This window comes from Lontra canadensis, unplaced genomic scaffold, assembly GCF_010015895.1.
Source record: "Lontra canadensis isolate GAN:19392208 unplaced genomic scaffold, GSC_riverotter_1.0 scaffold47, whole genome shotgun sequence".
Classification (NCBI taxonomy): domain Eukaryota; kingdom Metazoa; phylum Chordata; class Mammalia; order Carnivora; family Mustelidae; genus Lontra; species Lontra canadensis.
The window spans coordinates 4,269,993-4,386,570 of record NW_022631041.1 but is presented as its reverse complement, the minus strand read 5'-3'; the positions used below and the strand labels follow the sequence as shown (position 1 = coordinate 4,386,570).

The 116,578-nt window shown below is 35.6% G+C and overlaps 2 protein-coding genes and 1 pseudogene across 3 annotated transcripts; all 3 read right to left on the bottom strand.

Moving 5' to 3' along the window:
* Positions 1–15,887: 15,887 nt before the first annotated feature.
* Positions 15,888–79,762, bottom strand: VTA1 (vesicle trafficking 1). 2 transcript variants are annotated; one of them, XM_032873054.1, is made up of 8 exons: positions 79,606–79,762; positions 60,559–60,653; positions 57,711–57,838; positions 56,755–56,830; positions 39,878–39,986; positions 28,035–28,211; positions 22,909–22,989; positions 15,888–16,977 (listed from the first exon to the last, which is right to left on the bottom strand). In XM_032873054.1, exons 1-8 carry the CDS (start codon positions 79,715–79,717, stop codon positions 16,832–16,834), a joined length of 924 nt encoding a protein of 307 aa, XP_032728945.1. In that variant the 5' UTR covers positions 79,718–79,762; the 3' UTR covers positions 15,888–16,831. The 2 variants fall into 2 exon arrangements, with proteins under 2 accessions (XP_032728945.1, XP_032728947.1); XM_032873056.1 differs by having other exon boundaries at positions 28,035–28,208.
* Positions 79,763–88,726: 8,964 nt separating this feature from the next.
* Positions 88,727–90,536, bottom strand: GJE1 (gap junction protein epsilon 1). The gene is made up of 3 exons (XM_032873013.1): positions 90,498–90,536; positions 89,622–89,804; positions 88,727–89,122 (listed from the first exon to the last, which is right to left on the bottom strand). The coding sequence occupies exons 1-3, from the start codon at positions 90,534–90,536 to the stop codon at positions 88,727–88,729; spliced, it is 618 nt and encodes a 205-aa protein (XP_032728904.1).
* A 24,915-nt stretch (positions 90,537–115,451) lies between these two features.
* LOC116876725 lies at positions 115,452–115,868 on the bottom strand (annotated as a pseudogene).
* Positions 115,869–116,578: the final 710 nt, after the last annotated feature.

The window sequence follows — 116,578 nt, the reverse complement described above, 5'->3', positions numbered from 1 at the left end:
GTACATTTTGCAGACAACTCTTTCTGTCAGGTCTGTCAGAACAGAGTATAATTTATTCTAGGTTTTCTGAAGAACTCATACTTAATGTCTTCCAGGATTACTGGTGCTTCCTGACATTGAACTCTCTTGGTTAAAATCCTTGTCATTATATTTTATGACAGGAATCAGGAAACTTTCTCTAAAGGGACAAAAATAAATAATTTGGGCTTTTTTGGGCTCTCCAGTTTTGGTCATGACTAGTCAACTACTGGTACTGCATCATGAAAGCAGCCACAAACAATGCATAAAAGAATATATAAATAAATGGCCTTGTTCTACTAAAACTTTATTGATAAAAACTGGTGGTGGGCCATATTTGGCCCATAGGTCATACTTTGCTGACCTATGTTCTATGATATAAAATCCTGAGGTAACATTGTTTAATAACTTGATAGAATCAGTGCCACTTTGCTCCTGTGAAGGAAGGCATCTTCTCTAGGCAAATATGCTCTCAGTGTTCTTAATTCTTATAATGAAATGTCAACTATACTTGCATACAAAGTGAAGTATGAGAAACATTTAAACTACTAATAAAATATATGTTCATCACTAATTTTTCAAATAAACATAACATCTAGAATTTAAGGATCTTTTCATACAAAAGTGTGTTAAAACACATATGCAATCTATTTGATGTCAAAAAACGAGTGAGATTGAATGAGGTTAAGTATGGAATGAAGTTGAGGGAGAGAGTATTTCTAGATAGAGCTTCAGGATATATGAACATCCTGGGGCAGGAGAAAACAATGATTTGGGGGAACCTATGAGAAGCCTTGAGTGGCTTCATACAAAGACCAAGGCAGAGAGTAATACGAGGCCAAGTCGAGAGGCAGGTGTGGCTCAGATGACAGAGCACCGGACAAGCACTGTGAAGGATTCTGGTCTTTAGCCAGAGGGCAGTGGGGTCATACTGAGGGTGTTTAAACAGTGGTACAGAAGAATCAGATCTAAGGTTTTAAAAAGTTTGGAGCATGTTTAACTTGTCTACCTTTGGAGTCATGCCAATAGAAATGTCAGATAAGTCTGGAATATAGAAGAAAAAACAAGATCTAGAAATAAGATCTAGAAACAATTAGAAATCATCAGCAAGTCCGTGGTTAGCTGAGGGTTGGCAGGGAGATGAGACAGAGTAGGGAGAGAGGTAGAAGAGCCCAGATCAGCAGTGTGAGGGATCCCACCTTTAATGGCTGGGGGAGGAAGATCCTGTTGAGGGTTCCTGATTTTCTTTCAGACGATCTAAATAATTTACCAAGTATGTACTGAGTGCTTACAGTGTACTGGGACCTGTCTAGGGCCTGGATTTACAGCAGTGAAGGAAACACAGTCTTTGCCTTAATGAGTGATAAAGCGTCTGACAATAAATGGTGAACAAAACTCCGAACTAACTAGAAAACTAGACCTCTCTCCCTCTGCTCAGCAAGTGTTGCTTCTCAAGGCCATCAGAGTGCTCTCCTCCTCCTGTTGGTTTTTCTTCTTGTGTGTCCTGTCAGAGATCCCATTCCCCAAACATTGCAGGAAGTAGCCATCAGACATAATTGACCATGTCATCCAAGTTCAGTGCACTGGGTGGGTGAGGGTGGCAGGTGGCCTCATGGGGAAGAGTTGAGATAGTGGTGCACAGTGGGGGTTACAGTTTCCATGATTCTTATGCATCCACAGTGTTAGGAGGCCAGAGAGAGAGGAAGACACATAAGCACAGACAAAGGGAATTTCACTAAGAAAAGCAGGCTAGGCCAGGAGGTTTTGACATGTTGTTTCTACACAGATAGACCTTAAAACTACAGCAGACCATTCCCTCCTTATACACAGAAGTGCTGAAAGATGTGCTGGGTGAGGTGAGCAGAGAGCTGTCCATGTTTCCTGGGGAGCAGGGCTTTTCTTTTCCAAACTCTTCACCACAGGTCCTGGAGAAGCTGTGAGCTGTGTCCTCAGGGTGGGTCCCTTTGAGGACTGCAATCTGGTTGGCCTTGGGCAGCCTGACAGCTGAGCACGTCCAGCTGCCTTTCCTCCTCAATGTCTGAGAAGGACGGATGCTGACGTTATGGGGGGGAGATTTCTCAGCATGATGGGATTATGGGTGATCCTTGTTATTTATATATTTTTCTACATTTTCTTCAGAAAAAGCCTGCTATTAAAAAAAAAAAATCACCCAAAGCTTATTACTATCTAAAAGAACAAAATGGTTAAGCCACTGCAAATAGAGAAATTCCAATCCTGTATCTTAGAAGAACAAAAATTGTTCCTGAGACTGATGACCATGCAATGCTCTCATTGACCCAGGAAATATCAATGACAGCAAGTGACAAGAGCGGGGGTGTGTAATGGTAGTGTTTAGACTTTGAAGTCACAAGGATATGATATAAATACCACCTCCTGTCCTTACTAGCTTCACGGACTTGGAAACTTACTCAATCTCTTTGGTTTCAGAGTCCTTTGATGTAAATAGGAATGAGCACACACCCTCCAGAGCTACCGTAAGATTGCACACACAACACACCCTTTGCGGAGGGCCTGTCACAGGGAACGCGCTTAATATGCAATTCATGTGATAGACATAGACACCAATTTCCTGCAGTCTTTTGATCCATGACATCTTGTGCTGAACCCTGAAAAGAAGGAGAGAGATTTATGTCTCAAATAAGTGATAACGTTTTAGAAAAGGCAGAGATCTCCCTGAATCTTGTGCACCCGGAGGAAGCAGACACAGGAGGCTTCTGTAATAGGCTAAATGGGGAGCGGGGCCTGGAGTATGAAGGGCAGGTCTTCTGACTCCTAGATCAGGGCTCTCTACATCACAGTGTTTTGTGACAAGGTGATACACTGATTTAGTGTTTTCAGAGAAGCAAGAATCCTTACAATTCTTAGAATTATTTTAGTTATTAATTTAAAGTACATTAGCATAATGAGAATAAAGTAAATTAGCACAATTATACTCTTAAGGATACTCTTAATCAATAGAAGTTTTCTTTCAAATATGTATTTATTTAAATGTTTGCTTATTTTTTTAAAGATTTCATTTATTTTATTTGAGATAGAGAGTGAGAGAGAGAGAGAGTGAGAACATGCATGGGGAGAAGAGGCAGAGAGAGAGGGAGAAGGAGAGGGAGAGGGAGAAGGAGGCTCCACACTGAGCAGGGAGCCCAACGTAGGGCTCCATCCCAGGACCTGGGATCATGACCTAAGCCAAAGGCAGACGCTTAACTGACTGAGCCACCCAGGCGCCCATGTTTGCTTGTTTTTTGAGTTTGGTTTTAATTCCTTCTCAAAGTTAAAGGAATCCACATGGGGAAATAATCAACAAGAAAATACAAATATAAATTAACTGGTATGCATGATTTGACTGTACAGAATAGATCCAAATATACTTGTGTGTGTGTGTGTTTAAGATTTTATTTATTTATTTATTTGAGAGAGAGAGAGATCACAAGTAGGCAGAGAGGCAGGCAGAGAGAGAGAGGGGGAAGCAGGCTCCCTGATGAGCAGAGAGCCCGATGCAGGGCTCAATCCCAGGAACCTGGGATCATGACCTGAGTGGAAGGCAGAGGCTTTAACCCACTGAGCCACCCAGGCACCCCATATACTTGTGTTTTATATATATAATACAGTATGGACTCTAGGTTCATGTTTTCCATCATCTTTATTTAATGAAAGTGGCATGAGAATAACACAAAAGCTGTATTTTATTTCAGAACTAAATACTTGATCAAATCAAAGAGAGTAATCAATTAAGCTGGATGTCAGACCTCACATTAATGAAGAGTAAATTGAGCCCTGACATTGTCTCCCAGGTCTAATTTAATAAACAAGTTATTAGCTTTAGCCTCTCCTTTCACAGACGTAAAGCATATGAAGAGTGAGCACTTAGGTCTCTTTTGTTACCATTTACCATACAATACACAAGCATTTAGGAAGTGTGTAGTTATATGAATATACCAATAAAATGCTAGTCTTAGTTGAGGATTGCTACTAGAGACATGAGATGTCTGTTAGGTATGAAAGTATGTAAGTGCTTTAATGAAAAAGCTTGCTATGAAGCACAAGTTAAGTATTTATGGATTTTAAGCTAAATTTTAGCATCATTTTGCTTTTTTACATTTTAGAAAACTCTCTGAAAGACATTCTAAAAATCTTCTATGTAAAAATCTATGCTATTTAATACAATTTTATGTTCCTGAGGTCAGGATGACTATGCATCTTTAGTAATGAGTGAGAATTCTAGCTTTGAATTCCTGAGAATGCATTAGGGTTCATGAAGTATGGAAAGCAGATGTATCAACTAAATTAGACCTTGCACAGTGGAAAGTTGGCAACATTCTAGTTTTGGCATTCCATTTTGTCCAGGGTCCAGATATCATACTTTATTATATACTGTTTGTACTTGACCTCAGCAAAACTAGCATGTCTGTCTTTAATTACTCAAATGAGCCAGTCCTAGGAAAGAAGGATTAGATTGTTTTAAGCATATTTTTGAAAGTAACTTGATCGATAATTTAGAATTTTATAATGTTTGCCTTGGCAGTTTTATTTTTTTTTAATTTTCTTAAGATCCAAATGCACACATTTAGAAAGAGTGCTTGTAGTAAGAGAATGTGGACACTCTGAGAATGTGTGGCAAGTGCCCAACGGCAGACAGATCACGCTGCTGTTGACAAACTCATGTTAGTTACCTCATGATTGTGGTTTTCTATGAGGGAAGAAACATCTCTTTTGGAATTACAAAGAAAAAAAAAATTTTATGATAGACTACAAAATAATAGATAAGAATGCATTGGTAGAATTATAGCAGGCACTTCCCTAGAACTTTACTGAACCCAAATATCATTACTAATTTTCATACTAATTTTCAACCAGATACTTCTAAAGATGCCATTTATATTTAACAAGTAGGATAATTGGAAACTCCTTTGTAAATCATTTTTGCATTAAAGTGTTATAACAAATTAGGAATTGATCCCAAGAATTTCAATAAAGAATCATCAGAGACTCTACCACCACTGGGAATAGAAAATACATCTCCTTTGGCATAGGACTTCTTTGTTGGGTTTTCATTTTCCTACAACAATTCCCTAACATGATATTTTAATAGCTGCTGGGCTCGTTTGGAAGCTCATAAAGTAATAATGCCAATTAAAAGGATTAAAATCACTCCTCCCTTGGCTCTGATTCTTGCATGAATGAGTTGCATATATGAATGTAATCTAGATTTGGAAATGGTGGAAGCCAGAAAAAATAAGAACCCCTAAGAAAGGTGAGAGAAAAAGTAAAGCTTGAATAAGAACTATAACTATAATTTTACTACAAAATTTTTTTAAAAGATTTTATTTATTTATTTGACAAACAGAGATCACAAGTAGGCAGAGAGGGAGGCAGAGAGAAAGGAAGGGAAGCAGGCTCCCCGCTGAGCAGAGAGCCCGACGCGGGGCTTGATCTCAGGACCCTGGGATTATGACCTGAGCCGAAGGCAGAGGCTTTAGCCCACTGAGCCACCCAGGTGCCCCTTGCTACAAAATTTTTTACTGGAACATTTGGACAACTGTCAAAAAAAATATACCATCTACCTCCAGGGGCCCCACCACATACTGATTGGTGTCATTGTCAAACTACCTAAGGTTTTTCTTTTAACGGTAGCAACAGACAGTGCTAGGCAGGAGTTTTAAACTTATTTTTGTGCGTGAAGGCCTTTGGAGAAGTTTCTCAGAATGTTATTTTTAAATGTATAAAATAAACAGTGTACTAGTTTTCTATGGCTACCAGAACAAATATCCACAAACTAGTTGGCTTTCACAGCACAAATATATCATCTTAAAGTTCTGAAGGTCAGAAGTCTGATAGAGGTCTCTGTGGGCTAAAATTAAGGTGTTGGCAGGACTGCACTTCTTTTTGAAGGATCTAAGGGAGAATCTGTGCTCCTTGTCTTAATGCAGTTTCTAAAGGCCACCCACATGCCTTGGCTGCTGGCTTCCTTTTCCATCTTCAAAATCTGCAAAGGCTAATCAAGTCCTTTGTTCATTCTCCTCTCTGACCACACTGGGAAAGGTTTTCTGCATTCAGGAATGCTTGTGGTTAGACTGAGATCATCTGGAGAATCCAGAATAATCTCCCCATCTCAAAGTCCTTTACCTTAATTACATCTTCGAAGTCCCTTTTGCCACTTACAGATTCTAGGGTTTGGGTGTGGGCCTCCTTAAAGGTCATTATTTTACCTAATTGGGTTATGAATGAAACAATCATGTGGAAATAAATAATAAAATTATATTAAAATCCAAATTTGCAATAAAATAATGTGTTTGTCTTTATTAATACAATAATATCTAGAGCAGATCAAATAATGTCCATATATGGAAAATAATGATAACCATCAATGACTTTCCAGTCTATCAGGAACAATCACAAAGGCTGTAATGAGGGAGGAAAACATCTGTCGTGTTTTTGTTGGTGACAGAGTTACAAGAAGTGTTAATCCTGCCATGGTTTGTGGTTTATATTCCTAATTGTAAGAAATGTTACATGTCAGCTAGAGATTAAAAAAATAAAGATTATTTTTTTTCCTCTCCTCCACAACCCCAGATCATCTTTCAGGTTGGAAAGTTCTGTGCTAAAGAGATGTCAAGAAATGATAACCCTGATGGGGCGCCTGGATGGCTCAGTGGGTTGGGCCTCTCTCTTTGGCTCAGGTCATGATCTCAGGGTCTTGGGATCCAGCCCCGTATCAGGCTCTCTGCTCAGCAGGAAGCCTGCCTCCCCACCCCCCGCCTGTCTCTCTGTCTACCTTTCTGCCTACTTGTGATCTCTCTCTCTCAAATAAATAAATAAAATGATTAGGGGGGGGGAAAGAAATGATAACCCTGATGTTATTCTGACGTGGGCGGGGAGAACACAGCCCGTCCCATGGCCACAAGAATTATCCAGGACAGTGAGCCTGAAAGAAGACCATGGCAGGTAAGGGGGGGTTTTGATAATATCAGAAAAATCCTATCCTCTTCAAGCTCTGCTTTGTCCACAAAGCCTTCTTGGACTCTTGGAGCTGCTCTTGGTCATTCTCTCAACTCCGTTCTCCATAGCACATTTCCATTGTTTCCAGACATAGGCAGAGCCCGCACCTCCTTCTTGTCTCTCTCGTTTTTTTGGCACCTTGTTCTGCATTGCCCTGGGATGCTTGACGTCTTTTCACGTATTATGTTCTGCCTCACTCTGAATCTCTGCAAGGAAAAGAGGTATACATCTGCGTTCTTTCCGGACAGCAATAAGGGCTTTTTAGGGTAATAGTGAGTGAGTATTTACAACGTGATTGACCAACTATCCAATGAATAATCCTCACTGAACTTACATGTGTATTGTGGAGAAAACATGCAAATATCAAGAATTAGCAGAGAGTCTTTTTGATCTAGCTTTTAGAGCAAGATACATTTTACTAAAAGATCCTTGGTCTGAGAAACGGAGTTTTCCTTCTTTTCTTTTTGCTTTTTCTGTTCCACTGATTAGCCAGCTTTGTGATCCTGAGCAAGTAACTGCCTCTCTCCTGGGCCTCAAGCCCAACCTCTGCGTAGAGGATGGGATTAGATCATTTCTAAGGGCCCTTCCATCTTGAAGAGTTCGTGAATCAGAGTGTATGTCACATTACTAAAGTTTTTAACACTTCATTAGGACTGAATTCAAGTTTCCAGGATTATTCAGTTTCCCCAAGCAGTTTAAGAATTTAAATGTCTAAGGACTGAGACGTTCCTGAAAAAGTAAATTGTGACTCTATCAAACACACTCCTCGTAACATTTATTCCTTCTTGTCAAAAGACTCATTTGACATGACATGCTCTATCTCCAGTCCTACTCAGACTCTTTTATACCCAGATGAAAGAGGGATTAATTGGTAAAGTCTTCAGAAACCTTTTTATGAGAGCATACTGTGAATTTTTCCACAAATTTCTTACAAAAACTTAAGCATCCTGATAACTTACCATAAGCTCTTGTGGAACAGTTTTGGCAATGGTAACCACCAATGAGTCTCCAAGCTGGACTTCCGGGATATTTCCTGTGAATTACTGAGATTGAGTTAACCCCTTACTTCCGTCTTCTAAAGCTCTTAAAGTAGCCACTCCCTGACCTGCTTCCAATTTCCTTGCCACCTCACTCTCCCCCAGCCCTGTTCTGTCCTGTCTGCTCCACATCACTCTCCTCCTTAGGAGGAACCGACCCCTCCCTGTGATCTCAAGTCTCTGACAGACGTAAGGCCTAGAGCAGGGGGATGAAGATCATGGAGAGGACTGGGCCTTCTATGAAGATGGGATCTACAAGTAGATACACATTCAGCTTGAGAAAGAATAAAAATACTTTATTTAGAAGGCTTTAGAATTTACTTAGGATTTATATAGAAGGAAAGGATTTAGACTGGAATCTATTCCATCTTTAAGAGATTGCTGTCTATCTCACTGAAACGATGTGACTGTACTCACTCAATGTGGCTATACTGTTAGCCAGTTTCTCCTCATGGCTATTTCGCTGTAACTGAAAAAAGTTATCATGCCCTTTCCCACTACTGTGTTTCTCCTTTTATGCTTCCCCTTTACCTTAATTATCCACTTCATTTTATTGGAATAAGGTACAACTCAAATGTCACCATCCCAGGGAAATGTCCTGCTCCAGCTTCCCCAGTTTGGGGGAGAAAAACTTTGTTAAGTTTCAGTAGCAATTCATGAATAATTTCATTCTGGCACTTAAAACCATGCCTCCAGTTGTGTTTACTCATGCACATCTGTGCCTACATAGATTTTAAGCTCCTGAGCAGCGGAAACTTCTAACAAAACTTTGTGCCCTCAGGTTACAATAATAGAAAATAAGTTATCTTATAATTTTGCTTTTTGCTCCACATAATTCTAAAGACGATTTTCAAAAGAATTACTAGTATCTGATACATATACTTAAATATATATGTATATATGATATATATATATATATCATATATATAATTTTATACACGAACACATATTTAGCAGGATTCTTTATGTTATTCTACGCAATACTGGGATTTTTCCCAAAAAGTGATACCAATACTTAATAAATTAATCTGACAGTTTTTATTATAGTGACGTGGAATACATTTTTCCCCAAGATGCAGTTACTATAGCAAAGGCTCAGAGACTAATTCATTTTGAAAATACTTAGGATATCAGGAGATGTTCATAAGCAGTATCTCAAGACAATATTAATTAAAAAAAAGAATCAATAAGTATTTACTCAATAAATACACTCATTTATAATTAAAGACACCTATTTTAATTCATTATCAAAAAAGGCAGACATGTTTGCAGTCTTCACACATGTAGAAATAAAACCTCCAATCATGAGGAAAACAGGGTCAGCAGATCATTCTCATATCATCCTATGTAGAAGTCACTCTAAAAAAAGGAGAAAGGAAACAACTGCAAAAAAAAAAAAAAAAAAGAAAAGAAAAGAAAAGAAAAGGATTCATTTTATTTAGGGTCATAAGGATAAATTTAAAGGGTTTAGGATACCAGGCATATTTTCTTACTGTTCTGTCAATTATTGAGATGGGTATTAAAATCTCTGATTATGATTGTAGACTTCTCCTTGCAATTATATTCGTTTTTGCTTCATGTATTTTGAAGTTCTTTTGTTAGGTACATAAACCCTCAGCGTTGTAATGTTTTGTTGATTAATTGACCACTTTATCATTTTAAAATGACGCTCTTTATCCATGGGAATATTCTTTGTTCTGAAATCTTCTTTGTCAGATTTTCTCTCCCTGGTAATCTTCACACTAGCAGAAGAACATATCCCACCTAAAGGAACAGTAATTATTTTGTCATCCGGGTCCTTGGCTTCAACTTCATTCAAAGAGATATATTTACTGAATTCTTGACATATTAACATAAGATGTTCAGGGGATGTTTATTTATTAAATGGATGTCAGGATTTGAGTTTTGAAAACATAATGTAATGATGCAGCTAGTTCAAATAAGGAGTGATTCAAGGACTATAGACCTCAAATTGTATCAAAGGATTATTCAGAGACTTGAAGAATCTGAGATCTTCAAAGGATGTTAGATATCCAGCCCTGCCGACTCCTGTTATTTGTGGGAAAACTAACTCTCAGAGGAGGGTCAGGAAGGGCAAACTTTCTTAGTTGATAGAACACATTATGACAACATGGGGACCAGAAACCCCATTTCCTGACTCAGAAAAGAACAATCTTTACATTACATCACCCTATGCCCATGGCTTTATAATCTTCACACCTTTTCTTCAGTTGCTTGTCTTGGAGCAATGGATGGAAGACAAGAATATATACATAGAGAAAAAAAAAAATTCAAATGAGTTCCAACTTCCCCAAAAGGGTTAGGGTCTCAGGGGCAGCTTCTATAATTTTAAACTCCCATTTATTTGTCCATTCACCGATAATCTTTCGTTCACAATTTCCTTAGACAAAATAATGAACTTCAACATAATCTGGATACATTTTCCTATTTTTAACATATACAGGGTTTGCTGTTGTTGTTGATGTTAAACAATCACAATGGCTTGAACATATTAATCTCTCCAAGAGTATGGATGGACCAAGAACATATCCTGCAGAGAACATGTATGTTGTTACTAGGATATTATTAGTGGATACTATGGAAATATTCTGAGCACATCTGACCCACTGTTATCTTCACAATTTCAACAGATAAAGAACCCTGTATTTGAATTAGGAGTCAAAATTTTCTGGGTGGTGTGTATGGACTCTACACATTATCCCAGTATTCTGATGTTGTAGAAAGAGGGTTTTTTTGTTTTTTGTTTTTTAAAATAACAATGATGAACAGATAATTTCAGAATCTTTTGAGGCAATTCTCATTTCACACTATAATATTAGAGAACAGAGTTTTCTGCACATTAACATTTATTTGATGGCTTCAGTATAATTTCTTCAGTCCTCACCCAGTCATCTATTAATTTTACCGGTTAGAGATACTTAGTCTGCCTCAGGCATCACCTAGAGTACTAAGGATTTACAAATTTAAATAGCTCTCACCATTAAGGAGGTTAGCATCTTAATGAAGAGAGATTTGTATAAGTAAAGCTTAACTTACACGATGTATGAAGAGGAAAACGGTAATTTTTGCCAGGTTACAGTTAGAGGGGTTTCATTAGTTTTAGACAGAAAGTATAAAGTGTGGTGCAGCAGACACATCTAAACATCCTTCTTCCTTCTTCCGGGACTCTGACTCTCCCCCAGAGCACAACACAAGTATCACAACCGAGGGTCCAAGAAGACCAAAACAATTCTATGGGTTACCACCAATGAATCAAGCAATCAATATGGTCAAGGGCATCTTTGAGGGGATCGAAGCCTTCATAGAGATACACAGATACAGGTCATTTCTTAAAGAACAAATTGAGCCACAGATTTTTGGAGGAAATTGAGAATTGAAATCATACTTTCCATCACTTTCAAAACGAAAATGTCAATTCTTTGGCTTGGCCCTCAGTGCTTTTATCCTCTTGCCTCCTGTCTTAGTCAGCTCGGGCTGCCATCACAAAATACCACAGATGGTTTTGGTGAGGAAAATTTATTTTCTCACAGTTCTGGAGGCTAGACATCTGGGATCAAGGTGCCGCCAGGGCTGGCTTCTCGTGAGTCCTCTCTTTTCTGGCTTGTAGATGGCTGCCCTCTTGCTGTGGCCTCACATGACCTCTTTGTGTGCTTGGAGAAATAGAGACGGGAGGAAGGAGAGCAAAGAGAGAGACAGGTATCTTCACTGTCTCTTCCTTTTCTCACAAGGAGACCAGTGCTATGGAACTCAGGCCGCACTGCTCACTTCATCTAACTTACCTCCTGAAAGGTCCCATTTCCAAATACAGTCACATCGGGGGGTGGGCTTTAACTTAGGAAGTTTGGCAGGACACAATTCAGTGCTTAACCCCTCTCCACCTGTGTGATCTCACATTTACAACTCCCATTCCTCATAGGCTTTCTACCACAGGAACACGAAATTCTTCAGATTCCCCTAATTTCTTTCATTCTTTCCCCTTCATGCTGTTGTGCATGCTTTGTTTTTGCTCCCTTCTCCCTGCATCTCTGCCTGGTAAACCTACAGTTCAGACTCTCCTTCAAGGCCTTCCCTGACCTTTCCCAGGAAGAACTACTGTGTCTTGTATATAACCTCCAATAATACCACATTATCATGTTAAGTTTTAATTGACCGTGGATGCTTAATACATATTATTTTTGAACATATGAATGATGCTAATATTTTTACAAGATCTCTTAATATTGCTGAACTACAAAGCTAGTTCTCCAGAAAGTTAGAAGTCATCGTTATACAGTCACCTCTTTCCCCCTCCAAATTCAAGGGATTTCTGAAAGGACAGGCACTCTTGCCTCAGATTTTTCAGATGGAAGTTTGAGGAAGTAACTAATTATAAAGATTATTAACATTATATTGATGTTCATTTCCCTATCTGATTTCCTGATGGGTCTAATGTATTTTTAAAATAAAAATACTTGAGATAAACCTTGTATACTTGGAGTCAAAATAGTAGTATTATTTAAAATTAAAGGAAAAATGGGAAGCTCGGGTCTCCCTAGTGATGTGGGACACCCTCTCCAAGATAACATATTTATCCTTTGCATTCAACTCCTGCTTATTTTCTCCCTGGACTCAGTCCATACACTGCCAGGCCATCAGCTCTAGACTGTGTGTTCCTGTTCTTTATTCACTGCCTCACACCTGCAGTTAATTGTAACACATTGCCTAGATAACTGAAAAATCTAGGTGATACACCTCCCACTAATAATAGGGATCGTGACCTTGACTGAGACCCATGACCTTGGTAATATGGAGTTCACTTAGAACATCTCACTATACTCACAATTTAACTGGTGATTTACCTACATGGATGATAACGCATTGTCTGAAACAGGTAGCCTGAGCTTAGAAACTTTCAGTTATTAGCTGTATGGCTTCAGGCACAGTATCTGGTGGCTCAGTTTCCTCACCTATAAAACAGGGACAATGATAGGACCCAACTCTTAGAATCACTGGCAGGATTAAATGAATTAACACATGTAAAATACTTAGTATAGTGCCTAGTCCTTAGTGGGCACCAACCAGGTAAGCACACCTCCACATGAGGGATGTCTTAAGATTTTGTCATCTTTTTAAAGAATCTTTCTACTGGTGCAAGTTTAATTATGGCCCAAAGTAGATGATCTGATCCAACTGCTCTGTTACATAATGTGAGTGAAGTTAAAAAATAATGGGGATGGGTAGGGGAAGCTGTGGAGATAACCAGAACTCTTCAACCCCTAGTCAGTTCCTGTTCTTCCAGAGTTGAAGATTATTTGTAACAATGCTGCTATTAGGGTGTAAATTTCTTTAAAAGAATAGCATATAATCTAATTTTAAGGCATACACAGTAACCTCACATTTCTAGAAGTACAAGTTATGTGTATATAGAGAGATCAATTCATATGAACATCCTAGGCTGTTAACTTTCAAGAACTGTAACTGGAGTCGTTTTCTGGGTGTAATCTTGAAGCCTGCATACATCCTTGGTCATGGGATCCCTAACCATGGGATCAGTCCTTGGCTTCTAGCTCCAGCTCGGTGGTGATTTGGTGAGATGTCTGTGACAATCAAGTTTAGATAGAACTTTATCTTATTTTTTCTTCCCCCTCTGTCTGCACTGGCAAAACAATGTTATCAAATAGCTTTACTCAGGATGGTCACAAGAACCTGGGAACATTGTACTTCAGCCTAAATGTTAGCAGCATTCAGCAACAATCTATCTCTACTGCAATTAACAACCACTCATTCTTTTCAGGCGTTCAAGTTGAAGACTTGGGAGTCAATCTTCATTCTTCCTATGCTCATACCTCATATCCAGTTTATTGGAAATACTATGTCTCTATTTAAAACATAGCCAGAAACCAATGACATCCTGTTACCTCCACTGCCACCTCTGGTCTAAGCCATCATACCTCACCTTCATTATTGCAATCCTCTTTTAACTGGTCTCCCAGCTTCCACTCTTACCCGCCTTATGGCCTAGTCTCTGCACTGTAGCCAATATGATCCTTTTAATGATTTCCCCTCCCAGATTCTCATTCTTTGTGATTTGGGTAGGGCTAAAATTACTTAAACTTCAGGGACCGCCAGACTACCAACAGTGTCTCTTAACTCAGAATGCCAGACCCCACCCTTAACAGTTTCTTCTGATTGGGTAGGACTGGGGCAAGAGCCAAAGATTTGCATTTCTAACAATTACCTTTTGAAAAACCACTGGTTGAATATATGACACACTTTTTATTAAGTTTGTTTCCTTTCCCTAAGAATATAAACTCTATGAGGAAGGAATTTTTTTTCTTATTTCCTGCTGATATCTCATGCAAAGACAATACCAGGTATAGTAGCTGCTCGTTAAATACATGTTGAATGACTAAATAAAAATTTCTTATCCTAGTGTTACATCAAAAAATTTCTAACTGTATCTTGCTAGATTTCATATGAAGAAATACAAAGCTAAAAATATTTATATAGTTTAATCCCCTTAGGCAAGAAAGCACTGTAAAGCAATTGGACATAGAGACAACTGGGATTTCGTGATACTTGGGAAATAACTTATTAATAATTGACATTATCTCAACATTACGGTTAATAACAATAAACATTTGTGGTCTGCTATCAGCTGCTGAACACTTCATCTAAAGCATCTCACAGCAAATTGTGAGGAAGCTAGCGATGTTGCTTCCATTTTATAGATAAGTGCTGTTACACCACAGCCCACTTATCAGTGAACTCCAGGGCTTCCACTTTATCTTTTCCCCCCAATGTGCTCTCCCAATTGGGGCAACCAAGTAGGGTGTGAAATGGGAGGGGACAGTTTTCTTTCAAGTGTCCAGGCATGTGAAGATCTGAATTAAAATATGCTGTATTTATTTACCTCTTATAACACTAAAGACCATCCTAGACTCTCTCCTACTACAGTAAAAGTGTAGAGGAATGCATCAGAGCACTAGCGTTCTAGATGCAAATGTTGAACTCTACAGATGTTACAGGAATTTAGTTGTGAAAGATATGGAAGACATTTTTCAGAAAGATATGAACACATTGGTTTGTGGGGCTTGAATTTGCACTATCTTAGAATAGTTTATTCTGTCTGAATGTTCATTCTATAAAACCCTACGCAGCAGCATTACATTTAGGCAAAGAAAACTGAAAGACAAATGATTATGAGTTAATGATTCACTTTCTTTCAAAGAGACTGTTAGAACAGGGGTCAGCAAACATTTTCTTAAAGGGCCAGATAGTAAATATTTTAGACTTGCAGTCCATCTAATTCTGCAGTTAAGGAAAGCAAACACAGATTAAACATAAATAATGGGTATGGTTTTGTTTCAGTAAAACTTTATTTACACAACAGGAGTCTGCCCATTGACTATACAGAGTTTGTGGACCCCTATGTTAAATGACTCCAATTTTTTTTTTTTAAAGATTTTATTCATTTATTTGACAGACAGCGCAAGTAGGCAGAGAGGCAGTCAGAGAGAGAGGAGGAAACAGGCTCCCTACTGAGCAGAGAGCCTGATGCAGGGCTCAATCCCAGGACCCTGGGATCAGGGCAGAGGCTTTAACCCACTGAGCCACCCAGGTGCCCCAAATGACTCCAATTTTAATGGGATAAACGAAATGGATGAGATAAATTTCAGGTAAATTTGGCAAATTTACCTCTTTCCTTTTAAAAACTTTTTTTTTTACTATAGAAATATCCATAATCCTGTACTAACATAATGACTTAAAAAAATGACAAACTCTAGCATGCAAATTAAAACACATTTGGCCTTGTAATAAGCTGAACAACTTAAAAGAATCCTTGTATTTATTTTTTACACAGCACAAATGCAGGTGACACACAGTCCATATTTTCCCACAAAACATAAAATTAGCAACTGAGAGTCTAAATTCTTATAATCTTCTGCCTCGCTCCTAGCTATACACTGTATGGAATCCATTCCACAGCAGCAGAGGAGAACCTTAAATTTAAGCACCAAGCTTCCAGGCGTTACTACAAATATCTTCTTTTCATTCCCTAGTACATGCAGTCAAACTGCCTATGAATAAATACCAATTCACTTTAGTTTCAATGGAGAAAGGAAACCAGCTGGGAAGCCAACATTATTCTTAAGTCTAAAAGTGACTTCACCTCTTTACCTTCTATTTTCTTCCATAAAAATTTTAACTTTTAATGTAGTTATATTAAAAAGGAACATAAATTTAATTATGAACATAATCCCTTTCAGTTCCATCTAACAGTTTAGGATGTTCATAAATCCAGAGGAAAACAAAAACATGATCTCTAATCTAGTGTAACCTGGCAATTTTTATTTAAACTTAAATTTAGAATTTTATAGCAAAGAAATACAGTCTGTGTGTTCAAATTATGATTTAAAAAATCCTTAATTTATGAATATTAAGATACAATGCGAACCCTAATACATTTCATAGAAGTGTGTGTTTCTTTTCTGAAGCAGGATTCAATGGGCATTTTTAGATTTTGCTCACATCAGCCCTATATACCAGATTACTGGATCCACTAAATGGACAATGAAAACTGGTTGAGGCTGCTGCTGAATGCTTCAACAGGAATCTGATACACAGACACAGATTTCATTGTTATAGTCAATGCGACTGAAGTCTTCCTTAAAACTGTGCTCCTCCTGATGGGCTGAAGATAGAGTAATGGACTGTTAGTTCTTTAATCCAAAGATACATGGATCTACTGTACAAAGGCTTCATTCTCTGCCTGTAGTTAGCAACTTGAGGGCCTTCTGTAGATTCTGCACAGCAGTGCTGACATCTTCATATTGCAAAGCACTGCCAGCATATTTGCAGTATTTCTGGGCTCTAGCAAAGTCCTCTGGAGTTAGACGGATATCCCCTAGAAGAAACACAGAGTCATTAAGATATTTGTAGGAATCTAAAAAGTATCCTGTTAGGTTAGCTAAATGCTTACATTTAAAATTATAGAAAATATTTAAGGTTATATAAAAACATGAAGATTTTTTTCAACCCTAGGTGTAAATATTTAACTAAGAATTTTCATGCTTTTCACTTTTTTCCTTATTAACATAAACCATACATATGCCAATACTAATAACTTTTTTGAAAAGATTTTTAATCTGGAAGTCAAACTAGAAGCCTTTCTATTTTGATAAATTGATAGCAAAAAAATTATAATCTGTGTAAAAAAATGACAGTAGCTTTGGTGTTTATACTAGAATAGTTAAGCCTCTCTTTTCACACACAGACTAAACCATCTGACCCTCATCTGAGCTAGAATATAAATATAATTCTCCGTGAAAAAAAAAGAAATAACATTATTTTTAAAAATTACATAAGTCATTTAGCTTTTTTAGCATGAAAATATTTTTTGTGCCCCCATATAAAAATCTCTACAGTTTAATTATCATTAATATAAAATTAAACACATGAACAACCTTTATAAATTATGTCCAAAATTTATTCTCAGCAAGTTTTCCAGTTACACATATGATTAATATGGGTAGACCCTAACTAAATAATCTGGGTAAAACCAAAAAAACAACTTCACTTAATCTAAAGTTTGAATATATATTTCTAAAGATGAAATTAGAAACTGACTTTGTGTCCTGACTTTTGAAATACCATTTTCTTCAGAATTCTTTATAAGGATATTAAGAATTGATCAGAAGGCTGGGACACAGAATATAATAAACAAACAATATATTTCAAATTCTATTTATATACATACATACATATATGTATGTATGCATATTTTTAAAGACTTTATTTATTTGACAGACAGATCACAAGTAGGCAGAGAGGCAGGCAGAGAGACAGGAGGAAGAAGGCTCCCCGCTGAGCAGAGAGCCCCATGCGGGGTTGGATCTCACGACCCTGGGATCATGACCTGAGCCGAAGACAGAGGATCAGATAATATATTTTATATATTATTTTATATTTATTTTTAAAATACCATTTTAAAAAGATTATCTTAAAAATATACTTATAATATATTTTAATTCAGTTTATAAGCATGTACTTAGACTATCTTTGTTTAGTTGCTTTTAATTTTGCTATTACCTAGGTAAGGATTTCAAAGTAGGTAGTGTCTCCAGGTATCTAGACTCTAAATTCTGATCCAAATCATTATTTTCTAAAATTTTCAAGAGTTCTGAAACAATGCATCCTAAAGTTTCTAGGCCAGTGCCAGGTACCTATAAGTACTGAGTAACTTTAATGAATGAAAATAAAAATGCTGTCTGTACATTATTTCCTCTATTTTATTTATTTATTCTTATTTCCTATACTTTAAGACAGAGTTCATTCAGAATTAAACATCAATGAAATTTCGGATTTTAAGATGATACACATAGATCTACGTTACAGTAATTAGCCCAGTGTGTTACATAAAAAGTCTTCAAAAAGTTGTTGAGTATTATTAAAGATCATAATGGTTGGTTTTTACTGTTGTGAACTAAGAGGTTATATATTCCAACTTTGACAGACCTTATTTCAATTTTCCTGCATTTCAGTTTGCTTAAAAAGCAAGAAATACAAATCAATAAACTAGTAAAATGCGATCATTGCAATCACCACATTGCATCACCACTGCAATGCAATACCACAAATCTTTTAGTATTTTAGTGTCTTGGCATTTGTTACTCATTAAACCTAAAAAAAAATTATCCTGTTGTTGTTCTGTTGAAAATTTAGTCAGGACACTTTAGGTTTATTTTTTTTATTGAAAATACCTACTAGATTCTTCAACGGTTTTTCCAAATACATTAAGCAAGGTTCCAGTCATGTAAAGCTATACACCCTATCTAGGTGAGGGAGACACCAGTGAAAATCGAGTTTACCCCTCTACTCATTTTGTGCTTTAACAGCCTGTCTTCTTATCTCAGGGCAATCTTTAAATATATAGAGCAACCATACAGAATTTATTGGACCTGCTAGAAGAAGTCCCCATGGTTAGCAATGTTTTGCTGACATACCACTCATTTATTAATGAAATGTATGTAGTGGAAAGAACTCCATTACCATCTTAGTTTTTATAAACCAAACTTACCCACCAATGATAAAACTATTTTAAAACACAAATACTGCACTTTTCATGAAATAACAATTTCAATATTCAGAAAAAGTGAATGAAAATATTTTAACAGAAAATATTTACAGATATGTAATACATATAGCTTATAAACATGTATGAAATTATGAGACTATCATATAAAATATAACTAGATAACAAACAACTTAAAGACTCAGATACAAAATATAAGTTATAGATTTAAATAGTGATGCTAGACTTATTAATTAAAAATATAAAGAACTTAAAAAGCCATGTCAAATACTTGCGTTTGCTATTCTGTAACACTTCAGGTTTCCCTTCATTTAACAAATATCATCTAATTGGGTGCCTGGGTGGCTCAGTTGGTTAAGTAACTGCCTTCTGCTCAGGTCATGATCCCAGAGTCCCAGGATCCAGTCCCACATTGGGCTCCCAGCTCTATGGGGAGTCTGCTTCTCCCTCTGACCTTCTCCCCTCTCATGCTCTCTCTTCCTCTCTCTCTCAAATACATAAATAAAATCTTAAAAAAAAAAAAAAAAAACAAAACCAAATAACATCTAAGAGTCATTAATAATAAGACATGTGATTAAAATTTTAAATTAAATAAAAAGAAAATTTGCTTAATTATGATTCTTTTAACTTAGCATTTGAAAACTAGATAGGGGCGCCTGGGTGGCTCAGTGGGTTAAAGCCTCTGCCTTCGGCTCAGGTCATGATCTCAGGGTCCTGGGATCTAGCCCCTCATCGGGCTCTCTGCTCAGCAGGGAGCCTGCTTCCTTCTCTCTCTCTGCCTGCCTCTCTGCCTACTTGTGATCTCTGTCTGTCAAATAAATAAATAAAATCTTTGAAAACTAGATAAATGGAAAATACATAAAAGGAGAAGAAAACAACCGTTCAATTTCAGTATATACAAAATAGTAAATACTGCTTAGTGCACCCAAATAAAAGCTGTTTTTTTATATTATTAAAAGTTACTAGAGGCCATATCAGACAGACCAGAGAGCACACAGTGGACCTGAAAGGTGTCTGAAGGATTAAAGAGGTTGTCTGAAAGAATCTCTTTTCTGAACTCAAAGCTCAGTACAGTTGCCGATGGCTTCAGAGAAGACTCCTCATCACAGGGCTGCTTTTCTCCTCCGCAAGCGGTACAAGCAGGCAGAAGACAGCTAGAGCTATTAGTCAAGTTCCCATTCACAGCAGAAAGAGCCTGGGTCAGCACTGGATCAAAGATCACCTTTTTGGTTTTAAGAGAAATCCTTGCACATTCAGACATAAGCGTCCATTTCTAAGACTGATTTACCTAATGTCATGACAGATCACAGAATACTTAATTTTAACAATTCCAAAATGGGTCTTTTGAGATTCCTACTTACCTAGGTAATTTTAAAAATTCATGTCAGGAACCTTGGATATCTGATCCTAGTGTACTCTACTGTCCTCTGACTTGAATGGAAAGCATGGGCAGAATCATTCGGGAATCACCTGATAAGCAGTAAATCTTGTAGGTAAAGATAAAGCTCAGTACAGAACCCTTATATCCAGGCATTACCAAGATATGTTCCTTAGAAATGGCAACACTAGAATGATTAGAGGTAGAATTTGATTAGGTCAGGCGCTATGCTAAATATTTTTCAGATATTCCATTTAATTCTCAAAAAAATTCATGAGGTAAGTGGTTATTCATACTGTAATACTATATAGAGAGATGTAAGTTAAAAAAGGAAATGTTCTCCTTCAAGTAATTCCATTCTCCTTTCCACAGTAAGCCACAAATTCACTACAGAAATGTTTAACATATTAATATTAACACACATACACTATGGGTATTAAAGGTGATAAGTACAAAGCACTAAAGAGAAAAATCTAACAGGAAAAGGATTCAGGGAGTATTTATTAGAGGTGGTGGTAAAGAGACAGTGATGGTTATGAAACTATTAGTTCTGATCTGAGTATTATCTAGAATTTTTCAATGTACTTAAACATATACATCCATACAGGAAGATAATTTTAGTATTTTTTCCTAAATAGGGTCATACTATACATAATGTTCTGCAACCTGTTTTGTTTTTGTTTTTGTTTTTAACTTAATATGCTTAGGAGATCTTTTCATGTCAGGTACTATATTATGTGTGTGTGTGTGTGTGTGTATATATATATTTTAATATCTCCTCAGCATTCCATATGATGAATGAACCATAATATCCCAATAAGCACTTAAAAGATTATTTTCCACTATTACGATGATGTTGAAATAAAAGATCCTTGTAAATTTTGTGCCCATGTCTGAGTATTTTCTTAAGATGGTGGAATATAGCAGGTTCAAAAAAATTACATTTGCAATTCTGACAGTGACATAATACTGCTGAAAAAAACTTTACTAATGTACATTTCCCACCAATAGCATGCGAGAGTTATTCCTTAGGTCTTCAATGACACTATAGATTATTGATCCTTTAAAATATTTTTTTAATCTATTGACATAAACCCAAATCATTCCAATTCTCAACTTCCCTAATTAATAATATGGTTGGGAAAGCTTTCATGTGTTAACTGCATACCTGCATTACCGATCATATTCTCTGCCTGTTTTTTCCTACCGAATTGAGTTTCAGTTATTCATCTGTAGGAGCTCTTTATATATGCTCTGGACATTACTTCTTTATTTTTAAATCTCAATTTCTCCTGGGCTATTAGTTGCATTCTAACAATGTAATGGGGAAGAAGCAGTATTCTGTGGTATGAATTTTTCATTTTTCACTTGTTAAACCTGTTAAGATACAACTAAATCAGATACAAGTATTGAGGGATAGTATCTAATATATATTTTTTTCTCATAACCAATTTTTATTTTTTTTAAAGATCCTATCTGAGAGAGAAAGAGAGAAAGAATGAATGGGGAGAAGGCAGAGGGAGACGCAGACTCCACACTGAGCAGGGAGCCCAATGCGGGGCTTGATCCCAGAACCCTAAGATCATGACTCCAGCTGAAGTCAGACACTTAACTGATGGAGCCACCCAGGTGCTCTCTGGATAACCAATTGTTCTAACATCACTTTTGAATATATATTCTTGCCACACTGATCCACACGCCACATTTATCATTAACTTAATTCCTATAACGTGTGGTCTACTTTCCAGAGTCCCTACTCTGTTTCACTGATCTATCTATTTCAGATATTTTCACATCAGATTTTAGGTGGATCTTTTAAAATTAGGTGGGACTCCAGAGGGGAGTCTGGAAACCAAGTTTAACAAAGAAACATAGTATCCATTGGGCAGGTTATTTGGCCTGTCTACTGATAAGATAAATATTTTCCACTATGTTCTTGGGTAATTTGCCAGTTTGTAACAGGTTTCTTTTTGTTTTTGTTTTCAACTATGGTCAGTTCCTCTTTTTGGATAATCTAATCATTTAGTATAGATAAGGAAGATCATAATCATAAGACATGGTAATTTTGGACTAAAGTAATCTAGTATCAGTTTCCTGATAGCTTTAGCTGTATGTTTGTGCCACTATATCCAGCAGTATACCACAAAAAAGGAACTGTAAAAAAAAAGGGGGAGAGGAAATGCCTTCAGATTTAGATATTTTTGATAATATGAAACAATCTTGGTTCACTGGAGAATCTAGTGAAAACAGACATTCAAAGAAATGTGTAAACATTCCACTATACAATAGGTTTAAGGCATAATTAGAAAACAACACCCAAAACAAGAGATACAATATGTCTCAAAAAAATCAGTCAGCTGACTTACCCTGGGAAACTGTACTGAACAGTGCAGGATCAACAGCCGGAACAGTCTGTGGAGTAGGCTGGAGAGTATTACTTGCTACACCTGCATCAGAAAACCACAAATGGGCATAAAAATTATACCTCTTAATTATACACTAGGAAAATATTTAAAGGATCATGAAGGAATTTTCATTTCCTAATTACTTTTTTGAAATCTTAATGAATTTTAATCTGACATACTTATTTGATGTTGGAGCCTGGTAAAGAAAATATGCAGGAAAATATATTCTGAGTGTTTACATACACACATATCTAATGTAGACGGTGGCATGTCTGCATACTATACTATTTCATGCATTTTTCACTTACTAAGCTTTAGCAGTAATTTTTAATTAATGTTACATATACACATGCGTATATATACATATATATACACACACACAAATTCATTTATAGAAAAAGTTAAAGAAGTGTAACTCCAAAGTCAGGTGACACACAAGTTTTAAATTGACCAATTCAATGACTCTCTTTTGCTTGATTTTGGTAAGTGCTAACCAAATATACTAAAGGATCACCATCCAACATTAACTGTCCCCTCAAAACTTACTTTTAAAAAGACATAATTACATTTAAAAAAAAAATGGAATGCAAGATTTGAGAGGGATCTTCAGAGACTACCTAGTCAAGCCTAGTGCTTTGAAGGAGCTGTGCCTAAACCGTAAGTAGGTTGATGATATATTTCTCGTATAATGTTAAAAAAAAAAAAAAAAAGTAAGTCTACAACCTGCTCACAGATCATTCTAGATATCAAGCCATCCCTTGCTAAGTAATTTGTGTTTCTGCCTAAATTAAAATTTTCGAACAAATCTCTTTCTCTATAGAAAAGGAGTATTTTTATTGACCAGCGTATTGTATTAACTTTTAAATGCTTATTAGTACATCTTTACATAATTAATTAAGTAGGCACTATTAATTAACAAGAACAAAACAGAATTTGCAGGGAGAAAATTCAGTTATGTAGTAAAATTTTATTTGAGCAATATTAAAAAAATAAGTAGTCCATATTTTATCAAGAACTTCTCTGGTCACAGTCATTCAAGTAAGGCTTGAACTGACAGCACAGGCTGCTAAACACGCCTCAAGCAGCAGTAAGAAGATGCTGCTTCCATCTGTCTTGATGCACATGAGGCAAGGCCTGTCCTTTTGGCAGCCATCATGACATGTTCCCATGGGGGCCTAGTGTACAGGCCCAACATAAGCTCATAAATACTTGTTAAATTAGTAAAAGTGTCTCTTAGTTTATGTTATTCATTTATTTTTTTAAGATGCCCAAATCTGTTTTTCTTTCTTTCTGGATCTGGAAAGGTCTCATTTGTCAATTCACAAGTGGACAGCAGCTCTGAAGACTGCAGTATGTTGGGAGTGATGTGACCATAAAAACATTCATGTGGAAGAGTAGAACTGTGTTGGAAATTTCTTCCTTTCTATTATTTAACAAAAAAGAAGTGTCAACAAATAACTTCTGGTTAACTTTTAAGAAGATGGTTACATAGCCCATTAAATGGGATTAATACACATTCAAGAATTAAACATTACAAGATTTCTAATTAAGTGTCGAATTTAAATTGTTCTATAGTCTACATAGTCTGGGAATTTTGAAAAGGAAGAAATGGGTGTTGGTTAAAAAACTAGAGAAGATTATCCAGAATTATAATTAAAAAAGAACCCTTAAGGGAGTATAGCATTTGGAGAGGCAGAGAAAAAGGGAGAAAGCCACACTATCTACAAGGAACACTATAAGCAAAGTCAAGAAAATAGGAGGATTGGGCTGAGTAAAACCTCAGTATAATATCAATGGAAAAGAGTGCTGACAGAAATGGTCAGGACAAAATATTAACAACTTTGGAAACCGTATAGCAGGAAAACTCAAATGCAGTACTTCTCATACATAAAAGAACAATAGAAGAGCTAAGTTTTTGATCTACATATGATAAGCTGCATTTATAATCAAAAGGCCAGCATTAATTATAACATAATTCTAATATTTAACCTATTTAGGTTTATTACCGAGATCTTCTTCCTCAATATTTATAGGCTGTAGAAAGCATGCGTTTCAAGAGAAAGGACAAACCATCCATCCGATCGTCCACAGTGGCTAAAGCACAGAGGCCAACACTCTGCCTGCTTCAACAATCGCTCTCACTGCCCTCCTCGCAGCCCCTGTGCTTTTTTGTGGAAGAACTAAAAACCGTATATTAGTACATACTATTCTTTTCAGCTATCTTGAGGATTTCCCTTTGATAAAAGTGCATCCTGGATCTTTATATGAGGGAAAGTAAATCAATCTTAAAGTGAGTAAGAGGGGAAACATCTGCTATATTTATAAACTAAAAATGTTATTTCATTTGCTATTAGCTAACCGAGAGCCTATTTTTTTAAACTGTTTTAAATATAATAGGAAAAAATAGATGGTTATATAGCCCATGTTTTAAATCTAATAGAAATAAAAATCTGCCAGCTAATAGGAGATTCCAGTATCTCAAACCAATTTTAAGGGGCAAAATATTGTGACAAAAGTAGATTCTGATTTAACAGAGATTTAGTTTCTTGGAGGAAGAGACAGACAGAAAGGAGGTGCCAAAAACACGAAATCAGAAAGATGTGGGTTCAAATTCTAGTTCTGTCACTAATAAATATGTTTATGTGCTTATTTTCATGGGATAATTGCTTAATTTTTTTCCAGTGTATAAATCAGGGATAGCAATATCTAATATAGTTAATAGTTGCTTAAAATTAATTTATAAAATAGCTATGATAATTTTGTAAATGCTAAGCCTATAAGAGTGTACATAAAGTAACAAGACAGGACCTCACCCTAAAGAAGTTCCAAGGTTTTTGGTTTTATGTGCTCACTCAGAGGAACAAAAAAGAAAAAAAAAAACAAAACAAAACACAACAAGGCTCAAGCCAGAGTTAGCTGGAGCAAGATGAACTGTTCATGCCAGAAAACTTTCTAATAGAAGACTACCTCCTCCATATCTAAGTCTATGTATGTCAAGGATATTCTAAGCAGGACATACTGTCTGTTAGTGTGAACATATGAAACTACTAAGCTTACTTAGTACTAACTACTAAGTGATCACTTACATACTAACTACTAACTTTACTTACTAACTACTAAGTGATCACTTATATAAAAGTAGCAATTTCATATTTTTTCACCCGAATACAGCCCTCCCAGAAGTAAGCTTTCTCTCTTCTATAGACACACTGTATAACTATATATAAAATATATGTACGTATGTGCTTGTACCAGAATTTTGCCCTACGATATGTTGTCTAACATGGTAGCGCTTTTAGGCAACTTTTTTTAAGGTCAATATCCTATCCCCAAAGGTGACACTTCCCTTGATTCACAAAATGATTTTGAGTGTTCATTAGCTTGCTCTTAAATACCCTGTATTTGGCACAGAGATAGGAAGGAAGAGAAAAAAAGGAAAAGGAAGCTAATTTGCTGAACACTGATTTTGTGATTAGGCACAGTTAGTAGTGAATTTTCAAACTTTTTCTCTAATAATAAAAATCACCATGAGAATATGATTTAATTTCATTTAAGAAAGAGGCAAAAGCTAGGCTGAGAGGCTGCATAACATTTGAGTATGTGGTTTAGAAAGGAGCAGGAACTAATAACCAATACTGTTTCACTTCAAAGTGCATTTTATTCTCACTTTGCCCTTCTATAAATATGGTGTGTCAGAGGCTCCTGGTTAGTGTTTAAATTCACTAGAAGAGAGCAGTATTTATCTAAGGCAAATGCATCTAAGTAGCTGGTATTGCTTATATTAATCTACACTGGAAATACTGAATATTTCTATAAGAAAATAAAATACAATAGTGTTCTGTGAAATTTTACTTACAAAACAAACTCAAATTGCTTTGTCTAATAAACTCATCATACAGACCATAAAGCAAAGTCAGAGTAAAATATATAGAATGATGACACAAAAGAGATCAGCGTTAAAATAATCACATTCATCAATGTTCTTCAAGACAAAAATAATAGTCATATTTGTAGATAATACAAAGTTAAAGGTTTGAAAATAGGAGGAAAGAAACTAATAAAAACTGGTGCTAGTCAAGTAGAAAACTTAAATGCTATTCAACTCATGCAAAATGACCTAAACTGAGGCTGAAAATTTCAAAGTCAGTAATGGTGTGGTACTTAATAGAAACCTCAGAAATTAGGGCTCAAAGGATGATTTTCATCCTATGAATTAAATATTTTGAAATGTTTGTACAGTTTACTACCACAGATTACACTTATGCTGAGATAAAAGAAATATTTTAAGAACAATTTTTGGAAACACTTCAAGATGCAAATTATGGCTTTAAATGCCCTTCTTTCTATTTGAAGGTAAGGGCAACACTTTGTCAATAATACAAGTAAATGGAACAGTATCTGCAGTTTTAAAAATTATCTTTTATTTACTGACACGGACTCATTACTAGAGACTAGTGTTAGATCTTTTCCATGAGAAACAGACATACAATGCTGATTTATTCAAAGTAGCTATCACTTCCCTTTTTTCCTTCATTCAAGTGTTTATAATATTAACCCTCACCCACACCCCTTCTTTTCAGTTGTCTGTGATTCCACTGCTACTGAGATTGTGTGCCTCAATGTCTGCTCCCTTCATTAACGTATCTACGTTGAGGGCAGAGATTGGGTCCTAAGGAAATAAGGCAAGAAAAATCACATCTTGCTGACACAGTGGGACACTGATCAAAACATACCATAATAGAAGACCCGCATACCTCAGGGCTACTCTTGAACAGTGAAGGGCAAGTAACAGACGGGAAGAGAGAGAAAACAGCGCCACACATGAAAAGCACAGAAGCTATTCTTGGTAAAGAAATATAAAGTTTATAGTAACGTTTGTAAATGTTTGGTCACTTCTCAAAAAAGCAAAAGGACAATTAACCTTCAAACTTCAACAAAAAGGATGTAACATCGTTTTGTGGGCTCAAATAGAATTTAAAGATCTTACCATGCTTTATGACCATCATGCTTAGGCATAAACACACTATCAAGTGCGGTCCTCATTTATGAAAGGAGAGTTCAAAACTTGTTAAGCTTTACTTTCCTACCTGTGCCGTGAGGCACTTCTGCCGGCGTGTTAGCAGGAGCGTGCGCGCCGGGGGGAATCTGAATTCCAGTGAAGCTGCTTGACGGCATGCTGCTGGGATCATAAGCTGAAGATGATGGCTGAGGTGGCTGAGGTGGCAGGGATGTTGCTCCAGCATCTTCATTTCCTTCAACGTCTACTGTAGAATGTATGTGTACAGTTAAACTAGGTATTTTGAAAGGAAAACGCCAAACATTCTCATTTTGCTATACAGACGTGAAAAACAGATGTTTGGATGCAATTCTATTTAATGCAATGGATAAGTAGGCTCCCGCTCTTAAAATCATAGTTGTAATTGTTTTCTTTCCTTAAATCACTTAATTGTGCCTGACAATACGATTGTCACTTCAAGGTAACACTTCGTAATCCTATAAGATCTTTTAAGCTTATGATACATGAGATTTTTGGCAAAACATGTCACATCTCTACTCCCCACAGCCCATTTTTCTGACAGCTGCCCTTCACTCTCTTCATCATTCAACTAGCCATTAAATGATTACCCGTGTGTCTGCCGTTCAAAGTATTAGGTTAATCAACAAAAACAAAGGAGTGAGATTTCACAGAGCTACCTGCACAGAAAGGAATAAAAAGAGGATTTGTGTAGAACCACTTCTCGGACTTTTGGCTAAGATTAAGTGTAGAGACGTTGTGTTTTCAAGTTCTGAAATTCAGACTTAAAATATACTATCTTATCAGCTAAATTTGAAAGCTACTCTGGGGAAATTAAATAGTGACAGTCTATTTAAAATGACAGTCATTTTTGGGAATCCTCATAAATTAAAATGTAGGTGAGAGCAAGAGATTTCCGAAATCAACTTATTTCCCATCAAATTTTTAAATAAGTTTTTTTGTTTGATCATAATATATTACATATTCAATGTGGATAATTTTAATCAACCAAAAAAACCTACCTATTCCGAGATACCCATTTTACTAAGTAACCTTGTAGATGCATTTATACTTTATATACACTAATATAATTTTCTCCTATATTAGAGAACTCTAACATTTATACGTCCTGGGAAGGAGCCCCTCCCTCTACTTTTTAAAGGCATTAGAAAGTGACTAAAAGCTGGTAGAAACCAGAGTAAAGGTGGCCCTTTGGAGAGAAAATCTCACCAGGTAAGGTTTGCTTTCATGTGGGTTTTCACCTGCACGCACTCAACAATCTGTGCAAAAGAAAGAGTTACAGAGAAGTGAGCCTTGAAATGTGTGTATAAACCCCAACTAAATACTGTATGACCCTGAACTATGCATGCACACTCCGGGAAGATTCTAGAGGCTCCTGGTGAGAGCAATAGACTTAAAGCTGAAAGAAAGACAGGCAGTGTTTGAGTTCAGGCATGTTAACTTCCTGCTAGAACAAGAACCAAGAACTTGGAAGAGGAAGATGAGAAAATGCAGGGGAGCTACATGATGTTATGAACAATAAAAATTAATAGAAACATGGGGTGGGTGGGTGGGAAGATGATTCTCAAATGACCTAGATATCAAAATCAGCAAAAAAAAATCACATTAAAGCAGGTACTATAAATATGTTCAAGGACACAGAGAAAAATGTAGTCATAATGAACCAAAGAGGAAAAACTCGTGGGACCTGGGTGCTCAGTTGGTTAAGCAACTGCCTTCCGCTCAGGTCACGATCCTGGAGTCCCGGAATCAAGTCCCACACTGGACTCCCTGCTTGGTGGGTAGTCTTCTTTTCCCTCTGACCTCTCCCCTCTCATGCTCTCTCTCTCTCCTCGCAAATAAATAAAATCTCAAAAAAAAAAAAAAAATCTTAAAAAAAAAGAAAGAAAGAGGAAAAACTCACCGGGGGAGGGGGGGACTGTAAGAGGAGACAAAAACAGATGGGACTAACAGAAGACAAATGATAAAAATAACAGAATAAATCTAGGATTAGCAATAATTACATTAAATGGACCAAACACTATTTTGAAGGCTGATGCTGATAGACTAAACAAACATATGAACAAAACCCAAATCAAGAAACACCTATATGCTTTAAGACTCAGACATGCTTACAGTAAAAGGATAAACTATTAAATACCAAGCAGACAAAAGCTGAAGTAGCTAAATCCAGTAACAGACACGTAACTGTCTCTCTTTGCAGATAACATGGTTATCTACAAAGAAACTCGCAAGAAATCTATAAAACCACCACCAGAATAGGTTAATTTAGCAAGGTTGTGCAATACAACATCATTATACAAAAATCAATTATATTTCATACACTAAAAGTAAACAAGGAAATGAAAAATATCAAATACTTGGAAACAAATTCTAACCAAAGAGGCACAAAATCTCTACTTTGAAAAATACAAAATACTGTCGATACAAATTAATGAAGGCTTAATAAATGGAAAGATACACCATATTCATGTAATGAAAGACTCAATTTTGTTAAGGTACCCATTCTCCCTAAATTGATCTATAAATTCAGCGCAGTATCAAACCTAAGTTCAGCTGTTTTTTATTTTAATAGAAACTGAAAAACCTACTCACAGAATAGCTAAGAACATCTTGAGAAAGAAGAGAAGAGTTGGAGAACTTATGCCACCTGACTCCAAGGTTTATTGTAAAAAGGTGGAAGGCCGTGTGCCATTGGTACCAACCAGAAAAACATACCAATGTAACTGAATAGAATCCAGAAACAGAATCACATTTAAAAGGTTAATTGAATTTTTGACAGAGGAACCGAAGAAATTCAACAAGGAAAGGAAAATGTTTAACAAATGGTGCTGGAATAATAGGCTATCCTTATGGAGGAAAGAATCCTGAATCCAGCCTACCTCACACTGTATGCATGAAAAAAATTAAGATCTTTCACAAACAAAAGTAGCAGCTCCAATGATAAGTCTTCAGGATTAAAAATATGAAAGAATTTTTAAGGTAGAGATAGATAAAGATCTCATAAGACGTAAGAAGTAGCCATAAAAATTTTAAAATTATAAACTACATTTTGCCAGGATTAAAGATTTTTGGTAATTAAAAGAAGGTAAGAAAACAAGTAGGGAAGCAATAGAATGGTAGTAAATATTTGTAAAACAGGCATCTAACAAAGAACTTCTATACATAATTTGTAAATAATTCAATAATAAAATGACAGACAACCCATGAAAAACGGGCAAGTTTGTTAATGGTCACAGTAGTACTCACAACAACTGAAAGGTAGAAACAACCAAAATGTTCTTCAATGAATGAATAAATACAATGTGTATAGGCATACAATGGAATATTATTCAGCCTTTGGGAAGAAATTCTAAAATATCTTGTAACATGGGTGAACCCTGAAGACATTACAATAAATGAAATAAGCCAGTCACAAAAGGACTGATACTGTCTGATTCCACATACATGAGGTACCTAGAGACAAAGACAGAAAACAGAACAGTGGTGACCAGAGGCTAGGAATGGATAGGGCAAATGGGGCTTATAGTTTAATGGGTATAGAGTTTCAATTTGAGAAGATAAAAATATTCTGGAGTTAGATGGTGGTGAGAGGCTGAAAAATATGAATGTGCTTTTTATGACACTGAGCTGTACATTTAAATGATTAAAATAGTAAACTTTGTTATGTATAATTTACCACAACAAAAAAGAATGGGCAAAAGATTTAAACAGACACTTCACAAATAAATATGAACATCCAGTAAACACATATAACAGAGTTCAGTATCATTTAGCCATTGGGGGAAAAATGCTAATTAAATCACAATGAAGAACCACTATATATGGATCAGAATGGCTAAATTTAAAAATACTGACAATACGAGGTGCTAGCAAGGATACAAAGGGACAGAAACTCTAATGCATGGCTGATGAAAGTATAAATGGTACACTGACTTTAGAAAAAAAAAAAAAATATATATATATATACACACACAACCCAGCAATTTTATTCTAGTTATTGACCCAGCACGATGAAACACATGCCACCTCTTTACATATAATATGAAGTATGTCTAAAAACCAAATGCATTTAAATGTCAAGCAGCTTAATTCATCATAACCTCAAACTAGAAACAGCCACAATATTCATTGGCAGATGAGCTGATAAACAAATTAAGGGATCCATACTATAAAATACTACTCAGCAGTAAAAAAGAGTGGGCTATTGCTTCACAAGACACCAATGAATCTCACAGATACAGTGTTTAAAGAAGTAGGGTGCAAAACACCACCGTGGGATTCCATTTACACAATGTTCTCAATCAGACAGAACTAATTTTTAATTAAACAAACAACTAAATCAGTTGTTTCTCAAGGTGGGAATGGACTGGGAAAGAGTATGAGGTAATTTTGGGGGGGTAATGGAAATGTTTTTTATTTAGAGGGTGTGTGTGTCAAAAGTCACTGAGTCACTGAATTATATACTAAGCAAACAGTAAACTTTAATTTGTATCAGTAGATGTTAAAGACAGTGGGGTAATTTTTTATTAAAAACAGGGTATTTACATGGTCTCAAAGGAACTTATTCCCCAGTAACTTATTAGTAACTCAAACAGCTTATTAATAACAAAGGGAAAATCATTTTAAAGTGTAATAACCCAGAAAATACCACATATTACTTGAGTGATCAGTTAGTATCACCAATATTATACAACCTTCCAATGTTGACATAGGAGACATAATCTGATCCTGGTGTATTTCTGCTAAGCATGTATAACTGTAATCTAATTATGAGGCAACATCAGGCAAAACCAAATTGAGGGACACTCTATAACTAACCTTTACTCTTCAAAACCACTGGGTCAAGAAACACCTAGAAAGGCTGAAGGACCATTCCAGGTTAAAGATAACTAAGAAGACATGAAAGTCAGATGCAGTGGTTAATCCTGCACTAGAGCCACAAAGGAGATTATTAAATCAACTGAACAGATTTGAATGAAGTACTGAGAAGCAAAAGAGCATATCTTCAACTTATTTTCAAATACTTCAGAAAGTGTATATATATAAAATTATATCTTTTTGTAGAACCATAAACCATTTCTGAGGAAGTACTGTAAAAAGCTATGACATTAACACTAGATTAGGGAACTTTAAGATGACATTTTAGATGACTAATATATTGGCTTATTTTATATCTCCTATGTTCTCCAATTACAGGTCTTAATTAGCAGCAAATATTTACTGAGACTAAAAAATGTTGAAGTTAACTGTATCTTAGGGTTTCCCCAAAGAGGGAAATTTTAAATTAGTAGAAATATGATAAAAGATATTACCTTTTTATTGAATATAGGTTAATAACAACCACTTAAAAATAGCATCATTTTGCAGATACTGAGTTGACAGACATGCAAACCTAGAGTTTGAATGTTAACACAATTCCCTTCAGTTGAGCCTTATTTGTTTCCTGGAACACTGTTTTTGTACTAATCATATGGTTTCCTTATGTACTTTTTGATAATATGACTTAATTGCACACAGCAGTATTTTCAGAAGTATCTTCCCTTTTTTCTTACTCTCAGGTGTAATATCCATTATTTTTATGGTTTTACTAGAAATTTAATTCCAGAATAACAGAGAATTAGACTTTTGTTAAACATAATACATTTTACCCCTAGAGTTAATTTAAGAACACAAGAGAATATAACGGTATACTCGGAAAAGAAGCATCAAGGTTTTGAAGAAGACTTTTCTCTTACACATTCAGATTTAAGGACATAAATCATTTAAGAGCCATAAACCATTTCTTTTTTTTTTTTTTTTAAAGATTTTATTTATTTATTTATTTGAGAGAATGAGTGAGAGAGAGCATGAGAGAGGAGAAGGTCAGAGGGAGAAGCAGACTCCCCAAGGAGCTGGGAGCCCAATGCGGGACTCGATCCTGGAAGTCCGGGATCATGACCTGAGCCGAAGGCAGTTGCTCAACCAACTGAGCCACCCAGACGCCCCCATAAACCATTTCTGAGCAGACACTGTTAGATGTTATGACATTAACACTTGATTAAATTACCAGGTTACATTTTGTTCTTTTGAAAAAGCATACAGTGAAAATATTCTCCTTTATATTTTAAAGGATTATTGGTATTCTATAACTCCCAATTTTCTACTTAGAGGCTCTATAAAAACTGAATAAAAATAATGAAAGAACTTATAAGCTGCATGTAAGCTTAATTTTTGGAAAACATAACAAAAATTATATATATCTAATTATCTAGTAAGTTAGTATTATAAAAAGCCTAAAACAACCATATCACAACAGAATAGTTCATGATAATTATTAAAATGTATACTTTCAAGGACATAAGTTGAAAATGTTAGTATTAGAAGTCACTGAAAGAATATCTAGAAAAAATAACACTGATTATTTATTAGGCATATTAATATATCTAAAATGACACATCTGAAATGCTACTAAAGCCAAATATGTTTAAAACAAAAAAATATTATTTGCATGGTGTATTTAAGAATATATGTATAACCACATACAAGAAGTATCTCCCAAATCAGATGTTAGAAGGTAATGATAAGTACAACATTATATTTACTACAAATACGTGTGTGTAAAGGTTACTTAAATATCATCAGGTAATAGAAGTGGTTCAGCTTCAATTTCCAATTTAATGTAACTACTGAATGTGAAGAAATGTTTCGTCTTTGGCCTTAGTTCTTAAACTATCCATCCTGCCTGGGTGAAGAAACATTTTACTTTGGCTTCATCTCTTGCTTTTAGGTTGACAACTCCAAAGTTCTTTTAGCCCAGAATTTTCTCCTGCAATCTTTAGATGAGTATGTAATTGGCAGCTGGGAGTTCTGCATGTAGTAATCAAATGAGCATCTCAGTATCTTTTCTTGATTTTTCCCACCAAACCTGCTACCTTGTATTAGTCATTTCTTTGAAAGGCTGGAAACTTAGGGATCATCATCCATTTCCTCCCTCATTAAAGTGTTCTAAGTTCTACTGATTACATTTCCTTCTCTTTATCCCCATGTCAATATCTCACCCAGGCTTTTGTTTTTTTATAATTTAGATCACTAATAGCCCCTGAATTCTTCTCACAATCTGCAGAATTATCTTTCTCCAATTCACTCTCAAAAATCACCCCCCCAAACACACACAGATTTTACAGTCTTAGCCAGATCTCAATCTGCCTCCCTGCTGCTTTTGAAGTGTTTTTGTTTTGCTTTGTTTTTAAAAATTTGTACCATCCTTCCTTTTCATTTACCCAACTTAATTCAACTTCTCTTTTGAGACTCAGCTCAGGCACAATCTCTTATTACCATGTACTATAACTGCTTAATTAAAACTTTTGTACCCCATGAAGATGTAAGCTCTTATAAGGATCATGTCTTTTATTCATTCCTGGTACCCGGAAATGCTGACAAAATGACATTAAAAAAATAAGTTTCTTTAAAAATGAATGAAAAACAATTACATTTAAAAAATGCAAGAACAAGGATATGTCCTGGGAAGTGGGAGTTCATTCCAAATTTAGGTCTCTAAACCATATCTGAAGCACAGAAATGTACCCCGTAACATTGGTACTATGGTCTCACGAGAATGTGAAATTAATAGTTTTAATGACTGGCTGAGAAATTTTCTTGTAAAACTGGTTGAAGGGAAAAAATTTATCTGCTTAAATGCAGAACAAGAGCACAGACTTTAGAATTAGAAGGTCTGGGTTCAACTCCTGAGTTTCATTAACTAGTTATTAGAACTTGAACAGAAAATGCCCAGCTACCTTCAAAAGCTATGAGAACTAAATTAGCTAATATATGTAAAATATTTAGCACAATGCCCGATGATACCGAGCGTTCCATAAATAACAAATATTAACATAAACTATGAAAGTATTTTATTAAGTGCTACATATTTTATAAGACTTCATATACATACATAAAATAGCTCTGCAGAAATTCAGACAAAGGGGAAAACATCACAGATAGGCAGGATTCAGATAGGTAAAAAAAGATAAGCAATTTAGGAGGGAGGAATGGTTTTATAGTTAAAGAAAGAGATGAAGGTCTCTATTCATCCAGCTCTTAACATCTATGACTATAATAAAGAGAATATATAGGTGCTATGAAATGAACTGTGTCCCCACAAAACTCATATGATCAAGCCCTAATCACCAATTTGACTATATTTGGAGATAAGCTCTTCAGAAGGTAACTAAGGTTAAATGAGTCATTAGAGTAGAGTCCTAATAGAATTGTGGCCTTATAAAAAGGAAAGATCTGTTTTTCTCTCGGTCATATGAGAACAAAGAGAAGGCTGATGTCTGAAAGCCAGGAAGTGGGCACTCAAGAGCAAAAGAACTCTGCTCCACTTTGGTCTTGGACTTTCCAGCCTCTAGACCCCTGAGAAAATGAATGCCACCCCAGTCTATGGTGTTTTGTTATGGCAACCTGACCCACCCAAGACAATACAAGAGAGGAACAGAAAATAAAACTGGTAAAATAGGTTGATGCCACGTTGTGGTGACTCTTGCTTAAAGCCTGAAGATCTTGGGTATTTTCTTGTGGACACTTGTTAACAGTAGGACAGACATAAAACATTCCTGATTATGGTCAGTATTAAAGTAGGAAAGGAAGTATGTAAAAAACACAGGCACTGGGTATAAAAAAAATGAACAAAATACCAAAAAGACACAGGACTCAGAATAAGAGGGCCAGGATTCAAGTTCTAGTTCTGTTTCATGATTCTATGTCCTTAGGCAGGCCCTAACCCATGTGGAATCTCAACTTACTCCTGTGTACAACAGTAATAACATAAACTATCCCCAAGGGATTTCCGAGGGTATGAATAAGTGGAAATGATTTGTAAGCTTTAAGGCACTATATGAATGCAAGGTATTTATTACAGAAAATGACTGTAAGAAAAATCCTATGTGAAAAAGACTATTATAACATTAGTTAAGGACATATCATGAAGTGTTTTTCACAAATAGATAAGAAAAAGTTAACTTGAAATGCCGTATGAAAGCTTGCATCTATAGAAGACAAACTGCAAAATAATTTAGAGTATTCATATATAAAACTGTAGTATACCTTTTTCACCAAATGGCATTGTAATATTTTAAATAGTCCTCTAAATAATAAACAGAACAAGAAGGTTTTCTTGTCCTCCTCACTATTTTAAATAGTCCTCTAAATAATAAACAGAACAAGAAGGTTTTCTTGTCCTCCTCACTTGTTCTCTCCTCCCATCTCCTTTGTCTTTTAAAGGCAGGTTTACTGAGGTATAATTTACATACAGTAAAATTCACACATCTTGGGTATACAGTTTTGACATAAAACTTATACAATGTATAACCACCACTTCTGGTCATCCCCAAGCCTTTCCCATGTTCCTTTGTAGTAAACCCCTCCCTCACCCCAAGTACTCAACTTACCTGATTTATGTCCCTAGAGCACCGCCTTCTCCAGAAAGTTGTATGAATACAATCATATAATACATCTGTAGCCTTCTGTGTTTGGCTTCTTTCACTTAGCTTCTGAAATCAGTCCATACCATATTGCTGCAAATATCAGTGGCTGATGGCATCTGAATTATTTCCACTTTTGGCAATTACAAATAAAGCTGCTGTTCTGTATAAGCCTTTGTATGGACATATGTCTGCATTTCTCTTGGGTAAAAAAATACCTTGAAGTGGGGCTGCCAGATATTGTGTCAACTGTATTTTTAATTTTATAAAAAACTGCCAAACTGTTTTCCTTTTCTTCTCCCATGAGTAATGTGTGAGAGTTCCAGCTACCTGGCATTCTCATTAGCACTTGGGACTATTGGTTTGTTCAATTTTAGCCCTAAATTCTAGTAGGTATGATATAGCTTGCTATCGTCTTAATTTGTTTTTCCTTAATGACTAAAGATTTCAGCATCATTTCATGTGCTTGCTTGCTACCCATTCATTCTTAACTGATCTATGGAAATACTCAACATAGCTGTTACATTTTGTTATAGATACTTAATATGTACAATGTATTACTATACAGAACTGCAATGTACTGTCATTTGAAAAACTGTGAGGACAGCACATATATGTAGAAGTCACTAAAATGGCCCATAAGAACTAAATTATTAATTTCATCAGTGTACATTCATTTACTGGGCATTGAGAAAATTGAAAAAAAAAAAAAAATCTAAGGGGATTAATTCCCATGGAAGAGTAGTGCCAACAAGCCATCCCCAGAACCAGGAACAGCTGGTTTCACGAAAAAATTTCTAGAAAACATTTAAGGGAAAGGAAATTCTAAGGTGATTCAAAATGTTCCAAAGCATAAAAAAATACTAGAAATATTCAGATTATACTTATGGAGTAAGCAGAACATTGACACCCCAAAGTAAAACTAGACCAGTCTTACTCATGAATGTCAATTCAAAAATCCTAAATATATAGTAGTGAACTGAATCCATCAATATAATAAAAAAAAAAACCCAAAACCAAAAAACAGAGCCACATGAGGTTTATTACTCAATGTAAAGCTGGTAACAATAGAGTAGTAGTGAAATGAATCTATTAATATAAGCAGTAGTGAAATGAATCTATCAATATAGCAATTAAAAAAACCCAAAACAGAGCCAAGTGAAGTTTATTATTAACATATGATGTATTATTTGTTTCAAGGGTACAGGTCTGTGATTCATCAGTCTTACACGATACACAGCACCCAACTGAGGTTTATTACAAAATGTAGAGCTGGTTCAGCATTAGGAAATCTTTTAATAAATTCACTACAGAAACAGATCTAAGGATCTGGATTAGGCTGGTGTCAGCCAACTCTGGCCAACAGGCTGGCTGTCTGTTTTTGTTAAGTAAAGTTTTACTGGAATAGAGACATGCTCATTTGATTACATATTGCCTGTGGCTACCTCTGCACTGTAAGAGCAGCTGAGAAGTTGCCACAAGACCTCATGACCTAGAAACCTAAAATATTTATTATCTAACCCTTTAAGAAATGGTTTAAGAAACTCGCGCATTGAATGACCATTTTCACAGATGCCTAAAATTTGTATAACAAAATACAAAGATCACCTAGAATTTTAATGCAGATTACAGTGATTATTCTCCTAATAGTCAATTTCCTGTTGTCTAATCAATAAAAACAAGTGAAAAAGGTCCTTCCTTTTCTTTTCAATTACACACTAACTGAAAGGTGAAGTGAAATGGTAAGACCCTTATTTTTCCACAATTTTACAAAACTACTTATTATGTAATGGTGAATCTTTCATGCACTTACTAAGTTAAAACAAAACTCAGGTGCAGAAGTGTCTATATTACCAATAGTATAAAAAAAAGGAGGCTATGTATTCCTATTTATTTGTAAATTCATAAAAAATCATCTGTTAAGGGACAGAAAAAACTAAAACAATATAGTATTTATTTATCTGGGTTTGGTAGAATCTGGCCAAATGAGGGATGTGATGGAAATGAGAAATTCATTTCATATATTTTTTATATCTCCTATAAATTTTAAACCATGTGAATGTACTACCTACCCCTCGGACAAAAAAAAAAAAAACAAAAAACCTCACCTCAAATAGATATGTAAAAATTAATAGTGTCCTTTGTGGTTTGGGAATATTTTATAAATTATAAATGGATTACCTGTTCTATGTAAGAATGATATCTGATTACAGGCAGGAGATGGCCAGGCCATCTTGATGATAAAGACAGATATTAGAGCAGTTTGGCCTTAATCTCTCACTGTCCCTAAACTTATTTTACACTTAATTTTCATGGATTTTGGACCTGATGGAACAAAAGAAAATGTACTGTTTCTTCGAAAAATCATGGATAATATTCGGAACAATTATGATTCTACTAAGTCATTTTACTTAAATAAGTAAATACATACCATTATCTTCTTCAATTCCAACAGGCCCTGCTTGAGGAGTCTCTCCATTCTTTAAACAATTATGGATATATGTTGCCTTCCACCTTGCATATTTTCTGTGTTTCACATTCTAGAAGGAATATTTTTATATCAATATTAAATTTTATATCAATATTAAATTCTAGTAAGAAGTCAAATAAAAAGATACATTTATGATAACCTATGGTATTTCTGAGATAAAACCCATTTTTGCATGTTACATCTCTGAAACAATCTGGCAACCTCCCCATCCTACCACTGGATTCTACCAAATGTCTAGGGCTCAAAAGACCGTAAAAAGCTATCTTCCCCAAGCACATACCTAGTTCTCACTTATGATTTTGTACTTCAGAAAAGGTCTGCAATGGAAATATGAGAATGTCCATCAGCAAAACCTGTAAATCTTATGCACAGGGGAGAACTAGGCTAAATGAGGGAATTCCAAAACTATATAATATAAAGATATACAGTAGACTGAGCTATTTCCACCGAAGAGAGAAAAAATGGATCTGTACAAATCTATAAAAACACATCTGTGAAAACAAAAGGAAAACTAAGATGAGGCAGTGGCTAAAACAAACACCAGACAGATAGCTAAGCAAACTTGACCTTCTAATGCTATATATAGCATGCTACTTACCAGTTCTGAATCTCAGTTACCTCAATTCCAAAAAGGGGAAAATAATACCTCGTGGGGTTGTTGTAAGAACTGAAAATATCAGTAAAGAACCTGCTAGTTGCCTTTTCTTCTTTTCTGCCTCGAAATTTATGCTACACACTATAAAATTAAGACAAAAATCTGCCTCAAAAATATAAAAAAGTAAAATCTGTAAGAGTTTTGGAGGGGTAATTTTTAGTTTATATTTTTTAATTGACATTTATGATACTCAGGGACTGGTATCAACTGGCAACTTGTCAGAAATGCAGAATCTTTCAACACATCCCAGATCTCATAAATCAGAATCTGGACTGCAACAAGATCCCTAGGTAATCTGTATGCACATTAGAGTTTTAGATAAGACACTTTGCATTATGTTGAAAACAACTGCAACATGCCTTTTGCAAAGACCCACTAAGTCACTGGTAAGTACTAAAACAGCATACAGCACAGATACTTAGTTGAGTATCTGACGCAAAATTATCTAGATACTACTACAGATTGGTATATAGAAATCTAAAAGAAGTAACCCCCAAATCTTAAATTACCGAATTTGTATCATATTTCCCTTTTTTTTTTTTTTTTAAATCAAACAATCCTCCATCTATGTTCTACTAAAAACAACTTTTCTACACTGATTACCATTTTCTTCCAGGTATGATTTTAATTTATTCTACTTTATTACTTTATAAAGAAACATTTTAGAAGTATCCACATTTAACTTTTCACTTCTTCACCAGTTGATTCACTCTAGAGAGAAAAAAGTTTCTTTTGTTTGATTTTCAGCACATAAAAGGTCAGAGAATTTGAATGTGCCATGCCTTTTAATGGCAGTGAGCCCACATGTACCAGCCCCCACCTCACTTAAGTTGTTAGTTCACTTAAGGAATGTGCTCAATGTCACCAACAGCCCTCTCCAGGCTGGCAAATCCAACAGACACTTGTAGGTATTATCTTACCAAACCTCTCAGCAGCATACAAAACATCGAATCATTCCAAACTCTGTGAAACACTGTCTATTACTGGTTTTTGTGACACTCTTGTTCTCCTGCTTTCCCTCCTGTCTTTGGCTACTAATCTTCTATCTCATCTCCAGATAAAATTACACACCCTGTACTAGCACATACTATAAATGGGTGGGCCCAATCAACGGATTCACATACAATTTTATTTTTATTTTATTTTTTAAATTTTATTTTATTTTTTCAGTGTTTTAAGATTCACTGTTTATGTACTACACCCAGTACTCCATGCAATACAATTTTAAATATGAACTGTGTTTTTATATAATTAAATACTAGGAAAGCCACTTAACTAGTGAAGGGAATTACTTCAAGTTTTCAGTGATTTAAAGTTTCCCTATTTTTGGGAAAACCTAAGATACAGATAATCTCAACATTTTTTACGCTTCATAAATAATTGCTTTTAGTTAAGACCTAAGATAGGCAAAAGGGAGATATAAAACAAGTCAATACACTGACTTCTGCCCTTAGAGAGCTGATCATCTTGTTATGGATAGAGATTTAAAATACAAAATAATAGTACTATAAAAATATAGTAGGTAGAAAGTACTGAACTTGTTTCTTTGGTAAGTCCACAATAACAGACAGCTGATAAAGTAAAATGGTATGTTAGTTTGGTCTTGCGGGATGGGATGGAAAGTAGTAGTAAGACTATCGTGGAGAGAAGTAAAAGAACAAACAAAGGAAGAAGGGCAGAAGTAAATGAAGTATTTAGAGAATGAAGGTGAAAAAGTAAATTTGCCACAGGTGGAAGACACATACCAGGGACCAGCTGAGTAAGTAAGATAAATCCAAGACAAAAGTAAAGTTGTGGACCGGCATGTTTATAGTACCTTACAGGCTCTGAAGCACTTACACATTTTTCTCTTAATTCACCCTCATAATAACCTTGAAATTTAGGCAGGTCACAAGGCTCTGAGATATTAAAATACTGGGTCAATGAAGTAAATACAGTTTAACCTAGAATTCAAGGCCTTCCACACTGTGGATACTGTTTCAGTCTACTCTACTTCCTACTATCTCCCCTCAATCCAGATGAGATTCTTTCTCACCTGCAGTCTTCTCTCCTACTAGTCTTCCTATTAAACATGGTTTCCTCTTCCAACAAGAGTCTCCTTAGGCTCAGTTCAAACGTTTACTCTCTTAACAACTTCCCTACCAGCATATAAATTAATCATTTATTCAAGTCAGTTACAGATCCGAAGTGCTGGGGATAACACGATGAACAGGCAGGTCTGAACTTTGGAGTCCAAAATGAAAGGTAAGCAATAATTTCCATCACTGTACTATCTAAAGTCTATGATATTTTCTTCACCTTTCTCTCTTAGGATTCTGCAATCCAATATTATAAATAGGAGCAAATGGCAGTACAAAAGTAAATGACTTACCCAAAGTTGCACTATTTTGCAGTGAAGCCATCCACTCATTCAGGGCTACCTTAATATGCTACCATTAGCACACTACAATTTGTAACTCAGATGGGAATATATGAAATAAGGTAAAACTGGCTTTAAAAGGTCAGCTACTTAATGCATATTAATAGAGGCTATAATTTGGTATATATAAAGAGGACCCTTTTGAAAGAAAATGAATAAACTGCTTAGGAAAGTTTAATTTGCCTTCCTTTGGGACCTTTAAAAATAGGACAGATTTTTCTTGGCTCAAAATAATTTAACACCATCCAAAGACTAAACTGTCTTTAGTTGTATTATGATAACTTTAGGAGGTTCCTTCATTCCTAATTTCACAGTAAAAAACAGGGTAAAGATGTATAAACCACGTTGAATTCCTTCATTAGTATGTGAAGTTTAAAAACATTACTCTAACGTGAGATGGCTTCCTTTTAGTAAATACATTTTACAAAATTTCCCCAGAGCAGATAAATCAATACAACCGTTTATTTTTTATTCCGTACTATTTTCAAGACACCACCACAAACTGGAACTTATAATACTTCACAGAAAATTTTGGCAGTTGTACTCAAAATTAATTTGCTTTTTAATTTTGTTTTCTTTAAAATAAAGGATGCTAGGTATCAAAGAATATTTGAAGAGGAAAATGTCAAGATGTCAATATTTTTGAGATCTTTTAACTCCTTTTGTCTGATTAGACATCCTTTCTGGGAAACAGGAATTACAAAAAGAACTTTTACTTTTGTCCCTGGCCTCTAAGTTCCTGTTTTGTAACTAGATTGATGAGAATCACTGACAACTGCAAATTTTGGCCACAAGAGTCAGTGGTGGTAAGAATTTTCATTTGATTTTTAAATCATGTGCATTTGCTACACTGAAGAATGACTGGTTAGCAAATGCCAACCAAAGGCTACAGCAGGGGTTCTCAAACCCAATACATATAAAAATCACATGAGGATATAATAAAAAAAGAAATTCTTAGTCCAAACTATGGAAAATCTGAGAAAAATCATTTTCTATTATCATGCCAAAAAGCCACTTTGAAAGAGTATGCTCCCATTCTGTCTCTTGGATTTTTGTTTTGAACCCACCTGGTCAAGTGTTTATTCCACTACAATTGCTTTTGTCAAGGTTACAGATTACTTCTCTCTTACAAAATCCAAAGCTTAGATGTCATCCTACTTGACTCTATCAGCATGAAAAGTTGAGCACTTCCTCCTCCTTGTAATGTCCTTTCACTGGCTTTCCTGGTTATCAAGGTCTGCTGGGTGTTTTTGTTTTTGTTTTGTTTGTTTGTTTTGTTTTTGCCTTGCTGGGTGCTCCTGATTCTTTTTATCTACAGAGTGGGGAACCCTCCACAGGCTTCAGTTCTTGGACTTCTCTTCTTCTCTTCTAACACTTTACCTGGATGATCTTGTTCAGTGTAATGATTTTAAGTATCACCCTATGCTCCAAATCCCAAATTCATACTCTCTGCTCAGTTTTCTCTTGTGAACTTTCAATTCATCTCAACAATTTACTGTACACCTGATAGTTCAAAGCATTCAGAGTTCAACAGTAACTTCTGATCTTCTCCCACATGTTCTTCCCCATGTCAGTACATGGCACTCTTGCAGTTGTTCAAGCCCAAATCACTGGAGTTATTTTTAGTCCTGTATTTCTCTTACAATCTACCAACAAATCTTTTAAAGTCTGTCCACTCTCCATTCAAAATATATTCAGAGTCCAACTACTTCTCACCACCTTTCCTACTGCAAATTTTGATCTCAGCCAGTATTACCTTTCACTTTGATTATTTAAAAATGAACTAATGGGCCAACTTACTTCCATCCTTGACCACTAGAAATACTTTAATTGATTTATGAAATGCTTTAAAAATAGCACTTAAATTCCATCAATTCTAGCTGAACTCCTCCTCACCCTTACCTCCTATCAGTCTCCTCTCTCACTCCAGATTCAACTACACTATCTTCACTGATACTTCTTAAACTTGAATAGACCCTCTTTACTACCTCAAAGGGTTTGCACTTTGTCTTACCAAGACAAAGATGTTCTCTTCTTGAACATCTTTACATTCCATTCTCTTATCTTCTTCAAGGGCATTGCTAAAATGTTGTTTCTCAGTGAAGCCATTCCCAACCACCCTACTGAAATGAACTTTCCTAACCCTACCTTGAGTTTTGCTATGGCACTCATCATCTGACATACTAGACATTTTGATATATTAATTTGCTCACTGTCTCCACCAGAAGACTGGGATTCCCATGAGGGCAGGGATTTTACTCATTGCTACATTACCTGTGCCTAGAACCATGCTTGATGTATAGCAGAGCTTAATATTTGATGATCAAGGAAAGGACAGCAGATTCTGGAATCCATGTTTTTTTTTAAATCAAGTAGCCAAATGAATCTGAAGGTGGTTGTCTTGGAACCACACTTTGAAAAACACTGAACTAGAGTAAAACATTTTTGCTAATGAATGAATGTGAATATTATACTTGAGTACACAGTTTGACTTAGGCTTGCAAAGAATGGCTAGTGGCCAGGGCTGAGGTTGTCAGTGAAACCCTCTGAATTATAAGCAAAAATGCAATACATAAATGCATGGGAGAGAATCCATAGTTTTCATTAACATTTCAAAGCAGTTAATGATACAAAAGAAAGGAATTATCTCCAAATGGGTGGTAACATCAAAGATAATACTTAGATATTCTTAGTTCCTCAATTCTCCCAAATATAGTATATAAACAACAGGGCTCTAACTCCCAGAACAATGGACAAAATACAATGAGAAATGCTTGAAAAATACATATTCAACAAATTTACTACCACAATGACTCCAATACTGAATTATTTGTTGTCACAAATTACATGTATTTCCTATGGAGATTTATGGAACTTTTAAAAAATATATAAAATAATACATACATACATACATATAGTTCTCTTCTCTCTCTATATATATATAGTTCTGTGAAATAACTTTTTACGCAGTTTTATCAAGCTTAGGAAAGTTTTGCCATAAGTACAACTCTCACATACCTTTCACTTAGATTCCCCAAGTGTTTGCATTTTTATCTATCCATTAATACATACATATTTATGCATATATTAATATGCAAATTGTATCACACTTTTTTTCCTGTACCATTTAGGATTAAGTTGGAAGTCACTGTGCCTCTTATCCTTTCTTTACGCATTTTCTAAGATCGATGACAGTCTCATACACAATGGTTATTAAAATCAGTAAATTTAATACTTATATAAGAGTATTCTATGACCTGCAGTCCGAACAACTTCTGTCAATTGTTCCAATTATGTCCCCCATAGTTACTACCTCCCTGGGTTTATATAATTTAAGAAGTTTGCATTATTTAGTTTTCATGTCTTTTTAGTCTTTAATTTGAACAGCCTTTGTTAATGTTTCTTGACCTTCATGTTTAAAAAAAAAAAAATCAGCCTAATTGTAAAACATCTATTTTTTAGGATTTGTCTGTTATTTCCTTGTGATTAGGTTCAGATTATGCATTTTTATCAGGATTAGCACTGAAGTGATATTTGTCTTTCTCACTTCATCTTACTAGAAAGCATATGGTATTGGTTGGTCCCAATACTGGTTGTGTCATGTTTGATGACTTGGTTAAAAGTGGTGTCAGATACCATGTTTCTCCGTCAGAGACTTATTACTTCCTCCTTTAAAATAAGCAATTTGAGGGAATAGAGACTAAAGTAAATATCCTGTTCTTCATCAAACTTCCCACCTATTAGTTTTAAACCTCATCAATAATTTCTACCTTTATCATTATTCTGTATTTAGTAGAATTCTATTATAAAGGGCCTTCTGTTTTTCCATTATTCACTCATTCATTCACTCATCAACTCATTCATGTATTTCTCAGTATGTTTCAGTACAGACCCATCCATTCTTATTTTACTCGACTAGTTTTCATCTATTAATATCATTCTATTTTGATGCTCAAATTGTCCCTGACATGGATAGTGGAAACCCTTTCCAGCTGGTTCTGGATCCTTTTGACATGTCCCAAAGATCATAGGAAGATTTTACTTTCTGGCACAAGACAAAGATCCAATTCATCTAATACCTTTCCTGACCCAGTCCTAAATTCAGCCTTTTCTGTAAGAGTCCTGGCTCTTTTCACAGATGAATGGTATTTGGAACCCAAAATAAGACACTGGGGTGTGCTCTTACTGCTATTTGGTGCACCATTGCTTCCAGGTCCCTCTGATACAGACATATAAGAACTAAATTTTATGTGCATGTATACACCCATCTATGAATATACGCTCTATGTATATACATAAATATACATACTGTACATATATACAGTTATAGTATACATATATACTACCTATACTACTACATAATCACTATACTATCACATGTATCTACTTTGCTCTATCAAATATATTTAAAAGCATGAATAATATGGACATCTCCAATTCCAATCCAAAGCCATTAACACAATCTAGTCTTCTCCCATCCTAGTCTAACTTCTTTCCCCAGAAGTGAGAAACCTAGCTCTCTCAATAATTTGCTCATTTGCTCAATCACAGAATACAGAGTAAGCAGTTTTAGAACTGCCAGCCCAACAGCATTAAGAACAATCAAATACCAACAACAGTTCAATGTTTAGCTTTTTGCAGTAATACTGACATACCTTGAGATACATAAATCTTGTATATAATTTAGGTAGTTCTGACAAATAGATATACCTGTATAAAATATACTCCTATCAAAACATAACACTTTTGGTTTCCCAGAAGGTTCCTTTGTATCTCTTTTCAGATCAATTTGCCCTCATCTCCCACCAGATACAAATCCTAACTTTTTCACTAGAATAGATTTGTATATTGGAGTACTTTGTATGAAGGGATCAGTTTGTATTGAGTCTTCTTTTGCTCAGCATAATCCCTTTAAGAGTCACCCATGTTGTAGGGTATATCAGTACTACCTTTTTAGATCTCAGTACAGGGCAGTTCATTTATCAAGTCCTCTGTTGGTAGACATCTGGGCTGTTTCCAGCCCTGGGCTATTAAGAATAAAGTTCCTATGAGCTCTCTTGAACAAGTCTTTTTCTGGACACAGATTTCATTTCTCTTGGATAAACACCAAGGAGGAATTGCTGGGTAAAAGAATAGGTGTATATTTAGCTTCAAATTAAAAAAAAAAAAAACAAAAAAAAAAAACCAAGAAAGAAAACATCTTCTACCAAAGTGGTTATAACATTTATCATTTTCACCAAGCAATGTATGAAAGCTCTTTATTTTTCCACTTTCTAGCCAGTATTTGGCCAGTCTTTATTAACTTTACTGTTTTTAAACTATTTATTCTAAGGATGACTGAGGGAGTGTTAATATCTCAAACTATGATTATCAATTTTTCTGTATTTTTATTTCTATCAATTTTTGTTTTCTATAATTAAGACTTATTTTGTGTACATGTATAACTGTAATATCTTACTGATGAACCGAACCCTCTATTGCTATTCGAAGTCCCATTTTACTTCTACTAACACATCTTCCTAAAGTTTACTTTGTCTAATATTAATGTGTTCACTTGGAATTTTGTTTACTTAGTATTTGCATTAAGTATTTTCTATCCTCTCATTTTCAAAATATCTGTTTCTGTACTTAAAAGGTGTCTCTTGTAAATAGTATAAAGTTATAGCAGTATAAAGTTATAGCTTGTTTTTTTAATCTAGACTGAAAGCCTCTCTTATAGAGTGTTAGTCCATTTACATATATGGTATGTACTGATATAACTATATTCAGGCCTAAAATTTGCTAACTGTTTTGTATTAGTCCCATCTGTTTTTGTTACCCTCTTTTCCCTTTTTCTGTCTTCTTTTGGGTTTACCAAATATGTCCAGGTATAATAATTTTTACTTAATAGGCAGATATCTTTTAAAGAAATGAAGGAAAAGAGAAAATATGTAGCTTTTTAAAAAATATATCTATCTACATACTATGTTCAGTGTACTTCTCGCCTTCCTTTAAGTCCAAGTTGCCACCTGTTATCATTTCCTTCAGCCTAAAATACTTTGTTTCTGTGGTTCTTTAGTTCTTTAGCTCCTTAGAGCAGATTTGCTAGCAATGAATTAATTTGCTGAAAAGGTCTTTTATTTTACTTTCATATTTCGAAGGATAGCTTTGTTCGAAACCTGAATTCACAGGTTTTTTTCTTTCTTTCAGTATTATACATGCCTATTTCATATCTTTTTGTTACCACTTTTTTCAAAAAATGAGAAGTCAACCACCCTTCAAAACAGTGTTACCTTGTGTATAATGTATTGGTTGCCAAGACTGCTCTTTCAAGATTTTCCCTTCCACCACCCAACTTCACTGGTTTGCCTATATAATGTTCTCAGGTATGGTTTTTTATTTATCTTACTTGGGGTTCACTGAACTTGTTGGATCCAATTTAGAAAATGTACGTTATTTCCTCAAATATCTTTTCTTCTATATTTTCTTTCTACTCTCTTTCTTGAGACTCCAACTGCACATGTTGGACCTCCATATATAGTAGTATATAGTATATAACGCCCATCTATTTTTTAATAGATGCATGTTAAATAAATATATAAAACTGAGCAGTTTAGGATGGTTTCCATTAAATTTTTCATGTATTTGCTGATGCCCTTTGTAAATATAGCACAATAAAACATTAACCATCTAGTAGTAAAAGCAAGAACTTGTGTTTTTTAAGCATTTGCTATTTACTGAAGGCTTTACATACATTTCTCATTTGAAATCTAGGAGTATTTGACAAAACAGGTCATTACAATTTTTTTCACCTTATAGACAGGGGAAAAGGCTTACATAATTCAAGTAATTGACCAAAGTCACACAGCTAATGAAGTCGCATATGGACTTCGGAGGCCAATGCCTTTAGTATTCTTAGTCACATTATCCTAACACTGCATGCAAACACATACCATTCATTCACGATTAAGTGGTTAATTATTACACAGAAATGAATTCAAAGTATATGGAATTCCTACTCTAGTAAGAGATACTACCCTTATATTTTTCTGTTATTTTAAATGCTAAGAATGAAACCTTCAGTGTACATACAGTAAGAGCATGAAAACCTAAGGTATGGTGTATGTCCTGAACACATCCTTTCATAAGCACATCATTTCTCCTGGTCTATCATGGTTTTCTAGGTTACCAGTAAGATGTGGCTTAATTCAGAATCTTTCAGTACAAACGGATATTTTAAACAGATTACCTCTTTCCCAGCCTGCGATTCATATATATAATCACTGCAGAGATGTTGCAAAGCTCTGTTTCTGAGCAGGGAGACTCAGATTGGTATGTAAACAGGATTCTCTGGGGGCTTCCAGAGAGGGCTCTAGATCAGTGCCAATCAAAATGTGGTCCCAGTTCCAGTGTCCAAACCGTTTATGAGTTTGTGACAAGACCATACAGAAACTAAAAGCCTTGAGGAAACTTGTAACAAACTGGCTTGGATTTTACAGGTCTCCTTTTAAGTTTCACTTTTCTAGTAATTCAATAATTACTTGTATTTTACAAAACTGTTAGTTGCAACAGAATGGAAATTACAAAGGAAAAAAAAAAGGCTGGATGTTCATCACACAAAGTGATGTTCTGGGCCATAGCATGTGGGGACAAGTTACTTTTATTTTCCTGACTCTTGGTTTTCTTACTATAATTCAGAGTTGTAAAAGATGAAGTAAGGTATATCTAAATTGTTTAGGCATAGTGCCAGGCAAATGGCAGGAGTGAAATATCTTCCCTGTACTCTGTCATTACTATACCATAGGTCCTCATAATTAGCTATTTTGCTTCTCTTCCCACATTAGAACACAAGTTCTGTGAGGGCAGGAAAGCATGCCATATTCATTTGATTCCCCTAAATTAGCAGAAACTCAGCAGATGAGAACAAGTATTATCTTTTACTTGCGATTTTTATGTTCTTCCTAAATTAGCAATATTAAACCTAAACAAAAGACTTTGTTACAAAGGAAAAAGGCAAAATGCTCTCTGCTCCCGAACATGCTAAAAGCGAAACAAATCTAAAATACAATAAAAGTCTATCAACTGTATTGGCCATGAACAGACTGCACAAGATGCCATAGGAAGGAAACAAAATATTTATGTTTTGAACATCCCTTGTTTTAAAATACAAAATTATAAATTTTACTATATATTCTGGGGATTCTATCCCTAAAACTGGGACACTGGTTTCTATATAGCTATAGAAATGCTAGAAGTTTATACAATAACATATTTAAATACTGAAATGGAAGTATAAAAGGCACAGTTAAAAGAGTTAAATAGGTGTAACTAAAACAGAGATAGGAGATGGCAGATAAAGTATCTTTAAAAAAGAGTTGTAAAGAAAATATAGATTTCCTTTTTGTGCAACTCTGAATAATGATGTGAAAAATATCAGGAAATAACCAAGAAAAATGCTGTGAGTAAAAGAGATCTATTAACATTTCAGAAGACTTAGGAAAGAATTTCTGTGTAAACAAGTCTGAACATTATCTCCATCTACAGATAGAAAAATGAAAAGCTGAACTGTAGCAACATCTGAAATACCAACGATCAGCCATTGTTTTTTACCCTGAGATTTCACTAAGGAAAAATTTACATTTAATGCCAAAGAAGATGCTAGAGTAGAATGAGACGAAGTCCCCTCTTGAAGAGACTGCAGTATACTTTATTCCAAAAAATAATCCACAAAACTTAACGCAGTACGTTACACTATAATATTCATAGAGTTAAGACTCTAACAGTTGAGAGAATAGGGAAATTCATGTAAGGACAAGAGTAATGTCGCTGTCTCAGTGAGAAGGTAAGGTTTACACGTGCAGGCCAAACACAACAGTTATTAATGGCAGAAACCGGGCAGGCAGTAAGGGAGACCAGGCTGAAGAACATAAAAGAGGACTGGGAAGAAGTACCATAGATAGGAGCCTGGACTTGCAATGCCAGGAAGTGAAGAGTCCCTGTTAGGTCCTTCAATAAAACAGTTAACAGAGGAAAATATGTTGCAGAGAAAAAGAACCCCAAATAGGAAAATAAATTAGGTAAACTGCAGTCATGTAGCTTGTGAACCAGTGGAATTTTTAAAAAAGACTGGAACATTAGCTAAAAAGAATTTAATTAGAAGACTCAAAATCTTCACATACATGTCCTACAGATGGCCTCAGGTGTTCAGCTTGCCCACTCCCCATGTTGCAATGTTAGCTTTCTTCTTCCTTCCTCCTACTAGAAATTTGTTTTGTGCTATCATATTTTCAGTGGGTCTAACTTTTTCCTTTCATTTATATAACCTCCTAGAGTTTTCACCCCTCCTTTTGTAGATTCTAACCTAAAACTGTTTTTGCATCTCTCCTTTTCTTTTTGATCTTTGCTTTTTGTTCCTTTTTTATCACCTCTCCCACATCCAGGCTTCCCATTTTACAGAAGAAAAAAACAAGTCCAAAGAAGTAAAATGACTTCTTGGTTTAGAGTCCAGTGGGGCTTGCCTCTAATGACTACTATCTCTCTTAAAATAAATTCTCAGAGCTGATAGCAAAAAAAGGTAGTATTTTAAAAATTTTAGAAAACATTAATGTAAAAACCATTGGGGAGGTTATGTGCTATGGTGAGCACTGTGAAATGCGTAAGCCTGATGATTCACAGACCTGTACTCCTGGGGCAAATGATACATTATAAGTTAATAATAATAAAAAAAAAGTACAGTGTTATATTAAAAACCACCACTCCCTTGTTTATAAAGATGATAAAATTAAGAGAATTTTAAAATACACAAATAAAAATTATGAGACAGTTATAATGCCTTTCTGCTCCCCATTTTCTGTTGTTAAGAGATTTTAGTGTTTCTCAAAAGAGCATTCTTTTAGAAGCAAGGAAAACAACTATTTTTGAGGAAAGTTTTAGCTTTGTTAAAAAAGCTCTGGCATATTCTCTAGTTAAATGCAGCACTGTACTTACCTTATCAATGAACAAATAAGTTAAAGAGTCCTGAACTATACCTACAGGAGGATATATTAAAAAAAAAAAAAAAATCTGCCTACCTGAAATCCTTAAACTCATTCTTTTCCCACCTTTCTGATTCCTGTTTGTGTGTCTGCTAGTGTTTTCCAAGTACAGGATGTAACTACAGTGGAAGTGGAAAGGAGGGAATGAGTTAAAACTGCTAAATGCTTTGAGTAGCCAGTTTATACCCATAGTTTTTAAAACAGCTCATCTTCTTAATAGTTATTTTGAAATAAATGTTGTAAGAGTTTGTGCCCTGTTTTGGGCACATCAGGCTTAAATCACAAGTAAATAAGTATAAGCCCCAGATTTTCTTAAGACAACAATGAGGACTTAGGGGAAAGGCTTGATAACAATCACCATACTGCTCATCTATACCGATGACAAGCTGCTGAAGTCATAGCTAGAGTGGATTTCTCCCTATTTCACTAAGCCAGTGGAGCTTGGTTTACAATTATTTGACATTTCACACCATCATTCTGAAAAAATCTAAATCTCAGTAATGACAATGAAGATGCCATTTCCAAACATGGAAAATGACGGAACAAAAAACCAACATTAAAAGTAAGAGAAAAGAATTTGTAACTACGCTGATAAACTGGTTGGCCTAGGGATTATGTCAGTGGCAAATGAACAGTCTCACCCATATTCTCCTTTCCTTATTGGCTGACTTTAAGTATTTAGTCAACCTCAGCTAATGGGCAAGTATCAGTGCACAAGTCATATGAGGATAAGATCATTGTATGGTATTGAATGTGAGAAACATCAGCACTGTGTGTCAAGCAATTTGTGAATTTTGATATGCACAACTTTCCCTGAATTTCCAAATTTTGCATATACATATTTGTTGATTTAAATATGCATGACTCGGGCACCTGTGTGGCTCAGTGGGTTAAAGCCTCTGCCTGAGGTCATGATCCCAAGGTCCTGGGATTGAGCCCCACATCTCTCTGCTCAGCAGGGAGACTGCTTCCTCTTTTCTCTCTCTGCCTGCCTCTCTGCCTACCTGTGATCTCTATCTGTCAAATAAATAAATAAAATCTTTAAATAAATATATATATATGTGTATATATATATATATGCATGAATTACATGATGACTTACATGATGAAGGCCCAAGGAATAACCTCAGCCCAATAAAATAATAAGAACTTCCCTTTTAGGCTGGTCTTAGAATGCCTAACTTCTTTTCTCTGAGCCATTTCAGATCCTTCCAGCTAGCTGGGTCCTTTAACCACCAACACAGATGCCATTTCCTACTTTAGTCTAGTACCAGTGCAAGGCAGAAGAGCTCCGGTAGCAGACTGCGTGTAAGACAGGAAAAGAAAAGAGTGCCAACATTCTAGGAAATGGCCCTTTACTCTGTTGCTACATATATTCGTTAGCCTGCTCAGTCTCTATAATCTCCCCTACTCCTTTTGAAGCTCTCTTGTTTGCCCTATTCAGAGTCCCTGCCCTAGCTGTCATGTTCAAATAACTAAGGAAGTTGTTCTTTGTTAAGGACACCTAAATATAAACCTAGATTTTTTTCTGAAATGCAGATGGACCTCATGCTAATTATGTGTGCAGGTTATGTATCTTTAATTTTTTTTTTTTTAAACAAAATCTGCATTACTCACTTAAGACTTCTAGATATTTTGTTTTTCCTGTATCTATTACTTCACCTATTATCTGGGGTCCTCATGGTTGACACCTGTAAGTTCAAACAACTGTTGTCTTCCTTCTGAGATAGGGGAGCAGTTCCCCTAAGTAACAGCAGATGGGCGAGGCAGGGAGAGCCCTCTGGGAAGTATGGGGCAAATGGCCCTGCTAGTCTGGCGCTCCGCCCTACCATGATCTTTGCTGATCTCCTGAGTGTCTCCACTTCCTTATTTCTGTATTTGTTGTCTTCCTCTTGCATTTTCAATGTTAAGTATTTACCAGAATGTTTACTTGACCATCTTCTCTATCAAAACTATCCTCTAACGTGAGGGTGTGTCTAATCGAACTTCAACTGTCACCTCTGTTGTGCAGATTCCTTGTCTTCTTATTTCCAGGAGTCTTTTGCTGACTTATGTTTGTGCTGACAAAAATTTATATAGGCCTGAACACATTATTTTTCCTCAAGTAAAGAACCTACCTTGTACAAAGTTCCACAATAATCATTAGCTATTTCTTTTGTCAAATGACTTACAGTTCTTCCTCAGCCTAGTTAATTCCACAATTCCTACCATACAAAGCAAATCTGAGTACAGTTCTTCATTCAAAAAATCCACTAACTGAAGATGCCAGGCCTTTTATTGTCTGATCTGTCTTATGACTTTTTAATCTGAACCCATTATTCTCCTTCACCCTACCTGGTACTTTCTAAAACCATGCCGAATTCTCTAAAACTCTAAAGAGGACTAGTCCATCGTCATGTTTAAACCACTCTGTACCCTCAAGTAGCTAGTACAGTGCTGTACACAGAGGAAAAAGAACTCCAGATCAGCCATAACACAAGATGGGAGCAGAGAGGTTGCTAAACAGAGCGGATCCACAGAGCCTTCAGAACACAAAAAAAGGAATAACCACTGGGAAGCATTTTAGGTTTCATGCTTCAGGTCTCATTTTTCTCTTGTATTACTCTGTCTCAAGGCAACTTGAAAACATGACTTTTCAATGGGCACTGCCCCATACCCTAGAGGGCGTTTTGGAAATATCTGGGGGTGGCTTCTGGTTAGTGGAATAATTGGGAAATGCTGTGTGGGCAAGGCCAGGGATGCCTGATGTTTTGAAATAAGAGGGACAGTCCCACATAATAAAAAATTGCTATTCACTGGACATAACCTTGAAATGTTCTGCACATCTCTTTCGCAGTAATGCAAAAATCTAACTTATAATCATCAATCTTTGTTTTAAATATAAAGAATTTTTTGCAGTTTTGCTATATTATTTTATGAAAATGTAAACATCTTACAGATCATACTTTATTTTGTTTGGAATTTTACTATGAGCTGCTCATCATTTAGGAAAAAATCATGTCACAGAAAGCAATACTTTTCATAAATTTCAAATCATTAATATAACATACCTTTATCAGTTTCATTTGTAGCTCTTTTTTTTCTTTTTCTATTTCTAGATTCGTATCTCCTCTCTCAAAAAACACATCTTCCATGCCAATGGCAAAGCGTGCTACAGTGAAACAACACTGAACTAACAGCAGTTAAGTTGTTGTCACTTAGCCTCAATTTGCTCATATATAAAATGAGTATATGCTCTACTTATCTTAGAGGTTAAGAAAAACAAAATGCTAAAATGGATATGAAACATCTCAGAAGATAACAAATCTGTGTACTTTACAATGAAACAAATCATAATATTCCTGAATAAAAATGAAATAGGAAAAAAAAACCCTAAAAGACTCTTGACTCCAGTATATGTACCAAATAACAGTGTAGAAATTTAATAGCAAGCAGGATTAGTAATATTTAAGCACTTAATAAAATCACACGCTAAACCCATGCTGCCCAACACAGCTGTGCATTTGCTCAACTGTAAAATTCACACTAGATTTAAGGAATTTACTACAAATAGTAAATCATTAAGAATTATTTCATCTTCTTACTTTACAAATGTGGCCCGTAGAAAATTTAAAATTACACTTTTTTGCTTACACTACATTTCTGACAGGCCAAATGCAGTTACAACACTCATCGAGAGCAACAATACTGAGCTCAGGCTATTGAAGCAACAAAGAGTGTATACACTCACTTCATCCGTGAGTTCGCCAAACACGGTTATGACATCTATTAAAAGGCTTGCAGTATAGAAGGACTTGATCATGTTCCTAAAAGAGAAAAAAAAGCTGACTTAGTTAAATGAAAAACATTAAGCTGCAGAATTAGTCATGTAACCATAAGAAAAAAATAACTCCAGTGTTTACAACAGTACTCTGAAATAAATGTTTTAATTAAATTAGATTTCAAGAACACAATGAAGCTCCTTCTGTAATCTGTTATTAGGAGAAAGTAATAACATTCATATTACAAATAAAGATACTACAGCAAGGTTTTATAGTATACTTTTTATTAAAAAATGTAATTATAGGGGTGCCTGGGTGACTCAGTTGATTGTCTAACTCCTGATTTTGGCTCAGGTCATGAGCTCAGGGTTGTGAGATTGAGCCCCGCTCTGGGCATGGAGTCTGCTTAAGATTCTCTCTCTCCCTCTCCCTTTGCCTGCCCCCTCCAAGCGCACCCCCCTCTTCCCCCGCCAACACATGCACATGCTCTGGGGCGGGGAAACGATTACAGTATTATCTGAATCTGTATCAAGCCATGTGTGTTTCTTTCCATTTAAGTATCATTACAATATGATGACAAATCATTTGAATTAGCAGGTTTTGTGACAATTTAAAAAAATCAGTAGCACTGTACCAGGCTGTTGCTGGCTAAAATCAAATCTTAGATTTTACCAAATGTTAAAGAATGGCTAATTGGGGTATAATTACTGAAAAAAATAAATCTACCCTGGCTATTTTTCTATCAGCCATTTTCTCTAAAAAGATAGGCTTGTTTTTGTAATGCCAATCATTCTGATATTCTGTAAGTAATTAAAAAAACCCCTAAATCATTAATCAAGAAGTTTAAAAGTATCCAATGGATAACTGGGTAATTCCTCATACAGTAACTAAACTACAATTTTAATTTTTCTCTTGCTTTACTTACTTGTGAAATCGTCCAGCACGATCTTCATTATCCGCATACAAAAACATTTTCAAAGCATAATTCTCCAAATGAGCAGAACCAACTATTTCTTGAGTAATAGCTTCATTATCACCCAACTGTTTCTTAAGCTAAAATTAAATCAGATACAAAGCTTAAGATTTTGGATTCACAGAAATGTATGCTTAAATACAAATAATCCCAAGCACCATTTTAGACTTTTAATATTATTTGATATTCATTTCAGTAAAAGATGTATCAATGAAATCTTGCAAAAACTGCTCTGTCTCAGCCCAAGGTTTTTTAGAATAAAACCCAATGTTAACAAAATTTTGAAGACACACTCATGATAACCTGAAAGGATAATTTAGCTCTAAAAATCAAAGTAACTAAGAATAAAAAGATAACACACCCAACTATCTATGTAAAGCATCAGACAAGTATTTCAAAATAACAGCCAATAAACTATCAGGTGTCCTAAAAATGGAATTAGGAAATTCTCTAATCATGATTTAAAATTTTAATTTGTTGCCATTTCAATTTCTATCAAATATAAAAAAATATGATTACAGAAATCATTATATCCTGAAACAGTATTGCTTAGAGCATACTGTGTAAAACAGATCTAATTCTACAGTATGAGATCATAAACTCAGAAAAGGATTATAAAAGTTTTTAAAATTTAGACAAATATATACCTCGTTAACACAATTCACAACTGTAAATTTTCAGTCAGTACATCCTTTTCCTACACACATAATAATTTAAAATATTTTAAACACAACAAACTAAGTTCCTACTTATTCCGACTGCTATATTAGAATGAAATGGCTTTTTGGAATATTAGATCTGAGTACCATACTAACTGTTTAAAAATGGGTTTTCTCAGAAACATTATAAAGTAAAAAATTAAATTTAAAAAAGGCTTCAGGATTCTTTATAAAAATCAGCAAAATAAATATTCTCATTGTTACAAAAGAATAACGTAAGTTCTAGAAGAGATTTAATGTTGGAATTTAAGGATGTTTTAGCTACGGCTATACTTACCCTGAACAAAAACGAGAAAAAACCCCACATGTAACACTAGTTTACTATATCCCTGTTATGAAATGTTTTAATTGTAGATTTAATTCTAGAAAAAAACTGGGAATATGTCACTTTACCTCATCTTCAACATGAAATATCTGGCAGGAAAAACATAAACTCAGTTTTCCAACTGTATTCTAAACATTACAGCACAGGCAGATGGGATAGACTCACCATAGAATAGATTTATTCTACCTGTTATTTAATTTAGGTAATAATAAACTGCTGCTGAGTCCCTTTACAAATGTGATTTTATATTTTCCTTATTATAAAGAACTATTCTGAGTTCTGTTTTATCCATAAAATAGTTATTACTGTTATACTGTGAAATTAATAAAGAGATATATTCTATACAAAGTCTGCTACCAATATGATTTTATAAATGTACTGCTATGGGTGAGACACATTCTTCCTCTCACTCCCTAAACTCATCTTCAAAAAAAGAATACTCACATTTTTCCTGTATCTACAGAAACCACTTTAGAAGTAGGAGGATGGACAGGCTTCAAGGGTAGCTGGATTCCCATCAGTGGCGCCAGTAGATCCAACGGGTGGTTAACAGTAGCAATGACAGGGACTCTGGGTCAGAAAGCCAGACACCCATACCTAACCAAGTTAGAACCCTACTGCCCAGGGCTATTTAATGTAATTAGGTTTTGATCTCAGTAACTTTCAACATTTATAAAAGCTCTGGGATGACTATTATAAATGCTCTGATTTTTAAAATATCTAAAATTCTCTCTACAAACAATAATGCAACTAGTCAAATATTTAGGTTTCTAATTCTCTTGAGGTCATATAACTAAGTAAATAAAAGGCTGCAGGCATTAATATAACAGCCTCTGAAGAAATAAATTACCAGAAGTAGACCCTGACACTGTTAAAAGAAAAGCCAGGACAGCTGGGCAAGGGAGGCACAGGTGGAGTCCTGATTAAGTTGCATTAGTATAGCCATTCCTGTCTTCTTGCACTGATACCCAGTCCAACTCATTCAATCTTCCCTGGATTGGTACTTCTATATGACCTGTGAAATTATATCATGGTTCAAGAAGATGACTCATCCATTAGTCACCTACCACATTTCTGCTAGCAGGGAAGAATGCCTGGACCATAAAACTATCTTCTCCTGGTACCAAGAGTGAGACAAAGAGACTACAGGCAATTGATACTATTTCCTTCGTTGTCCTTCACTAAATAAGTAGTCCATTTCATTATTGTAGGAGCAATTTAAGAATTCCCAAATCAATCATCCATATAACTGTATGAAGTAGATTAGAAAGGGTTTGTCACTTATGAAAGAATGACTTGAAGGTCACCTACAATAACAAGATATAGTGGTATATGCAAAGACACTGAAATCTACTTTAATACAACTTACAACTCCCTTAGCCGTAAGATATGAATGAAAAAAATTGAGTCAGGGTGCCTAGGTGGCTCAGTTGGTTGAGGTCTGCCTTCGGCTCAGGTCATGATCCCGGGTCCTGGGCTCCAGCCCTGTGTCAGGCTCCCTGCTTTGTTTGGGGTGAGTCTGCTTCTCCCTCTCCCTTTGTCTGTTGCTCCCCCGCTTGTGCTCTCTCTCTCTGTCAAATAAATGAATACAATCTTTGGAAAAAAAAAAAAAGTGTGCCTAGTTTTTTCCTCAGCTGTAATGACATTACTAGATGGCTGCCAAGAGGAAGAACTAAAATGGCAAAATACACATAAGCGAATGTAATAAAATGCCACTTAAAACAATCAGAAAATAAATGATCAGTGTTTAACTTACAGCTTCTAATTGATCCATCAGCTTTGATAAAAATTTACGACAGTCAGGAGTTTTACTATCAATCTTCATTCCAGTTTGCATTGCATATAAACGACCTACAAAGAAAAGAAAAATGAGATGACCTGAACAATTTCCATTAGTGAATGTTTAAAATATACATTCTTAATAATAAATAATTTAAAATCTAAGTGAATTTAGAAATAAAACTTTAAAAATAGACTTTGGAAAAATAAACTTTAGTGATAAAACTCTGATTTATTATGTATCTTATTTACAAAAATAAAGAACACACAAATACTATCCAAAGAATGTAACAGATTCATGATAATAGCAATTTTTTTAAAATCAAGTAAAGTCTTCTCTTTTGGCACTATGTTAGAAAGAAAGGACAAAAAGAAAGAAAGGAGGAAAGGAGCGAAGGAGAAGGAGAAGAGAAAAAAAGACTAGGTCCTAAGCTGTTAAAAAGACCTGTAATTTAATTGGGAAGTTAAGGCAACCAGAAAAATCACATGTACAAGAGCACTCACCAAGTGCCCGAAAGTGATACTAATAAAATATATAGTATGAGCTAGAACACTGGGAAACACAACTTGAGTTGAGGCTAACAGGGAGAACTGTTTAAGTTACTTGTATATATATATATATATATATATATATATATATATATATATATAAAATACACACCCTTTTTAAAAAGTTAATAAAAACATTAGAGATAAGGCTAAACCTAAAAACAAAACAAAACAAAACAAAAAAACCAACTCTGACACCATGATCTTAATAGCTTTTCCAGTGACAGGAAAAGTGAAAGGTCTGGTGGTAATTGTTACCATTGGTGTGTACATACACCACCTGTAATTTACTCTTATATTCTCCAAATATGTCCTGGAAATCTGTGACAGCACTATGGATATATCATTCTAATGAAAGCACATTTAGGTGGTTCCCAGATGTTCATTACTACAAATCTTGTTACCATACCTTCTTGTGCTTGCATTCAAGAGTTCCCTGAGGCAAATAACCAAGAAATGGAATACCCAGGTCATATATGTGTTATCTTTTTCACCTTTGAGAGCTACTTTTAAATTGTCCTCCAAAACAGATTACCAAAATACAGTTATAGTTCCAACATATGCAAGCACCATTTCCTCAAATCCACAAAAGCAAACAAACAAAAAAGCCTGGTATTATTGAACTTATCAGTGTCAAGATTTTACGTGATATTTCATTTTCACTACTAAAAAAGTACTGCATATTTACTGGATAGTTCTATATCCACCTTCTTGAGTTAGTAGCTATCAAAACAAAAGAAAAAAAATGTGCCAAATTTCAATTGGGTTGTTTGCTTTTCAACAAACTGTCTTGTGGCAGTTCTTTACACAGTATAAAGGAGGGATAGGTTTCTCCCCTCAGATGGCATCTTATAAACACCATCCCCCTTCCCTGCTTTATTTTTCTTTCAGCACGTAATCATCTTCTTATTAATCCACTGTCTCTACTTCCACTCGAATTTAAACTCTGTGATGATGGCAATTTCAGTCTATTTGGTTTGCTGATGTACCCTTGGCATGTAGGATAGTGCTTGGCCTTCGATAAACATTTTCTGCATAGATAAATACATGGATGAAAGAATAGCTCATTCTGCCCCACTGATTTAAATGCCACTTTTATCATTCATTATCATATATTAAGCTTCCATGGGATAAAAAGGCCCAATTCTGTATATTGTCTATCCTGCTTCATTAGTCTACTGGCCTATCACTGCTTTATTTACTAGAGCTTTAAAACATAGCTTGGGTATCTGTTAGGTACTCTCAAGATTTCCAATTCAATTAAGGCTACTTGATGGTATCTTCTTTAAGAATGTATTAAGATACACATGATATACAGTTATTTATTGTGTTTTTAATTTTAAAAGCTTTATCTGAAGAAACTACTTTTTAAATACTTAGGCTTTTAGGACTATCTCCTATTACAGAGTTTGGTGTTTAATTTGTTAATGCATTTATTTTCATGTTATCAAATTTCAGGGTTTGATCCATCTAGTTATTAACAAGAGAAAAAAAAAGGAGTTCCAAAAGTACCGTACAGATTTACATTGCCACACAGTATAAAAAACAAGGTGCTTTTGTTTTCTCTGCACAACACCAGCACTGGGCATCATTGTGACCCAAAACCAAATTCTAATCTAAAAAACAAACAAACAAAAATGCTCATTTTAAATGTCTCTTGCTTTGATAACAAATGTGACCAAATTTTCTTTTTCTTTCTTCTACTTTTAACCAGTCATATATATATTTCTTTAAGCAACATGGCTATGTCCTTTACCCATTTGTCTCTAAGGTTTTAATCATCGCGCCCCCCCCAAACCCCACCCCATAGCTCCTAAAGCATGGCTGAATGCTCTCTCCTTTTAAACCAGTCACATCTCTTTCGAGCTGTTTATGATCTGTGCCTGTCTTAGCTTCTTTTCTTCTTGTAACTGACTGAACTCCCTAACACTTCTTTGTGAGCTGTTCAGGTTTCTTCTCCCAGTGTTTTTGTTGCATTTCTTCTTCGACAGTGAATCACATGAGCTCTTTCGAAAGCAAACATACTGGCTGCCAATATCATGCCATCTTTCAATTTCTGAATGCTGTTTTAAAACACAGAGACGTGAAATATCTATGTACTCAAAGCTATTATTTCCCCCCCCCCCCCCCCGCCAAATTCCAAGCTTGGAAAAGTTCTTTTACCTTGAAGGGGCTAGATACTCAGTTACATGATTTTTCTCGTTTTTCCTATGGTTTTAATTTTTCAAATTTAACTCTTTAACTTGCATTTCCTCTCCTCCACAAGTTACTGGCACCTATCTCAAATACACAAAAAATGATACAACCTTTCTCTAATGGTTTTGTGGTTCCCTCTTTAATATATTTTCACTTTTTAAAAAATCATTTTTAAAAAAGACTATTTGAGAGAAAAGAGAAAAAGAGAGTGTGCACATGCAAGTGGGGGGGGAGTAGCAGAGACGGGGGGACAAGTAGACTATGCACTGAGCACGGAACCTTATGTCGGACTCGATCCCATGACACTGAGATTATGACCTGTGATGAAATAAAGAGTCCGATACTTAACTGTCTGAGCCACCCAGTGCATATTTTCCCTTTTTATGTTTCCTGGTTATTTGATTTGCTGAGATCACAGATCAAATGCTACCTCTAGCACATGATAGTATCTCTAACTGGTAATTCACTTTTTCTTCCTCCAAATTTACTCTGCTATGTCTTGCTGTATTACCAAAATTTTATCAAGAATTTTATGTGTTCTTGCTCATATTTTTAAGAGGAAAGCTTCTGCTTCAGAGTAGGGATCAATTCCACGCCAGGTTGCTCATATTTCCCCTAACAGAGTCCCTATCCTATGCTATATTGAAACTGCGGCCTTTGGGACCCAGGGATTGGCAAGATAACTCACTAGAGTGTGGGAAAGAAAATCAGCATTTCTACTGATAATTTTTAATCATTCTTTAAAAAATTTCTGTTTTTGCATCTTTAATAATACAGGTAGTACTTTTATAATATAGTATTTGTACATTTACATAATTAGAGATTAATTTCTTTAACTCATATGTATAGCTGATCATAAGGTTAAAAATCACTACTCATTACATCCTTTCTCCTCTCATCTATAAACTATATTTTCTTATCCCAACCTAGCCCATACTCTTCTACAGGGTCCCATTCTTTTACCATAATCCCTGGAATTACTGCTTTATAATCAGCAAAATCCTGTGTATCTCCTCAGATTCCTTCTCCCTCTGCCTTAACTAAACCCTAGATACCACTGGAAGCAATCCTCTTATATTCTTTCTACATCAGGATTGACAAGCATGACTGTTTTTTTCTTTGCATCCCATTGCTACTTAACTTCTCTCAGTATCTTCTAAACACACTGGTCTAAAGCTCAAGCCCCTTTCTTCTACCTGATCTTGTTAATGCTTGTAACTGACCGAGAACCTCAGGGTCCTTCCTTGTCTTTCCACCATCTTGAAAATTTGCTGTTCTCATGGATAATTGATACTTGTGGCAGAGACTACTAACTGCCCACATTCTTTCTTCCTACCTTCTTTGCTAATGAGACCCCTACACTATTAAGGGGGGTTGTAATGTACCTAGCCAAAATAGTACATTTCCCAGTATTCTTCAAAGCCAGATAAGGCCATTCAACTAAGACTGGTACCATGTTATCAGAAGTTGTTTGGAGAGAATTCTGGAAGTAATCTTAAAGGGGAAATGACAGCAGGGGTAAGATCTTACTGACCCTTTCCCTCTTCTTCCTGCTGCCTAAAATAGACACGGTGTGACTGAAACACTAGTAGACATCTTAGACCACAAGGCAACCTTGGAAATGGTAATCAGGTGTTTGCCTGTAGATCTGAAATTGGAAAGTACTTGGGTCCCTGATGACTTCGTGGAATTGACACGTTTTGGGTACTGCCAACATCAGACTTTGTTTTAAATGAGGGAGTTCTTATCTGACTTAGCTATTGTTATTTTGGATTTTCAGCAATAAGAAAGCAAATCTAATCCAAATTAATACACAAAACAATGTTCTCAATTCTTGCTGACCCTAATAATTGTATGTACTCTCCCATACAAGCCACTCATTCCATGATTAAATCACAATCTCAAATTGCTCTACTTCCCAAATCAGTATATTAAGCACCAAATCTAAACACAATTTCCATTTTTTCCAACTTGAAACTCTGCCTATTACAACAGGTGGCCAGTTCACTGGTGTCTATTTCTTTATTGCAATCAGTCTTTTCTCCTTTAACTTACCTCTGCAACCAGCTTTGATTTTGTATTTTTCTAGAACTTTACTGCCCTTACCCCTTAAGTATTTTTTTACTATGTTCCTCTGGCAAAAGGACACTCATTATTTAAACCCATCTATCCTCTTTCTCTATGCCTATATATAAGCAATAGAGACCACTGGCAGATGAGCACCATTATAAATATCATAATTATCAACCTCAAATGAGCTTAATGCTTGCCTTCCCAACTTCCCAAATGACTATTTCAAACATACACCAATCTCTTTAAACAACCACCTCACCCAAAAACATGCACAGAAAATTTAATGGACGTTAATTAATTATTCAATACCTATATATACTGTTAGCCAACAGGATGTCATAATAATGTGAGGAAACAGTACAGTTTCATGTTCCTAGGAGGTCTTTCTCCTATCTTCCTAACAGAGTAGTGAATACTGTATGCATTCTACAGTCCATGGAGTGTAGGTTGTTGAGTGTAGCTGGTGAACCAACTTTGGAGATAGATGGCTCTTCAGCACAGACAGGTTGAAAAAAATGAGTCCAATTATTAGGATCACATTGGCTTTAGTGGAAGCCATCTAGGACTACAGAAATTAATCAGGCACTTTTCTTGTTACCATGAGAAAGTGATTTAAGTGACTTATTCACATGTAAAAAAAGTACAATTCTCGGTTTCTACTTATCATTTTTAACTACCTATTGTTTACAATAAAAATGGAGATTATCTGTATCTACTTTGAAGCAAAAATCAAATTATTCCCAATTCATATCACCACAGCCATTATCATTTTTCCTCACAACATAAATAAAAACAAGGCTCAGCTCCCATCCTTTAAATGTTACCTTAACACAGATGGCAATTACCTGAAATACAATGTAATGATAATATAGTTAACTGGTTTCACCCACATACATTTTCTTTCTTGGTTTACATGCATATTTAGGTCTTTGCAATTACTAGGACATTATTACATAACACCTTTAATTGAAGAACTGGGAAGAAATCACCTCAGAACTGGAAATATTTAGGATGAAAATGGCCTGGCTGTAACAGTTTTTAATATCTCATGTGGTTTACTTGTTAAATACAGAAAATTATCTTCTGATATATTTTTAATATTAATAAAAGCCAAAAGGCCTTAAATCTACTTGTAAAAATTAATAAGTACACCAGAAGATCTTTCTGCCATAAAGGATGGAAAAAAAGAATCACTTTCATATAGAGCTCAAGACAAGTAATACACTGTAGCAGCAGGAGGATGATGAAAAATTAATGTCTAACATGGAAAATTACCTACTAAAACAGAATATGTAGCTAAAATCTTCTATAAGAAAATATATTTGATTTATTTCATCAAGGAAATGTGTTTATTTTTATGAATAAATGTTATTTGAAGATGAGTAATGAGGCACATTTGCAAAAGGATTAAATACTTTCCAACCTAACTTTAATTTAATGTGAGGCATTTAGGAGATAAATATTTACTAATCCTGAAGGTATGTATAATTCGAAGTTCCATAAAATCTAAACATTAACATTCTAACACATCCTTGCTTATACATAAGAAATATAAAACTATGAAATGCAAGCTATAAACACGCAAAAAAGATATATAGAAGCAATTATGAAGAGAGATGCTTTGATAGGTTAAATAAACAAGGCACTCAAATAGGAATCATTATGATTTCAACATGTTTAAAAGACTTTATTCCAACAAATAGAACTGAAAATACTACTCTATTCATAAGCATAGTGTAAATACTTACTCTATGGTTAGTATTAGCTTTTGTGAAGGGACTTCTGAATCAAAGATAAAAAGTAAACTGTGAATGAGTATCTACTAATAAAGGATATTTACATTGCTCATTCCTTCATTAAACAACTATTTTTGGAGCTCCTGTCGTAATATAGTAGCTTTAAGAAAAAGTGAGCTATTCCTGAATTCTTACTAAAAGATTATGCTGGTACAGAGCAAAAGCTAAGTGACTACTTGATTACTAAAATGAGACCAGATTCTAATTCTGGCTATGATGGAATAACTAGACTTGACATTCCACCATAAACAACAAAAAACTAGACAAAATGTACGAACCACTTTTTCACAAATAAAAATAGACGGGAAGACTATGACACCAGGAGAAAGGAAACAAATGAGATGACTACACCAATGATCAGTCCAGCATTTTTCCTGGAGGCACATTCTAAACTAAGGGCGGGGGGGGATCCTCAAAGAGAATACAGTTCAATAGAGCTGAGAAAACAGACTAAAGCTTAGAATGACTGAAGAAGCTCTAAGTGGAGGGGCAGAATTCTGAAGAAGAGAAGCCATGCACAAGAGACATCCCAGACAGGGATAAACTAGAGGCTAAACTGAATACTACAAGATGCATACATAGATCAGAACTCCACGAAGTCAGACAGAGTGAGTGGAAGTTGTGAGCTGGACTGTCCCCAAAGCTGGGACGCATTCAAGTTGCAACCAGGGTGAAGAGTTCTAAATGCCTACCCAAGATATTCAGTAGAGACCCCAAATGGTAGGGTATGCTTTAGTAGTAGGAGATTTTCTTGTCCCTAAAGCTATGTTAGACTTGCCCCCAAACTGAAAACAAAGACAAGAACATATCACACTTAACTGCAACTAACTTAATTGTTGGCCAGATCAAATCTGGTCAAAGGCCATAATATCCAGACATTCAAGAACTTAAACTTCACTATGTCCTGCAACCAATCAAAAATTACTATAGATGGCAAATAAGCAAGAGAATGTGAACAGCCCAATTAAGACTGAACAATGACAAAATGACAGAAACAGCAGTGACATTAAATCACCTGGAAATCATGAACAAGTATTTAATGGAAACCATGAATAAAATGAGGAGAGAAACAAAACGTGCAAAGGAACACAAATGGGGCGCCTGGGTGGCTCAGTGGGTTAAAGCCTCTGCCTTTGGCTCAGGTCATGATCCCAGAGTCCTGGGATCAGGCTGGCATTGGGCTCTCTGCTCAGCAGGGAGCCTGCTTCCCTTCCTCTCTCTGCCTGCCTCTCTTCCTACTTGTGATCTCCCTCTGTCAAATAAATAAAATCTTAAACAACAACAACAACAACAAAAAACAAAAACAAAGAAACACAAATGGAATGTCTGGATATGAAAAATTTCTGAAATGAAAAATTGACTGGACAGGACACCACAAAAGACTGATTTCAGAATGTAGCAACAGAAACTACTCAAAGCAGGAAAAAAAAAGGATTGAAAAGAAATAGAAGATCAGAGTCTCAGTGAGTTAGGAAAAAATATCAAAAAACAGAAAGAAAAGAAAAAAATGCTGAGGAAAAATATAAAACAGAAAAATTAAAATTCCTTACCCAGCAAAACTATCTTTCAAAAAATAAGTATGAAATAAAGCTTGTTTCAAACAATAGAAATTGAAAGAATTCACTTGATTCAAATGAATCAAGAATTCACTTGCAAAGCTCTTCAAAAGGACAAAAAAATGATACCAGATTATGTGGGAAAATATTTCAAATTTTATTTCATATTATACATTTCTTTCAAAAAATGACAACTAAAGAAATTAAAATGTAGATTAGGGCTTATGGGCTTATGACGTACTGATAAGTAAAATGTGTGACAACGATAGCCAAAGGACAGGAGAGGAAAAAGAAAATAAAGTTATGTTGAATGTGAGGTGTTATGTTATATGATGATAGGCTATGATAAGTTAGCATGAATGCTAAAGCAACCACTAAAAAAATAAAACAAAGAGGAATATCTAATAGGCCCACAGTGGAGGCACAACAGAATCTGAATTGCTTCCAAAGAGAAGTAGTAACTAAGGTTCAAAAACATCTAACAACCAAAAAGCCTGGACAAGCCACAGAAAAATAAATGACAGACTGAATGAAAGCAGGAACTTAAGCAACGAAAATACCTCTTATATAGCAACATGCTGCTAGAGAGTCAGTTTTCACTTTGAACATCTAACATAATTGTCATAAAAAATGAACCTTACCAAAGATGCTTTAAATCTGCATGGAAGCCAAAGAAAGATAATGACAGTGAGGCCGAATTACTTGACACCACTGATCTGTCCCTTTAACCTTAGGGACAGGCTGAGAGTCTTAAAAACTCATTTACTTTACTCAAAAATAGGATTAACTATTAAAATGACCATTTTTTACAAAACAGAACTCATGTTCCCAGCATGTCTGCAAAAACAAATATAAGGTAAATAAATGGATTGTTAACGGATAAATCAGGTATCTAACCTTCTGTGTTTCCATTATTAACCTGTCACTGCTATAGTAAAGTATCCTGAGTCAGTCTATAATAAAAAAAAAGGACTGCGACAACAGAACTATGGACTTCAATTAATCACAGATTCAGAAAACAGTAAAAAAGTGGAAATTGCTTATCTTTTATTGGTTTAGTTAAGTTTGTCTCCTTGGCTTTAAAAGATCTAATTTCTGTGTGATTAACTACAGAAAAAATAATAGGCAACTGATTATTAATCCTAAAAATCTATCTAACAACACATCCATTAAAAAAATCCAGTATTATTTAGCCTTTAAACTAAATTAAAATTTTACACTGTAGGTCCTGTAATATCTCAGAATTGAAATGGCTATACCTATTTACAACTTCCTGAATGACTGTATTTAATTTTCCAGTGATTATATAAACAAATGACCCTCAAAGAGCACTTACATACCTTCATTCACAGTCTGTTAATTATACACTGTCACCCCCTAGAGGAAACTCTGAAAAATCACACTTGAAACTATGTTTAACTAAACATTTGGTTAAACCACATCTCAATGGAAGGAATCTTTATGGGTTTAGCTTTATCTACACCAAACCTAACAGAATCAAAATATGTATCATACTGTGTCCATATTTAGCAGAGGCTCAAAAATATTCTGGCTTCATTAAAGGAAAAAAAAAAAAGAGAGACACACACACGTTGCTCAGTTATGTTAATAACTCAAGCCTATCCTCCTTTTCTACTCTTCACGTATTAGAAATCTCCCAGATTACTGCACTTCCTTTCTGACCCCCTTTCATTCTTCATCAGTTTGACTCGGTCCTTTACCCTCACTCACTCCATAATTGGTTTTCTAATTACAACTTACTGTCAACAATTTTCGATATAATTATTTCTCATCTAGCATTTGCCATTCGGTTCCTGGTTCCATTACTTACTAACAGAAGAACCAGGGTGACAGCGGGATTCAAATCAGATATCCCGAAAGAAAGCACTGTTACAAATGCCGAGAGCTACATGAATGTTAGTTGTCTGGTTTCTTTATTCAGTGACAACTGTGTGGCTATAGTTCCCTCTAGGGACCACTGCTGCCTTAAAATCCAGGTAATTTAACGAACATTTCTTTGAGCACCTTTTCTTTACTATGTATCTATCTCCAGTGGCCCAGCACTATAAGGCACAGTAAATAAATAAAAAGCCCCCAGAAGTGTGCAAGTCTGAAGTTTAAACTATGGAAAAGATAGTAGATAAATGAAAAGCAATTAAGGTAGCCTTAAAAGACACCATGAGGACACAAAAAGGAAGCACTTTTCCAAGTTTAGGAGAAGGCCTCCCTGAAAAGGTAACATTCAAGCTGGTACCGAAGGATAAAGTGGAGTGGGGGTGGTGGGGAAGGAAACAGTTGTCAAGGCACAGGGAATACAATGTTGGAAGGCTTAAAGACAAGAGAAAATGAGCAAGGTTCCAGAAACAGTAAAATTCAGTTTGATTAGAACTGCTATAGATGATTCAGGGTTCAAATCACTAAGGGCACTTATATATGGAGCAACAATACGTGGCTTTTAAAAATGAATCTGTCCTTAATAAAGCTTTTGTTTTTGCATTTTTTATGACATGGAACATGTTCACTTAGAGAACAGAAAAAAAACAAAAAAGACAATCAGAAGAAAACACTACCCAGGAACCCAAAAGCCACAATATTTTTCTCCAAGTATATACATATTAAAAAGTTCAATTCATATTATACATACAATTTTATATCCTGCATTTTCAAATAAACTTCTTCCCATGTTACAAAAGAGGACTTGTAATTCTTAACTGATTACATCACTTTCCACCTAGTAGATCTGCGTGACTTAATTAACCATTTCCACAATGACATATATTTTGGTTGTTTTGCATTTTTCACAAAAACATAAATAATCATCCAGAGGACTCGACATAAAACTCTCAGTATATTTGTGATTATTTCCTAAGCAAAAACTTTCCAAAACTAGAATTACTGAATTATATATATTTTTACAATTCCATTTTGCCAAAATACTTACCAAAAGTTTGTACCAAGTCACACAGCCTTGTCAATGGAGATTTCAACCACATATTCATCTACACTGAGTTACAATTTTACAACCAAAAAAGTAAGCGATTTTAATTTACATTACTAATTAAGCTCAATGTTAATAATTAGCATTCCTTCCTTTAGTAGTTAAATATACATGCTCTTTGTCCCTTTATCTACAAGGATCTTATTTCTTATAAAACAGTTTTGTATGAGTGTTTTATATACCAGGGATTCCAATCTCATCTACTGGAAATATTTTTCCTTGCAATGTTTTTTTAAATTAATACTGTTTGTGCCATACAGAATTTCTAAATGTTTCCAGACAACTCTATTATTCCTTTACTTTTTTTTTTTTTTAAACTAAGCACTTAAAGCAGATCTTCCTAGCAGCTAAAGGGATTATCTGTTTGAAGTAGAAACTAGGAAGCTCTGTCAGTAATTGGGGATAGATGAGGCCATGATATACCAAAGAAACTGAGTAGACAAGTGAAATTTTTAAAAATTTAATGACTGAGACATATGAGGGAATTAAGAAAGGTTAAATTTGTAATCTGGGGGACTTGGGTGGCTCAGATGGTTAGGTAACCAACCTTGATTTTGGCTCAGGTCCTAATCTCAGGGTTGTGGGGAGTCTGCTGCTCTCTCTCTTTTTCCCCTGCCCCTCCCCCAGCTCATGCTCTCTTAAAAAATTTTTAATTTCTAGCTAATAAATTTTCACATCTGACAGAAATGGGAGATATTCCAGAAAATGTTATTTAATATATCAATACTAGGCCAAAAAATATTTCAAATTGAAGAAACTGATCAATATAAAAAATAATTTCCCCCCAAAAGCAGAAAGTTCTGCTTCATCAATTACTTTTCTTTAATCTAAAAAAAGAGATAAAGCTGTGTTTTAATCCACATCAGCTATGAGAACCTTCATAACAATATTAAGGAAGCTAGCATGATATGGTTATTGAAAATCTGACAATGGTAACACATTAAAAAAAAAGCTGAATCGGTATTACTTAGAAACTCTTCTTGCAGGAGAAAAACAGGAAAAAATAGACGACATTAAGAAAAATACATGATATACAGAGTTTACACCAACAGCATGACTTAAGAAAAGAAACTGATAAACAGGGTACTACCAAAATTAAAACAGTGTCTGTGACACCCTGTTATGAATACAAAAGAGAAGCCACAGACTGGGAGAAAATATTTGCAAAACAAGGACTAGTAACTACAATATATTAAAAACTCTCAAAACCAAGTAAACACAAAAAGGGGGGAGGGGCAAAACCAGACAATATGCCGAAGGTGATATACATATAGTAATAAACACAAGAAAAGATGTTAATTTCAGTAGCCATCAGGTAAATAAAATTAAAGCCATGATATCAACGTAACTATCAAAAGGACTAAAATAAAAAATAGCGACACACCAAATGCCAGGAGGGGGTGGCAGAGGGTTGAGGGATGGGTGTGGCTACAAGAAGATGGGTGTGGCTACAAAAAAGTAACAAGTGATTCTTGGGGAACTGTTCTCTATCTTGACTATGGTGATATAGGAACCTATACCTGATAAACTGTTTAGAACTAAATAACACACACACAGGAACAAACACAAAACTGGGGAAGTATGAATAAGACTGGTGGATTTTTATCAATGTCAATATTCTGTTCATAATATTTCAGTATAGATTTGCAAGTTACTACTACTAGAAGACACAGGGTTAAAGCACATGATCTTTCTGTATATTTCTGAAATTCATGTGGCTTTACAATTACTTCAAATTAATAAGTTTAATTAAAAAAAAAAGCAAAAAACTAAAGGGATTCTTTCCAGGAATGGAGGGGTATTTCAAGTAGGAGGACATTTACTATTTTTTTATTACATACTACAATAATAAGTTCAAAGAAGTAAGCATAAGCGTACTAGTACTTGCACAAATAGTGAAAAAAAGTAATTTGATACACATTTTAACATACATTCCTGATTTTAAAAGAAAACAAAAGACCAAACAAAGAAATATAGAAATATTAAGGTCACAATTAAAAAAATGATGGAACACTGAGGCCAGGGATAAATCATTTTTGGAAATCATATTATTGAAATAGAAGAGGCACAATGGGTACATCCTGAGAACATAGCTATGACTTCATCTAAAACTCATTATAAACACAGTAGGGTAAGTTATAAAATACAGTGCACTGGGATTCTTTCCATTGCATTTCCTCACTGTAATCAGAACATTTTAAAAAGCCATAAATTACTATAGTTACTATATAGTTCATCTATTCAATTTACAAAATTTATACACATCCACTGTGTCTTAGATATTAAGAGTTAGAAGATCATCAACATAAGACATACTTCTTACTCTCATAGAGCTTACACTCTAGTGAAATAATAGTAACATATAGAAAGATGGCATGTATTAAATATTTTTGAATGTCAGTTATGTGCCAGGTGGTGAGAGAAAACAAGATATTAATCCCTCCCTGTCCTCCAGGAGAATCCAGAAGATTAAAAGGCAAATCAGTGTCTATAACACAATTTAATTAAGATGAGAGGCACATTGGAACAACTTCCAGACAAACCATCCCTATGAGGTAATGAAAAGCAGCTTACAAAAAGTGTAATTTGTACTGAATCAGTAAGAGCAAGCTAAACAGGTTAAGAAGAAGTCAAGGGATTCTAGGCAAAGAGCAGCAGCACACATGGAGCCTTAAAAGTAAAAAACAGTGTGGAGCTTTACCAGTCAGCAAGTACTTTAGCAAAATAATCTTGATTTTTTTTTCTCACCAAAAATTCTTTGCTGTAGGAATTTAGAACACTGCACTAAGATTATAAAAATGTATCTCTTCACACATTTTTAAGTTGCTATTTACCACTTTTCATCAGTTTAATTAAGTATAAAAGATGTAATTTCTGTACATCAAATACATACATCTAAAATTTCTATCATTCTTTCAACTGTATAACAATTTGATATAATTCTAAAACACACAAAGCTCTTTCTTTAAGCATCAAAAATAATACAATTTTGTCTTTAACCTGTACTTCCATTTACATATCATAATGAATTACAAAAGAATGTATTTGTATGCTCAAAATCCTAACTTGATTATACTTCTCTACAACAACAAAAAAAATGTACAAAAATTGAAGTTTAAATTTATCAAAATTTCCTGTGAGATACGATACTAAGTGTTAAAATGTTTCCTCTGGATTTCCTCTAAGCATTAAAATTACATAATTATTGTAATGAATAATTGATCAAAACATATCAATGTTACACATTTCAATAATCATTAAAAAGAAGGTAAATTTATTGGAAATGCATCTTACAATGAGCTAAACTGTGTATCTAGGAATCAATATGATTTACTATCATACAGAACTGGAGTAGAGCAAAGGTTCTGTTCCCACTTTCATATTTACAAATTTAAGATGAGAGAAAATTCATTCACATAAAACAGCAGATGAGAATGGAAGTTTTATCACATCAAAATCACTGAATTCTTTTAATTCCTTCTGGGTTATAGGCTAAAAAGCATATAATTACCTATCATCAAATATTATTTTTTATCATCTCTTACCTGACATTTCACATAGGTCAGCCTCAAAATTTGTTTTAAAATTAGAAAAGTACTTGTCACCCCTCATTAAAGTTATTCATTTTCTCAATTTGTGAAGCAATACAAAAAAATCTTACAGATTCATCATTTTCTTTCATGACATTGAGACAGGATTATTCTAAGACACTGACAGGATTAGGAAAACTGAAATACTATTCATTTCAACATCCTCTGGCAAAGAAAACAAACAAAACAAAGCAAAACAAAAACACTTGAAACCAATTTAAACGTCTTTCTCTTATCACTTGTTTTAAATGTATTTCTGAAGAAACAAAATACCTCAGAGCTGATGATTACACTCATTTAATTTGAGAATGTCCACCACAGAATATTAATGGCAAAACCTGCTGTTAATGGCAAACCAGCCAGCCAGTGGAGGCTTACTTTCTCAGAAAAATATCACATGATTTTCCAATTTGAATAAATATGTTAAGCCATGTCTGCTTTCACCTCATTTCATCTGAATTCTAATTCCAAAATTTCAGTAAGCCACAGATCCTTAAGTCACTTGGATGAAACAAGGCACTACCCACTTCAGCATTTCTCTTTGGTTTGGCTCTTAGATCAGGAATGATATTCTTTAAAATAATGAATACAAAATGTAAAGGTTAGGTCATTTCATGTTAACTCTTACGTTTAGGGAATTCAGAACAATGCAACACAGCCTGGTTTTAACATGAGGCTCTACCCTTAACAGATATATTTGTAAGTGTAAGAGACTTTGGAAAAAGACTTTTCCAATGTGGTCCTCCCATGTCCTCCTCCCCACAGTTAAACCTTCTCATACTCTCTTGTACATGACTCTGGTCCCAAACTGTTCCTCTCTACCCTTCTGGATAAAATCCCAAATGATCAAACAATGGCTACTAATATCTAAGGACAATTCCTTTTCTTCCCCCTTATAAAATGTTCTGTCCTCATTCCCCAAATTAGAATGTTGCTTTGACATCCTTTCCCATGCCCTGCATTTTCAAATAAAGGTTTATTCTTGGGTCCAATTTTCTTCCATATAAAACAGGAAAGGAAAGGATGCTCTCCTTAATACCTTAATTAAGAGACTTCACTACACCATTAATTTGAATTGTCCCTTTTTTCTGGACACCCTGGAAGGTTTTCCACACTTCTTCCCAGGGCAATATGCCATAAAAAATACTCATGATACATGAGAGCATGCTTTTCTTCTTTAAAGTAGAAGAGCATTTGTGAACAGGATGTGGGAAAAGAGAAGTAGCATACTACTTTGCTATCCTGATCAAAGGAGCTTTGTCAGAGAAGAAACAGAAGTTGAGAATTGCAGAGGTGATTCCTGTAGAATTCCTTCATACTGAGGTTTGAAGAACACTGGTTGGTACGTGTAGAGCACAAATCACAAGTTACCATGAGCAGTCTTCTGTTATACAACAGAAATCAGACCCACATATATGGCAGTTACAGGAATTATGAGAGAGCAAATTTAAACAAACTTTTAAAGCATTTGAAAAAATAAGAGTGTTTAAGAAATATAGTAACAAAAGACTATCAGAAATGGCTACGCTAATTTAAAAACAACAAAAAAAGAGAACAACCAGAAATAAAAAAGGGAAACAGAAACTCAATAAATGGGTGATACAATAGGATATGTGGAGGTGAACACAGACCTAAAGAAATTATACAGAATGTAGCACAGAGAGACAAAGGGATGCAAACTATGAAAACACTGAGACAAATAAAGGAGAAAAGTCCAACACGTCTAATCAAAATTTCAGTAGAGAATACTTAAACAGATAATAGTAGACAATTCTTCAGAATTTATGAAAGACACCCATCTGTAAATCCAGGAAGCCAAAGTCAATCCTAAAGAAGGCAGATGAAAAGAAATCAAGTCCTAGAAAATCAGAACATAAATTACAAGAGTGATAGATTGGCTATACTTTAAAATTAAGAACTTTTGAATACCAAAGGACTTCATGAATAGAGTGAAAAATCAAACTATGAACTTGGAGAAGACATTTGCCATGCATGGAACAAAGGAGTATTATTTACATTTAAGAAAAGACAAGCACTGAAATAAAAAAATGGACAAAACCAATAAATAGGTATTTCAAAGGGGAATCACAAATGGTAATTAACATATGAAAAGATGCTCAACCTCATTAAGACTCAGTGAATTGCAAATTTAGCTTCAATTTCATGCTCACCAGATTGGCAAAAATTAAAAAGTCTAATAACTTCAGATATGGTGGGTACCTTGGTGTTCATTTTATTATTTCTTAAGCTGTATAAACACACTGCATGTGTTCTTTAATATGCATATGTATAATAACAAAAAATATTTTGTAAGTACCACTGGATTTAGCAATGAACATGTTTGTCTATGGCCCTGCCGAGAGCAGTTTCAGTGAAATAAAGGGAATGAAAAGCAGGCTGCAATGAGCTGAAAAGGCTCTCTGTGATAGGAAGGTAAAGACGACACAAACAACTATTTCAAGCTTAAATTTGAGGTTAGGCAGACAGAACTTTAACATCAGGACAATGTCACAGTGAGAGCTTTTTTAAAATTTAATTTTTTAAATAAAGGAAACTGGGGCAAATTTAAAAAGAAATAGCAGAAGGAAGAGGACGATGACACAGAAAATAAAAGCCCCTGGCTATTCCCAAAGGTATATAATACGGAGCTTATGAATAGCAGTTAGTTTTAGACAGGAATAAGGGTTCCAACTTCACTGTTATAAAAAAGTACCTTTTTGACCTTATCATATCACATTTCTCATCCCTCTAACCATTCCAGTTACAATGGGCTCCTTGATCCTCCTTCAAGCAAGCCCCTGCCTCATGACTTCTGCATATGTTATTCCCTCTATTGAGAATACTCTTTTCCAAAGATGCAAAGCCTGCCTTTCACTCCTTTCAAGTCTTTGCTCAGATATGAACTCAGTGAAGTATTTCATGAATACCTTAAAAGTGAAATCCCCTCCTCACCCCCTTCTACCCTATTCCTAGTACTCCTTATTCTTTTTCCCTGCTTTTTCTTCAAAACCTTCTAATATTCCATATAATATACTCATTTTATTGTTTAATCCCCTCTTCCCCACTGTCTACAAGCTCCATGAACTATAGCCACAGCGCCTGGTAATGCTTGATACACAGGAAGAAACTCAATAAATACAAGGTGAATAAATGATTAATAGTCCCTACTCGAGGAACTGGAAGAACATATATAATGAAAACAATACTGTATGACTTGAACAAAATGAAGCAGAGCCTAGAGAGTAATCAACGTACTGCCTACAGAAGAGATTACATTGGAGTTAGATCTTGAATCATGAGTTTGCGAAGTGGAAAAAAAAAGACAGACATTCCAAGGAACTAAAAACATGGAGGTTTAAAAGGGCCTTGTACACTTGAGAAATGAAAATGGGGTACTAGAGTACGACAGGGAAGACAGTAGACCAGATTTTAGCGAACCTTACAATGTTCACATCAGAGGACACATTATACCGAGTTTTTCAACGCTAAAAACCCTTTATAGAAGATTATAGTTGCTTGGTCACTCTTTTTATTTGCAGTCAAGTTTAAAGTTTACATAGAACTACTGCAAAGAAAAAAGTTTGAACAACCTCATCTGTTCTCCAACTGCAGACTGTTATGTCTCACAATCAACCACAGTATTCCTACTAATTGTCTCAAACCCAAGTATTATTCAAAGAAGTCAAGACAAAACATTCTCATTGGTGGGAAAATGGTCAAATTCAAGGGCTACTTCAATTCAAAGACTACTAGTCTCCATTTCACCATTTATGAGTTTTTTAATGGGCTTGCCTGTTGTCATACTTAACCTGCACTTATTACTAGGTTTTCAATTGGTCTACCTTCCTCTGTCCACATCATTACTGTCCTTGGGACACAGCTTCGTTTTAGCTCCAACACAATTACTTAACCATCCAGGTTATTTTCGATACAGGAGGCACTCTGGAGTACACACACAAACCTTAAGACAGTGTATTAGCTCAAGTGCCCAGGTAGCCAGTTTAGGAATACTTATGCACAAGACTAAAAAGATGGCAAACACCAACTTTTAAGTTTTGCCTCTCTGGGGCCTGCGGCAGGGGAGAAGGGGGAGCACGTGAGATGGGGGAAACCGAGAAAAGGGCGGGGCTCCACTGTGTTCCCAGGGAAGGCCAGAGGTCAAAGCTCAGGTCTAAAGCTGAAGGGGCGGGGCCTGCCTTAAAAACCAAGGGGTGGTGTGTGGGTTCTGGAGGATGAGAAGGGACACGGCGACTCGGAAAGACTCACAGTAATAAGCCACCACAGGGTCCCGCTTGTCATGTTCCTGAGCCGTCCTCAGATGATGCTGTATGCTCTTAAACTGGGGGGGGAGTGGGGGCAGCGGAGCAAGCGCGGCCATCTCTATTCCAGAAATCACCACTTCCTACTCGCGCGCCACCGACACTTCCGCTTCCGTCTGGCAGGTCGCGCGCACGAACGCGAAAGGCAAATCCCGCCCACTCTCCCGTTGCTCAGCGACAGCAAGTCAACTACGGGCTCCCAACAGGGACAACCTCAGTGTACCTCGCTCTTGGTGGTTAGAACCCAGAGTAGGCTAGGCCGCTCCGCGGTAGTGCGGCTTGTGGCACCAGCGCTCTCTGCTGGCTGCGGGTGGGAGGGAAAAGAGTTTTCGTTTTGTTTTACCTTGTCGTGTCCCTCCTGCCTTTTTTTCTTTTCTCCGCCCCGCTCCTTCCGTCCGTCCTTCCCTCCTTCTTTCCTTCCTCCCTTCCTCCTTCTTTCCCAATACAGCAGGTAGGAAGGCGAAAGCAAGAAGAGAATAATGTTTGTTGATGGGAGAAAGGGTAAAGGCGTGAATTGCCTTTAATATCATTCAGAAATTATCACTTCCAGTTTCTCAGATTATCTTAATAATGTCCTTAGAAGCTTTTCTGATTTTAGAAACTTTAAATTTAATTACTGTGGAGGATGAGAGGTAATTGAGTTCTTCTGTATTGACACATTGGGTAAAATAGCCAGACTCTTTTCAACTTAAATACCAAGCACATTAAGCTTAAAGAAAGTTGAATTTTTGTTCTGAACTGGTGAATGAATAATCTGAAGATCATTTATTTCTGGAGAATGATCAATAATTTGCCAAATATATTGACTCATACCATTGTCGGCATCAACTTTTCCTTCTACCATCAGTGACTTCCGTTCTTTTTCTCTCTTCTCCATCCCATTCTGTCGTTTTCCAGGACTTTACACTTTATTGGCCTTGTCCAATAACCTTCATCTTTATTGCTTTTTTTTTTCTCAGCTCCCAGTTTTGAGGGTTCATCTTAAAACTAGCTTTCATTGAAATCACACCATCTCCAAGGAAAAAGATCTGAACCTCTGAAATTTGTCATGCCTGCTATTCTCTCATCACCAAACCATCTTCCCCACTCCCCCACCCCTGCAGAAACTGCTCTGTGTCCTCATTATTACCCCCTACTCCACATCCTTTGTCTATTTCTGCTTGCAGAGCACATTACCTTACTGGGTCTGCCTTTTTTTTTTTTTCTTTTTTTTTTTTACCCAACAAGAAACTGAGTTCTGTATTCTCCGCAATCTCAGTAACATTCACTACCACTTGACAATGTATGTGTTATAGACTGAATATTTGGGTCTCCTTAAAATTCATATGTTGAAACTTAATGCCCAATGTGATGGTACTAGGAGGTGGAGTTTCTGAGAGGTGATGCAGGCAGAGCCTTTATAAATGGGATTAATACCTTTATAAAAGAGACCCCAGAGAGCTAGCTGGGACTTCTCCCATGTGAGGAGGATAAGATACAAAAGCAACATTCTGCAACCTCCAAGAGCGGTCCTCACTAGAACCTGACCATGCTGGACCCCAGTTCTTCCAGTCAGAAGAGTGGATTGGTAGAGGAACTAAAGCAGAGTGGAATAACCATAAATGCCATCTGTTTGTCCTTATGACTTCTCATTTATTCTTTTCCTATTCTTGATTGTCAACTGTGGTTATTCTTGAAGTTCACCTAAGAAGTTGTTGTTGTTGTTGTTGTTGTTTCCAAAGACCTATCTAGGTCTCACTCCCAGGCACCCCAATGTCAATGTCCTGGGTTGGAGCCTAAATAGCAGTATTTTTAAAAGGGCTTCAGGAAGTTTCAATGGTTGAGGACCAGTGCCCCAATGAATCATCAATATGTGGGTGATGTTTCAAGCCTTGTCCTCTCTCTTTAAGCTAGACTCTCTGTGGTGATTTCCTTGATTAGAACCTGCAGTTCCTGCTATTGAGATTAAGGTCATGAGATATGAATTGTTTTACCCCACCTCTGCTACAACAAAGTAATAATAACTAGCTGGCGTTTGCTGAGCTTTCTATTACGAATCATGTATGTTTCTAGGGACTTAGCATAAACTCATTTAATCTTTACCACACCCTATGAAGAACGTATTATCACTTTCATTATTTTATAGAAAAGAAAAATGGAGCAGTTAGGCATTATGTAACTTGCAGCAGATCACAGCCAGCAAATATGAGTGTTTGATATTAAAATCCATGTGCTTTGGTTTCAGAGCCTATGGAATCTAACCTCTAATGACTTTGATGTCCCTCTATGCCAATATATCCTTGTATTTTATGTTTTTCCTATTGAATGATCCTATGTCTGAAAAAAGGCTCTACCTTCCTGTTATTCTCCAGATCTCTCCCTTTGGGACTGGAGATTGTTCAGGTCCCTTTCTCTTTTGCATGTGTTCTAGGAGGAAAGAGACAAAATAAGCAAGTAAGTGAAATGGATTTTACGCCATCTGCTAAGACATGCTTGCTTCTTTCCAAGTACTGTACTCCCGTCGTGAAAGGACTATTGATAGGGGGAAGAAAAGTAACAGCACCTTAAAATTATGGTGTGAAAGAAAATAAATATTAATAACATGCGATTGTTTCTTCTTGATGTTTTATAATGAAGAAGTTATTATGAAGGAAGACCTAAACTCTCCTTCATCCAGCTCTGAAGAGTTGCTGAAGGATTTCACATCCCCCTCCAGGTTGGGGCTTAAATCTTGGCTAGTTAGGGGAGGGCATAGGTGGAATTAACCAGTCAAGCTCCCCGGGCCTGGCATTTTCTTTGTGGGAAGGCTTTTGGTTTTAAAGATTTTATTTATTTATTTATTTGACAGAGATCACAAGTAGGCAGAGAGGCAGGCAGAGAGAGAGAGGGAAAGCAGGCTCTGCGCTGAGCAGAGAGCCCAAAGCGCGGCTTAATCCCAGGACCCTGAGATCATGACCTGAGCTGAAGGCAGAGTCTTAACCCACTGAGCCACCCAGGCACCCCAGGCTTTTGATTTTAAATGTTATTTCTTTAATAAATATAAAGATACTCATATTTCCTGTTTAATTGTTAAGTTTTTAGTAATATGTGCCTTTCTAGGAATGTGTTCATTTTATGTAAGTATCAAACTTATTGACATAACATTGTTCATGATGTTTCTTTATGAACATTTAAATACTCTGTTGTGATGTCCCTCTTTTTCATTTATGAAATGAAATTCATTTTCATTTTCCCTTTTATTATCCCAACCTGTCTAGTGAGAAATGTATTGGTTTTACTAATCTTTGCAAAGAAACACTTTTTGTTTCCTTGATTTTTTTTCTATTGTCATTCAGTTTTCTATAGTTTTTTACAGTTTTCAGGTTTTGTGTTTTTTTATCTCTCTTCTATTTAATTTGTATTTAAATTCTTTTTATAATTTCCTAAGTTGAGAGGTTTAAGTCATCTTATAACTTAATTGTTTTTCTAATAGAATATTTATTTATTTATTTTAAAGATTTTATTTATTTATTTGACACAGAGAGAGAGAGAGATCACACGTAGGCAGAGAGGCAGGCAGAGAGAGGGGGAAGCAGGCTCCCTGCCAAGCAGAGAGCCCGATGCGGGGCTCGATCCCAGGACTCTGGGATCATGACCTGACCCAAAGACAGAGGCTTAACCCACTGAGCCACCCACAAGCCAACCCACTTAACCCACTGAGCCACTAATAAAATATTTACAACTTCTAATATTGTTGATTACTCTTCTAGCTGCTTTCCACAAATTTTGAGAAACTGTGTTTGCATTAGTATTTGTTTACTGTAGTTTTCAATTTTCCACATAACTTCTTCCTCGAACTATGGATTAATAGAATGATATTGCTAGTTTCTCAAATACTTGTGCATATTCCTGACCTGATATCTTATTTTTATTAACTTCTAGTTTAATTCCATTGTGACCAGCTCCCATACTCCATATGATTTCATTCCTTCAGACTTTCTTATGACCCAGCAAACAGTCCCTCTTGGTGAATGTTCCACATGCACATGAAAAAAAAAAATGTATAATCCGCTGGTAAGGTGAAGTGTTCTCTAAATATCAATAAGGGCAAGTCAGTTATTAGTAACGTGTAAGTACTCCCTCTCCTTTCTGATGTGCTTTATACTTTGTCGATTGATTAGTGAGAGAGGGGTGTTGAAATCTCTAATTGTAACTGAATTTATTTCTCTTTTGAATTTTGTCAGGTTTTGCCTCATATATTTTGTTACTCTTTAACTGGTGACATAACATTTAGAATGTTTCCTTATGAAATTATCCTTTAATCATTATTAAATGTTTCTTTTATCCCAGTCATTCTCCTTTGCCCTGAAATTTACTTGGGTTTCCTGATATTGTGGCGAATTCAGCTCTCTTATGCTTTTGCATGATATATCCTTTTCCACCTTTTTTCTCATTATCTATTTGTAAAATATTTGAATGGTCTAAATAATAAATCTTTAAATATTCAAAAATATTTAAAGTGGTGTTCTTGTTAATTGGTCTAGCTTCTAAACAAATGCATCCGGACAATCTTTGCTTTTGTTTAAGTGTGCAAAGACCTTTTATATTTATTGTTACTATTGATATTTTTAGATTTAGATACTACCTTGTTATTGCTTTCAATTTGCCCCATCATTTTTTGTTTCCTTTTCATCTTCTGTATTAATTGAATGTTAATTAACTAATTTTATGATTTTATTTAGCTTCCTTTGTTAGCTTTTTAGCCCAAATTTTGTTGTTTTGCTTTACCAGTTATCTTATAGATTAAAGTTTATATCTTTAAATTATCACAGTATACTTCAGGTGATAACATACAACTTTACATGTAAGAATCTTATAATAGTATATTTCTTTTTTTTTAAATTTTATTTATTTATTTGACAGATAGAGATCACAAGTAGGCAGAGAGAGGAGGAAGCAGGTTCCCTGCTGAGCAGAGATCCCGATGCGGGGCTCGATCCCAGGACCCTGGGATCATGAGCTGAGCCGAAGGCAGAGGCTTAACCCACTGAGCCACCCATGCGCCCCATAATAGTATATTTCATACTTACTTTGATTCACCAAATTTTCTATTTTATTATTATTTTCCTTTACTATTTTGTATTTATAGTTTATGTTTTTTATGTTTGTTTTTGAATTTATTAACTGTATTCTCTACCTTTATTCTTATTAGAGTATTTTTGTATTTTTTAATTTTATTTTGAAGTTCTTTTCTTTTACTTTTTAAACTACATTTACTATTTCTTTTTAATAATAAATGTATTTTCAACTGTCAATCTTCTGTGTATTACAGACTTGGTCCTATACCATGGGTTTTAATATGTAGTATTCTGACTGCTATTCATTTATAAATACAGAAAAACTACAGTTTAAATTACCTTGTTTGATCAATGAGCTTTTTATGAAATATTGACAGTCTTAATAATTTTTACTATGTTTACATTTTGGTCAGAAAAGTCAGTTTTTATAAACATTTCATATTTACACTGCATAAATGTCATATTTATATATATCATTTATTATTCATGAGTATGTAGCTGTGCTAACAATCCTGATATAGTTACCAACAAAATGAAATCATAAAATAGTGGATCAGTAAGGAATTAAAAAGATTATCCAAATCAGCTTTCTCACTAGATCTGTATCTTTAACCATAACAACATGTACCGTTTGCTGAAAAGAAGCAGAGGTAAGCAGGGTTTCTGTGGTGACTTAGAAATGCCATCATCACCTGTCCCATGAGGAGATAGAGTCCAGGGGGCAAGGAGACTGTATCTTGCAGGACAGAGTATCTTGTGCCGGAGACCTGTAAAGCAAGAGAGCTCCAGAGATCTGTAAAGGGTCTCCAACTGAATCCTGCTCGGTGTAACATCTTTAAATATCTTTTAAGGAAAAGAACTGCTGATAAGATTGAAAGAAACACTATCCAAGATTCACACATGATTGAGACTAGTTGCGTCGCACAACAGCCAAGGTAAAAAATCTCTTTACAATCAGTCATAATTGGGGCACCTGGGTGGCTCAGTGGGTTAAAGCCTCTGCCTTCAGCTCAGGTCATGATCCCAGGGTCCTGGGATGGAGCCCCACATTGGGCTCTCTGCTTAACAGGAAGCCTTCTTCCCTCTCTCTCTCTGCCTGCCTCTCTGCCTCCTTGTGATCTCTGTCTGTCAAATAAATAAATAACATCTTAAAAAAAAAAGAGTCATAATTTGGGGGCGCCTGGGTGGCTCAGTTGTTAAGCGTCTGCCTTTGGCTTGGGTCATGATCCCAGGGTCCTAGGACTGAGTCCCACAGTGGGCTCCCTGCTTGGTGGGAAACCCGCTTCTCCCTCTACCCCTCCCCCTGCTTATGTTCCCTCTCTCTCTTTCTCTCTCTCTCTGTCAAATAAATAATAAAATCTTTAAAAAAAACAACAACAGGGACGCCTGGGTGACTCAGTGGGTTAAGCCCCAGCCTTTGGCTCGGGTCATGATCTCAGGGTCCTGGGATAGAGCCCCACATTGGGCTCTCTGCTCAGCAGGGATCCTGCTTCCCCCTGCTTCTCTCTGCCTGCTTGTGATCTGTCCGTCAAATAAATAAATAAAATCTTAAAAAAATAAAAATAAACAACAACAACAAAAGAGTCATACTTTGACAAGGTACTGGAGGATGAATTAGAATAAGAATAAATCATTGTTTCTCTATGAGTGGGCAATGGTTTTAAGAGGAAGCCTATTGGTTTTTGAGGGCCGGGGGAGAAAAAAAGATCTTCCCTGGGAAAAATCCTAAGAGGCAAACCAGGAGAATGTCCTGTACTACTTCTCCCTTCTTTCTTTGAGAAATACAGACCTATTTCTTGCAGCTACAGCAATTTATATAGCAACCATGAGTGCAATAAACTGAGTGTTTATGTCTCCCCTAAAATTCATATTTTAGAATCCTAACACCTAATGTGACGGTATTAGGAGGTCAGAACTTTGGGAAGTGATTAGGTCATGAGGGTAGGACCCTCTTGAATGGGATTAGTGCTCTGATAAAAGGAACTCCAGAGAGTTCCCTCACCTTCTTTCTACCACATGAGGATCCAGGACAAGTCTATAACTCAGAAGAGGGATCTCTCCCGAACTTGACTGTCCTGTGCTAAATAAATAAATAAATAAATAAAATCAACCAGCTTGAAGATAGAATTTTGAGAGTGGTGGAAAGATAGAATTTCCAAAATACCAAAGGATCATCTGCTAGAGTACTCAGAAAGGGTTTGCCTCAATAAGAGCTACACTGGTTCCATCTAACAAAACTTAAAAGGAAGCGCAGAGGATCAACCATTTCCAAGAAACAGAACCATGCCCCAGAATAAAGTTTAAGAATATTTATGGGAAGACAAAAATATCCTGCATCCAACAAGGTAAAACACACCTTGTCTGGCACCAAATAAAAAAATTACTTCCAAAGGTGCAGGAAAATAGATCCAAGATGAACATGTTTATGTTGATGGGAGGATTGGTGAAAGCAATACATAGGCAATAAAAGGTGGGCTATCTACAGAGAATTTGACAATAATAATAAAGGGGACTAATCATTGTTGCTGTTTCTTAGTACATAGGGCCAGTGATTCTAAACAAAGACAGTGAATAAATATTCCTTCTTTTCAGGGTGGGCTCTTCCCACAGCATTCACTCTTTAAGATGCCACTGGACCACTCACTAAATATAAAGGTACTAAATCTTGGTTATCTTTATCTAGGAACTCTTAGTACAGTACATGTTCAATAACAGATACTTAGCTCTTTGTTGAATGAAAATAAGTTGGCTCTTCTCCTGTGCTTTGTATGCAGAAAAAGCCTCAATGATTTAAGATCCTGAATCTAGAATTCATGACATTAAACATAGGCTGAACAATGCTTAAGAAAAGTTTGAAAACCTCAGTATTTGACTGACTATACTCTCTTTGCTAATAAGGTGTCAGTATAAGGCAGTCATATTTAAGATTTTTTTCCTAAGATTTTTACTTATTTATTTGACAGACAGAGATCACAAGTAGGCAGAGAGGTAGGCAGAGAGAGAGGAGGGGAAGCAGGCTCCCCGCCGAGGAGAGAGCCCGATGCGGGGCTCAATCCCAGCACCCTGGGACCATGATCTGAGCTGAAGGCAGAGGTTTTAACCCACTGAGCCACCTAGGCGCCCCCATATATAAAGATTTTAAATGATGTCAAATAAAGGTGATTATCGGTAAGACAGGCAGATAAAAAGAAGACCTGAGCTGGTATAAATTTCTCTGAAATGATTTCATAGCACTTCAGGAAGTCTAACTTAATATAGACATAGTTTTCTAGTTCCATAATCTTGAACATAAAAGCTATAGTTACCAGGATATCTATAAGAGGTATTTTCTTTATTTTCCAACAAGAAACAAGGAAATCGTTCACAATATTTGCCATAGCATTTTAAATTTATTTGGTGGCTATATTACCATATCATTTAATGTTAAAATGGTCAGGAAAACAATATATTAAAAATGTAATTACTCCATCTCTTTAAATGTAATTACTCCATCTCATTTAAAATGACTTTTAATCATTAATTTACAACTTTTGTGCTTAGACAAGTTACATTTTATATGAATGCAAATATAATTATACCCTCAAAGTTTAGCCAAAAGGGTTCAGCCTTTACATTTAGGAGATCTGAATTCTAACGTGGTTATATGACTTTGGGCATATACATTAACCTCTCTGAGACTCAATTCTCCACTTTGTGTAAAAGAGATAATAAAAGTTTCTCTGACCACAAAATACTGTGATTATTTGAGATGTTTTGTGTGAGAGAACTCTGTAAAGATTTTATTTTAAAAGGTTAACATTAGTTCTGCATATATTTTCTAGTAGGTGACAAAATTAAGATAGAATGAAATGTTTGTTCAGGAATACCTGCCTCAGAACTTAGTATAATGTTTTATATTAGACATGAAGTTCAGACACACTGAGATAAGTTTAAAATTATGTTTGAAATTGAGACACTCACTGAATAAGATGAAACTGACTAAAAATGATTGGTAAAGAATTGTGGCATGACAGTAAGTAATTACCCTTTTTGTCATTGCCTGATTAGAAAGCAAAATCTTCTAAATATGATCTCAAAAACTTCAGCAATACATAATACTACTGTAATCACAGTAAATGCATACATTGCAATGAGAAAAATGGTCTTCTCAAAGTGTTCTGGCACCATGCATTTTATAATAGTAAACTTTTCTCCAAGAGATCTAGCATCACACAAGTAGAGGGGTTTAACTTGGAAACCAAAGAGGTGAATCTGAAGCCAAAATGCTATCACCTCTAGACTGATTCTTAATAAAACAGAGAGGATATAAATCACAGTGTAGACAGGCTTTTGAAGAATGCATTCTTGATTGATGCTTTTACATGCAGCATAAAGATGGAAAATAGCTCCAGGAACCAGGACAATCACTAGTTGTAACGCCCAGAACACCTAAAGTATGTCAGAAATATCTTAGTCAAATCAGTCGACCTATTACCAAAAACACATGAAAGAGACTGACTCTTAACAGAGGCAAATTTAACAATTCTAAGTTTCATAAGTCTTATGAGGAGTAAAAATAATATAAGGAAGATAGTGATGTTGACCATCTTTAATTACTAAGATGTAGTCCTATTTTGCTGTCATCACCTACCAATTACAAATAATAATGAAGTATTTTATTTTAGTAACTACCTAATTTCCATTTTCTGATTACAGGACTAGGGTATAATTATAACATCAATAGATAACAGAATTCTGGAGATGAAGGAAACTCTTGACCAACTCAAATTTACCTGAAACATAGAACAAGTTAGAGAACAAGTAATAATTCTAGAAATAATATCTGTTAGGGTATTCTTCATCTTATTATGATTTTTTTTTACATTTAAAAAGGAAACAGTTTTTATCTGGTGTAGAGGAAGATTTACATGCACACAGAAAAACTTACTTGTGGAGTGATTGGCCTAAACTGATTATAACAGAAGAGATTTATTTCTCTTTTGTCTGGATCACAACTGAAGTGCAAAGCCTCATTGCCATAGACTGCAAAGCCTAACACCCCAAGGAAGAACATTCTTACTGATCCAAAGAAAAGGGTGTGGAATTGACCGATCACAGTTGGAGGCTTCACCTGTTAACAGTTTTAGGAGAGACAGATGGTTTGAAAACAAACATTAAAGAAGTACATTTTAAAGGATGCTTTCATTATCACATTTTAAAATATTTAAGATTCATGAATTTTTGAAGCAAGATAGAATTTCAGACCTCATTAAGCCCCATGCAAATTCTGTATCATGAGCTTGCTCACCCCTTTGCACTCCGAAAATATGAAATGCTAACAGTCAAATAAAGACATGTTGCTGATCAAATGTATGATCTTGGAAATATTTAAAAAGCTCTAAATTCAATGACTGTCCTTCCTATCCCTGTAATCCTTTTGCAATAAAACCAAGAGAATCTTAGAATATCTAGGACTGCTTTTAGAAAATTTGATAATAAATTTAATATTAAACTCATTAGTATGCACAATATCTCAACAACCAAATGATGTTTATTTAATTGTCATTACAGCTTATTTTCCACTTCTTAATTATCAGATTGAGAAGAGAGTGGTTACTTTAAAAAATTAACAGCTGAAAGTAGTTCCTGAATTATTCTAATTATAGTTTCAAATTCAGAATATTCTGAAGCATACAGTTGATATTTATATTATTCTCCATATATGTAGAGGTTCTTACTCATCAACACTTAATGCAAATCAGGTTAAAATACAAGACAAGACTCCAACAATTGTTTTTCATTTGTTTGTTTGTATAATACTTACACATCCTTCATAGAAGTTTTTGATGTAATTCAAAGACATGTCTCAGAAGTTGCTAGCCTGGCATCCCTGTGGGTTAATTCTTGACCCACATTGCCACTTCATGTCTGCCAGAATCAAACTCATATTCTCTCATGACTCTTACAGCAGAAAACACTTACCACTGCAAATTTCTCTCCCCTCCTCTTTTTCTTTCCTTTTTTTTTTTTTTTAGATCTCTGGGGCCCCAGTCAACTTTCCTATCTCTGTCCCAAAACAAAACAAAAACAAAGAAAAGCGGAGGGCATGTGGCCAATGTAATAATCCCTTGACTCACACTGTCAGCAGAGCCAGCCAGCCAGACAGGAGTGCTAGCAAAGCAAGAGGCCAGTCTAACAAGAGCTCTGAACCCTCAATGCCTCTCAATTACCTGAGAATCGCCTATATGTTAATAGGTGGATTTAATAGGTGGATTTGACAGAGAGATCACAAGTAGGCAGGGAGGCAGGCAGAGAGAGAGGGGGAAGCAGGCTCCCCACTGAGCAGAGAGCCTGATGCGGGGCTCGATCCCCAGACTCTGAGATCATGACCTGAGCCGAAAGCAGAGGCTTTAACCCACTGAACCACCCAGGTGCCCCTAATTGGTGGATTCTTAAGCTTAGAGTTTTCTCCAAAATGTTTAGTGATCCTCCCCACTGCCTCCATTTAGGTATGTTTGAAAAGAAAATTACATGGGAGATCTTCCTGATTCTTGTTTACTTTCATGGAATAGGATTAATTTCTGGGACATTTAAGAAACCATATCACAGGGGCGCCTGGGTGGCTCGGTGGGTTAAAGCCTCTGCCTTCGGCTCAGGTCATGATCTCAGGGTCCTGGGATCGAGTCCTGCGTCGGGCTCTCTGCTCAGCAGGGAGCCTGCTTCCTCCTCTCTCTCTCTGCCTGCCTCTCTGCTTACTTGTGATATCTCTGTCTCTCTCTCTGTCAAATAAAAAATCTTAAAAAAAAAGAAAAGAAACCATAACACAGGTTATAATAGCTATTACAGCACTGAATATTACTGATATATTGTAATATTTGTCTTTTTGCTGAATGCTTACCATGAGCATGGAAAAACCTGCAGTTAGATCTCTTTTCTGAGTGAAAAGATAGAGTACTGTCAACCAGGATGAGACCAGGATCTGGCACAAATTATGTGAATAATCCTGCCTTCTCTTCTGTCCCTCAGTAAGTACATCAAGTGCTAGATATTGTTATGGGTGCTGGGATGAGCAGGAGCCAAAACAGCAAGGAGCTGCCTTCCAACTGATCCATCTGTATAATATCTTCTACCCACCTGTGCTTCCGTACAGACAATGGTGGGTCAAATCTGCTTATTCACCTGCCTTCCTCATCTTTGTTTTGTTTGTGATCTGTGAAAGTCGTAACTCTAGACAACTTCACTGCTTTCCTTAGCAAATGGAGAAGTGACTCTATAACCCATGCAATTATAGCCAATGGAAAAGGGGTCATGGACTTGTTGAATCAGGGTATTGTACTGGATAGGGGAAATAGACATGGACAATGTAATGATCGTTCAGAGCCATTGGATGAGAGAAATTGCTGTATATTCTCATCTTTGCAGAAACAGAATTCCAGGTTTGCTGTCTACTGATGCCTATGAAGCGGTATCCAAAAACCAAAACTATCTTTTGCATGGGAGGAATTCTGCTTTGACTTCTACCATGTGCAATAATGGATGTGTTTGTTTAGACCATCAAACACTAGGGTCAAACACTTAAAATCATCAAAGTCTTCCTGTGTTTTTTCAGAGATGAACAAAATTAGCTTGAACCTTAATTGCATGTGTAGATGGAGAAACACAGTTTCATTTTCATTGTTGGGATCTATGAGTGACCAGATAAATAATACTGCTCTTCCCCTTAGAACTTATGATCCAATTGAGCCATAAGACAAAAGTATAAAGTGCATAGAGGCCAAAATGTCACCCTTATATACTCTTATTACCATAAAGATTGTGCTGGAAGAGGGACATGGTTTATCTCCTCAGGAAAGTGTGATTCTTAGGCAGACACAGGTGCAGGCCTCATCAATGCTGTATCCTGGCTGCCTTTCCCACATGAAGTGCCTTCCTGTCTCTCTAAGATTTATGCATGAGAAGAGCAGAGCAAAACTGCTGATTTCTGTGGACAACTGGCTTCCAAAGGGAAAATGTTAAGAAATAAATGATGAATGCTCAGTTTTATCTTCCAAATGTGAGGTCAACTCACTAGCTAAGACAGTAGCTGTAGTGACTCTGGCCTCATGTTTGGCAATTCATGGGACTATTAATTAGGATGACAACCTGAACTTCTTTACATGCTAACAGCTGACAGTACTAGAAGCAGCAAAAGAGGGCAATCCCCAACATGCAAGCATTATTTAGTCCTCAGCTTGCTTTATGTTTGCTAATGTTCCATTAGATACAGCAAGTTACACTATCAGCCCAAATTCAAGAAATAGCTACTACCTGTCAATTGACCTGCAGTCAGATTGCAGAGGTATGGGTACAGAGATAGGAATAATTTGTGACTGATTTTATGTTCTACAACAATATGCCCTCTGATGACACATATTCATGTCTCTCCCACATATCTTCACCTCATTTCAGCATTGTAAAATCTCATCCAATCATAACATTAAGGTTGAAGTCTAAGGTTTTGTGATTTGCATCACGTGAAAATCTGGATGTGGCTGATATGTGGCTCCTTAGGAGCCAGAATCTAAAGGAAGAAAAGCACAAGTTATCTTCCACACAACGTTAATGCACAATAGTGATACAGGGATAGAAGGACTCTGACACCTTCACTTGCAACGTGGGAGAACAGGAGGCACACTGCTATTACTGGTCCATAGCAATTTTGAAATTTTGCATAGGACATAATGCCAGTTCTCCCTATTCTGAAGGCACTGAATATCCCTTGATTAAGCCATAGTACTACTTTTGAAAGATGCTCCCCAGTCTATTGTACAGTACTTCTTGATCAAAGTGGTTTCCTGGTGCACTGTTGTCAAAATCTGAGGCTCCATCCTCTGTGTTCTTAGCTGAAAACATCTAACCTTTTTCATTAAAAAATGGTTGAATTTGAAACTGAGTAACTTCCTTAGACTGCCCCCTGATAGAAATGTGGAGGACCAGAAGGCTTTTTTACAGTTTGACTAATATTATCCATTTGATTGAAACTAGTAGTTGCTTTTGTTTTGTTTTGTTTTGTTTTGTTTGTTGGTACAACTCTCTTAATCACTTTTTTAGTTTCCAATGTATCAGTTTTAATGCACTTAGTTTGAAAAAGAGTTATAACCTCAATTATTTTAAAGAAAGGATAAAATGTCTCTGAGACCATGCTTTTAAAGATTTCTAGAAAACTTCTGTCTAATGAGATTTTAATTAGTCATGTCTTAAATATTTTGAGTTTTATCCAAGAATGTTATAGTCATACTACTGATTTGCTTTTTAGTCTTACATCAGGAATTTTTACTTGCCAGGGACACTAGAAATGAAAACAAAACAAAACAAAAAGAATTCCCATGTAGCAAGTCCTGATCCCTCTATATTTTCCCCAAATTTTGCCTGCAATTTCATCTCTAGGTCCCTTCACTAGTTCATCATTCTCTTCTTATAACTTATTAAATGTGGCTAGGAAAAAATCAAAACAAAACAAACAAACAAAAATGTGGCTAGGAGTACCAACATGTTACTTTTAGAGTTCTTTCTGGATTTCTTCTTAGCCAAATCCAGATTTTCATTAGTATGTTTTTTTAATCTTTCATGTTATTTCAGGTGACTATTGTGCTGATTGTCTTCATATTATAAGAGTCACAATATTTCTGGCCTGCTACAGTTATTTTCTCAATGCTTTTCTAGCTTCCACTAATAGTTTCACATTGCTTTTCTTGCCTTTGGTAATAGTTTCTTTGTTACTTTTCCACTTTCTGCCTACTGAAGATGTTACTGCATTTTTAGGGTTTGTTCTTGTAGTGTCTGACCTTTTTTTTTTTTTTTTAAGATTTTATTTATTTATTTGACACAGAGAGAGAGAGAGAGCAGAGCAGGCGGGGGCAGGGGAATAGGTTCCCTGCTGAGCAGAGAGCCCCATGTGGCGCTCCATCCCAGGACCCTGAGATCATGACCTGAGCCGAAGGCAGAGGCTTTAACCCACTGAGCCACCCAGGCGCCCTGTGTGTGACCTTTTGTACCAATATCTCCAATATCTGTATTAGTTGAGACTTTTTTCATAGCAAGTCACTCTCAAATTTAATAGCCCAAATAGAAAGTATTTATTTCACTCGTGGTTTAGGAGACAATTTCACCCAGCCTGGACTGGTTTAGTAATCTCTACTGAGTTCTTGCATGCATATATGGTTAGTCAACAGGTCAGCTGCCAGGTGGATTATCCAGGGTAACTTAACTCACATGTCTGGAGGTTGGCAGACTTGGGCCAGAGTGATTTGGGTGCCTAAGGCACATGTCTCTTGTCTTTCTGAAGATTGGCCCAGACTTCTACTTGTGGTGGGGATTATAGAGTTTCTGAAACAGAGTTGAAAAGGCCAAAAGTGCAAGAACTTGTCAAGCCTCTGCTTGCTTCAGAGTTGCTAATGTCCCACCAGCCAAAGCCAGGCTCATGGCAACTTTGGATGGATTCCAGCTTTTAGTAAGAAGATCTGAAGTTATATTCCAGTGGCAGGGATGTGGAGAGGTGAAGAATGTATAGTGATTTTACAATCAACCCCATGACTGGGGGCATTGAGTGAGAAAATATAATATTCAAGAATCTTGTTTGTTTCAAAATGCAATTTGGGAATCAAAGATATGTACATTCTTCCTAGAGAATCAATTAATGAAAACTAAAGTTTGGGGCCATGCTTGTATGCTGTCCAATGAGCCTTTCTTTCCTGATGTGAAAAGCATATGAGAAGAACTAGAGTAGATGGGAAAAAACTCTCTTATAATAATATATTAGTCTATGGGATGGTTTCTATCTGCTGTTAAGTATTTTTAAAAAATTATCTCCCCAGAATTCTTACAACTCTGTGAGATATGTTCTCTTACACGTCTATTTTACAGGTGAAGCCCAGAGAGTGTAAGTAATCTACGCAAAGTTACAGTTAGTAGATGGCAAAACCAGGGGGTGAAAGATAGTGAATGAAATGCTTTTTGTTAACTGGTGAGCTGTTAACAAATGAGAATATTATTGGGGTGATTGTTAGGACCCTGAAACATGAGGAATTAAGGGGAAATAAGTCCGGACTTTCCTATTTTCTCCTGCAAAAAACTCAGGGGTTATTAGTTCTGTGGAGGTTGGCCATTTTCCCATTCCCCTGGCCTGTTCTCAATGTGAAGAGGAAAAGCCAAGCAGAGAACTAACACAATGTAATATGTGCCAAGGGAGTACTTGAGAAATGTGAATGACTCCCCAGGAATGATGTCAGCTAAATTTCTTTCTCATTTGGTATCCGTGTGAGGAGGAAGGACACATGGGCTCTGGAATCAGAAAACCTATGTTTGGACCCTCGTTTCACCACTCTGTTAGATCTGAGATCTCGGGAAAAGTATTTACCATCTCTGAGTCTCAGTTTCTCTAACTGGGGTTGATGGTAGTATTTACTTCACAGGGTTGTTGTATGAAGATTATTAAAAATATTTGGGAAAACATTCCTCCTGTGTTTAATGAGACCCTGAATCATCCTTTTTTTTTCTATTATTTTTTTTTAGTTATTCAGACTACAGAATGTTGTTCATTATCCCTTTTAAGAAAGGAAGAGTCACTGCTTTCTTCAACATAAAGAACGTTTGTATTGGCCATGAAGAACATTTTTGGGAAGAATGGATAACATGCAAATCCCACTTTTTAAAAAAATTTTGTTGAGTTATAACTGACATATAACATTATGTTGGTTTCAGGTGTACAATGTAACAATTTAATATTTGTATATATTTCAATATGATTACCACAATAAATCTACTTAACATTTGTTACTATACATAGTTACAAAAATTTTTTTTCTTGTGATAAGAACTTTTAAGATTTATTCTTTCAGTAACTTTGAAATATGTATGTTCATTTTCAATGTCTTTCCTCTGTCTCTGATCTTTTTTGGGAGGGTGTGTCTCTTCCCTTAGAGTCTACTAAGATGCCAAGACAAGTGGGACTGAAGCCCAGGGAAGCTTTGAGTAAATTTAATTACTAAAACATACCTCTGCTCTCCCAGCTCCAAAGATTTTAAAATGAACAGGTCACCTCCATCAATTTCCTGAGTAAATGGCCCCGAATTTGAAACTGTAGTACCAGCTTGCTTGCTTCAACTTGCTTAAAGCTTTTCATTTTAGCAGAGGAGTGAAAACAGGTTCACATCTTTTTCTACGTCTACGGTTACTACTACTAGTGCTTTCACACACACATACACCCCCACGCACAGATGCATTCACAAACTGCTGACACTTACCGATTACTGCTATCCTCCGGCACTGCTCTAAACTGTGGGAGTCATGGGTAATCTTCTGCCAGATATTCTTGGAGTCCTAAAATTTCTGAGATTAAAAACATTGAAGACCTGTGTGGTCTAGCCCAGAAAGGGGAAAAACCTCTAATTTTGCACACAACTCAAGATAGGACCAAATGAAATAACTGTAGAAAAGCCCTGGTCAGGATGGCTAACACATAACAGCCCATAAGTATTTTTCATTATTACTATTTACAATCTGCTCTAAATTAATACTTTAAATCAAGTCACAGGTATTGCTTTAGAGCTATGCTTTTCTACGTATTTGTGCTTATTCTTTTTCATTTTTTTCATTCACCCAGTAAATATTGGATACCTAGAATATCCGCTGCTATGTACATTGTTATGTGTTATGTGTGAGAATAATAGAGCCCCCGCCTTCATTGGGCTTATAGTATAGTAAAGCGTGTGTGCTTGTATATATATATATTATATATATATGCGTGTGTGTGTATGAATGCATGTGATTGACATGTATAGCGCTCAATATGCTTAAAATAAAGCATGATTTATATTTAATTCTTCAGAGTATGGTCACAAACTACCTCGGCTTATTTCACATCTGGCAAACAAGGAGAAATAGTCTCTTCATAAGTTTCCTCTCTAGCATCCTTTGAGTCTCAGAGTTCTGCATTGTGTTACAGTAATTTACTGTCCTCCTCATGAGATATCCAATGACTGTTGAATGGGATAAAATAGAGATCAATTTAGGTACTCCCAGTAGTAGATTTCACAGAAGGACAGCTGAGATAAGGCAATCCGGACAGCTGCCTCAATTCATAAATCACAATCCTTAACCAATTCACATCTCACTGAAATCTCTGACCTGCCCAAATTGGGTTTGTCTTTCTGCATGAATAATTTATATTCTCTGGAATGGAACTGGGGATGCCTTAGTGGAAAGGGTCAATAAACAATCATGTTATTTTAGGCAAATGATTTAACTTGCTGGGTTGCATTTCCGAGTCTCTGAAAGGAATAGACTGGATTCCACAATCTCTAAATAATTTCACATATGGTTTTATGATTCTAAGTCTTATAACCATACTTGGAGCTATTGTACTTGCTGTGAGAACTATTGTGAGTAATTTGTATGTTACCAGTAATTGCTTGACCTACTGGTTAAATTGAAAGCCTCATTTTTCTTCTTCATCAACAAGTTGGCACATTTCATATTTCCAATATGCCTATATTGCACAGTTTCTAGTTATATAACACACATGCCTTATTTCTTTTTCAGATGCTCTAGCTATACAGTCAAGCCCCTAGAAGAATACAGTCTATAAGTCTATATGAATTTGTGTCCTTTTCTACCATTATGGTTGTTGTTTACACATTTTGTGTTAACTCTACAAGTTTTAGAGTTATACAGTGTGGGAAATAACTCTTACCCAAAAGATGCTGTAATTAATAAGAGAATATATGAAGTAATTTCTAGCACAATGTCTGACACGTGGTTGATTTCTCAGTAAATACCATTTTTGCTCTTGTTATGGAGACTACACTCATTGTATCAAACTTGAGAGGAAGTATATCAAATAGGTAAAAACTTGGGTTCTTGAATCAGTGAATGTAGAATTTGAATCACAGCTTGCGATTGAAAATGCCTCAGGAAAACTAGCTAACGACTCAAAACCTCATTCTCCTCAGCCACTGGGATTTGTAGAGTTCTCTGGATCTATGGATTTGTTTTCAACAAATTTTGGGGAAAAAATCAGCCATTATCTCTTCAAACATTTTTTTGTCCTTTTCCCCTCTTTTTCTGGGACTCCAATTACATAGATGCTAGAGTGCTTAATATGGTATCTGATCCTCTCTCTGAATGTTGCTTCTCATTGTGAATAGTTATTACGTTAATGTCACTGATATTTTCTTCTACAGAGTCTCAACAGAAGTTAATCCTGCCCAGGACATTTTTCATCTGGGATACTGTATATTTATATCTAGGACAAGGGTCAATGAACTGTAGCACCTGGATCAGCCACTATTTTTGTAAAATAAAGTTTTATTGCAACATAGCCATGCCCATTCATTTATGTATTGTCTGTGGTTGCTTTTGTGCTACAAGATCATAGTAGTTGCAACAGAAATCATATGGCCCATAAACCTAAAATATTTACCATCTGGCCATTTAAGAAAAAAACATGCTAACCTTTCTAGGGCCAATCCTGTTCTAGAAGTTGAACGTGGGTCTTTTAAAAATTTTATTGATTAATGGATTGATTTTATTTATTTGAGAGAGAGTGAGAGAGAGCACAAACAGGGGGAGGGGAAGAGGGAAAAGCAGACCCCACTGTGCAGGGAGTCTGGCCTGGGGCTCCATCTCAGGACCCCAACATCATGACCTGAGTAGAAAGCAGCTGCTTAACTGATTCAGGCACCCAGGCACCCTTTATCCCCCACCCTTTTAAAGATTTGGGTCTTTTTTTAATCTTCCATTTCTCAAATCATCATGTTAATATTTTCCTGTACCATTTTAAAGGTAGATGGGATATATTTTAATAGCTGTTTTGTGTCCTTGTTTGTCTATTCTAATGATCAAATTTTTTTCCTCATTACGGTTTATAAGTTCCTGTTTTTTGTATGCCTCTTATTTTTTAACTGAATTGCTGACATTTTGTTGGTTGCTGTATTTTGTTGATTTCCTTTCAATGGTGTTAGAATTTGTCCTGGCATGCAGGTAGGTTACTCAGATCAGCTGGATACATTTCAGGCTTGATTTTAGCATGTTAAGATGGGTTGGGGTTAGCTTGCAGTCAGGCATATCTAACTCACAACTAAAGAAGTATGTATGTATCCTACATACATGTGTATTCTACAGGATACACATTGCATTAAAAGTCTTTCCATGCTGGGTATGGAAACACTAACTATTCTCAACTCAGTTTGTACTTCAGCTGTTTATGGGTGGTTTTCTCTGACCTTGGGAAGTTTCATCTATGCATGAGCAGATTTGTACTCAGTCAAAGCCTCAAATGGACCCCCCTCTAGAGTTCTCTGTTTAGCTCCTGGCTCTACAGTACTCTGCCCTCCAAATTCTAGCCATCTTTGTCTCTTCAAACACTGATTTTTGATTCCTCCATCAGTGAGGCCACTGAGCAATGTTAGGGTTTCCATTTTCTGAATGTGGGTATAAGCTGGGCTTGCAAGTTTTATCTCTCTCCTCTTGGTGACTTCAATCTGTGCTGATTGTTTTCCAATGGCTGCCCTAAATTTTACAATGATTGGTACTTTTTTTGGGTCCAGTTTTCTTGTTGTTTAAAGCAGAAAACAGAAAAAAAATCCAATTTGTATCACTTTATTTCTACCATAAAACAAAAGCCCTTAAACCTAGTTTCATTGTTCTCAGTAATGTTCTAAAGAGTAAAGATCATGGGATCTCTGAGTAAATATAATTTCAATTTTGCAGTATTTGTAATATAGTAGATCTTATTTACACTTAAAATTAAGAAGTCAACAGAATTCTATCCAAGTATCAAGTAGTATAGGATCAGCAATAAGTCAGGCTGTGTTGATAGTTTAGTACAGTTGCTTAGAATGAAGGAGTCTGAAATGCTTCATTTCAAGTTCTGTGACTGACCAGTTCTGCCCTATTAGATACGTTTCTGTTTTTTATCCTGGGTTTCAAATTCCCATCTATAACAAAAAATAATAATACACACCACATAGTGTTGCTGTTAGGACTGAATATGATAGATTATTTATTTAACATGATATCTAGCACTGTAAGTTCCAAATTAACATAAACATTATTGTGTCGTTGTTGATATGATTGTTTTTGAGAAGTTGTTCTTTTGTTGTATTGAAGATGAGTCTGTAAGACTTTAAGTGCCCACCATGCTAGAGTCCTTGGAAATTCTTTGCGCTTTACCATTTGGATGAAAGTAGACCAATGAATTTGGCTGCAACTGACCGCTTTTAGGGCACCAGCCAAAGCCAACCATGAATTGGCTTGATTTAGAAGGCTAAGCCTGATAAGGTCTTCTTATTTAGATGGGGTTAGCCTGATTGAGTCACATCTCCCTTTGTGGTGTGATAAAGGCTATGGTGCTTTTCCTACATACCAACCCCTGGCTGCTAGGAATATTGGCTGCTGGCAATGCACAACTATATTCTTCACTGAGCATAGCCGTCTGCTGCAGGGAAATGTCTCACCTGAGCCTGTGTTCCTTCCCAGAGGGTGACATGCAGCCAGAGACTGGCCGATGCAGAACTAAATGGTCTGCTCCCATTCTGTTTTAGAACAACTCTGAAGGGCATCCAGCTTTTGGGATGATGGAAACTTCAGGTGCAACCACTTTGCAGGAATTTCTTCATCTGCTCAGTCCTGCCTTCCTTATTTCCTTCTGGGGTCAAATCCTAAAAGCATTCTTCAATAAACCTCTTGCATACACATCGTCATCTCAGAATTTCTTCCTTCCTTTCTTTTTTTTTTTTTAAAGATTTTATTTATTTATTTGACAGACAGAAATCACAAGTAGACAGAGAGGCAGATGCTGAGCAAAGAGCCTGATGCGAGCCTCGATCCCAGGACCCTGAGATGATGACCTGAGCCGAAGGCAGAGGCTTTAACCCATTGAGCCACCCAGGCGCCCTCAGAATTTATTTCTATGGAACCCAGCCTAAGATGCTTGGGTAACATGAGTATGAAATACACACAAATGAGAAATGTTGTATTTTCAATGCAAAAAACCCATTGCTCTGGCCCTTTCTGAGATCTGACATAGGCATCTGAATTGGGAGTATTAATAGCAAGGGTTATAGCTCAGATAGTTCCTATGCCTCCCTGCCCTGTGATTCTTAACTACAATATTCTGCCTCTCAAATGAATGTGGAAATGTTTCACCTTTTAAAATTGAACGTTTTCCTGAATACATTTTAAGCCTGATGTACCTGACCTTAAAGAGGAATAAAGTATATGGAGAAAATGTAGAAGGGGATGCAGTAGTTAGAACAACTCGTCCCCTGACATTAAAATAATAATGATAATAATAATAATAATAATAATAATGCTGTAGGCACCCTATGTGTTTCTCCTTCAGCTGTGCTGGAAGATGGAATATTTTTTGGCCATCAGATTCACATTAACCTCCCAAAAGCTTCTAGGCCCCATGACACTTTTAAAATAGTAATTATATCCCAAAAGATCTTTAGTCATAGGCATTTCTCCTAAGAATGATTCCTAGATAAACCTGAAGGGATATTATGATAATTTGTCAATGAATAAATTCTTCATTATGAAATAACCTCCATCTTACAAACATGATTTTGGAGGGCTCTTATCTGAAGTTACCACAAATTGCCATCAGCAAATGAAAAACTTTAGCATCAGGATTGGCTATGTGCCCATGATTAATATTCTTGGTAATAATTTAGTGATGACTACAAATATAGATATATTAGCATAACCTTTCAACATGTTCAGGTTTTCATGTGATTTCAAATTATTTCAATGCTAAAAGAGTTAGTGAACATTATGACCTTGTAACTCGATGCTTTAGATTTATCACTTGGAGGGTTATTTTCATCTTTCTGAAAAATACTGAATTATTAAATTTGTGCAAGCCAAGTTTTATTTTTTTATTTTTTGTGAACCAGGTATCTGTGGGGAAGTCCATACCTGACAGCAAATGTTTTTTATAAAATTATTTGCTATGGAGTCAAACTCAGAAAGCTCATGCTTAATACTACCCTTTGTTGGTGCCTATCCCTGATTTCACTCAATTTTCATCAACATAAGTTCCATAAGTCATCAATTTGTTGTAACTTTGCACTGTTGGACATACTGAGAAATTGTAAATACTTCTATCGTAAGCTTCAAAGTGGGAAAAATTAATGACTGTATATTTGGTATAGTAGGGTACTCTAACTGCTGCTTAATTTTAGTTTATGTTCTATCATATTTTGTATTTTTGAAACACATTGCATTCCTTTAATTTATGAAATGCTTATAGAATCAAACTTCCATGCATATATTCAGTCTTATGTGCACAAACTCCAGATTACTTAATTAAAATCTTGTGCTAAATTGTTGGGCTATCATTAGAATTTCCATTCCTTATTCCCTTTGTGACATGTTACCAGGGAAAATTCATTGCTTTGAATAATAATGAGCTTGAGACAAATTTAGCTTTTGAAAGCTGATTAATGCCTTTTTCTGTTTTGAACACCTAATATATAAACCACCTCTGCTTCTTTTTATAAAGAAAATTTAATGGCCATTTTTCTATGAATTCCTACTTATTAAGTATTGGAATGTGTTAATTTATCTTTAAAATGTTAATATAGATGCTGGGATGGAAATGTACTGGAGCTAGTAAAATATGAAACCATATGTGAGATGACATTATTAATATGCTACTAACTATAATTATATGAGTTTTATGAGTCATATGAACTAAAACCATTGCATATTCTCTGATAGTTTCAGAAGGAGTGATTTTTCCAACTTTGTATGTTAGAGGTATAAACTTCTCAAGAAGTATTAAAAGATCCTATGAATATCTAATGATCTTGTCATCACTAGCATTCTTGGACACTCCAGTGAATGGAAACCAATACCATTTTTTATTGTTACTGGGATACAAATAGTCTAAGATGAGTTTGTGTGTCTGTAAGTTTCTAATAGCACTTTCTATCTGTAAAGTTAAAAAGGGATTTCTTATTTTGGGTGAGGTAACAGGTTTCTAGTAATATTAATCATGATAATGTTAAAAGTTAATTTATTAAAAGCAATTATATTAAGGACAAGGATAATGATTATGGGGTTATTTGGCTAACAGTGATTAAAATTTACAGTAACAATAAGCTGAAAGATGATTTTCTGCCAACAGAGCTGTTAAAAATATGTAACACTGAATTATGAATAGAAACATAAATGGATAAGAAAATAAAAGAATAGCTCATAATACTGAGTGGAAAATTGCTCATCAGTTATCAAATGACACATAAAGGTCTGGTGAAAAAGCAAGACCTTGCTGGGGTAAATTCCCTGGAGTCAGTAGACAGAGCAATTTGCAATTGAATGGTATCACAGATACACTATAGAGACCTTTCATGGACTGCTGATTTTTCGGAACTGAAAAGCATCAACAACCTATTAGGGTTTCAAGACTTTAAGTAGATGTATGGTTCCAGTAATTTATCCTTGAGTCCTTTATAAAAGGCTCTACGGATAGAAATCCTTGAAGTTCTCCGTTTTCAAACAAGATTTTTAATAACTCTTCACACCCCCTTGGAGCCAAATATGCTATGTACAGCTTCTTATAATAATTGTAGGCTGAAGATGTATTTTTGTGTAGATGTGTATATGTGTTTGGGTAAATGTAGTTTTTTTGTGAGATTAAGGAACTGCCGAGAGCAACGGGTATGGAAGTTCTTTCTTTGATTTAACATTTCTGTGAAAGTCCAATTCAAGATCTTTGGATAATTTTCACAATCATTGCCCCTATGTCAAATTCCAAAAGAGCTCAGAGTTTTAACTTGATGCCTACAAGAAAAAATGCTAGAAGTAAGAAATTTTAAAAAAGGAGGTCATAGGAAGAAAGAACAATAATGCTTTTCTAGTGATTGATTATCTCTCCTCTCCTGTTCCTCTGCTTCTACAAGTGTCAGTTCAGGTCTGGTATTCATAGTTTGATACTGTCTTCTTATTGTCATATTACCGGCTCAAGTGCTTCTACACCCAATGCTGGAGTAATTGTTCTATATATGGTTTTGTTGTTTCCCTCCAAAACCATCTTTGCTTTCCCAATTTTAATGACCATAGTCTACACACCTTAATTTAGGGTTTTGGTATTCCACAAGTGGCCTTTTCAGTCTGTTCTCCTAATCTTTTAGAAAAATCCATGCTTCAGCCACTTCAGACCATCTCCAATTCCTCAGATGTGCCTTATTTCCTTTCCATATGTAGATCCTTTCCAAAAGTGCTCTTTTTTATCTTTCCACCATACTGTTTATTTTCCCCACTAAGGTCCTATCCATTTGGGGGGCTACATTTAAATTACTTACGTCTATGATTCCATCCCTGACTAACCGAACCAACAGAGAAATGTCTCTCTGAACTTTCAAAACATTTCTCAATGCACAGGGCTAATACTAGGCCCTTGACATCTTTGAACAAATTAGAAAAACCCACTCCCTTTGGAAAGACAGTCCCATAAGCACACAGCATGTTGAGCAGACTATGACTCTAAGAGAAGCAGGAAAAAGCAGATGGAGCTCCTTCCCAGAATGTGGGGCTTAATGAAGAGATTCACCAGGCTTTAGCTCTCTTTTCTGTCACTGTGTAGCTGGCTGACCTTGGGTATATTATTTTACTTCTCTAGATTTTGTTTTTTTCCCTGAAAAAGGGATAATAGTATGAAATTCATACTATTGCTAAGAATAATAATAGAGATAATGAACATAGATTTTCTAGATGGATATTTGGCATATAAACCTTAATTGGTAAATTGTAATGACCTTTATAATTATTATGTTTTACACTACCGTCCTTCATTTCAGGGCTAGTCTGTTTTTCTCCTTGAATTAAAGTTTCAGGTATGGAAATTAAATATCTTTGTAGACACAAATGCATTTTTAGTTTTTTTAACTGAAATGTTTACTGATGGTCATTATCAGATCAGTACCTCCTAAATAAATATTAACAAGACTACATTTCTTGAACCAAGATGTTATTTTCTCTTGCTGTTGACATTACTCGATACATATGGAAATATAAGACCAGAGACAGAAAATAAATATGAGGAAGTAACAGTCTTATTAATACACTGATCTTGATTTAAAATTATGATACATTTTGAGAAAGACATTTGTTTGATCAAACATTTCCACTCAACTAATGAGAACACTTTGCATTTTCTGAAAGACAATTTGTGAAAAAATATCAGATTACTGACCACAAAAATGTCAAAACCACCTAGTTATCTGGAAAAAACAGTGATAGAGATGATTCTCCATGCAACACCAAAGAGAAAGACCTTAGCCTTGACCCATGGAGATTGCCTTTAAGGCGACAAAGTAATTTATTTTTCCAACCTAGACTCATTCAAATTCTTGTCTTCTCTGGTAATATTGCTGCAGGTTATATGCAGTGGGCCAAATTCATATCAGTCTTTTAACCTCTCCAGAGCTCTTTGTAACTGCGTGGTGTATTGGTTTTGATGGAACTTTTCCTACTTCGTAATTGGGCTCTTCATGCTGAGAAACCTCTGGGGGATCTGGAGGGACAGCAGGGAAGATGTGCATGTAGGAGGGAATTGGGCCAAAGGAATGTATCTGTTAAACATTCATATATGTCCATTTGGAGAGTGTATGTGGCTTTAATATTTGGGCTATGTTTATATATATAAAATATGAAAACCTCCATGTGAAAGGGAAACATTCAAATAAAAATGAACAATTCAGGCAAAAATGACAAACCTTTGAATGTTTAGAGATTTTTGGATGCTTCCAAATTCAGTTGGCTGCTTGTTATGTAATTGGAGGCTGTGGAAGAGAAAATTAGCAACATTAGCATTGTTTGATACCTCAGTCCTGGGTTCTACCTGTACTATGTATATAGTTGAAAAAAAATGAATGTAATGAATTCATTTAATCAGACATATGGAATTATTTCATTTTTATTTTGATAATTATGATTTTATATTGTTTTGGTTTTTATTATGATTTTATTACTACAGACATGATCCACAGGTAGATGGTAATAGAAGGTAAAAGAACTAAAGTTTGTGAGAGGAACTTCTCTTACAGGAAGTCATTCTATTTCATGAAACTCACCAACTGTCAAAAGTCAATGAACTTGATACATAATGAACAGTAAGTCCTTCATGTGCTTCATGACTCAGCAGTTGTAGCAAAATCAGAAGTTTGAATCACCAACTCCATTTTCGATAATGAAGTCTTCTTATGCGTATTTAGTGTATGAGATTCAATGCATTTTCAGAATTGAAAATTAAATATGACTTTAGACTATAAGATTCACTCTTTTACTTTTGTTTTTTAAAAGTGACAAGATAGAAGAAAGGAATTCCAAACCATCAAATGTAGGAAGTCTCTTTCCAGCAAAACAAAGTATTTCAGTTTTTCCAAATGCTTAAATCAAGTGAGCCTAAAGTAGTAGCCTAGCTTGTATCATAAATTCAGCTATGGCATTTTAAAATTTTGGAAAAAAATTAAAAATAAAACTGGAGGGGCACCTGGGTGGCTCAGTGGGTTAAGGCCTCTGCCTTCAGCTCAGGTCATGATCCCAGGGTCCTGGGATCAAGCCCTGCATCAGGCTCTCTGCTCAGCAAGGAGCCTGCTTTCTCCTCTCTGTCTGCCTGCCTCTCTGCCTACTTGTGATCTCTGTCTGTCAAATAAATAAATAAAATCTTAAAAAAAAAAAACTGGAAATGCCATTCCATTATTAGTTAAATCATATAGAATGTTTTACATTGTTAATGTTTTGTGGTTTGCAAATATTTTTTGCATGCATTATTTTGATATAATTTACATTATAAATTCATGACATGGGTAAGGCAGCTTTGGCCAAGGTGAAGCCTCTATTAATCAAATTAAGTATTATACTCATATAAACAAAATTTAAAGCTGATTCTTTTTCTGACCTGACATTCACTGCTCTGGCTATTGAACCTACACTCAAGTAGCTCAGATAAAAAGAAAATGCTGGAAATATAATAATTCTATTGTCATTCTTTTGTTATTTTGATTTTGTTCTTTTTGTGTTTACACCTGATTTGTAACTGAGATTTACAAAATGTGAGCAGCACTCAGCAGGTGGCGCTAGTGAGACACAAAATATTGAATCCTCGCCTCCTACAGACGGAGATTAAGTAGTTTAGTAATTAAGAATGTTGGGGTTTAAGAACAGCCTGGTCCCATTGTTTCTCATCTGAGCAGTGCTGACGCCACATCAAATCATTTTAGAGATTTATGCAATCCCTTCTTTATACTGAGTTTGAAGGTAATATTTATTCTTTCTTGTCTACTTCATAATATTTACATAAAAATAGAGAAACTTCTTTCACCTGGAAACGAAGCCTAGTCATTTGCCCCTATGAACTTTCTGCCATTCATAAGCTGGAGGAATGGGAAAAAAATGAATTTATTGTGGTTATTTTTTTAAGCACAGTATATGGACTTCAAAAGAGATTTTTAGGAGCTACTAACTCCCAAGAAATTATAATCCTATTTATCTTTGAGGGACACTTGGCAGATTATTTACCAGATCAACGTTTAGGCCCAGTGTTCCAAGGTGGAAAGTTCCTTTTGTTTTGTGGCTCTACTAAACATTCAGTATGAAAACTGGACATAATGTGGCATTAAATGAAAAATGAATTTTTCAGAATAAGGAAATTTAACTAGAGAGGATGAAATTATTTGCTTATTTTGTCAATTTAGCAATTAAGCTACACAAATAACATCTGCTCATGTATTAGGAAGTGCCTTGCTGGCTTCTGACCAAGTTATTTGAGAGGTATCTCACCAGGAAAGACAGAGTTGAATTTTAAATGGAGAATTCAGCAGAGTTTACTAGGAACATACTAGTGTGTGTTCTCTGAAGTCACATTTCTACGCAGGTTATATGGTCATTGACGTTTCCGTATCTTAAGTTTTTCAAAGCTCAATTTTCTTCCAATAAAAACCAATCTCATCCCAAGTCTGTGTTCTAATTTGAATAAGGTGATCAATTTCACATTTTTGTGAATCATATTTGGAACTAGCCACGCATAAAACTACTTCAAAAAACTTCCGTCTAAATGTCTAAGGTTTAAGAGACTTCTACGTAAAGGAAAATTGAGTTATTCTTTTTGTAAGTAACATTAATGATTGGAAACTCATAGAAATCACATTATTATATATTGTGGTGATGGTTACACAATTGTGACTATATTAATAATTTAATTGTACAATTAATTTAGGGGGTCTGTAAATTTTTAATATATGCTTAAACATTAAACGTGATAAGCTACTGAAAAACCTCCTCTACATTCTCCTCTTCTTTCTTCAAATCAGAGATTATGACTGTTGTATTCATTGCCCTTTCTCAACAAAAATGACCTCTTCCCAGGTACCAGATTTTGTTGTGCGTAATGATGTAAACTAAAGGCCACGCAGCAGTGAATTCAAGTATTTTGTAGGCATAGCCAGGATCTTTGATCATGTCACAGGATCAAGTTTCCCAATGGGAGGAGTCTGCTAAGATAGCCAATTAACTTCTTAGTAGGATTATTTGAGAATAATCTATTTCTTGCCTCCACAAGTTCCCTAACTGAGCATGATTTATTTTAATCTATCCATAGGAGCAAAGTTCTTAAGAAGACGGATGTGAATTATGATGTGGGAAAAAAGGCAGAAGAAAAATTTCCTTACTACCTGTAGCCCATTGACAAGTCCTTAAAACAGGCAGAGTGACATTCCTCTAGGGACTCAACTGCCTCAATGATAATACTTTGGTACGGGCAAAAGGCAATCCTAGCCTGACTCCCTGCCCTATCCCCGCCGCTGCCGCCCCCGACCCCCCGCCGCCACCGCAGGATCCTGTAAGTCTCATTTAGTGTATAAAAATTCCTTTGGAAACTTTGTTTATCTCTAAACTCCCCAAGATATGTGTTGGCAATCATCCCCCAAACATATGGCTGACTGATACCCATCTGAAGGGTCTCATGACTAAGGTTTTATTAGATGGTAATAAATGACCTTACCAATGAAAACTAGCCCCCTCAAGGTCCTGGAAACCTTGCTTCCAAAAAAAGAGACTTACGCTATCCTTAACCCTCTCCCAACTTGAGAGTATATAATGGGTTACTCATGAACCCTGTGCTGCTCTTTCTGCCCATGGGTCCTGTCCCCATGCTTTAATAAAACCACCTTTTTTGCACCAAAGACATCTCCAAGAATTCTTTCTTCGCTGTTGGTTTTGAACCCTAATGTCTTTCATACATCAAATTACTTGCCTTATTTAGAAATGTTCATAACTTATGGGGTCCATAGATTTTCTATACATGCTTAAGCATTAAACGTGATAAGCTACTGAGGAACCTTCTTTACTTTTTCCTCTTCTTTCTTCATCGTCTTCTTAACACCTTTATTGGTATCTAATTCTCAGCATATCGTTCGTCCATTTACAGTGTACAATTAAATTATTAATATATTCATAGTGTGTGACCATCACCACAATCAATTTGAAAATATCTCGTCACCCTCAAAACAAACCCCATATCCATTAACCTTTTCCCACATCTTCTTCCAGCCCCTTCCCTCTAACTCCTGAGTCCTAGGTAACCACTAAACTGTTTTCTATCCCTATAGATTTGCCCATTCTGGACACTGCATATAAATTTTATACATTTCATTTCATTTATAAATGGAATCATACAGTACGTGCTCTTCTGTGATTGGCTTTACTTAGCATAATATTTTCAAGGCTCATCCACACTGTGGCATGTATCAGTACCTGATTTCTTTTTAATGCCAAACAATATTCCATTGTATGGATATATTATATTGTATTTATCCATTTATCAGTTGAGGGACATTTAGGTTATTTCCACATTTTGGCTATTATGAGTAATGCTGTGATCACAAAGGGTTTGTGTAATATATAATTTTTTGAGGTAAATACTTAGGAGTGGATTGCTTAGTAATATGGTACTTTTGGTACCCTTTTGAGGAACAGCCTGACTGTTTTCCACAGTGACTGTATCATTTTTCATTTCTACAAGCAATGTATAAGCATTTGAATTTCTCCACATTTTTGCCAAACTTGTTTTTGTTGTCTTTTTGATTATGGCTATTCCAGCAGGTACAAAGTGGTATCTCCTTGTGTTTTGATTTGCATTTCCCCACTGGCTGGTAATATTGAGCTTCTCTTCATGTGCTGATTGACCATTTTTATAACTTCTTTGGAGAACTCTTTGGATTTATATATCTTCTTTGGGTTTATTTAGACCTTTTGTGCATTCCTATTTATTGAGGTATCTTTTGTTGTAAGAGCTTTTTATATAGTCTAGATATATGATTTATAAATTCTATTCTGTGAATCCTCTTTCCACCTTTTTGATGGTGTTCTGGAAAGCCCAAAAATGAAGACCTTCTTTCATACTTGATTTTAGCAATTTGAGTTTTCTCTTGTTCTTGGTCAGTCTAACTAAAGTTTTATCAAGCTTTGATCTCGTCAAATAATGAAGTTTTAATGTTACTGATTTTCGCTTTCATTTTTCTGTTCTCCATTTGATTAATGTCTGCTCTAATTTTTATTATTTCCTTCCATCGGCTTGATTAGTTTAAGTTGTTCTTTTCATTGCTTTAAGATGAAAGATTAGGATATTAAATTGAGATTTTTCTTCTTTTTTAATATAGGTGTTTAGAGCCATACATTTCTTTCCAAACACTGATTTGGTTGCATTTTGGTAATTTTGGTTTGTTGTATCTTTGTTTTCATCTTAAAATATTTTCTAATTTCCATTGTGATTTCTTTTTTTTTTTTTAAGATTTTATTTATTTGACAGAGAGAGATATCACAAGTAGACAGAGAGGCAGGCAGACAGGGAAGGGGAAGCAGGCTGCCCTCCCTCCCAAGCAAAGAGCCCGATGTGGGACTCAATCCCAGGACCCTGAGATCATGACCTGAGGCGAAGGCAGAGGCATAACCCACTAAGCCAGCCAGGCGCCCCTCCATTGTGATTTCTTATTTGACACATTGGATACTAAGAGATATGTTGTTTAATTTCCACATATTTGTGAATTTCCTAAATTTTTTGTTACTGATTTAGATTTTTATTCCATGGTGGTCAGAAAACATTTATGTTTTTAATGATTTTAATAATCGTACATTCATTGATGGTTATTTTATGGCTAACCTATGATCTATCCTGGAGAATGTTTCATATGTACTTGAGAAGAATATGTATTTTCCAGTTGCTGAGTAGATTGTTCTAATGATGTCTGTTAGGTCTAGTTGGTTTACAGTTCCTTGTTGCCACTCTGTCTAGTTGTTCTAGCCATTACTGAAAGTGAGATATTAATATCTCCAACTATTACTATTAAATCTTCAGTTTTTCCTTTAACTTCTGTCAATATTTGCTTCACATATTTTGAGACTTCGTTGTTACATACAAATGTGTTTAGAATTCTTGATAAATTGACCCCTTTATTGTTATAAAATGTCCCTCTTTATCCCTAGTAACCCATTTGGTTTAAAGGCTATTTTGTCTGATACTAGTGTAGAACTCTAGCTCTCTCATGGCTGCTGCTTGCATATTTCTTTTTCCATTCTTTCCCTTTCAACCTATGTGTACCTTTGAATCTAAAGTGTGCCTGTCTTATGCAGAGTTAGATTTTTTAAAAATTTTTATTTATTTATTTGAGAGAGGGAGAGAGGCAGAGGAGAGAGAAAAGCAGACTCCTTGCTGTACAGGAAGCCTGATATGGGTGGGGCTCCATCCCAGGATCCTGAGATCATGACCTGAGCCAAAGACAGATGCTTAACCACATGAGCCACCCAGATGCCCCGATCTTGTATTTTAATACACTCAGACAATCTCCGCCTTTTATTTGGATTGTTTAATCCACTTACCTTTTATGTTATTACTGATGTAGTTGAATTTTGTGTGACAGTTTTCTTTTTGTTTTTTGCACTTCATACTTTTTTGTTCTTCTGTTCTTTTATTGCTCTCTTTTGAATGAAGTAAAATTTTCTAGTTTAACATTTTAATTCTTTAAATAATGATGCAGGAGAGCTGGGTTCTTGTCTCACAGACTGGAAGAATGAATCTCAAGGACAAAGGAGAGTAAAGGGATAGAAGTTTATTAAGTGAAAATACAGGAAAAGCTTTCAAGAGTGAGAGGGGTTCTGACAGGGTTGACACTGAGGGCCTTTAAGGTTGGTCTTTTATAGAAAGCTGACCTGGGGACTTGAATCTTTTAACATTGCTGTTGATATCACCATTGAGCAAGGACTAGTGATAACACCTTCAATGGCCTTCTCACTTTTTAGGGTCTGGTTATTCTTTATTGGTCTCAGGTGATTATCGTAAAAAAGACACACACCCTACATGCTGAGGACAGGGTGGGCTGGTTTGTTCCCTCATCTCTGGTTTCCCCACACCTTCACATTTTTGGGATTTCTGTGAGCTTGATCACAGAGCCCCCTATCTGTCTTTATCGACCTAACACAGTCTGTTCCTTACTCAATAATTTTTTTACTATTGTTTTGTGTTATTTTCTTAGTGGTTGCTCTAGGCCTTACCATATATATCTTATCAGAATCTACTTCACATTTATACTAAATTAATACCAGTTTATGTGTAGTAAAAGCCCAATAATACATTGTTCTAATTATTACTTTACATAATTATTCCTTTTAAAGATGCTGGGAGAAGAAAAAAGGGCAAATATGTATTTATTGTTTGTTAGAGAAACTTTCCTATTTACCATTCCTGGTTCTTTTCATTTGTTCTTGTGGATTCTCTTTATTTGTTCTTATGGATTCCTCTAGTGTCTTTTTCTTACTCCTGTGTAGTTCTGTTTCCACCCACCTACTTTGTGCATTAATTGTCAAATATTATTATATTTGTATATATTATAGGCTCAATGATACAATTTTATGCATATAGTTGTATATAATTGTTTATTAAAATAAGTTAAAAGAAGAAAAAGGAAGAAATATGCACATACTCTTTTCTAATTAAATTTGCCCACATTCTTTGATTTTTCATGAGGATTTGAACTACTGTCAGGGTCACTTTCTTTGTTTCATTGTCTTTCCCAGTGTCTTTCAGCTTGAACTTCCTCATACTCTGTTCCTGATACAGTAATTTCCCTTAGCGAGAGCGTTCGAGCTCCACTTTCATAGTTTATCTCTTCCTTGTGCAAAATCTTTTTCTTATTGAATGCTGTTTTGATTATGATGTACCTTGGTACAATTTTTTTTAAGCCATAGGTGGAATTTATTTAAAAAACCAAAAACAATCCCAAAGAAGACTTCTTTTGACATCAAAATATAGAACAGATAATTCTATCCAGGAGTTCTTATGGATATAAATATCTAGGTTAAATGCAACACCTTGTAAAAAATATGATTTTATTCTATTTATCTTTTTTTAAACTATATTTAGAGTATTTTTTTAAGATTTATTTTATTTTAGAAAGAGAGGGAGGGAGGATGGGCAGAGGGAGAGAGAGAATCTCAAGAATACTCCCGCTGAGCGTGGATCCCCACACAGGGCTCTATATGATGACCCTAGAGATCACGACGTATGAGATCACAACCCATGAGATCACAACCTGAGCTGAAATCCACAGTGGGAAACTCAACCAAATGAGCCACCCCGGAGCCTCCTTTATAGAGATTTTTAAGTGGTTTTAGGTTCACAAACAAAAAGTGAAAGTTATAGAGATTTTCTCTATATCCCCTCCTCTCATCTGTGCACAGCCTCACTATCAACATCATGCAAGGGTTGGTACATTTGTTGTAATTAATAAACATATGTTTACAGATTATTATCACCCAGAGTCCATAATTTACATTATAGTTCACCCTTGGTGTTGCATTTTCTATGTCTTTTGACAACTGTATAGTGGCATGCATCTGCCATTTTGATACCATGCAAAGTAGTTTTACTGTCCTAAAAAGTCTCTGTGCAGTGCTTCTTTTCTTCTGCATCCTGCCTAAGGTAACCTTTGGTGACTACTGATCCTTCTACTGTCTCCATACTTTTGTGTTTCCCAGAATATCATATAGTTTGGATCAGGAAATGTGTAGCCTTTTCAGATTTGTTTCTTTCACTTGGTTACATCCATTGACGTTTCCACCAGGTCTTTTCCTGGCTTGATAGCTACCTTTTTGGTGCTAAATAATATCACATTGTCTGCATATACCATAGTTTATATGTCCACTTACTGAAGGACAACTGGTTTACTTCCAAGTTTTTGCAATTATGAATTAAGTTGCTATAAACTTCCTACACAGGATTTTGTGTGGATGTTATGTTTTCAATTCATTTGAGTGACTACTAAGAAGCACAACTGATACATTTTATAAGAACATACATAATTTTGTAAGAAAGTCCAAACTGTATTCCAAACTGCTTATCATTTCGCATTTCCAGAAGCAATAAGTGAGAGTTCCTGTTGTTCTGTATCCTCATTAGTATTTGGCATTATCAATATTTTGGATTTTGGCCATTCCAGTAGGTGTGTGGTGGTATCTCGTTGTTGCTGCTGTTTTGAATTTAAGTGATTTTTATTTTTGACCCCTACATGACATGTTTTTTTTTTTTTTTTTCTTAAAAACAATGCCCCCACACCAAATAAATCTAGGTCAAAATAAATGAAGAGCTCAAGATGACTTTGTCTAAGTCCTGATGTTGTGTGGATGAAAAGTGGCAGCCAGTTATGACAACAGGCGATAACAACCAAAATCATAGCCAAATGTGTTAACATATTTTTACATTTAAACCAGCCTTAAAGTAAATCATATACGGGGTCACACCATCCTCACTGTAGTTCAGGATACCAACCATGTTATCTGGATTCATATATTCACCAATAAAGAACTGGTACTTGGTGAAATTAGCAAGGATGTGCTTGATTTGTCCTATAGCCCCTGCCATAAAAGGTTTTACTCTTTCTGGCCTCTGTTCTTTAAATTTGCCTTTGATTGATTTCATATAATCTTTGATGTATTTCTCGTGGGTTTCTTTTGTGAATCTGATTTCTTGCAGGTGATGGTTCATGACAATATCAATATCACTGATTACTGTGTTTTGAGTCCCTTTGTCCTTGGGGCCTTCTGCGAAGGCATTTTCACCAATGAGCACCTTATCAATGTTACCCTACGTCTTATTGGCCATATTCCGCTCCACCTCAGGCACAACCCAGCTCATCATGGCTGATGAGATCCCAGTAGATGATCATGACAATGGCTAGAGAGAGTCTATGGTAGTGCTTGCCTTGTAGGAGCCCAGAGCTGGAAGTAAGTGGGATGCAGCCAGAAAGGCATGCTGGGAGAAGGGATAGTGGGTAGAAAAGTTCTCTGTTCAGATTTTTTTTGCTTATTTTTTAGTAGGGTTTTTTGTTTTTTTATTGTTGAGTATTGTGTTTGTATTTTTGGACAACAGTCATTTACCAGCTATTGTCTTAGAAATATTTTTTCTCAGTTTGTGGCTTGTCTTCTTATTTTCTTCACTGTATTTTTGCAGAGCAGAAGTATATGATTTTGACTCATTAATTTAGTCAAGCTTATCAATTATTTCTTTATACATTGGGCTTTTGATATTATATGTAAAAATATATTGCCATCCAAGCTCATCTAGGTTTTCTCCTGTTATCTTCTAGGAGTTTTATTGTTTTATGTTCTACACTTAGGTTGATGGTTAGTTTTGGGTAAGATATAAGGTCTGAGTCACATTTCTCTTTTTTTTTCTTTTCTCTTTCTTTTGCTAAAAGACAATTTTTGCTCCATAGTATTACCTTTGCTTTGTCAGTTGACTATGTTTATGTGAATCTATTTCTGTACTCTTTATTCTGTCCCATTGATGTATTTGTTTATTCTTTTGCTAAT

Bases quoted from the DNA above. Each gene is read 5' to 3' on its own strand.
- VTA1 (XM_032873054.1), bottom strand. From the start codon at position 79,717: ATGGCCGCGCTTGCTCCGCTGCCCCCACTCCCCCCCCAGTTTAAGAGC. The intron at 60,654-79,605 runs GTGAGTCTTTCC...TTTTCTTTGTAG, and splicing joins CCCTGTGGTGGCTTATTACT to GTCGTTTATATGCAATGCAA. The intron at 16,978-22,908 runs GTAAGTCAGCTG...TGTTTCTTCTAG, and splicing joins GTTCAGTACAGTTTCCCAGG to GGGATATCCGTCTAACTCCA.
- GJE1 (XM_032873013.1), bottom strand. From the start codon at position 90,536: ATGTCTTTGAATTACATCAAAAACTTCTATGAAGGATGT. The intron at 89,805-90,497 runs GTAAGTATTATA...AACTGTTAACAG, and splicing joins AAAACTTCTATGAAGGATGT to GTGAAGCCTCCAACTGTGAT. The intron at 89,123-89,621 runs GTAAGTTTTTCT...GACATACTTTAG, and splicing joins TTAGGCCAATCACTCCACAA to GTGTTCTGGGCGTTACAACT.